The 108436-nt window shown below is 42.6% G+C and overlaps 7 protein-coding genes and 2 long non-coding RNA genes across 15 annotated transcripts; 6 read left to right on the top strand and 3 right to left on the bottom strand.

Moving 5' to 3' along the window:
* The first annotated feature begins 5396 nt into the window (after positions 1-5396).
* Positions 5397-12583, top strand: tbx22 (T-box transcription factor 22). Its single transcript, XM_003455781.5, has 8 exons — positions 5397-5784; positions 6226-6484; positions 7651-7752; positions 7825-7999; positions 10045-10209; positions 11004-11068; positions 11328-11413; positions 11506-12583. Exons 1-8 carry the CDS (start codon positions 5649-5651, stop codon positions 12027-12029), a joined length of 1512 nt encoding a protein of 503 aa, XP_003455829.1. The 5' UTR covers positions 5397-5648; the 3' UTR covers positions 12030-12583.
* Positions 12584-22383: 9800 nt separating this feature from the next.
* On the bottom strand, positions 22384-27810 carry LOC100702665 (charged multivesicular body protein 1b-1). Its single transcript, XM_003455819.5, has 8 exons — positions 27306-27810; positions 26893-26990; positions 26653-26799; positions 25573-25641; positions 25374-25481; positions 25187-25230; positions 24922-24994; positions 22384-22931 (listed from the first exon to the last, which is right to left on the bottom strand). The coding sequence occupies exons 1-8, from the start codon at positions 27319-27321 to the stop codon at positions 22884-22886; spliced, it is 603 nt and encodes a 200-aa protein (XP_003455867.1). The 5' UTR covers positions 27322-27810; the 3' UTR covers positions 22384-22883.
* A 427-nt stretch (positions 27811-28237) lies between these two features.
* On the top strand, positions 28238-37186 carry tent5d (terminal nucleotidyltransferase 5D). Of its 2 annotated transcripts, XM_019345923.2 has the most exons (4): positions 28238-29349; positions 31791-32105; positions 32365-32664; positions 35034-37186. In XM_019345923.2, the coding sequence occupies exons 1-4, from the start codon at positions 29335-29337 to the stop codon at positions 35646-35648; spliced, it is 1245 nt and encodes a 414-aa protein (XP_019201468.1). In that variant the 5' UTR covers positions 28238-29334; the 3' UTR covers positions 35649-37186. The 2 variants fall into 2 exon arrangements, with proteins under 2 accessions (XP_019201468.1, XP_005460567.2); XM_005460510.4 differs by lacking the exon at positions 35034-37186 and having other exon boundaries at positions 28547-29349; positions 32365-34606.
* Positions 37187-44333: 7147 nt separating this feature from the next.
* On the bottom strand, positions 44334-47855 carry hmgn6 (high mobility group nucleosome binding domain 6). Of its 2 annotated transcripts, none has more exons than XM_003455820.5 (6): positions 47698-47855; positions 46707-46739; positions 46498-46527; positions 45799-45846; positions 45588-45707; positions 44334-45467 (listed from the first exon to the last, which is right to left on the bottom strand). In XM_003455820.5, the coding sequence occupies exons 1-6, from the start codon at positions 47710-47712 to the stop codon at positions 45420-45422; spliced, it is 294 nt and encodes a 97-aa protein (XP_003455868.3). In that variant the 5' UTR covers positions 47713-47855; the 3' UTR covers positions 44334-45419. The 2 variants fall into 2 exon arrangements, with proteins under 2 accessions (XP_003455868.3, XP_019201461.1); XM_019345916.1 differs by lacking the exon at positions 47698-47855 and adding an exon at positions 46937-47086.
* A 986-nt stretch (positions 47856-48841) lies between these two features.
* On the top strand, positions 48842-61681 carry sh3bgrl (SH3 domain binding glutamate-rich protein like). The gene is made up of 4 exons (XM_003455822.5): positions 48842-49107; positions 57282-57467; positions 60311-60391; positions 60773-61681. The coding sequence occupies exons 1-4, from the start codon at positions 49063-49065 to the stop codon at positions 60809-60811; spliced, it is 351 nt and encodes a 116-aa protein (XP_003455870.1). The 5' UTR covers positions 48842-49062; the 3' UTR covers positions 60812-61681.
* LOC112842115 (uncharacterized) lies at positions 59136-67080 on the bottom strand. Its single transcript, XR_003213762.1, has 2 exons — positions 66958-67080; positions 59136-59974 (listed from the first exon to the last, which is right to left on the bottom strand). It is a non-coding gene; the product is annotated as an uncharacterized LOC112842115 (long non-coding RNA).
* LOC100692482 (sodium/hydrogen exchanger 2) lies at positions 62882-77501 on the top strand. 5 transcript variants are annotated; one of them, XM_025898050.1, is made up of 16 exons: positions 62883-63190; positions 64027-65648; positions 68391-68471; positions 69872-70130; positions 70507-70729; positions 72507-72747; positions 72823-73073; positions 73177-73394; positions 73480-73676; positions 73762-73851; positions 74123-74193; positions 74370-74507; positions 74612-74708; positions 74841-74966; positions 75435-75498; positions 76798-77494. In XM_025898050.1, the coding sequence occupies exons 4-16, from the start codon at positions 69884-69886 to the stop codon at positions 76971-76973; spliced, it is 2139 nt and encodes a 712-aa protein (XP_025753835.1). In that variant the 5' UTR covers positions 62883-63190; positions 64027-65648; positions 68391-68471; positions 69872-69883; the 3' UTR covers positions 76974-77494. The 5 variants fall into 5 exon arrangements, with proteins under 5 accessions (XP_025753844.1, XP_013119863.1, XP_025753835.1 ...); XM_025898059.1 differs by lacking the exon at positions 68391-68471 and having other exon boundaries at positions 62882-63190; positions 64027-65829; positions 74844-74966; positions 76798-77501; XM_013264409.3 differs by lacking the exon at positions 68391-68471 and having other exon boundaries at positions 62882-63190; positions 64027-65829.
* A 56-nt stretch (positions 77502-77557) lies between these two features.
* LOC102079772 (transmembrane protein 182) lies at positions 77558-85030 on the top strand. Its single transcript, XM_005460513.4, has 5 exons — positions 77558-77865; positions 80299-80422; positions 80934-81032; positions 83174-83311; positions 83630-85030. Exons 1-5 carry the CDS (start codon positions 77692-77694, stop codon positions 83848-83850), a joined length of 756 nt encoding a protein of 251 aa, XP_005460570.1. The 5' UTR covers positions 77558-77691; the 3' UTR covers positions 83851-85030.
* A 6300-nt stretch (positions 85031-91330) lies between these two features.
* On the top strand, positions 91331-94287 carry LOC112842117 (uncharacterized). The gene is made up of 2 exons (XR_003213763.1): positions 91331-91834; positions 94156-94287. It is a non-coding gene; the product is annotated as an uncharacterized LOC112842117 (long non-coding RNA).
* The last annotated feature ends 14149 nt before the right edge of the window (positions 94288-108436 follow it).

Raw genomic sequence — 108436 nt, 5'->3', positions numbered from 1 at the left:
TGAAGATCTATATGTTTTTAATGGGAAGAGGGTGAGTAGTAAGGGATAAGTAAAAGCTTAGGGAGAGAAAAGAGGGAGGGAGAGGGAGGAGATAATTCACAACACACTTGTGGTGAGAGGAGGAGGAGGAGGGCTGCATCTTGGCAGAGGCGCTCCTCTCCTCTCCTGCTTTCCTCTTGCCCTCGCCCCTTTGTTACCAGGCTGAGACAGAAGGAGCCAGTGAAGGCTGGATGCCGTGACACATGAGCCATTAAATCTTCCTGCGCTGCGGGCAAAGGGGGAGGCGGGGGCAGCAGTACCAGGCCCCATGCCCAGGATCCCCACATGCTGCCAGGCTAGAGACCCAGAGAGCAGACAGCAAGGGGGGATCCACAGAGGGAGACAGAGTTTCACCACTTCTATAACCATTGTAATAATTCATAGCAAACCCCCCAAAACTAAATGATCTGTAGTTGATTTAGAAATGTGCTGCTGAGGAGCAGAGACAGGCTGAGCTTTCTATCTAATCTCATACTAATTTTTTCTGTCATATACATTTTGGTACAAATTTAACACCAACCGGATACCTTCTTCTTTTTTTTAAACAACACAATGTTCATAATACAGTATTCCCACTTTCCACTATGGGAACTGTTATGACTAACATTATTAATGGGTGTGTTTAGCCGCTCACGGCACATGGTTGACATTGTGGTCTTGGTTAAATATTGGAAAAGTCAACATAGCTTGAAGCACAAGACACAGCGCCATTACTACAAGTTAGCTTCATATCAACATAACTTCCAGGAGACGGGTTTGTTTATTGTTCATTCCCTTAAATGTGTCAAGCTGAAAAGCCTCAGATCCTCCGCTTCTCCTAATGCAACCAGGTCCTTTTCAGGCGTTTCTCTTGGCTCAGAAACGGCCTTTCTTGGGTGATTTCACATGTGAGTGTAATTTCTCCATGTCAAGTAAAGGCTAATGAGTCTGTGCTGTTTGTTTGTGGGTCGTTCTGCCTTCAGTTTTGTATTTAATAACTGAAAAGCTGCTCTATTGGGTTGAGATCAGATGACTGACCACTGGCAATCGAAGATTATCTCATTTCTTTGCCTTGAGAAACTCTTGTGTTTCTTTTGCAGTGTGTTTTGGGTCATTAACCATTTGCACTGTTAAAGGCTGTCTGATCTGATGTGTACACTTCATAGTTCATCCTGCTGCTTCTATCAGCAGTCACATCATCAATAAACACTAGAGCAGCGGTAGGCAACTCCAGGCCTCGAGGGCCGGTGTCCTGCAGGTTTTAGATCTCACCCTGGGTCAACACACCTGAATCAAACGATTAGTTCATTACCAGGCCTCTGGGGAACTTCAAGACATGTTGAGGAGGTCATTTAGCCATTTAAATCAGCTGTGTTGGATCAAGGACACATCTAATACCTGCAGGACACCGGCCCTCGAGGCCTGGAGTTGCCCACCCCTGCACTTCTACTGCCAGCCACACATGACGATGCAATAACACTACCTGCACCGTGTTAAACAGCAAATGTGGTATGTTTCAGTTACTTTTCTCTTCCCATCATTCTGCTACAAGAACTGTTCAGGGTCTTATAGATGTTTTCTGACAAAGTCTCATGTGGCCTTCCTGTTCTTAAGTGTAACCCATATACTCAAGAATCCTCTGAATTTGTTGTAAACCCTCTGGATTCCTACTTATTAAGGCATCTGTTGATTGCAGACCTTTTTACTCCACCCTCCTCAAAAGTGTTTTTGACTTGGCTAGATGTTGTGAAGAAATGAAGGAAAGAATTCTGCAATCATCCACTTTAGTTTTTCTCTGTAGTCTTTCTGAATTCATTACACCATTATTCATTTGGACACTCCTTACATTTTGCTATCTCTCTTTATTAGTTGATTTTTCTTCCTAATAATAACCTCCCTCACTGGCACTGACATGTCTTCAGAACTCATGGTTCCAGTGAAGAGAGCCCAAATGAGAGTTCAGTGGTCAGCTCCAGATCTTCTGCCTGCTTAATTTGTTACAAAATAACATGAAAAGAGGCCTCATCAGGCTGTGAAACTGCTTTAACTGTCCAATTACTGCCGAGCCTCTGAACACTGGGGACTGTGTATAAAAATGTCTGTAATTCCTGAGCAGTTAATGAATACTTTTGTTAAACTGCTTGAAGTAAAGGTGAAGGCCTGCATTTCAATCCCATCTTGATCGTTTGGTTTAAAATTCCCTGTGGTGGTGTAGATGATGTAGAGAGGCAAAGCTACAAAATCATTCAGAGAAAAAAAAGTTTTTTGGGATCTAACCGTAAATCCAGAAATTAATTTACATTTGGTCATGATGTGCAGAGAGTGTGTGAAACGCCCACATGCCTGATTTATGTGTTGAGTATATGATGATCATTAAATTCATAGTTGTGTACATGAACAGCAAAATCTACAATCCATTTGCTGATAAGCTTAAGGGTCTCTTACATTTTTTTTTTACTATTTCATCATCAGATTTCTGTAAAGCACATTTAGAAGCTCTAGTCTGATACAAATACCCAAGACTGGAGTTCACTAACTTTTGTCCACCCTGCGGTTCATCAGACAAGTTTAAAAAAGGTGAAATTGTCCCTTTTTTCATTCCAGTGTGATTAAAAGATGGTTGTTTCGGGTTGGTTGATTGGAAGATAGTGTTTGGATGATGTTCAACAGCAAATCAAGAAGCGTGATGTGCTGGCACACAGAGGTAATTAATTGCAAGTAGAAGAGGATGTGATCAGTCCTAGTGACTCTCACATGAGGGCTGCTGCAGACGCAGAGGCAGTGAGTGTGAATGAAGGCTTCATTCCTGCAGGGACACGAAAGTCTGAGAGACACTGCTGTACTTCCAAGAAGAGGGACAAGGCAGAGGTTATGAGTAGCAGATGTGACATTACACAGATGCACATCACTGGATACGATGCTTCTGTTTGGGTTCTCGCGCTTCCTTATGCATCCTTTTTCACGTCTACTTCGAATGGAAAACAGGAGCAGACCGATATCAGCAAACAGCACAAAAACGAGCACATCATTGTCATAGCAGTCATAGTACTCCAGGTGAGCCGTCATCCATGTACCAGCAGAGAGGTCACATCCCATTAGAGCCACTGTGCACAAAGTCCTACATTTAATCACTCTGCAAACGTCACAGGAGACAGGCAGTGGAAGTTTGACGTTTGGCAAGAAAGCTGGCATCCTGTGCCCAGAATAACCCTCACACACACACACACACACACACACACACACACACGACCCAACTTAAAACAAACCATAAGGGAGCCCCGTCACATCCATTCAGCAGTGAGCCACAGACAGCCAGGCCTGTTTATAAACACACACGTTGCGAGCTGTGAGCCTGTGCGCACATACAGCACATGGGTGTGTGGCTGGTGGTGATTATTCTTTGGGCCCTGGCCTTCAGCTCCAAATAGGCACACACTTGGAAAAAACAAATGGCTGTGAATAAACAAAGTGAAAACTGAAGTGCAGATAATAGAAAAACACTTCTTATGGACAAATAAAGGTCCTTTAGTTTAAGGCCAATTATTCGCTATTAATTAAGGCCGTGTATACCAATCAACAGCATGGCAGCGAGCAGCCGGAAGGCGAAAAAATGAATGGGAAACCTAATTGCAGCTGGTCTTCGAACTTCCGCCTTAATGGAAACCCGAGGCCTCCCTCTTAATTGGATTTGAATCCCTTGTTTCCGCCAAGCGCGTGCACGCGTATTGTGTTTAATAAGAGGAAACATGTGTGCCAGCCATCCCTGAACGGGACGGCCGCAAGTTTGCGCCAAATCAGAAAGCAACAAGAAGGTGCCGGGCCGTTTAGCAGAAAGCCAGGCGAGGCGATCGCTCGTCATCACTCTCCTGACATCCCATAATCCCATGAGAAAGATTTATGAGCTGACTGGCGAAGACAGAACGGAAAGCAATCTCTCAAACGTGCGAGGAAAGAGACTGCTCAGGCTATTTCTATCAGTTTTGAGCGTCTTTTTCCAATAAAAACCAGCAGGAACAGCAGCAGCAGGCCGCAGCCAGATCCGATCTGCTACACCCTCCCCTCCCCAGCCTAAAACCACGGCGGGTGTTTGAGATGCTTTGCAAGAAAACGACAAGTTAGGAAAGAATAAACACGAATCCAGACCGGGGTCCGACAGCAGGTTATATGATGACAGGGAACATGTGATTCCGGTTGGTCATAGTTCTCCATTTCCCGGCTGTTGTCAGAGATTTCCATCAGCAACCAAACCAACCGTGCTGTAAACACAGCCCTCATTTGTTTTCTCCTCAGAGCAATTACACCATGTGATTAAAAAACATTTTAAATAGAGCCTTTGCTGACTTTTATTTGTGTAAAGCGGATCTATTTCATGTCGAGCAGTAATGTAATAATCCCGAGCTGTCATTACAGACCCTTTTTCTTCCCCCTGTGCGCCAAACTCCATCTGATCCACGCATTTATGAGAACCAGACTATTGCGCACAACCTCACCGGGTACCACGAATCAGAACCCTACTTCTGTACCAAGGAAACGGGAGACGAGAGCGCGCTTTACGGAAAGCCTTCAAATTAATATAGGAAATGTTAGCTTCAGCAGACATGCAGAGAGTTTCACGGTGATATTTTACCTCCCAGATGGTCCGAGTTAACAGATCTAAATATTTGTGCCTTTCCCCGCCTTACAATATTTGACAGAATAAGTGTAATTACCTATGGGCCGTCTAAATAGGAGAGGCATCTTAGAATGCAAATGAACGGCGTATTACAACATTTACATTTGACGCAGATAAAGGATAAATTCAAGCCATCAAATTACCTTTTGATTTAAACGTTTAATTTTATTATTTGATATGAGTCGAAGATTACTGCCCAAATTTATGAAATGACCTAAGAATTTTGAATTTCCTGATTTCTGGAGTCTTCTGCGAACAGTGACGCGCGCAAAGATGCTCCTACAGGCTGTTCCAAGACCAAAGTAAGACACAGCAAAAATATCCCCCATTTATCGAGTCCCTTTACTTTTCTCTCAACGTTAAGGAACAAAAAGATATTTCAAATAAGCTTGATTCAGGTGCGTACTGAGCCAAATGTCTGCTTGTTTTGGTTCCAAAGTTTCAACGTCGAGCGCAAAAATACTGATTATGAAATGAATGTCATTATTTCACTCTTGTCGTGAACTTTATTCTCATTCGTTTCAGTTAATATGAATTTCAGGTTATATTAGAGCTTGGGTGGATGTCTCCTGCGGCGCAGGGCCGCACGTGAAGGAATGCGCGCTCTCCCCTCCTTCTCCGTGACGCGCAGAGCGGAACCGGAGGAACGAGCTGTCTGTGAGACTGAGAGGGAAGGCGAGAAGTTGATCCGGTTAAAGGGGGGAAATGTTGTAGTGAGGAGAAGAGGCGTGCCAATAATCAGGGAGGTGTTTTTTGATGCGGGCGCGCGTCTCGGAGAACACATGGGAACGCAGCGGTTCAATTACGCAGCGTCACACGGAGCACCCTGAGGTGCTGCGGCTGCTGGTGTTTGCTCTGCCTGTCCTCTTCTGAGCGAGCTAGGACGCTGAACTTTGTGCGGGACGAAGTTAAAGTTCGGACGGATACAGGAGCCGCACAGACGGTGTTTCCCAACAGGATGCAGGGACTGAGCTCCCGGGCTCACGCCTTTTCGGTGGAGGCGCTGGTTGGGAAGCCCTGCAAGAGGATCAAAGTGTCGGAGGAGCACGAGCCGAGCAGCGCTGACATCAGCGGCGATAGGAGCATCTTTCCCGGTGAGGATGCGTTTGCTTAACCACCGAGAGCACCCAGCTGCTTTTTATTTGAAGAACTTTTACGCACAATTTAAAAAAACAAAACAAAATAAAAAACGCAAAAACTTTCTCGCTGCAAGGTTCAGTCGATTTTTCATCTTTAGGCCACATTTAAAGTTCCCAAAAATTAAAATTCTCATGATTTAGAATATATTCAATCAGTTAAAACTCAAGAGTTATCATGTGAACTTGCTTTTGAGGAATAGAGCTAAAGTTAGCTCACTCAAGGAACTTTAACATTAAGAAAGTAAAATAAGATTTATAATATTACCAATTTTTAAAATTTCCCCAAATTAAAACAGCTTCCAAAGTTCTGGCTCTAGTTTAAACATTTAAAATTAGACAGCTTTCTGTGTTTTTTTTCTCATTTATCTTTTTTCACCCCTTTTTCCACTTTTTCAGACCAGAATGAATTTCCTACCAGCCAACTACAGAAAGCATGTCCGACACCGAGGAGGGGAGAGGACCCCTCGGCCTGTGACCCGCAGGGACAGACTGACAGATCACAGACTGAAGACTCTGACCCGAGCAGCGAGGAGAAGAAGCCGAAGGAGAGCGACTGTCGGCCGGACAGAGAGGTCCGAGTAGAGCTGCAGGGCTCCGAGCTGTGGGGGAGATTCTACGAAATCGGCACCGAGATGATCATCACCAAAGCTGGAAGGTGAAACATCTACACAAGAAAAATTAAATTTAAAGAAGTTCGTCTGAAGTCTTAGCCCCGCACAAGCTGTCTTCCTGCTGATTTTACTGACTTTAACCAGCTTTTTTTATTTAAAACGTTTAAACTCCCACCGTATTTGCCTCCACGTTAATAAGCAAAGAGCTACAGTCATTCTTCTGTAGATCACCAGACGCAGTGCAGTCTGGCCGTTATGTTTTTAGTGCCACAGTTTGAGATTTCAGTTAAAGCGACAGTTTAATCAGATACTTTATCTTAGTGCAATTTAAACCCGTCGGTTTAGTTTCCAGTCCGGGCCTCTGAAGGGGATTACCCCCACAAATAAATTTAAAAACGACTTGTCTACATTTTTAATGATAACTGAAGGTGTGCTTCCGCGTTAAAGCGTCTGTTGCAAATGAAATCCAATGTGGACCGGGCTTATCAGGCTATGATAATTACATTAACTGTTCTGCGGTCACAGGTGCGGCTTTATCGAGGATTCTAAAACGCTCTATCAAGATACAGCCAATCGGAGGCGAACAGAAGAACAACAGTGTACAATAAGAGCGCTCCCTAAACTAATGAGGCAGCTATCATTAAATAAATTATATGATGCAGAACAAAAGCTGAAAGTCACGTGGTTTCATTACGTGGAAATATGTCACTTACTTTTGCTTTTGTGAATTAACTCATATTCATGAATGAAACCGTTTTCTAAATAATTTTTAGCCTGTATTTTATCCACATTTGCTGATCTGTAAGATCTCTTTTATGTGACGCATCGTTTGCACAGAGAAACCTTGTTGCTGGGAGTGTAATTAAGTTTCTATTTCAGGTTCGCAGAAAACGGGTTTTTGCTCAGATAGATGAATTATTGGAACATGACTGCTTGCTGAAATCTAAGTTCCGTTTACTCAATCACCGACAACACGCGCTGTAAATCTCGGACAGTGACGACGCCCTCAGGGCCCCTGGAGGTCCCTGAACTTGCCTGTGAACCTGCCCGGCAGAAGCGTCTCGGCCTCTTCTTGTCTTTAAGGCGTCGTTATGAACTGAAATCCGTGATGGCCAAATACGCATTTAACAGTTTTATTAAGCAGCTTTCATTAAAGAGAAAGAGAGAGAACATGACTTCTCTCTTGTTATTTTTCCTCTCCTCTCATCAGGAGAATGTTTCCTTCTGTGCGCGTCAAGGTGCGCAATCTGGACCCTTGCCAGCAGTATTATATCGCGATGGACGTCATGCCCGTGGACTCCAAGCGTTACAGGTAAGGGGCGATTTTTTTATTCTTGTTGTTGTTGTTTTTTCTTTTTACTTACAAGCGCTTTCCTCCACGCAGGTATGTGTACCACAGCTCGCAGTGGATGGTGGCTGGAAACACGGACCACTCCTGCATCTCGCCGCGGCTCTACGTGCACCCGGACTCGCCGTGCGCAGGAGAGACGTGGATGCGTCAGGTCATCAGCTTTGACCGAGTCAAGCTCACCAACAACGAGATGGACGATAAGGGACATGTAGGTAACCCACAAGTTGCCTCCTGTTTCTCTTCTTGCTTTGGATAAAGGATCAGATGCACTGAGATTAAAAGGGAGTTCTTTTTCAAGGGGATGTGCTGAAGATCATTCTTTAATTTTTGTGTATTAGATCATGATATTTACAAATCTTTATAATCATTTTTATGTGTTTCTGCGTGTTTATTTTGCTTTTCTGACTGCGTTGAGAGTTTCAGTCCTTAAACTGCTCTCCTACATATTTGTAACATCGAGGGGAAACCTGGATGTCTTAGAGGGAGGAAGGAAGCGGAAATCCTTCTTAGCTCCAAAGTTTACCGCGAAAGATTTAGCAATCTGCAAATGTTGTGACCAGGGAGGCATTTGGAGGCTTTTCGACTCGATCCTGGTGTTTATATGTCTACGCTGGAACTTGTGTGTTTGTGAAATTCATTTGATGTTTAAAAAAAAGAAAGAAAAGAAAAGAAAAAAAGACAAGAATAACTTTCTCGAAATCCACATCTCTCGTGGTCAGTTTCAAATCTCACACGGACATTTACCGCGTTTTTAATAAACTTTATTGTCTTCACTTTTTTTCTTAACATATTGCTGTTTGTCAGTAAGTGCTGAGTTTATTTTAGAAAACATTTCCCTCCACTGTGAAACCTTATATATCACATTACCGTTTTTTTTTATTGGGCTTTTCTCTTGTGAAAAGAAATAGTCTAGATCAGAGGTGTCAAACATAAGGCCTGGGGGGCAGAATCAGCCCGCCGAAGACTCAAATCCGGCCCATTGGGCAGCTATAGAAAATGTGAAGGAGTGGATAGATTTTCAATTTCTATCTTTAATTTCATAAATTTTTACAGCTTTTCCTATTAATAAAAACTCGCCACCTCCATCGCCTTTCATCATACTACATCACAGTAATTAACTAACAGATAAAGAGCTAAATTTACAGGAAAGTTACTGTTTCACATATTAAATATCAAATAATATGAAAATATTAAGGAGTCCACAATAATTAAAAAAATAAAAAGGTTTGTAATTACAGGATAGTCTGTTTATATTAAACTGTACAGTAAATTAACAAGAGCTTTAGGCTTTATAATTACAGAACAGTGAACTATTGTAGCCTTTTCTATAATTGTACACATTTATCACATTGTTTCACCGACCCGGATTCAGATCACTTAACAACAAAGTGGACTGTATGTGGCCCACGACGCAAAGTGAGTTTAACACAGCTGCTCGAGATGTTAGGACCACAAATTTTTAGAGTTGTGCCGTTACGTTTACATGTTTGTTTGTTTTGACTCTTTTCAATGTTTTTAATCTACTTTCCCAAATATAAAAAAATATGATAATATTTATATTCCACCTCGAAAATTGTGCTTTAAAGCCCCAAAAACCTTCTATTAGACCAGTTTTACTCCATGTAAATATATGAGGAACAAAATAATTGTTTCATATATTTTTTTTATTCACATAGAGGTCACATGTAACCCATAGTGTATTACTAATAATTTGTCAGACCTTTGTTAGTAATATGACATATTTAACCATGTTTGATGTTTAATTAGGTTTATTTGCTGAAAGACACGTTTGTGCTAAATACTTTTATAAAATGTAGAGAGCTCTTCATAATTGTATTTTAAAGACTTGGATATTTGCTTTCATTATCCTGTTAGTCATGTAACCTACTGTAGTGCACCAGAAAAAGATTTATATCTAAAACAGCCTGAAAGCCACTTTTTCATTTCTTTTTTAAGAATGAAATTTATTTTAAAATATGTTTTACATTTAAAAGACAAACAAACTACAAACTACAGCAAAATTTAGTTTTTGGCAGTATTTTTTTTATTTTTTGGGACTGTGAGCACAAAAAATTGGAAATGACAGATTTACAAAATTGCATTTTTATTTATTTATTTTATAAAAAACAAAAAAGAACAGGCAGCTGTAATACTTGAAATGTCCATTTCTGATCTGAAAGATGATTCCAAATTGAGGTCCGCCTTAAAAACTAAATAAATAAAAAGCCTTTCATTCTTCGTCTCTTCATGCAGATCATTCTTCAGTCGATGCATAAATACAAGCCACGTGTCCACATCATCAAACACAATCCTCGCATGGACTTGTCTCAGATCCAGTCGCTGCCTGCTGACGGAGTGCACAGCTTCTCCTTCCCAGAAACAGAGTTCACCACAGTCACAGCCTACCAGAACCAGCAGGTAACACTCAGCAGCAGTGCTGAAATACTTCATGACTCACAAACAGAAGGTTTGAGCTCAGAAACTAAGTGCACTAATGTTGGATCGTTTATTTAATAAACATCTGACTTTTTCATGAATTGGAAGATTAAAAAAATGAAGTGATGTTTAATAAAGAAAAATCAGCCAGTGACTCTGTGTTACTAATTTGCCACTGTTTGCCAGATTTGATCAAAAAACAGATGTTTAGCCTTTTCTTCCTTGGCACGGTTGTTATGATGATGTTCCAGTGAACAGCTCAGGCTGCTTGACCTCATAAAAATGTCCACATTGTGAAGCCAGTGAGGCCCGGTTCCATGTGCTCGCAGCCAAATCATAAATTTGCAGTGTTCTGATTTTCTGCTGGTCCAATTGCTCAGAGAGGGTGTGTGTGTGTGTGTTCCCGTCGAGGGGACCTGACCCTGCTGTTGGCTACCATTCCTCCAGTAACAGAGCCTTCCGCAGGGACTGCCAGCTCTTTTCATCAAGGCTCATTTTACTATCAGTGAACGTGTTATTACAGAAACGCAGTAACGAGCTGTGACTGCGCCGACTGCCGCCGTCCACGGCCTATTAAAGCACAGAATAAAACCGAATGACCCTGAACCCCTTCTGCAAGAACCCCTGTTTGACATGGCTGATCACCTTGGGTGCTGCTGGGACATGCAGTCCCGCGGGGGTGCTCTGCCACTCTACGCTATTGTAAAAGCTGAGCTCATTGTTAGCTTAAGCACAAATCCACTCTAACCCGTGTCTGTTCCTCTCCTCTGGGCCAGATTACAAAACTGAAGATCGACAGGAACCCCTTCGCCAAAGGCTTCAGAGATCCAGGAAGGAATAGGTATAGCAAACTCTCACTGAACGCTGAACATAAACACTTTTTATTTAGCTGAAAGTACTCCACGAAAGGACCCAAGAGGGATTTAAAGTTCAACCACTGAAATCTGAAGCCACATAAAACCTTCAAATAAAGCTGAGCTGTGTAGTGCAGAATTTCACACCTCTCAGTACCAAAATTTAAATACCTGGAATAACATTTTTCATTGCTTTTACAGTATATTTAAATACGTGTGTGTGTGTGTGTGTGTGTGTGTGCGCAGGGGAGTGTTGGATGGCCTGCTGGAGTCATATCCCTGGAGAGGCCCTTTCAGCCTGGACTTCAAGCCTTTCACCATACAGCTCCAAGGTAAAGTGCTCCAGCTCTATTTACTCTGAGATTTGACTTTTTTAACGTGTTGATTCAATGTCTTATTTTTTTCCTGTCCTGTCCGTTGACAGGGAGCTCAGGGTCGCCCACCAGCAGCGTGAAGAGCCTCCTCCCCGTCTCTTCATCTTCATCCCTTCACCCGCTGTCCTGCCAGGACGCCGCTGTCCACGCCTTCACTCTCCCCCTCTACAGCAAGACCACCACCTCACCCAGCATTTCCCCTCTGCCCAGCAGAGCCTTCTCCTCCCTGGGAGCAGACAGACTGAGAGGCTTCTCTCCTCTGCCTCCTCTCACAGACCTCCCGCTGTTCTCTGCGCTGCAGGGGAAGAAACCGCCCCACTGCAGGGACCCGTGTCCTCACGAGTCCCCGGGGTCTCCTTGCCTGCTCCCCTTACACTGCCCTCTCAGCCCTCAGAGGTCTCCTCTCCCCCCACATGTCTCAGACACTGTAAGCCCGTATTGCCTCTACCGCTACAGCTTCCCTCTGAACCCCCAGCTCGCAGCCATTTCCCGGCACCCCAAACTAGCCGAAGACACTACAGACTGTCTGCTGCGCCAGCCTCCCTGGCTCCCGACCACCAACCACTGCCTCTGACGGCTGGACCGCACTTGCGGGCTCCGGCCCATTGAGCATAACAATCCCAAAACTGAATGCACAAAACAGAAAGGGCTGATCCTCTGTGATCCGACTGAGAGGAGAAATGTGGCTGTGGGGACTTCTTTGTATTTATAAACTCTTTTACACACACGTGTTGGAGTTACCAGCACAAACAAGCGATCCCGAGGCAGATTGCGAGCAGCTCCTTTTCATTCTGCAATCTCGTCTAGAGCAAGAGAAGCCAAAAACGGAGTAAACAGAAACATTCCAGTTCAGGCAGGATGCAGATTTTTATTCGGGACAGATTGCTTTTGACAATTCAGTCCCCAGTTTTACTGCATCAAGGGCTGTAACAGTGTTACCAAAGAGCATCAGCAATGAGGTATGTAACAGAACTATTATAATGAACGTGTTTGTTAAACTGACCATAAGTGCCCATTAAAGTTTTTTCGTGCTTTTTGTTGAGCTCCACAACTTCCAAATGGTCTTTTTACACACTTCCAAACGCAGCAGTGCACACATAGCACACGCATAATGACAGTTCTGCTTGAACATAAATGCCAAATGTATTTCAGAGTAAAGCACACATGCAGTATTGAGCAACAGGAAGCAAGTTTGATGGAGACATGATGAAAGGATGCACATTATGTTCCAATTATCTGCCGCTGTCCATTTAAAGTGAACAAAAGCATGTTTTGTGTTTTTGAATCTCGGCGTCAGGCCTGGCCACCCGTGACTAATAACATGAGCTCATCAGGTCTCTGTGTGATTTTTAGGGGAAGAACAACAGCTGCCAGAATCCAGGCAGCCAGTTTCCATTCCTGCATTTTATTACCAATAATAAGGCTAATCAGAGATGCATGGAGGTGAAATGGTTGTTCAGTAGAGACCTTTATTCGGAACGAGAGCTTTGCTCACTGAAACAGTCTAAATCACCTCTTGTCATGATTGTTGTGTTGTAGAAGCGTTTTGTTTTTATGTGAAAGACGTTCAGAGTCAAATGAAAAGCTATCACTACTGTTGGCCAAGACAACACAGTTGTTTTGAGGTTTTTTTTGCGTTCATACCAAATGGGGCACGCCCGTTCAGCCACTGATGTGATAATTCCTGCCTTCAGCTCAGTCAGAAACCAGCACCCGTTCATCCCTGTCTCTCTCCTCCCTCTCAGCAGAGCTAGGAACAGCAGTTTAGGAAAAGTGGGGAGGGAGGGAGGGAGGGAGGGGGAAATGGCCTGTTTCCCGACAAACAGTCATAACCAAACAGCAATTTACTTGTCACAGCCGAGCATGGCGGTGAGCTAATGTGAGCTGGACGTGGAAATAGCAGGAAGAAGTTAATTGAGGATCTCGGTAAGGGGATGGCCCGTGTTTTGGTGAACGGTCAGGTGCGCCGCTATCAAACAGCCTGCTCTTTGTCTGCAGACAGACATAATCTGGGCAGGTTATTTGATACTGTCTGTCATTTCCATGTTGGCCTACATAGGACAATCATTTTAAACTCCCTTCTAATTCCTGATCTTTCAATTAGACAAATTGCTTTCATACCAGGAGGGCTGAACTTTGCACCTGTCACTCTTTAGTGAAGCAGGCACACGCTTGTGGCAGATATTAGAAGGAAAAAGATAACATGAGCATGTGGGCCTAAATATGAGTGTGCTAAATTGAAAGAGGTAAACAAGAGGTTTGACACACATGCATAGAGTCTGAAATAGCTAAAACTCTGTTTGATAAAATCTAATTAAATGTTGCTTATATAGCACCAAATCATAACAACAGTCGCCTCAAGGGGCTTTATATTGCAAGGTAAAGGCCCTACAATAATAGAGAGAAACCCCAACAATTAAACAACCCCCAATGAGCACTTGGTGACAGTGGGAAGAAAAAACTCCCTTTTAACAGGAAGAAACCTCTGATAAAACCAGGCTCAGGCTGGGGGCAGCCATCTACCATGACTGCACACTGTGAATTAATACATGAAGGAGCACACTTACACACTCGGCTTATACTTGTTGGTTTGAGCATATGACAGTGTTCATAGTATCATGTCTGACTACGTAAAGTCCATGATGAATGGTGTACCTGTAATGGTCAAAAAGCCGAACAGCTGTACCTCATCAATGTCCATCAAACAATTTTTCTGCCAATAGGAGGAGAAATATGCCATGTTCCACCTAGAAAGGCGGATTTCAGAACTCGTTACAGCAGTAAAGTCAGAAAAGCAAGAAAAAACAGGACTTGTTTTGCTTCTTAGGGGGTAGAGCCAGTCATATGTCACTAGCAAAGCAGTGCAATACTTGTTTTTTTATGGTTAAAAACACCCCTGCAGCACGCTCATGGATAGATCCTGATCAGTGCTCTGTGAATGGCTTATTTAGCAAGTCACAAATACGTGATAGTGGCAGTAACGATTAAATTTAATTGTTTTCATAGGTTTTATACTTTTACTTCCATCACATATTGGATTGTTAATTTGGGGTTGGCGGGGCTGCTCCGATTTTCCAAGTTGGAAATTTTTTTGTTTTATTGTTTTTAATTTTGTTTGAATGAAATTGTTCAAGATAAAAATTTTAACTGGGAATTGTAAATTCTGTCTTCCAATTTAACCTGAAAGCACATTTCATAAAAAAAAATCTTTTTGAAAAAAAGCTTCCTAGCTAACTGCAATAGTATCCGCAGTGTCTTTAAATCGCACGTCATTAGCCATTTCTGGGTCCAAACTCCACTTCGGGTCCCAAAGAAAAAATTAAAACGTACAGCTCTGCTATCACTTGCGACATAAATGAAGACAGGAAACTGAACAGCAGTGACGTTTGTAGGGTTACTGAAGTTGGGCTAGCTGGCTACACAGCTATGGTTAGCATAATATAAACACATAAACACAGTGAAGCTGGAGGATGAACGCTAACTTTTTTCCACTCGATAAAAGTTAACGTGAAGGTTCCCGATGGTTAGGGACAAATGCAATCGCATGGCAGGATGCTGTAAACGGACCAAACTTCAGTCAGGAGAACAACTGAGATAATCCATCCACAATATGAGGTTAGTCATTAATATACTGCTGCAGGGGCTGGGCTGTAGTTACATCGTAAGGTTTTAAAAACTGAGCTTTAAAATGACCACTGGTGATAAAAACCGAGAGAGGCCGACAGTGATCAATGCCTTTTTTAGGGGCTTGTTCAGATTAAATAGAACAAGATACAAAGCATTAAAACATGTTAAAAACTCAACAGCCTTAATAAATACAGAGTAGTTTGGACCTGGAAGCTTACATGGTTAGCTTAGCTTAGCTTAGCTTAGCTTAGCTTAACTTAGCTTAGTTTAGCTTAGCATAAAATTGGAAACTTGAAAGAATATAAAAGCAACAATAGTTCCTTCAACTCTCAGTACTCAGCAAGTTACATGTATTTACAGATTATAATTTAGCAGGATATTACTTGACTAGTAAAAGAAACCGTGTTTTAGAACCACTTAAAAGATGGATGTGTATTGTATGTAGGCGAAGTCTATAAGAAAATGGCCCTTAGCTCCCTCGTTAAACACTTTCATGGTGACTTCATGGGCTGAGTCGCTAGTTTTATATACAGAAAAAATGTGAAATTCAGACAGAAAAGACAAAATAGTTTGCTCACTGACTTGTCAATCTAAAGTCGTTGACAATTTGTTAGCTCTTAGGCTAACGACTTGTCAACAAGTTCTAACAACCTGTCAATCACAAGTCATTAGCCAAAGACTGTGTGGTGTCCCATGCTCTCCCGTCATATCCGCTTTCAATATGGCGATGTGAAAAAGTTGAGCTCGAGGCTTTATAAATTTGCTAACCAGTGGGTGACATCACAGTATCTACTATCCATCTTTTCGCTGTGTTGGTTAGACTCCAAAGCGGGTTGAAAGTAACAGCTGGGTTAACCTTTCATCAACTTGTGGAAGAATATCCATATCTGCCCATTCATCCGCTCTATGAATTTGCCTTATACCGAGTCAGCATAATCCTCTGGTTGAAATAACATGGAGGCTGCGCGTATGAAACAACAGAAAGAGTGGCTTGTGTTTTTTTTGTGTGTTGTTTTTTTTCTCTGGACTGTTCCACTGTGATTGACAGGCAGTAAAGGGAAAGAAATGTGACCCCGAAGTCATTTGTTTCCAATCATGTGAAATGGCATCCTGAAACAGGAGAGAGGCTCAGCAGAGAGTCGGAACATGTAAATATACTCTGCCTTCATTAGATTAAAAAACATGAAACACACACACACACACATCACTAACACGTGTATGTCAGTTAATAATAGCTGCCATACACCCGCGTACACACACACACACACATATGCACAGTCTTTGCTCATTCAGCTTAAACGCCCTGCAGCCAAACTCGTGTTCACCTCTGCGTGTCTCTCGTGAAGGTTTATACTGGACCCTATTTTCTCTGCAAACTCAATAAAAGCTGGTTATTTATCAGGTCAGATTATGGGACATGACTGAGCTCAGCTGTAAAGTTAAAAGTGAAACCAGCTGTGGCTGAAATTGAATTACACTCTGTGAGTAATGTGAAAAGCAAGAGCAGTTTAACAGTTATTAAGCACTCCTCTACCGCCCCATCGAGCGGGCGTACGCTGCACAGTTACAGTGAAAGTGCTCCTCTCCTCCTCTCTGTGATCGTTATCTCCCTCCTAGTAACAGATACAGTCCAAAACCTCTTCTCTGACGCAGCGCAAGAAGTCTCAATGAATTAGATTTCTATTTATATGCACGTGTATACCTTTCAGTATGGCCACACGTGTGCATAGACGGGGGTCATGGGGGCTTCGCTTTGGCATGTGCTTCCTGACAAGCCTCTGTCTTACAGGAGCAGAGGTTAGATGAGTGGAGGACAAACCATTTTAACATGTGGTCTGGCAGCTGGCCTCCGTGTTTGTGTGTGTGAGTTTTGGGGTTTCCTCTGCATGCTCCATCTGGGCCTCAGACTCATGCCATTCTTCAGAAAAAGTGTTAATCACCCAACCACTTCTTGCATTCTCCCTCATATCCCAAATCTATACTTTCTCTCAGTCCATGCGTCATGCTTTATCTTTGGATCTCCTAATTTAAGAAGCCCCAAAAAAGGGATTCAACATAATTAACACACTTGCAGCTATGTGACAGTGCATCCATTTAGCTAAAGCACTTTCTGCACTAAGATTATGTCCAAAAAACACATTCTACCCTTTATGAGCAGATCCACTCCTCCTGTTTGCTAATTCCTCCTCGTCTGTTAGGCTAAAGTGGGATTCTACAGGGGTGTGTGTGTGAGAGAGAGAGTGAGAGAAAGTCTCTGGCATTGGTTTTATTTAATACAAGCCTATAAATCAACCCCTTTGGAACAAGAGATGTGAGATATTCTTTTTCTCTTTGCCCCCTTCTCTGGCAGAGGGATAGATCGTTCTTACCTCTTTTTGCTTCCTGTGTATGACAGGTTATCACTCCTGGGACAGATACAGAGGGGGGAGAGGGGGAAATAAGAATAGAGGCAGAGAGTGATTGAGTGAGAATGATGCTCCGTGGCTGATGTATCGGATGGCAGATGAGAGGATGAGGCGAGGGTGTGGGGTGGAGAGAAAAAAGTGATTTAGCACCGGGCTGTACTCTCCTCTCCTCTTATCCAAGCCTCTGCTTCTTTCATGTCTCAACCAAGGGTCGACCTGCCCGCTGCCCCAGATGGTGCTGTCTGTCTGGGCTGCCTTCTACAGGATGTGCCCCTCTCACCCCCACATCTACAGACCTATACTTGCGTAATTGATTTCAGGGGGGAAAGGCAGTCTTTCTCTTGTGTTTCACACACACACACACACACACACACACACACACACACACACACGCAGACAGCTTGCCAACAGCTAGTGCCCCCGGTGCACGCACACACATACACGCGGCCGACGCTGTGCGCTGTCAACGCTAATTCAATTTGAGACGCGGAAGTGTGACTAACAGCAGACCTGCAGAGTATTTTACCATATGCACCACACACACACACATGCAATGCTCACACACAAAGCTCTGCCACATCCACTCCTATAACAACGTTATTCCAGGGGCAGAAATCCTCGGTAGATCTCTCTTCTCTTCCTGTTTCCCTCGTTGTCAAGAAGACAACCTTCTTGTCAACAACTATCGACAAACACCTTATTAACCGATTCATCCTCACTGCCTACGCCAGAATTACCTTACCAGCAAAGTGAGACGTGGCAAATACACAAAAGACACGACAAAGAACGAGCGAGGAAGCAATCAGGAGCAACCTGAGAGTCAGGGAGTCATTCATCAGTGCTTCCCTAATAACCTCCTAAAATAATTTATTAAATGTACTTAGTGACCCACGCAGTTCATAATTATAATCAATAAAAAGCATGTTTTAAGACTCAACTTGAAGGCAATGACTGACTTCACTGACCCAGTTTCCTCGGGCAGGTTGTTGCAGAGCCTCCAGGCTCTGACTGCAAATGCTCTGTCTCTTTTCATTTTCAGCCAGGCCCCTAAAAACCCTGCCCATGGCTCTCAGGATACATACTGGTTCATATGGTAGTAAGAGGTGAGGTATGTAGGTGGGAGGAAGACCATGAAGATCCTTGATACTAATCAATAAGATCTTACAATGAGTTCATGGGGAGGCAGCGTAAAAATGCCAATGATGTCATCCTGTTTCTTTGTTCTAGTTAAAAGTTAAAAGTCTAGCAGATAAATTCTGTATAATCTACAGTTTTCAGTAGGATGGGTGGGGGTGGAGTTATTGCATGACCACTGACTAATCAATAGTTCTTAGATAATTTATTAATCACTATCTAGTATAACGCTATGGAGTGATTTTTTTCAGTGTCCTTTTTGTAAAGTGTTAGCAAGGCATGCTTTAGATGCCAAATGCAATAAAGATTTCTCATATTTAATTGTATTTCGGTGTGCACAACCCTTTACAGGAAAATAAAGCATTTAGTTCAGTTTTAAGGCTTTCATATGGTAAGGCATTACAGAGAAAACGCAACAATCAGACGATCCCTCAAGCAATCACTTGGCAACAGTGGGAAGGAAAAACTCCCTATTAACAGGAAGAAACCTCTGGCACAACCGGACTCAGCTGGTGGGGTGAAATTAGGCTAGCATAATATAACCACTCAATACATTAAGAAGCTATAAAGTAACAATAGTAGCACAGCAGATAAATTAAATAGTGCACAAGTAACAGGACTCAACATAAAGCACATAAAGTGAATTTGATGTGAATGACAGTAGTTTAGCAGGTATGTGGTGCAAAATGAAATTGTTGGGGTGACCTAACTTCTGTACAGGTGCAGCGGTGTAGTGGTCAGTAGTGTCACCGCACAGCCTGGGGCCTTTTTGCATGGAGTTTGTATGCTCACCCTGTGTCTGCGGGGGTTCTTTGCAGCTTCCTCCCACAGTCCAAAGACATGTACGCAGTCAGGCTAACTGATGATTCTAAATTGGCTGTAGGTGTAAATGTGAGTTTGAATGGTTTTCTGTCTCTCTCTGTGTTAGCCCTGTGACAGATCAGCGAGCTGTCCAAGTTCCACCAAGCATCTCTTACTCTGTGACAGCTCTGCTAGGCTCCTGCAACCTTGAACTGGATAAGTGGAAGAAGATGAATGGACCAGATTCTCCACTAAGGGAAATCACATGCATATTTCTAACATATTCTTCCCAAAAGTGTCGAGTTTATTACTTTAATGTGTTAAATTCTGCAGTTTGGCTAACAGAGCAAATCAGACAAAAGCAAAACAAGAAGAAAAAGTATGATGAATTATGGTTATTATTTTGTAGCACATGTTCTTACTGAGTCTTCCAATTTGTTTGATTTTGATCAATTATAACGTCAAACACAGATTTGGTCCCCGCTGACGAGCTGTTTCAGTGTAAGAGATATCCGGCTGGATGATGGGGTGAGGTGAGGGTTAAGTTGGGGGGGTTAACAGCGCTGGTAGGATCAGGTGTGTGCCTGACAGAGGTTGTGAGAGGGGTGTGTTAGCAGGAGATCAGTTAAATCTTAATGAAGCGTGCTTTACAGAGCAGGGATGGACAGGGTCAGCTGCATTGGCTGTATGTGTGTGTGTGAGACGGTAAAACTGATTAAAAGCAGCGTTAACACGTCTGACAGGATACAGTGGTCAAGAGGTGAGTGGAAACCCAGGGAAACCGTGGTCTGGAACGATTAGACACACACACACACACCCAGAGCAGCAGCTGGGCAAAGCCCTGGGCAGCAGCGATTGGTCACACACGACCATCGATATCTGAGTAGAACCAATCAGCTCGGCTTCCTGTGTTTGACCTGACCCTTCACGCGTGGTAATTGAATATTTTAAATGGGAAGCTGAGAGGTGGAAGGAAGACAAGCAGAGGAGAGGAGGACAAAGAGGCCGCGCTGCACTTTTCCATGTACTGTGCCACCTTAAATATCGTCCACACTCAACAAAGATGAGTGTAACACACGTGATGGGCAAATGTGGTCTTCACTGAAAAAGTATGTGTTATATTTAAAACTGCAGATGTTACGTTTATTTACATTTCTCAGCATTTCTCAGGACCAATCACAGTACACAGTATACTCTAAAAGTACAGCATCAGGATTTTATAAAGATTTAGTTTTAATAATAAAAACTGATCCAACAATTTAATCATTTTTTGGCATTCATGTTGCAAATCAGAGATTTCTTTAAAACAGCTTCATAAATTTTGGCATTAAGTTTCCTGTAAGGAAATACATAATGTGTTGCTGATCATATGTAATTTAAACACAATTAAACGATGATTGCTAATTATTGCATTAGGTATTGGTTCATTTTTGTTTCTTTGCGTTTGTCACCACTGTATGTTTTTTGAACAATAACAAAACTGCATTATTAAACAAATTAGTACTGGAACTTATCCTGGAACAATAAAAACATTATTAAAACATCTTTGTTTATATAAACCTGTGTGTTATCCAAGTACAACAAGTTTTCTTTATAATAAGTACCATATTTTTTAGCACTTTCTGGGGACCTATCAGGAAGTTATCAACTCATTAGGGATCCATTAATTAGTTTTTCCTTCTATGTAATTCTCCAGAAAATAATTTGGGGCTTTTTGCTATTCATCTCTTCCTGCTGAATCCAGTTTATGACTCTTTAAACTTGCTGTTTCATATCCTGCACATGAATCATATGGAAGTCTAACCAATCCCCCCTGTTGCAATTAGAGTTTTTGTGCTGAGCCAGCATTTGCGGCTCTGAGCAGCTTTTCACCCACCAACACACACACACACGCAGACACACACACTGTGCACAAGCAGAAGGGTCAGCCACAGGGACACAACCCACAGCCCACCAGATCCCTTCCTGTCAGCAAGTAGCTCTCCTGTAGGAACCTGGACAGGGAGGTGTTGACGGCACCGGAGGGGAGAGCTGCTAGGTATCAACACCTGACACACACACATACAAACACAGGTTTCTCCCTGCGGTGTTGCTCACACAGGAGTTGTCTCCTGCACGTCTGGTGAAAACATCCCCTGCACATATGTTGAGATGCACACAGTGGAGGGGGCAGGCGGTGAAAGACTCTCCCAGCTTTAATCATGTTGAAAGAGAAGAGACGGCCATTGAGGGTTAAAATTAGATTTGAAACACACACACACAAAAGTATCAAATAGATTTTGTGGTTCTTACCACAAAAGGAACACGGAATTTTAATTTTAGACCCCCAAAAAAACAGAGGAGAAAAAAAATGACTGACAGCTGTTGGATCACCGAGGTCAGTGGAAAATAAGAACTGAGGACTTAAAGGAGCGGGTGCGTGCTCAAACGTACTGCAGACCTCGAACTCATCAAAGTGTCTGGAAGCAAGCGCAAACAAGAGACTCGTGTCAGTCTGCGAGCACTGATGATGATGATGATGATTGTGGATGTAGTTAAGTGTGTGCTGATGATGATTAGGAGGGACACAAAAGAGGTCAGAGGTGACCGAGTGTCACTCCAGAGAGCTTCCCTCGCTAAAGGGTTGCAAACGTGTTCATGCGAAGATGTGTGTGTGTGTGTGTATGTGTGTGTGTGTGTGTGTTAGGACGGCACCTGTAATGGCTCCCAGCTGAGACGTGCCTCCCTCCCAGAGATACGCTGTGTGTGTGTGTGTGTGTGTAATGAGGTACTGGCATGCGAGTGGCAGAAGGCTGCTTCCTCTACAGGTGACACCTTTGACCTCTCATCTGTTCCCTGTTGAAGAAGAGAAAGAGGGAGGGGCATGCAGAAAAATGGAGAGACCGAGAGGAATGTGTGCTGCATACTTCATCCAAAACACAAAATGACAAGGACAACAACAACGAAAAAAGTGACAAGGACGAGATTTTGCAATACTTTTAATGACTTTCTGTTTGTGAATAGCAGTGCGGTGGTTACTGCTACATGAAGAAAATTCTATTAAATACTCAAGGAAACTATTTCACCTGGAGAATTTTGTATTACGACAGCGAAGCTGACGCTGGAAGCAAAAATCAAGTGTCAACACCGTCAGCAGTTGCATTAAACGTATGCCCTTACAATATCCATTCAGTTAGGAAATAAATTAGTACATAAATAAATATATTTGCTTTGCTTTGCATTATATACACATGCAACATAAACGGCTTAGACTGAGGTAATAGCTGTACGCACTTGCAGGACTGTAAACCTCCTTTTTTATAAAAACGTCCTTTTCTGCTTTCAGGCTTTTCTCAAAAGAAAAAAAAAACATAAAGGAGGGCATGAAGCCTGCAGGCACATTGCACTTTTTGTTTTTATTGGCCCTTCTGTGTTTTTGCTCCTTCTTCTTGTCCCTCCTTGTTGTTTTCCTCGCCATGTCACTATGACACCTGGTCTCGCAGCCTGGACAGCCTCTGGGAGAGCTCATCCTGATGACGACACGAAAGACGAGAGAGAAATCAGCAGAAGGAGACAGCTAGGTAAAAGGAAACATTTATTACTGGAGCTTTGGTTTTAAATCATTCATAGTCCAGTTCGATATATTGATCTTGTGTGTTTTTAGGGCTGAAGAAAAGAACAGAGTTATAAAAACTGTAAATCTTTTATGTTCAGGCTCCGTTAAATATTTATACCTGTAGGTAGATTTAGTTTGCAGCCAGCATCATGTACACATTTTCAAAACAACAGACAGCAGGTCATCCTAGTGAGGGCTGCAGGAACTAAGATACTGTTAGCTATCTTCCCAGTCATGCATGCCTGGAAACCAGTCAGTGACCCCCTGGCGATCCAAAATCCTTGCAACTTCCAGAAACCCGCTAAATGATTGAAATTCAAATTTTCTTTTGCTATCTGGGAATATACATTTTTCCCTAGCACTTGTTCCCAGGGGGGCGCTAACCAGTCTCTCAGCTTCAAGCAATCTTCATCCAAATGTAATACAGTGAAACAGAGTGTGAGCCATTAAGTAAAATCCAACCAGCTCACTGCTGTAACTGTGTGTGGTGTACAGGGATACAGGGTTAAGCCTGACAGACAACAATGTTCTTTAAAGATGAGTAACAAAGCAATCACACTAATAAAAAGGACAAAACAAACTGAGGAAAAACTCAATAAAAGACAAGTTTCCTTAAACAGGAAGGACAATGATGGTCCTTTTTGTGGCTTCAAACGTTCCACAAATCCCACTGACTGACCCTTAATGGCATGTGAAGAACACGCATTGCTCGAACAAATTAAAGGAACACTTTGAAAACACATCAGATCTCACTGGGAAAAGAAATCACATAGATATCTACACTGATTGGACGAGGTAATGTGTTAGGAGTGAAGGGATGTCACATCGTTTGATGGAAATGAAAATGATCAATCTGCAGAATCAATGTTCGATGTTACAGGCAGCATAACATTCTCCACAGCTTCTCATGACCCTTTCACGTCTGTCACGTGCTCACAGTGAACCTGCTCTCATCTGTGAAAAGCACAGAGCACCAGAGGTGGACCTGCCAATCCCGGTGTTCTATGGAAAATGCAAATCGGGCTCCACATGCTGGGCGGTGAGCACAGAGCCCACTAGAGGACATTGGGCCCTCAGCCCACCCTCATGAAGTCTCTTTCAGATGGTTTGGTCAGACTAAAGCATAATTTATGGTCCCGTAAATGTGTCCACCATCATACACACTTCCATTCGGACAACGAGCGTTACACAGTTTTCACCCAACACAGACTTGCTCCTCTGCAGTTTTCCAAAATTCCAACAGCGCTGAAAGCGGAAGTCGTATGCATTCACTAAATCCTGACTGGTTGACAAGTGAGCTGGAATAGAGAAAGGAGCAACAGCGGAGTTTACCGGGAACTGGAGAACCGCAAAAAAACCTTCAATGACTACAAAAATACAGCATGAAAAGCACAGACAGCGGGTCAGTGGACACTTTTCATTGATCTTTACACTCAGTTTCACACTTACACTCTTCTCCACAGCACAAGCAAGAGTAGCCCACACACTGGTCTGCAGGTAGATGGGCTATCCCCAGCTGCGCTACCCTCACTGAACCATAAATTCTGCTTAACAATAACAGAGTGACCTGCATACTTATGGGTTTCAAGTAGGTACATTCACTTGCTCCCTCATTTCCCGTGGGATCGGCACAGTGGATGGATCAGCACGCTTGATTTGGCACAGATTTTTTTGTTTTGTTTTTTTACATCAGAGGGCCGGTCTGATGACTTGCTTCAATAAAACCCTGTCAGATATCACACATACATCACCACAGCCACGGCTCTACAGGACAGATGTTTAAGAGCTGGTATATATACACAACGTGAATCAGTCAACCACTGGCTCATTCTCCTGGTGTGGGAGATAATAATTGATATTTTTTAAGCACAACTGCATAAAGAATATAACAATGAATATCTTACCTGCTCTGCTGATGCCACAGATGAAGCCAGTGAAGAGGTCTGGCCTGCAGGAAGCTCCAGATTAAGATCCAAACTGAAAAATAAAAATCTAATTAATTAATCTTAATGAGCCTTTTGTGTTTCAAGGCAGCCTTGTAAACGGTGAAAGAGGTGCATCTTAGATCTTAATGAAAGTCATTTGAATAAAGCTTTTAGTACAGTTCATTTTATGCACTGCAGTTGCCAATTTCTTTCCTAATGCTTTTAGACAGCGTAGAGATCTTACCCAGCTTCATCAGCCATCTCGTGCAACAGCATATCCACTTCATTCTAGGGACCCAACAAGCAAATAGTAATTAAAAAACGGCCTTTAGAAATGAAATGACTGAATAAAAATGCAGCGATCCTGCATGCATAAGCAGCAACAAGGGCTCAGGAGTGTTTCCTTCTTGGGAGATAACAGGAAGTGTTACCTGAGGTGTCGTCAGAGTGGTGGTGCTGCTCATGGTATCCTCCATCTGAGCTGTCTGCACGTCAAGAGTCTCAAACTGCTTTTCAAACTTGTCCATCAGTGCAGAGATCTGTGCAGAAACACAGTGAGCCAAAAAATGAATTAACGAATAGAAATTTCCTGAAAAGTTTTTGTGCCATATGCTGCAAACAGCCTCTAACCTTCTCCAGGTTCATGCTTTTCAGTGTAGCATCCATAGACTTCACCACTCCAGACATGGATTTTGACACCTGGGAAAACAAAACATGAAATAAACTACTGAAGCTCGGGTGCTGTTTCCCAACATGTCCACTAGGTGTCACTTTGACCCTTTTAACTAGACACTCTATCATGACTCTCTCTCACACTAGAAGCACCTCTAATAGTTCTAGGATGACGCTGATTAAAGATTAATCTAGTCAAAAACAAACCTACCGTTAGGTAAACAAGCTGTGGTAAATGGGTTTATAATGAATGCCATGGCATTAGCTTTAATGAGAGGCAGTGGTATTATAGCAACACACAAGGGTGCTCAGAGGTGTTGCTCGGCTGTAACATCTCACGCACTCCTTCCATTTCTGCAGACATTATTACGCTTTACTCTGTGAAAAGGTGCCTTTCCTGTAGTGATGCTGAATTAAAGCAATTTAAAAGAGGCCGTCACTCTCACAAGAGCGAGGAGCTAATAGCACAAGGTCTGAAGCACCTCTAATGACATTATGTTATTGGTGTCTTTTTGTTTGCATGTCTGCGAGCCCTTTTGCCTGACTCTGAAGTGGCTGCGCTCTTCACCTCTTCATCTTCTGAAATAAGATGTCATTTTCAGAATATGCACAGTGAAAAAAAAATACATGCATAACATTTGATGTGGTGAACGAGCACACTCCCTGTATATGTAGGACAAGAGGTTTTGATGTCATAGCACATGCAAGGCTACGATGAAATCTGGTTTACAGATATAACCTTTTAAACATGAAAATAAACCCTACATTTACACATCTGAATGTGTGACAAATATCTGGAATAGTTGCACTACACAACTATAATTACTTATATCATTCTTTAGAATCACTGCAATCCAAGAGAAACAAAACTGATTTTGATTTTGAATGAAACATAAAAAGCAAAGTGCAACCAACTTAAGCCAGGAACCATCTCTGTCCTAACGTATGGGATTAAAAGAGTTTTTCGGTGGTCATCGTTTACATTACAGTGGAAAGGCAAGAGAAGTGACCTGCAAACCCATGACCCACAGTCCTGACCTGGTTCATAGTGACAGCTGTTTGGACCCTAGAGGCTACAGCGTCCACCCGGGCACTCATCCTCAAGAAGTTGATGGACTGGTGCTTCTGCCGGATGGCGTTCTCTGCATGGATCCTGGCTGCCTCCATATTACCCTTCTGGATAGCCTGAGAAACACAGCATACACACACAGTGTAACACGCGGTGCAGTTATGCTGTGGGCCAATTTTTCCGGACTCTAATAAGTGTACCAAACCAACCTGCTTCACTTTAGTTTTTTCTGACTTTTCCTCTTTATCACATTTCCTGGAGTTACGCTGTAGCTCCTTGGCAGCAAACTTGAGGTTGAACAAGTGTTCTTGAGCAGCTGGTCAAGGGGTTGTTTCATGTTAGCAGAGCACTGGTAATAAATCCAAATTACAATTTAATGCTATAAGGACGAGTCTGAATACATTTAGCTTATTTAACCCAAGTCAGTGTTCTCATGATGCTAGTGAAAATTTAGCCAAATATAAAAAAGAGAAACGTGAAAACAAGGTCATGTTTTGCTCATAACTACACGACAGAGCAGAACTTCCATGTAGGAAAGAGTTAGCTTAGTTACCAAGCCCAGCTTATGAATAGCTACGGTTTTGCTAGGCAAATGTACGTATCGTCTTTAGAGAAAGGATACTTTCCGTATTCGACATGATGAAAGACTTTTTCTGAGACAACTACTGAGTTTCGTAATGTACAAAGTAGCATCCAGATACTCGCTTTTTTTCAACCGGAGATGCTTGTTTTGATTTTTGAGGGCTGTACCATACGGCAGTGTAGCGAGGCAAGATGCATCGGTTGCAGATACTTCCGCTTTTGTTTTAATTCGGTTAAAAAAAGAGTGGTAGATTTTTAATTTGTCTTTCTGTCCCCAAAAATGGTCTTATAATCGTGAAATATTAATCCGTTGGTTAGGCAGTTAAAAAAGAAATTCCATCGCACGCAAAAAACGCTACTAAGTGTCAAAGATTGGGCGTTCTCTTATCACGCATGCGCTAAAGAGTGTCTATTAGACACGACGACTATTCCCGAATGTTCCTTCTTGTTTTTGATGGTATTTATGACCTTTTTTCTCAACATTTGCATCTATATTTTATTAATAGCCCACTATTCGACCCATATTTACACGTACAAAATAAGCTTTGTCATAATGAATAAATTATCTGCATTAACAATGTCGATCTATGACTAAAACCCTTGTATCGCGGCAGAAGACAGATGTGTGAACCATCTTAGTTAATCTTTATCTTTGAATACAATCGCTGATACTTCTGGCCACCTTTCACCGTCGTCACACTTGATCACGATTCTGCGTGACGTGCGCGCGCCTTCTACGTCACGACCGTTGGAAAAGTGGACTAGGTGCGCGTGTCCAAAGCAAAGCAGACAAGTTCCATCCAGGCTAAAAATAGTTTACCCGGTATCGGTAGGTTGTGGTACACGTCTAGTGACGTCATTTGTGTGTGTGTGTGTGTGTGTGTGTGTGTGTGTGTGTGTGTGTGTGTGTGTGTGAGTGAGAGAGAGAAAGAGAGAGAGAAGGAGTAAATTGACCTTTTCCACAGAGCCAGTCGTGTTTGACTTAACGCTTTCACGCATATCCTTCCACTTTATTGCGGATGCATTAACACGTAGCTAGGTAACATCTGTAACTGCTTGTTTATAGAGTTCCGCGCGGAAAGAATGACCGTGTGAGCTAACACGGCAAGGGAACACGCGCGGGGATTTGTGCAAGTAGGTTTTTAAGGGATGGAGCAAGAATTTGCAGTATGAAGGGGGGAGAAGGATTATTGGCTGTAATTGTCCAGATAGAGAAAGTGTTCCAGTGTGTGCGTGCACCGGCCAGCCGAAGAGGGCTCGGGTTTGGGGAGGGGGGGATTAAGGCTGGGTTAGGGGGAGGGAGCTGCATGGATGACTCATACTGTATCTGCTGACACTTTGTGTGGACACAGCATTAGATATAATGATGTTTTCGTGATGAGAAGCGGTTGAGAAAATGTCCCCCCAAAACCACATGTCCCGACATTTGTGGCCTCAACCTCAGCTCAGCCACGGTGTAATACTGAGGCGATGTGGTAGCAGTTGAGTTCAGCGTTGACACGTCAAACACACAGAAAGGCCACATAATAAAGTGAGAATTTGTTGCTACACGCACAGGTTGCACGGCTGTGATTAGCTCGTCCCGTAAACTTTTATTCTTCTTAATGCAGGCCTGTCACGAACACTCGAATTATCCCTGACACTTGTTAACGCCCTCTTTACCACCACAACTCCACCATTGTTGTGAGAAGACTGCTGCACGCGCACTCATACGCACACGCGCGTGCGCGCGCACTCCCCAGTCATAACTGAATGACGGCAGGTCGCTATGGAAACTGCGTTACGCTCCAGGCGGCCGAAGGAGAAACAAGAGCGCGAGGACTCGTTTCATTCTTCATTTCAGCACCACGCGCCTCCCGGACAGCGCCCGAATGAACTCGCGCGCAGATTCTGGCAACGCATGCCTTATAAGGGACCCAGCCGCGTCAGCATCGAGTCTAAACGGAGCGGGCAGGGACTTCAAAAGAAAAAACAAAGCCAGTAGAAAACACGAACTCTCCGGACCTGTAGCTCGGTGGATACCCGCTGTTTCATCCCGCTGACAAGTCGGGAGCCGCTCGCTCCCTCAGATGCCTCAGCAACAGGTAAGAACACTCAACTCTGTGAAGTTTTTTGTTTTTTTTATCCCGTTTTTAAGTTTTTAATTCTCACGAGTGCTGCCCTTTACCCTGGCAGGCACTTCATTGCGCTTAATTGCCTCCACCTGCCACCTCAGGTGTAAGTAAGTGCGTGATTAGCTGATTAGAGGGAAGAGCACCAAGGCAGAATGAAACACAGTGGGGCTCTTGTATAGCTTCCAGTATATTCTAGGTAATAAAGGACTGTGAAACTGTACAAGTGGTGAACTATAACACCCAGCAGGTTTTAACTTTTATGGGAAAAATTAATAGCTGTATTTTTATTTATTTATTTATTTTTAGCAAAGTACTGGTTAACTCAAGCACTGCATTAAAAATACAGACGTTCTGCTCAGTAAATATTGTGTTATAAGCTCAGTAAGTAGCCTACTGAGTTGTCTTCCACTTCAGCATTCATATGTTTATAATATTTCAAAGGGATAAAAGTAAAAATCAAGGACTTGCATGCAAATAACATATATATATATATATATATATATATATATATATATATATATATATATATATATATATATATATATATATATATATATATATATGTATGTATCTATATATATGTATCTATATATAGGTATATATAAAGGACACACATAATTACTCTGGCTATATCTAGAGTATTCTAACCACAGGACTAACTCTTCCTCCTGTGTGCTACTTGACAGATTTTATACCCAAGACATTCACCTGAGTTTACAGAGCCTTATTGTTTGTTTGTACATGTAGCCCAGTGTGTATGAGGTTCTCAGATTTGTTGGGTTTTCAGTGGCTATAGATTATGTGTGAGCTGAGCCGATACGCCTGGATGAGTCACTCAGGCTGCAAGTTTGCAGGAGAGTGCGAAAGGGGGAGGGGGTTGTGGGGGAAATACAAGGGGCCAGTTGGAAAAACGCTCCCGCAGTGCCTCGTCAACACATTGTGTCGCTGTATGTGTGATAAGTGTAAACATCTGGAGGTGTTTGTATCAGCTCTGGATGTATGATCATTTTGCGATGTGAAGTTTGCCTGGTTAAAGTGGGACACATGAGCCGATGTCTCATCCACAAAAGCTATTTAGGAGCTCTGTGCTCTAAGACTCAACTTCTTTTCATCCTGGTAAGCAGTTGTTCAAAAAAAAAAGCAACTTCTGTACTTCTGTAGCTTTATGTACGATCTGCACTTATGCTGATTTAGTATTTGTTGAAATGCATGCAAAGCTTTCTAAGACGCCCCCATTATAGATTGTGTTTGTGGTTGTTACAGCCTATAACCCTTTGGTGTCTGACTAAATGATACCAGAAAGCATCTGATTACTGCTCATTATTATCCCACTGTTTAGCCTGCTAGTATTGACAAATCATAGCAATCAGCTGCATTCAGATGTAGCACTGAGTGACAACTATTGATTAAAGCAAACAATAGATCATAATGGGCTGCTATGAACCACAATTGCACACTCGAACACGAGCACTCACTCGCCGAAACACTTTGACAGGCGCCCACAATCGCACACTCAGTCACTTAACAGAGACTCTTCAGACTGACTTGGTTAGGCAAATAAAGGTATTGTGCAGCTTATTGAAAATATTTCGACTCTGTAGAGATTGATTAATGGAGTCTGGATGCAGAGGCTGAGTGTGTAAGTGCCAGGAGGACTGCACATGTTAAATGCCAAACAGCATAATTAGCTCATATTTAATTTCTCTTTGTTTCAATTTGGGTTGGAATTTTTTTATATGTTTAGCACGCAGTCCCACAAATGGATGGAGTTATTGATTGCAATATGCACGCATCATGTGCTGCACACACGGCCACAAAAACAGATGTGTGTCTTTAATTAGTGACGTTGGTGTGATTAATGCAGTCTGCTGGTGATGACTCATTCAACTTAACCCTTTCTTGTCTGGTGAAAATAATAAACAAAGATTACATTTTATTATCTGTTATTATTATCTTATACAAAGGCTAAGTAAAGATTATATTTTGAGTTAAAGGAATTAAACTAAATCCTGAGCCAGCTGTTAATAGATGGAGTGTAAATAAAGTGACTAATTAACACGTTGTAAGTCATGAGTAGTAAATACTGTAAAGCGTTTCAGACTCTTTTTGTAACTCCACCACTTCCCCATAATTTGCTGTGACCTGGGTGAACAGTTGAAGAGTATTTATGCAAAGCACATCTGCGTGGTTTGCTCCATGTGTCAGCTTGTCAACACAGCAGTTACATTAGCATTGTGGAAAAGCTGTCAGCCAAGCTGTGACTTGCAGACAGCAGACTGGCAGAGAGTGTGCATATGAGTGATACTGAGTGTGTGTGTGTGTGTGTGTGTGTGTGAGAGAGAGAGAGTTAAACACATAGCATATTTCATTGAGGAGCTGTAATAAACTCTCATTGTCATCCCTCCCTTCAGGGCAGCAGCATGTCTGAAAAGAAATCCAGTCAGCGATTTCACAGCCTGAACGCTGAGCAGGTGGAGGTTCTCCATCAGGTTCTTTCAGAGGTGGTTCCAATCCACGGCCGTGGGAATTTTCCCACGCTGGAGCTGCGTCCTCGTGACATCATCATTGCCGTGCGGGCCAGGCTGCAGAAGCAGGGAATCACAGTTAGAGATGTTCGTCTGAACGGCTCCACGGCCAGCCACGTCCTTGTCCGAGACAACGGAACAAGCTACAAGGACTTGGACATCATCTTTGGAGTGGAGTTGCCCACTCAAGAGGAGTTCCAGGTGAGATTACTGTAGCCTTTAGGCTCCAGTTACGTGCGCTGACAGCTTTCAATAAGCCGTGTAGGGGTTGCAAATGATTTTTACCGGGGTTCTGTTAAACATGATATTGTAATCCTAACCATAATTAATTTGTAGCTGAATCGATCATGCTTGTTTTAACTAGATTATACCAAAACCTAAACCACAGCAATGATTTTTATTTCAGTAGATTGTTGTGATTAGTTGTAGCTGTCATGCTGTTAACTTTTTGCCCTCCCAGGTGATCAAAGAGTCAGTGCTGGGCTGCTTGCTGGACTTTCTGCCTGCTGCGGTCAACAGGGAACGGATCAGCAACGCCACAATGAAAGAGGCCTATGTCCAGAAAATGGTAAAAGTCTTCAACGAACATGACCGCTGGAGCCTCATCTCCCTCTCAAACAACAGTGGCAAAAACCTGGAGCTCAAATTTGTGAGTGCACTCAGGCGGCAATTTGAGTTCAGCGTAGACTCCTTCCAGATCATTCTGGATCGTCTTCTAGAGTCTTACATGCAGCAGGACTCGCAGCGCAAAGTGAATAAGGTTGAAGTTAAGGACCAGCCCGCAGAGAATCAGAATAAATACTCTCCTTCCCTGCTGAATCAAATGGCTGCGCCAGAAACAGAAAAGCCCACAGATAGAGACATTTTCAGGGAAGAAGGTGCTCAAAACAGCCAGAAACAACAGAGAGATGAGGTGCAGGAAAACAATTCTCAGACTGAATTCTCACAACAAACTGTACATTCAAACCAGACAAAACACGCCGCACTGGAGAAAGACAGCAAAGAGAAAATACCTGAAGGGTTGAAGGAAGTGTCAGAGCACAGAGAAAACTTAAACGAGACAGACCAGACATCTTTGTCAGAAAGGAAACAAGCCCCTGAGGAAGCTGAACCACCAGCTCAGACTGAACATGAGCCAGAGCTCTCAGAAAAGACTGAAGGCTCAACAAAGGTAGAACAGTTAAAGCAAGCAAAGCCCTGTGACGACTTACCACCAGCACATTCAAACCACGGAGAACTCTCTGTCCAGAAAGAACTTGCTAACCACACAAAACCCCCTGATGAACAGAAAGAACTAGCAGAGCAGATGGGACAGTCTGAGATGCCAAAAACCTCAAACGAAACCCAGGGAGAGTGTCTGAACCTTAGAGAAAACCCTCGCAGTACAGAGCAATGTGATAAAACAAACGTATCTAAGTCTTTCGGAGAGTATGAGAGCAGCAGCGAGGAAGATAAAACTCAACATGTGCCAGCTCTACACACTAGTACATCCTCACACAAGTTAGCAGATGAAAGAAATGCAGAAACAGAGGAAGAAATAGAAGCAGAGAGGAAAACTGACACAGAAATATGTGAAATCACAGAGAGCACACAGGGTATTGATTGTTCCTGCTCCGCCTCTTCCGCTCTCACACTTTGCAGCACACAGCCTCCCGACACACAGGATTTGCTGGAGATTGACAACACACAACAAACAGAAAACTCAGAAAAAACACCTAACACACTTGATGCCGCTAACCCTCCAGATACTCAGGATATTTTACTTCCACCACCTAGCCTTTCTTCTGACAAAAAGACCTCCTCTCCTCCCCCTTGTAAGGCCTCAGAGAGACTATCTCACATGGTGGTGCTCAAACACTCATCCCCCAAACCCCCTCGGAGGATGTGCAGAAAGGTCACCCCCAGTCCTAACCCCAGCTCACTCCCTGAAAACGAGTTACTCGTTTCTGTGCCCTGCCTGGAGTCAAACCCCGAGATAGCCTTTAACACAGAGCCAACTGCTTCCAGTTCAAACTCTACAGCTACCCCAACAAGCACCATTCCTTTTAAAACTAATTCTGAACCTAGTCCTTCCAGTAACCTAGCTTCAGATCTTAACTTTAGCCCATCTCCGGATCTGGATCCAGCCCTTGATATAATCTCCACCTCTACTCTGAATTCCATGTCTGCTTTACCTCAAGACCCACCGGTTTCTCAGCTAGCCACAGAAGACCCAGGTGAAACGGCTACTCAGAGCCCTACTGAAACACCAACTACACATGTGGATTTCAGTGAGCCCAGTCAGTCCTCCCCTACAGAAACTGCCAAACAAGTAGAGCCCCTTGACTCAGCGGACATGTTAGTTTCACAATCAGATCCTTCTAGTTCCAGAACAGAACAAGAGACCAAAAAGATGGCTGTGAGTCAGCCAAGTGACAGCCCGCAAGGGTCCGCCTTCAGTTCAGCTTCTCCTGTCCACTGTGTTACACCTCCTGTGTCCTGTCTCACCCCTCCAGTACTCAGTCTGTCCCCTCCTTGCCTAACTCCCCCGCCCCCATCCTCAGCCCTCCCCCATGCCTGACCCCTCCATCTCACTGCCTCTCGTCTCCGATGCTAAGCACTGTCAGCCCCGCTACTAGCTTTAGCTCTCCAACCCTAAGCTTCAGCCCTACCTCATCCTGCCTCAGCTCGCCTCCTTACCTCACCCCTCCAATGCTCAGCTTGAGCCCTCCACCGCTCTGTCTCACCCCCCCTTCCCCCTGCCTGAGCCCTCCCCTCCTCTGCCTCACTCCACCGGTGGAGTCGGAGGACCTTGTACCTCAGGTATCTTCAGACATGGAGCCTTTGATACTAAACACAGACAGTGATGAACAGATTAAAGAGTCTTCCCCTCAGCCGGGAGTTCCTCTCTTACAGTTGGAGGTTAAAAAAGAACATGAATATATCTCATCTTTGCCTCAGGTTACTGAGCCTGTCTCTTTTCCAATCACAATCCCAAGTTCCACCTCACATGTTCTGCCTCACTCTCAGTCTGAATGCCCCGGGGAATCTGCCTCTCCAGAAGCCGCTGAGGCAGCCAACTCTGTGCCTGAGAACAAAGAGGCCCCTGAGGTAACCACAGACACTTCTGAACAGTGTGACTCTCCTCAGGCGTCTGACTCAGTTCCTGCTGTCGAGGTCCTGGCGGAGAGCATGTATGGTGACTTTGAGGCAGCCATGGACCACCTGCGCTACCGCCTGATTGCTACCAGGAACCCCGAAGAGATTCGAGGTGGTGGCTTGTTGAAATACAGCAACCTGTTGGTGCGAGACTACCGACCAGCCAGCGAGACTCAGATAAAGACACTGGAGCGCTACATGTGCTCACGCTTTTTTATTGATTTCCCTGACGTGCAGGAACAGCAGCGAAAGATCCTGTCCTACTTGAAGAACCATTTTATCGGCGAGGAGAGAAGCAAGTACCAGTACTTGATGACGTTGCGTCGTGTGGTAGATGACAGCACAGTGTGTCTGATGGGACACGAAAGGCGTCAAACACTGAATATGATCACAGTGCTGGCACTGAAGGTTCTGGGAGAGCAGAACATAATACCCAACACAGACCATGTGACGTGCTTCTACCAGCCTGCCCCGTACCTTGCTGAGCACACTGCCCCCTATCTAGCAGAACCCAGCTACTGCAGCTACTACATACCCCAAGGGGGATCAGCTCTGCTGTACCAACCTTACCCCTTACACCTGCACCCGCAAACTGGACTTGTGTAAAACATGCATGGATATACATGTCATTATACAAAATACACAGTTGGGCTAGGGGATGGAGCTTGCCCCGAAGAAAAAGCTTGAGAATGGAAATATAATCCAGGGATAAACTGTTTGGTCTATAATAGACCTATGGGGGTGGGATTGAGTGGGTTTTTACGCTAAACTCCCTAAGTACTCTGTAAGGTTCTAACATGATTATATGTAATTATCTGGGCTTTGTGGAAAATAATAATTCTTCCGATATTGTTAAAAATTCCAGAAAATGCTGTATGCACTACATGAGTCATAGGCCTTTGGTCTCCCTGGGAAACCAAATGTGCTGTTGACATTCACGTACACACACACACACACACACACACACACACACACACACACACACACACACACACACACACACACACACACACACACACACACACACACACACACTTCCAGGGTCTTAAATTCTTGTAAACTCTTTTCATGTTCTTACTGTGTTGTTCTTAATGGGTTTGTTCAGAATGTGGACCTTGCCTGTGGTTGATATTGTGCATGGATAAATTAGGACTGTTCACTGCCAAATACTGTGTGACTACTATGCTTCTTAAACAGTTTAATGTAACTTTGTTATTCCTTTACCGAAGGAGGTGTATTCCAAAAAAAGGACAGAGGGATAAGTCTACTAGTGTGTACAGTATTTTTATCAAAACACTCTCATACATATAGACACACATACATAAAGAGATACAAGGTAACGCATATTACTGTATACACACAAAGTTAGACAATGCATGAGTAGCTTAAAAGGTCACATCCTACAATCAAAACAAGGCTTTTAATTTATTAAAAATTGATCTATTTTTGCAAGACTTTCCAAGATTATACTCAGTGGTCAAAAGACTGATTAGTTCTTACAAAAAAAAGTCTAACAACATTGCCTTTGGAATAGACTGTACAGCGTATTGATTACAGTATATCGTGTGAAAATACACTGCATTGTTTTCAGGTAAACTGTGTTAAGATGTGCTGCTTGATTCCTTTCTGTTGTGGAGTCTTTTCTGTAATCATGTGAAGTATTGTATCATCTGGTGTTAATTTAATTAATACTGCGGTTTACTCTATGGAGGCGGTCAGGTTAAAACCATCTTTGGGTCATCTCTAAACCTGGCAGATGCAGCTCTGTCTAAACCGATTTGCTTTTAAACTCATGCGACTCCTCTCAGCGTAAATCGGCTTCGGCCAATTCGCAGCAGAACCCACGTGAATCAAGTTTGGATCCACCTCAAACCTGTTTGAATCTCAGTTTGAAACAGCAACAGCAACTATGACCAAAGATGGTTCGGTAGGGAAATCAAGTGCCTAAATGTGAGACATCATTGGCATGTCTTTATCTCACTGCACTGGGGATGTTAATGGGGTGGGCCTGGGGCTGGGTTGGGTGTTTGTTCAGTTGTTGACCCCTGTTATTGCTGCCCATTTTGATGTCTTCTTTAATGTAGTCCTGTTGTAGTTTCTGTATGTACATTTTGATAAAATAAAGGGGAGACTCGACAAACCTTCACATGTGAGTGAAACTGATTCTTTTTTCCCTCGTTTCAAATCAGTTAACGCTTCGACTGCAAAGAGAAAAAGAATTCCACTATCGTATTTTCCTGCCTTTTTGCACGCACGTTCATAACCTCACGGCACTCCCGAAATGACATGCTGTGCAGCTTACGTGTCCTTCCCCGTGATTACGCTCCGTAATGATCCACTTAAGCGTGACCGACAAATAACGATGGTGCCCAGGAGAGCGACCCAGAGCTGTAAAATTCTGTCTGTGCGAGGCCTCTTATCACAAATCACCTGTCCTTCTGATGTGTTTGGACTCAGATGACGCACGAGCTACGCAACACAGCAGGCTCAACAATGTGTAAATGTGAGGAGAGTACGGTTCATGAGGTGTGAGAGTGATAGGGGAGAAAGGAGAGGAGGGGGACGGCGTGTGTGTATGTTTGTATGGGTTGGAATTTATGACGCTACGGGGTCCTAAATCTGTTTACATAGTCATATTTATGGGGACTTGTCATCTTTATGAGGACATAAAGCAATTTAAATCACTATAGTATAAGATGGAGACATATTTTAAGGTAAGGCGATAAGGTTAAGGTATGTCTCTAAGAAATGAATGTAAGTCAAGAGTCCTCTGAAGCCATGGTAACACAGCTTTGTGTGTGTTCTTCTGATGGGAATATTTGTGCAGAGGCGGCATCAGGTGGTCCCTTTCCCCAGCTAGTAATTGAAGAGACTTACAGTATAATGAAACAATAGGGCTCCCTCCTTACTCCCTCATTCCATCCTTTCCTCCCACTTCACACCACTGATAGGTCATTGGCACAGGGGGAGACGGGGTGTATCTTGCGAGGAGGCTGTATTGCCATGGTCACGCAGCATCTATTCCCACACAGTAAGGCTTGCACACGCACGCGGCTTTCTGAGAGGAAACGGGAGCATGTGATCTAATAGTGTCTGTATCAGTGTTTCACAGACCTCTGAGCTACTCATGTCCACTCAGGGTTTCCATAGAGACACAGACAGGGAGCACTGTGGGTGCAGAGAGCATGACGGAAGACAGGGAAGACCCACACACCAAATGAGGGGGAGAAAGAGATGGAAAAAAAAACAGGAAGAAGGAAAAGAAGGTGGGTGAAGTGAAAAGATAGTGGACGGAGAAGATGTATGGATAATAAACGGAGCTGAGGAGGAGACGGAAAGCAGGGGACGAGGAGTGAGTGAGGTGGGAGGGGGGTGGGTTTATAGATAAAGCCAGGCGAGAGAGGAGCAGGAGCATGGGAGTTTGATGGGGAGAGCGTGGGAGGTTGTCAGGCCTTCAGTCACAAGGGAGTCACCGTGAGGTGGCTGCAGTGACGGCAGTAGTGATGTCAGAGCAGGAACACACACACACATGTCCACACACATCTGCATGCACATCAATTTTGCTAATGGTCTGCCCACCCGTCCACCCTCAATAAACATTTTCAAACTCAGTGTGACAAAAAGAGAACATCACCCACACATCTGCCTTTGTCTCTTTCTGTCCCTCACACACTCAGGCCAATACATTTGATTAGATGATGTTCTCAGCACCATTTTATGAACACAGTACGGGTTCTAGTTTGGTATGCTCACATTGCCTAATCTTTTTATACCTCAGAGTTAAATCTGGAATCGCTTGTGGGCACATTTAGCCTCTGCAAGGGAAAAAAATGTTAAAAAAAGAAAAGCAAAGCATCAAGTTGGGGTTAGCTGAGGCTTAAGGGATGAAACATGTAGCTCTGCCTGAAGTGTGTATTAAGATAATTAAGGCTGCCGACAAATTTATTCCCCCTACTCCCACTCCCCCGATCATATTCCCATGAATTAATTTTTCTGCTCCTTTCTCTCGATTACCCTTTAAAGTCTCCTGCGAGCGACTGTAAGAGTCCAAAACCAGTTGGGATGGCTTTATTTGCCTTTGCAGACAGAATTTGTCTTTCAGTGACTGAGCAGTGCAGAGCAATAAAATGGACACAGAGTATTCACCATTCATATATTCTTTCTTTCATTCACTACAACCTCCCTCTTCATCATCCCCCTCCCTCATCTCCTACTACCCCACATCCCACACCCATGTCCTCGCCCTCCTATCCACTGTGTTCCTACCCACCCACCTGCTTCCATGGCTGCAGTGACTCAGTCCTCTTCCAGCTGAGGATACATGTGAACATTATGGGGGGGGGATAAATACTCAAAGAAATAAAGCAGTCAGAAAGACAAGTGTCTGCTGCATCATTAATGCTACCCACCACACCCACACACCCAATTCCCCCACTTTAGGAACACACACAGACACACGCCGGCCCCGCTCTGAAACGGATGCGCTCTTACTTTATCCGGTAATTCATCCTTAAAAGCAAAAATTGGGCAGGCAGCGTGGAGTGTTTCAAAAATAGTTTTTTCATTTCTCTAGATAGAAGTCTGTGTCGTCACGACTCTGTGACATGGATGGATGATTTCTTAAAGGCGAACTTGCCAAATGCACGCCTTACATGGGCCCTGAATCAGAAAACCTTGAGGAATCAAAGCTGTCGATCATATCACTTTCTTTCTCTCCGAGCGGCGCCAACCCATCTGTGATGTTTTTCACGCTCAGCTCGCACCACGATGGCTTTAACTTCCTCTTAAAGTAGTGGAAAATTGTGCACCGATGTGGAATATAGTGGCAGACAATTATGTTTGCTGTCTGTGCCTCCCGCCTGCCTACTTCACTCTTAGTTATCAGATTTATTCAGGAACCCGCGGGTCAACGAGACCTTACTTCTTTTTTTAATTATGCAAACTAAATTCAGCATAATGGATCGTAATGGTGGCTGTGTGGCAAAGACACTGGCTTACATAAGAGGTGATCAATCAGGCGGACGGAAAGGGAGCTTTACGACAGCGGGAGGGGCCCATTTTACTGAGAAAAACATGCAGGTGGCTGCTGTGAGTTTACCAAGTGTTTTGCTTCATACAGCAGCACAAGTGCTGCTATGTAGCTGATGATGTATTGTGACATTCACTGACGAATTTCAGTTTCTGTGCTCAAATCCTTCAAAAAATGTCAGCTTTTAGAAAGTAGTTCTTTTCATGTTCAAGACAAGATGCGGTGGATTCCTTTTAGACTCTTCACACCCTCTCAGTTAAATGAACAGTGGGGTACAGTTACCCAGCATTCAACAAGATAACCCATCTATGTGCGTCAATAGCATGCCTTAATTGTAGTCATCTTCTTTTCATTCTTCCAACAACCCCCTAATGCTATCTTATGTGATATTATGTAAACTCTTGGTTATACATGAAGAATTTACATTTGCTTGTTTCCCTCAGTCAGTGATAAGATGGCACGAGAAGTCTACAGTGGCCGGGACTGAATTCAGCGGAACCTTCATCCATTAAAAGGAAGATAATTCCACATTACATACACACAGCAACTTTCCATTAGGTCTGCACAAAAACAAGAGTGGCTGTAGAGCGTGCGCTGGAGTCGGCTTATATGCCAGTTTTTTGTTTCTTATGGAAATTTTAATTTAAGTGAGTGCGCTCTCAGCAGAAGGTTCAAACAAAGACTTCGCTGACAGACTTGACAAGTTTGAAAAACTTAGAAGAAATTTTAACAGAATGAACAAAACATATATATGTTTACATTAATCTGACTAGAAGAGATTCATTTTTATTCTTTAGACTTGGTAAAGATCTGAGTGTGTCTTTAAATGCCATCTGTGGCGCCAAACAAGATTTTCTTTCTGTGTAAACAACAGAGCAGAGAGCCTGCACTCCGCGAGCCGCTCAGAGATGAAACTCAGTTCTGCATGTCTGAATGTGTGTGTGTGTGTGTGTGTGTGTGTGTGTGTGTGTGTGTGTGTGTGTGTATGGATGCGTGAAGATGTGTGTGTGTGGATGTGGTGGAGAGGCTGTTTGTTTGTGTGTGCTGATGTTTATGCCTGTGATCCGTAGGACTGCTGCTGTTTGCAGTGAAGCATGTATTAGCATGGGACTGGAAGAGGAGGGGAGTGTCTGCGTGTGTGTGTGTGTGTGTGTGTGTGTGTGTGTTCACTGATTGACGTCACAGACGCCCACTCATTTCCATCTTGTCTGTGTGCACGGAGAGAATAGATCCCCATCTGCATCCAGCTCTTCTCCCCTGCACACTTCCTCTCTTCTCTCCTTCCCCTCTTCTTCCTCACCTCCCGTTACTTTCCTCTTCCTCTCTTTCTCCTCCTGCGTCTTCCCATTCACTCCCACCCCCATCGAGTACAGATAAACAAGACAGTCGAACACAAACAGTTGTTTAAGACAGCCAGACAGCAGCATCCTCTAGCAGCCCGTTACGGACCCGTGCCACTAAACATCTGCTCATTCCAAGCATCCTCGAGGTCCACAGCGGGGACATTCGACTCCAGCTTTTCCATACAAAATGTGAACCTGAACCTGCTGGCACCTTGATCCTGCCTCTGTGTGTGTGTGTGTGTGTGTGTGTGTGTGTGAGCGCACTGTCCTCCTGCTTTACGCGTGTGCAAAAAGTGTGACGTCCTTTCCACAACAATTGCTCATCCACATTCACACAGTGCTCTCCCTGCTGACGACAGGGCATCATTTAAATCACTTCCTCGCAAAAGGTCATCCTCATTCTTTTTTACTCAGAGAGCACCCCACCCTCCATCTCCTTCCATGTAACACACACCGAACTACGCGGGGAAGATGTGTGCAAACATGCACAGTCCCTGACCAGAGGGATGCGGACAGGGGGAGATAAACGACGGGAGCTGAAAACGCGTGGGATGACAGAATAGGCTGTGCAAATGTTTAAAAATAAATAAATAAAAGGGGGAAAAATGGGGGTGGAGGCTATTTTAGTCAACAAGCCTGCCAGGAGTTAGAAAGGACAAAGTGAGAGTAAACACTGGCGGTGGAGGGGGGGGGTTCATGCACGGTTGGGGCAAAGCATCCTTGTGATTACTCAGACCAGACAGTGAAAAGACACAGAAGAGGATGAGCAGGCAGACCGGCAGATGGGCCGAGAGACAGATAAAGCAGGCAGACAAACATTCAATTTCAGCCAGAGCAGGCAGCAAGCACACACAGGCTGAAGATAAAACAATATCGGTAGGGGCTAATTAGAACTTTGATGCCCGATTGCCTTAGGAGAGGGCTGCATGTTTGGTTTTTTTGCGCGTGTTTGTGTGTGTCTCAGTATCAAAGCCGTTAACGAGTCAGAGGGCTGATCACAGGAGACAGGATGAATGGACGGATCAATGAGAGTGTAAGAGCCGAGGAATATCACAAGGACTGCACAGATGAAAGAAGGTGGTGAGCAATAAAAAAGAGACCACCCTGGCTGAGATCTGAAACTTTCTGTCTGATCAATAATGTATTTCCTTTAGTTTCTCTCACTTATCGACTGATCTCACACACAGAGGCTGCGAATTAATCGCCTGGGCCCGACCGTGTGCTTTTAGCCGGCCCGGCTCAAGTCACACAGATTGAAAAGTAAATGCATTAAACAGCAGCTGATGACAAGAGGATTAAAAGCCATAACGACGCGAGATGTGAATAAAAAAGGGAAGGGAGGTAGAAGGAGGCCTTTGAAATGCTTTTTTTTTTTTTTTTTTTTTTTTTGCTCCATTAAGAAATGTGTGAGTCATCTCTCATAGTAAAATAATAATAAAAAACATAATAACACCTTTTAATGTATGAGTTAATCAAATGTAAGGTTAATCAAAGCTCCACATGAGGCCATGGGCAAAGAGCCGGCATTTTTTGGTTTTGAGTTCTTTTAAGGTATGAAATATGAGACAAGACTGACATCTAGTGGCGGCGAGGCGCAACGACGCTTAACGCACAGCAAGACATCGACAAAATGGAGCCCAGTGCTCGGCCATGACAATGCAGGTCAGAGGGACTGAGACTGCTGCACAGCATAGCGGAAGAGAAGGGGGGAAATAAACCAAAAATAAAAAATAAAATCGAGCGTCATATTGTGCAGTGATTCACAGATAAGTGAAGTGACATGAAGACACACAGCTGAAGCATAAACCAGAGGAGCTGCTGCAGGCTGTTGCACCCAGTCCAAGCCTGAAAAACAATGCTATGTTACAAACACACACTCATGCATATGTTTCTTCATATACTTGAACTCACAGCAGTGGTTGACTTTGAGGCTCGACAGAACGCAGCAAGCGTGCACGCTCACACAGCCAGTGCTGCAGGCAAGTGCACATCACAGTCGCCCATTCACACCATGTTTGCTCAGCAGACTACAAGCATCTTCCTCACCATTCTCCTGCCAGGCCTTTGCCATGAACCGATGCATGAAAGCTTTGTACATGCAACCTAAATATGGGGCTCTCTCTAAAGCAGGTTGCGAAATAAAGCAGCAGCTTCTTCTTTCTTTCAGGGTCGAGGTGAATGTGGGTCACAGCACTCACGCTAGGGTTTAACGTGAGCGTGTTAAGCCCTAAAGGGGAAGGAAGAAGCCAGGCAGATAGGAACTGTCTGCATCCAGGCCCTTTTTTTCTGAGCTTGTAAAGGCTGCGAGCCAGAGAGGATGGAGAAGCATGACTTTATCAAAGCGTTTGCGCGGTTACTGGGTATGATGTCCTCTCACTGGTGCATTTTAGAAGGATTGATCAGTGGGATGAACAATGAAGGTCTGGCTGACCTTTCGCTGACCTGACCTCCCTTAAAGAGTCTTTTGCAACAGATATTTGCAGTCTGGGCTGTAACAAACACATGCCTGGAGTAAGTTTGGAGGATGAAGTGGACTTGAGTGTGTAATCAGAGAAAGGAGGCGGGATGAAATGTGGAATCTATATCCTGCAGCAGCTTCTCTTGAAGGAAATACTGGATTTTGCTAAGTGGCAAGGATGTTCTTGTTTAAAAAAAAATGAATGCAGTCATTTTTGATTATGCGTACAGATAGATCCCAGGAGGCTCTTAAGCATGGTTAATGGTGGAAATCGCATGCTTCAAAGACACAAGCAGGCTTTATATTTCAATTCAAAGGCAACACATGGTTGCTTTTACGTACAAAACAAGCACTCAGAGCTCGAGTTTTGACTCACAACCCCTCCCCGACCCATTTTTCCCCATTCATTTCCCTTTATTTATCCCACTCTGTCTTCAAAGAAAGCAAACTGGACACTCCGATTCGAGGAAAATTCCCAGGACTTCTTTTTATTAAGAGAATTTCAGAACATAAGAGAGGGACCGGACACCTGCATATATTTTTTTTTCTTTTTTTTTTCCTTTTTTTTGTCACAGAAGGATTCCAAATTCAATCGCTGTTAAAAAACCAAAAAAACCAAACCAAACCAAAGAAAACTAAAACAAAAAACAGTGTTTAGAAAAGCTGACGTGACAGCGTGGATGGAGCGGGAGCTGTTTTGTTTTGTTGTTTTTTTAGAATTTTTTTTCCTCTTTTCTTTTATACACGCAGGGTCGTCTAAGGAGACGGATCAGAGGCAATCGCCGTTCCCCGGAATGTTTCACATGTTCGTCTTCCTCTTTCTTATGGACAACACGCTAGTAGTTTTTCGTTTTGTATCTTTTTTTTCTTCTTCTTCGTCAAAACACAATTTCAATGAAAGAAAAAAAAAAGACCATGAGACAGAAGCAGAGAAACAAAAATGAAAAAAAAAAAAAAGAGGAGGGGACTCACTGCACATTTATAGAGGTCTAAAAGGAATCGCCCACACCGACATGTCTGAACCGTTGTAGTAAAAACGTGGATAAAAGGGGGGAGAAAGGGGAGGAGGTGAGGAAGAAAAGGTCTGATTTTTGTGGAGGAAGAAGTGAAGGAGGAGGGAGAAAGAAAAAAAACAAACAAACAAACAAAAAAAAAAAAAACACAGTAATACACAACTCACAACATAGCCAATCCGGCAGGGACACGCTTTCTACACCAAAAACAAGCCTTCAACAATCATGAAATGCCATTAAAAAAGATTTTAGTGTGTTCATTTCGCTTGCAGACACTTTGATATGACCACTGCAAATCTGCAAGGCGCTCCATAATCAGCTTTGCTTTTTTGTGCTAAAAATCTGTACGGATACTTATAAAATCATTGATAAAAATATTCCTCTGTTAACAATACGCCTTGGAGGGAAACCATGTGAGAGAGACTTAGGGGGGGTAGGGTGGGACTGGCTGGCTGGCTGGGGTAGTTTTTTTTTTTGGGGGGGGGGGGGGGGGGGCTGTAGAAGATGGAGGAGGAGAGAGTTTGGGCAGTGGTGCTACTCAGACTTGGCCTCCTCCTTGGCCTCCTCAGGGGCTGCCTCCACCTAAGGGATGAAGCAGAAAGGCTGAAGTTTAAACTTTGTTACTTTTTGTTTCGTGAAATCGTGAAATTACCAGGGTTGTCCAAAAACGCCAAGGGGAGGGGCGTCCCCCGGCTCACACACCTCGTTGGTCTTGGCCTCGCCGTTCTCAGAGTGGTTTTCCTCGTTCGCCTCTGCCTCGGCGTTCTCCTTCGCCTTCTTGGTCTTCTTGTCCTCCTTCTTGTCGTTCACAGCCTTTTCTTTCTGCTCAGGTTCAGACACAAGCAGTGAGCATGCTGAGCATCTACAAACGCCCTCCCTCCACCCTCCAATACAACTTCATTTAGGCTCTCACCTTTGCCGCCTTCTTCACCTTTGGTTCCGGCTTGGGCGGGGCCGGTTTCTGGGGAAAGAAGAGGAAAGCAATGTGGAAACTGCTATGCTTGAATACAGCAGCGCTACAGGAGTCTCTATGATAGTTTAGAGCCTGTTTTTTCCTGGTACTTCTGAATGTTCATGAGGACTTTGGTGCATAAAAGACATCTTTAAACCCCTGAAATGTTCCTGAAAAGAAACTTCTTTGAATAAAGACACGGTTTGTCACTAATTTTAAGACAAAACACCACAGGTGATACTGGGGCTCGATTATGCCAGCTATTGGCTTTTAGTTAGTATTACATGTAGATGCATGTGAACACATCTTTGAGGTTGATTTTGGCTGTTTTAACTCACTGTAATGTTCATTAATCCTGCTTTAATTGTGAATTTAGACAAATTAAAGTACACCTGAGACATTTATGCTAATTTTAATACAGTCTAATGCACTATACAACTGTTCTCAAGTCATTGTTACACTTTGTTATGCGAAAACAACTTGCTGAAAAGTTTTGCTTTGCTGGAAAACACAGTTCTTGCTTCTATGCGCCCCTATGCACACTCAATTTAAATATCTGCATCTGCGTCACTTTTAGCCGCTCTTCTTAGTTTGTTTTTTTTACGTGTTCATTCTCATCAGGTGATGTCGGTGAGCGTGTAAAAGTGTGTGCCATCTTACCGCCGATAACCGAGCTGATCTCCTCTGGGGCTGAAACACGACAAGAGGTTGTTGTTAATGCAAGGCTTTTATTTTGACAAGCAGGAAGCACAGACACACATGTATTTAATCTAAAGTTTTTTTATTTTTCCTTATAATCTCTCACGTGCCGATTTAAATCTGAATTTAAACGGCGTGCGAGAGGTGCAGCTCGCCGTTTCCTCGCTTACCTCCTCCTTTTCTCCTGCCTCTGCTCCGTGTGCCTGAAAAACACAACACAAAAGCTTTAAATGAGTGAGTGGAAAAAATAAGAGCTTAGCTGCTGTTCATATCAACAGTGAACAGATGCTGTGCGACCTGGACACATATTAGGATTGGTCATAGAGGTGCTGAAAAAACTTTTCAGTTTCAGGTGAAAAGCAAAGTTCATTTCAAATACAGGTGGGTTTAAGCGATTTACAGGCCAGAAATGCCGGCTCCACGCCTGGATTCCGACGGAGGCTGTGAGAGCAGAGCCATGCGGGTCTCTGAGGCCACATTTTGAGGGTCCAGGCCTTGCTTTCCCCTTCCACGCCCCCCCATCTCTTTCTCTCATTCAGTGCATGGAGCTGAGATTTGAAAGCTGGCGCGGGAGTCTCTGAGAAGGGGGAGGGACCAGGCTTAAAGGGCTCACAGGCGCCACCGGGCGGCAGGGAAACGCCATCGCAGCCATTTGGGACCGCGAACAAAGAGAGAAAATATATAATTTTATCGAAACGCGACGGCGAATGTTTGTTTTCGCGGTCAAAATGCAAAGTAAAGCCACTAAGGCATTTTCTGGCGCCACTTCGGGCCGGTTTGGAGCCCGAACGGCGATAAGCGAAGCGTTTGTTCTCGGTAGGTCGGGCGACGAAGGTGGACAAGAGCTGCAAAGCATGGCTGCTGCTTGTGCTTTAACTGCATGGAGACCGAGAGAGAGACTTCTGACTCCCCAAAGGACAGCGGCTCGCACACGAAAAAGGCGTTTTAAAGGCCGTGTCCGAGCAGGAAAATATTCGCTCTAACACACAAAAAATGCAGATTATATCTAGAAAACAGGCAAAAAATTACCAGCGAAAAATAACCGCTATCCGTTGCGTTATAATTAAGTAATGTCTCAGAGGGATGTCTTCACAATCGTTTTCATTGCATTAATGGCTGCTATCCGCCTCAAAGTATTTTTGCTATTTTCGTAATACGTACCTTTCTCTTGGGCATGTTGATCTCTTGGAGGGTTTCCTTACAAATACAACTAAAAACTGTTTTTTTTTTCTCTGTGGGATCAGTGCATGTGAAGACGAGTGTCTCCCTTATGCTCGGCAGTGTAGTAAACACACTGGAACAGAGAGGCGAGTGGTTGAATGGGGGGAGGGGTGCGGCTAAAGGCATGATTGATAGGCCCTCGGCCAATCGGGTGACGCCATTCGGGGCTGCAGAACACTTGGAATTTTGGAGCCGGTGATGTTGAGGGGTCTGCCGCGAATGGCTTGTTCTTGCAGAGGGAGATGGGAGGAAGCCTGCAAAGAAGGGGGAAAAGGCTCGCGTTCGAGGACATGTTTGCCTTCACACGAGTGAGCCGTGTTAGTGTGTGTGTGTGAGAGAGAGAGAGAGCGAGCCGCATGCACGGTTCATACAGGCCCCGGCGGCAGGCAACATGCCCCTAGTGCGAGCCAGGCATCCTCGCTGGCTCTTATTAAAGCACAGGCTCGCCTCTGCAGCGGTCAGCGGGGGGATATTTAACCATAGATTCACTTCGAGTTTCAGTCCAATATGGCGCCCACTCCTCCCCCTCCTCCTCGCCGACACTTTTTTTGTCAGTCGGCTTTCCTTAAATTCGTTTCAGGGGAAAAAAAAAAGGCCTCGCGTCGTCTGCTCCAGACGCCTGCAGGGGGCCCACAAAGCCCGGCTAATAATAAAGCGCCTGCTCTGAAGACGGCGCTTCCACAGGCTGTGCTGTTACACACAGACGGTCCCCCCCCCCCCAAAAAAAAAATCACATCATATTTTTATTTCTATCACATTAACCTGCCTCCTCGTTCACACGTAGTGCCGGGACACTTGTAACCGTGCACACGTGCAGTGTGCACCGAACAATAGCCGGTGTCTGGCTTGCAGACAAAGGGGTGAGGAGGGGTGGTGGTGATGCTGTGGAGGGGGAGGTCGATGCTGAAATATTCAAGCAGTATAACCCCGTTGCCATCTTGACAGGCCACCTCTCGCTCTTTCTGTGCGTGTACAAGTCTGAGAGTGTGTGCTTTTCAGCTCCACACACACACACGGAGAGAGAGAGAGAGAGAGGCTAGAAGGGGCGGGGAGGCAGAGTGGAGGCGGGGGAGGAATGCAAAGCTCCATCCAGTGCTGAGGACCGGAGCATTTGCGCAGATCGTCTGCGCTGTCTACCAGAGACTGGTACGTTATTTCAGCCTCGGAAGTTTGTTGCTGTAGTTTTTTTCTCCTTTGTGTCTCGCTGCTCAGCCGCCCACCTGCACAGTGTCTGCGAGCAGCAGAGCAAGCAGCCGATCAGCTCAGCCCGCCGGACTTTTGTGACAACAGCATCAGGGAGATAAGATGGTGATCAAAGTGTACATAGCATCGTCCTCTGGATCCACTTCGGTAAGATTCGGGATGATTGCGTGTGGCTTGTGTGTGTACGAGGTGTTAGGCGGGTGTATATGCAGCAGCCAGGCCGAACTTTTTTATTCTACTTAACTGATGTCCATCGGGCTGTCATCCTCTCAGTGCGTGGTGGACTGACTCATCAGTAAGCATGCAGCTCTGCCGTCCACCACACTTTGAACGCAGCTCGAGTCTCTCCTTGATTTTCTTTTAACTTCGTGCACAGAGAAAGAGGCAGGGAGGAAGTTTGAGGAGTGAGCGGGCGTCTCTGTCTCTCTCAGCTGCGGTTTGTCACAGTGCTTCCTGGAGTGGCAGTTTATTGGGTTTTTTCAGTTGAAACTAGACTGAACAGGAAAGGCATGCAGAAAATAAAAAAATCAATAAATGAACTTAAAACGATGTGCTGTGTCACCTGATGCCAGAGCAGGACTCTTGTTTTCCTTCAGTAGAGAGGACATTCTTTTAGCTCCAGACTTGCCAGTTTCTTCCAGAGTGCAGAGGAATGATGGTGATGCAATTCTCCGGGGCCCCCCTTTTAGACCAGCAGCTGCAGCCCTGAAGCAGTGTTTAGGACTTGCAGAAGTTCTGGATCAACATAAACACGAGCACGCAGAAGCTCATTAAACACTGAGTTCTTGCACACTGTATCCTACAACTAGTCAACATAAGATGCAATGAAAACATTGCATTTAGCATCGCGCCTGGTGTCTGCAAAGTCTCAAAACTGGAAATGTGCAATTTTTATCAGGCGAAACGCTCCCAAATAAGAACCTTTAAAGATTCCTTTAATAAAAGTGTCCAACTTTATAGTTACTTGTCGTGCCTTGTGCTTTAGATCACCTGTAGGGCGATTTTCCCTCCGCCAGCCGTTTGTTTTCACAGCTCACATACAGGAAATAATCAAACACAGAGCCTCCTTTCAGTTGGACAGCTCTGAGTGACTTTATTGCCCTGACAGTAAATGACATTCGCACAGGCTCAGCAGCAGGCTTTAGAGCACAGGAGCTTCCTGTAGAGTCAGAGTGGAGTGAGTTTAGAGCCAGCAATGCCATCAGGTCCTGGAGTCTGTCTGGGAAAGTGCATTACCTCTCATTGATTTGTTTTTGGTTAAGTCTTCTAGAAGAGGCGTACGAGCTTTTGCAATGCTGTTCTGCACAGACCCGTGATGTTATCATCTCCAAGCTGCACTGTTTTCATAGTCAGCAGAGCAGCAGTGTTAGAGTTCATTTTGTTTTTTCTTACCATGTTTAACTCATTCACTTACTGAATGTCTGAATTACATAGTATTTAAAATCTCTCTTTGCACATTAGCACCAGAAGGCTGCTGAACGGGAAATTGTGGCAAAAAGCCTCTGTCCCAACTAAGCTTGCTTTTTGATTGCATCCATGTCTACAAAACAGTGTCATCACATTCCTCTACCCAGCCCCATCTGATACTAGATTAAGCACTCGAGTATAAATAAGCATGTGCAGAGAGGAACATCCAAAAACAGGGAGATAAGTAGGAGTATTTAAAAAAATAATGTTTCAAGCGTTTTTTGTTCCACAGAGGAAACTGAATGCAGGTCAGAGCGGCAGACTGTGTGAAGTTAGCCAGAGGGCAATATGAGGTTCAGCACTTGACAAACTACAACAGTCAGCATCATCCAGATAGATGGTTTTGTTTTCCAAAGACATTAAATTTTGCTTTGTGTTCGAGCATTGTGTTAGCTTTTGGGGCTGATTGATTTCATGTGAAAGCTGATCTGTATAAGAACCAAAGGTCAAAAACAAAGTACTGTTAATTTGATTGAGCTTGAGTACCAGTTTGTCATAGAAGAGCACAATATCAGATTTACAGTATGTGTCAATAGACAGATTTCAGTTAGAAAAGGCTACAGTATGGTAATGAAAAAAAGAACCGAGGTGAGTTATGTCAACAGTACTGTTCCTCAAAATATGATTTAAAAAAATGCCACAAACTCCAGTTGCATACGGTGTTGCCACTTGGAAAAAAACAGGGTTTTTTTCTGACAGAAAAAAATGGAAAATAGGGAACAACAATAAAATTCCAGAAGAATATGAATAGGAAATAGTTTATCCCCAAAATTGGGAAATGACCATGTCACCAAAACATTAAAAAACCATAGCTCTATAAAAATAAAACTTACAAAAGAAATAGATCTGAAAAATAGATCACTTTACACTAAAGAAATATATATATATGTATGTATTAGAAGTTTAGATACATCCATCATGGTCATGCATGATATGGTAATTTGGGCTAAATGGTTTCTTTGAGCTGTTATTTTTCCCGATTTTCCATATCCAAAAACATAAACTTGGTACAAAAGTTTGAAATCATTTCAGGTTTTCTCTGATATACACAAGCTTCTGGCATAATTCTGGATCGATATCTGATCATTCTTCTTGGCAGAATTGGTAGAGTTCATTTAATCTGGTTGGTTTGTTTGCACAGACCTGGCTTTTAAGCATAGTCCCAAAATTTTAAATAGGGTTGAGGTCGGGGTTTTGCCAAGGCCATTACAGAAGCTAAATGTTAGCCGGTCTTATCCATTCCAAAACCAGCTTTGATACGTGTTTGGATCATTGTCCTGTTGGAACGTAACATTCTGTCTATGTTTCAACACTTCATCAGTTGATTTAAGGTGAAGTTTAAGAATTTTGTAGGTAGGCCTCCTTCATTAACAAGAGCATAATGCTAGGCTTTCAAACCCAACAATAGTGTACCAACTGTTGAGCATAATGCTACCACCACCATGCTTGACAGTTGGTACACCTTTACTCCTGCAAACACACCTCTTGTCATTGTGGCCAAACAGCTCAATATTTATCCCATCTGAACATAAAACCTTTGCCCAGGAGACATTTGCATTGTGCTGTTGAGTTCGTGAAGTCCCATTTCGAAGCTTTAAGATGGCATTATATCCAAAAAGCATCTTGGTTTTTTGAAGCCAGAAGTGGCCATGTTTGGATTTGAGTGCTAAAAGAGAAAGGCACAGCTATAGACAATATGGATGTGTCTCACAGGGAGAGACACCCATGTTTAGTGGCTACAATCGTAGACTAACTCAATACTATGAGGACTCGGTATTATCAGCACTACCTCTAGGAGCGACTAGTTCGTAAAATTAACAGTGGAATCTGTTAACAGTGCCTGCATGCTTTTATAAAAACAGCCATATTTTGTGCCAGTGCAAGAAGCCGTGATGCAATATGTTGCCAAGTGGCCGTTTGATGAACTGGTGTTTTTGGCACTTTCCCACATCGGTTTCAGTTTTTATCCCTGGAGGTTGCTGCTTGACTTTGGTCTGAGCTAGTCATACAGTATGAAGGAGGGTATCACAATGGGAGCTGACATTATTGTATTTCCACCCAGTAATGTGAAGCAGAGCATTTGAATCACTTAGATATATAATATTGTGCCTTCGTGTGAGTTCTCTAGCGATGTTTTCAATCCTGTCGCTAATGGCTCTTTAAAACTTAACCCAAATTTCTGATGTTGTATTTGTATGTAAAGTATCTTTTACAGAATGCCACCGGGTATCTCAACTGCGCCTGGCTCTCTGGTTTTGAGCGAGGCCAAATTTGCGTAAAAAACTAGAGCCTTTTTTCCTTAAATACACACATGCAAATGGACATACACACCTACAACAGTATATCTGGACCATAGACCACAAGGTCGACTTAAACTGCAAATGTCTAACGAGCCAAAGGCATTGGCCAGCACCGTGGCACATTTCCTCCCTCATTTCCATGCCTGAACTGGAGCCACACTGTTTTACAATTTCCTTATTGTCACAATAAATGCTCTGTGAATCTGTAATAACCTGGGGTGCTGTGGACATGCAGTGTATATCTCTATGCCCGGGACTTTCTTTCTCAGAATGTCAGCCTTATCATGCTTTTCCCTATTGTGGATTTGATGTTAAGGTCTATAGGTCAGACGTGATTTGGGCAGATGCTACAGTTCGTTTCTATATCAGCTAATTTTGCTGTTGTTTCACCTCCAGGCAGCAGTGTGGGAATTCAGCCAGTGCAACAGTGTAAGGCTCTTTTGTAACTATATTGTTATGCTGACTGAGCTCAGGACTGGGTGGAGGCTACTGCTTTTGGTACTTTTCCAGTAAGCAACTGTTTTCAGCTGAAATCAGACGTGATCTAATCAAGACAAACCGTTTATCCCTTATGAGCATACAGGGCAGGGGTTGATTCATGTTTCCTTTTGGCACAAAGAGTGGTTTCTTTCCCATATTCAAATGTTGGGCTTCCGGGGAATAAGAAAGGCTATTTGCCTTATCTGTGAAGAACAACTGAAGTTTTAAACATGTTTTCTTTCCTGTCTTACTGAAATTAACATGAGCTGAACCCAACCCTTAATCAGATGGGGTATCCAATTAGTGTCCACCATATTGATCTAAGCCAGTGTTGTGGATACAGTCCATCCAATCAATGCTTGTCATTGTCTGGCAGCTGTTAATGCCGGAGTTCTGACCTTTTCTGGGATTGATCATGTCTGGATGTGGATTGTCCTGCCATAACTCTCTCATGTGATGATAAGGAATGTAAACCAAAGTTCACATGGTGCAGATTCCACCTCCTTCAGCTGTATTCAACTCAGATTCTAGTCAGTCAACAATAATCATTCATGTAACGATTTACAGTAAGTTCCACTGAACTTACTACCAAAAACACGAGAACTAGTTGTTCTTTGAATTAATAATAAACTTAATCTGACATATTTTTGTCTAAGTAAACTGTAGTACAGGTAAAAGAAAGTTTCAAAAGACTATGCAGTACTTGGAAAAAGTCGGTGTACCCTTCCTGGTTCCAAAGAAAATAAGATGGCAAGTAGCAGCCAGGCGATGATAACCAAATGCACTTGATTAAAGTGTGAGCACCTATAGGAAAGCAGACGTTTTGGCAGTTTTTGTGGTCCGGAACAGGGCCACAATCTTCCCAGGAGTGGACGTCCCAGTAAATTCACCCTAAGGTCAGAGTTTGTGATGCTCAAAGAAACTGCAAAAAACCCAAGAGCTCTCAGTCTGCAGGCCTCAGTTAGCATGTTAAACGTTAAAGTTCATTGGAGTACAATTAGAAAAAGACTGAACAAGTATGGCCTGTTTGGGTTGGCAGCAGAAAAGAACATGGGAGCATGCGTCAGGTTTGCAAAGATGCATCCGAACAAACTGCAAGACTTCTGGAACAATGTCCTTTGGACAGACGAATCAAAGTTTAGATGTTGACGTAAAACAAACACAGCATATCAGCACAAACGCCTTGTAGCTACCGTCAACAACGGTGGTAGAAGGTTGATGATTTGGACCGGGTACCTTGCAGTCACTGAGTCTACCCTGAGCTCACAGGACTGCATAAAGTCCAGGGGTTTTTGCTTAGCATGGCAACTTTTAAGAGCAGATAGTCAGTCGGAGGGTAACAATGGTAATCCAGTCTCATTTAATTTTAACAAAGTGATAAGTAACAAATTAAAAACTACATTAAACAAGTGTTGTTGACGTCAAAGCTCAGGGAAGCTATCCGGCAATGTCTGCTATGACTTCAAAAGCATAGTTTGATATATTTTCATATTCTAATAAATCCCTGGAGTTGTCCTACTGGACTTGTTTATCAAGGTTTCAGACATACTAGAATAGTAAGTTAATGTGGAATTGCCTGAGTCATTCCATGGGTGTGTCCGTCAGTTAATCTTGGAGTGTGATCAAATTTAATTAGTGTGCCAAGTAAGTGCTATGATAGTAGTTATCAGTGATTTGAAGTGTTTGTTTCAGGCTCCTCTCTTCTAATCCAGATGATACATTTGAAATCAGTGTAGTTAGTCAGCAGTAAGTAATTGTGCGCCAGTGACTCGACACAGGAGACACGGCGCTAAGTGAGTGCTGCACAGCACCTTGAGCTAAACGCTGACATCAGGGTGCTATCTTTCTCACAGTGACACCGCTAACATGTTGATGTTCAGATGGCTTAACTTGATTGTAAGCCAGACTAAGTTAAGTTTACTTTGATCGTGAAGATATTTAAACAGTTTGGCCTAAAGGAAAACTGCTTACCAATTGTCAGTGCAAGACATTCAATAACTGAATGTTATTGAATGTTATTCTATGACTGAACATCCAACTGCAGGATGTTAAAAGGACCGTTTGATTGATTAGGAATCATTGGGTTAGTACCATGAATGCCTGGATCAGATAGAGTAACACGGCTAATGCTGATCAGCATCCATGCAAAAGACGCAACCCTGACATTAGCGCACCCATTTCTGTGTTTTGCATTATGTTCAGCTAAATACCAGTATTAATTTGCATGCTTGGACTCGATGCAAGAGAAGCATAGTTTATGGAAATGAAACCTCACACTTGCAGATCTCTCCTGTAAGGCACATACTGGCCTGCCTCACACTTCTTTTTGTGTTCTTCTTCTTCTTAAGAAGAAGATGATTGTCTTCTTCTTGAGAAGAAGGAATGATATAGTAGCATTCTGAAGAAATGGATAAGAAGTAAGTGTTTGTTTATTACCACACCCAAATCCAAGGACAGCCAGTTTTCTTCCACATTAAAATCACCAGGCGCTCAATTCAGGACTCAAGACATGAGGGAGCATTTCAGAGGGCCAGAGCTGGGAGCTCCCACTGCTCAATTAGAGTTACGGTGCGGATGGCATGTGGCCAGTTTGTCCTACAAATTAATTTTGCTTGGCAACAGTACAATGTAGCCCTGTTGGAGCAATGTCCCGAGTGCACCAAAGTGAAGCAGAAAACAGACCAAAGTTTGAGAAACCTTATGCTTAACTTGTCGTCGTAGCATTTTGAGATTCAACTAATCTCCTGTGATGGTGCAAAACATGAAGTGATTTATTCTGTGCATGTTAGGAGACACAGAGTCTATTAAAAAGCCTTTGAGGTTTCTGCTCGGTTGCTTTATGTTGCGTTTCTTTTCGGGGCAGGTGGATAGAGAGAGAGAGCTGGTTTTAGGACTTTGCCCTTTGGAGTGAAACTGCCATGATTCAGATTGCAGCCTGGCTGATCACAGAGCACTGTCCTCCATGCCTTAGTGAAGTTTCAGCAGCTATTAAATAATCCACCTGTCTCATCTGCATGCCATAAACCCTCACACGAGGGCGTCGGGTCTGGCACAAAGACGATACATCGATCCTTATTATGTGTTTTCGTGGTGAAGTTGGTTTACTTTTGGTGTGTGGGTGTGTGCGCCACTAAGACTGGATGTGTGTCTCTGTGTGTGTGTGTATGTGTGTGTGTGTCTCCATTCAGCAGGCCTTATTTGGCTCGTGTTTGACCAGTTACCTCCTCTCAAGTCCCAGAGGAGCTAATGTTTCCGTCTGGCCTTGTAGGGCCATCCTCCCTCTTATACACACCCACCGAGAGCTCATTGGACCACAGCTTCTCACACACGCACACACACAGAAAGAGACAGAAGAAGGAAGAAAACAAAGTTAAACACTCACTTTTATGCAGACTGTAGCTTCTTCTTTATCTGTCAGCAGGATGCATTTAGGCTTCTTTGTAAAGAGATGAAACCCTGCAAGATATCACCGTGGCAACCTTGATAGACCTTTATTTCCTTGTTAGTTGTAGAGCTGCATCCCCTTAGATAAAAATGTTGCTTTGCAACAAGCCGGATAGACTGTTTTAGAAGTGCGACAAATGACAAATGTGTTAATGTTTAATTTAGTGCTTTTTCCAGTGCAGCAGGATATCCTCCTGTCGAAATCAGTCGCATCTGCATAAAACCCCAGACATTGAGAAAAACAGTGCAGCCTTTGATTCATTTTGAGATGCTTTTATTTTAAACATTTCCTCTGATAATGTGGGGAATTCCAGGTGTCTGCAGGCTTCTTCACTGCATGGTGTGTTTTTTGATACAGATGAAGTATAATCTGTGCCTGCTTAGCCTTGCCCAACTTCATCAGCTTCAGTACTCATGTATCACTTCTTTCACTTACTAGCAGAGTGGTAACTTAGTAACAGAGCGTCAGTGATCTCTGTAGTTCTCACAGGAGAGAAGAAGTCTCCTTATTTCTAAAACAGACTCATGACAGCATGATGAACTGAGGCTCTTGTGTTTCCTCATACGGCTGAGTCATGTTTAACTGACAACTTCCCCCTCTGCCATCTTTTCTCATCCACCCGCACACAGATTAAAAAGCAGCAGCAGGATGTGATGGGCTTCCTGGCGGCCAATAAGATCGAGTTTGAGGAGTGTGACATCGCGGCCAACGAGGCTAACAGGAAGTGGATGAGAGAGAATGTCCCAGAGGAATCCAGGCCTGCCACGGGGAACCCGCTGCCCCCACAGATATTTAATGAAGCCAAATATTGCGGGGTAAGACACACGCACGCACGCACACACATGAAATTATTTGCATGCCTGTTGTGATGATAAGGCTCATGTCTTCATTACCACCTGATTAAAAGTTGACCTCAAGTATACAGAGTGTATAGGCGTCATTTATCCCTTTGTTTTGGTTTTATAGACTGCAGCTTCACTGTTCTTTCAGTAGCTGCTGTGCTCAGTGAAAAGGCTTTCATAAAAATACACTCTGTACACTCCCTTCCCAGCACCGCAGAGCTGCCAAACATAGTTAGCAAATAGATGGTGAACACAGTGGGGAATCTAGCAACTTACAAGACAGCTATTGTTTTTTTAAAAGTGAAACAGAGTTGTTGGAGACTAAAGCTGATACAAAACACGTAAGGTCTCAATATGTCACTGTTCTATTGCCCCTACGGTCGGTAAATAAAAGATGGACATAACGCCTGGGTCTGAAAGATTAAATTGATGCAAACTACCTTTAATTTTCTTTCTAATGGGCAATAGGGGGAGCTTGTTTACCGTACTTGTCATTTGATCTATAGCCTAATAAACGCTCTCCTGCTGAGTTTATGTTCAGTTTTAAACATGACTGCTTGCAACATTATGGCCATTTTTGTAAATGATTTATAGTAAAACTGATGACAAATCAGGATGTCTTTTAAGATATGGTTGCATTTTTAACGTAGCAAATGTGTGTATAAATGTATCGGGCAAAACTCAAGACTCCTAACATGTTAAGTGAATCACACTGATTATCTCTTCATCATGACACCTGTTAGTGGGTGGGATGTATGAGGGAACAAGAGAACATTTTGTCCTCAAAGTTCATGTTAGAAGCAGGAAAAATGGGCAAGCGAAAGGATTTGAGAGAGTTTGACAAGAACCAAATGTTGATGGCTAGAAGACTGGGACAGACCATCTCTTAAACTGCAGCTCTTGTGGGATGTTCCAGGTCAGTGATGAAGCACTGACAGAGTCATGAGCGGCCAAGGATCACTGATGCATGTGGGGAGTGAAGGCTGGCTTGTGTAGTCCGATCCAACAGACTGCTGGTTCTGACAGAAAGGTGTCAAAATACACAGAGCCTCACAGTTTGTTAGGTATTGGGCTGCAGACCAGTGAGGCTGCCCATTCTGACTGCTGTCCACCAACAATGGGGACGTGAGCATCAGAACTGGACCACGGAGCAATGGAAGAGGGTGGCCTGGTCACAATTTAAGGCCAGTTGTCTGTGTGCATCACTTACCAGGGGAATACCTGACACTAGGATGCCCTATGGGAAGAAGGCAAGCCAGAGGAAGCAGTGCAATGCTTTGGATATTGTTCTGCCGGGTTGGGCCCTGCCTTTTATTCAGATGCTACTTTGACCCATACCACCTACCACTGTTGCAGACCATTAACGCGTTCTGCCACAAAGCAGAAATAGTTCAGGATAGTTTGAGAAGCACAACAACGAGTTTGAGGTGTTGACTTGGCCTCTAAAGTCGAGCATCTGTGGAACGTGCTGGATAAACAAGTCTGATACATGGAGTGAAAGTATCTGTTGCTAACTTGGTGCCAGATACCACAGCACACCTTCAGGGGTCTAGTGGAGTCCGTGCCTCTGCGGGTCAGAGCTGTATTGGGAGCAAAAGGGGGGACCAACCCAATAATAGACAGGAGGTCAGAATGTTATGCTTGATCAGGGTATATATATGTACTTATACCCTCCTTAACGAATGGGCCAATCTGAACAAAACTTTGTTGAATATCATCACTCAGACATCAATTATTAGCATCTGTATGCTTTAAAAAAACAAACATTTATTATAGATCCCAATTCTTTTCATATTCCTCATCACCCTGCGAATGTTCTCTGTTTGCGTTGATTTTATGTGTCACAGTCATCATACAGCGTCTGTATGTAACTTAACAGTCACCAAAATTTGTATCCTCTACAAAAATGTAATTGAGTCACCAGGTCACAGGCCTGCGATTTGCCTCACTTCTAGTGAAAAAGTATATATAGTGATTTCTTAGTCATCCACCCTTCATTTGAGAAGTCCACAAACCAATGCATGACATCAACCAGTCTATAGGAGGAACTATATCCAGACTATAAACTTAATGCAATGGCTGTATAAATACACTAATAGCACACTTAAAAAACCAAAACAGTTGTAGGCATTAAGTCTTAAAATGTGACACATGAATTCTGCTTTCCTCTGTTTGTTTACTTTCCCATTCATATTTTTCTATTCAGGAATCAGTTTGGCAGCTGTGCTGATCAGACATACTCTACCAAACACTACACAAACCTGATGCACTGTGTTAGCAGATGTTCGTTTACTCCCTTTGTAAACACTTGGGGCCTTTAGCATGCGTGCACTGTGGCATCATGCTGTGCTGCTAATGGGTGGCTCAAAGTGAAGGTGCACTTGCAGGATGGGCTGTATTGAATGTCACAGACAAAGACGACAGCATTTCCCAGGGATGCTCACAGCTGTCGGGCTCTTTTGAAAAATCCGTTTTGTGCTCTGGTGGAGAAAGAGGAGGAAGACAAAGGGTCAGAGAAGGAGCGAGGGATCAGGAATGTGCGAGACGGCTAAACTGTAGACGGGCTGAACGTGTCAGCTTGTTTACCCTGCGCTGCATTCTCAAAAGACAATGCCCTCCTATCACACCGACTGCCGAGGTCTGTCCTTGGACAGATAACACAACCTCAACTGTTTCTCACAACCGCTCAGATTGTTGCCTCAGGCCGCACATGCTCAGAGGCTGTTTCAAATTATCAGTGCTCGGCTTCAGGAGAGCCGGATCTTCTGATTGAGCTGCCTTAAACCTCTCTGTTTGTGTTTCTTCCTGCTTCGCAGAACTATGAGGCCTTCTTCGACGCCAGGGAGGAAAACGCCGTGTACGCATTTCTGGGTCTGACCGCTCCTCCGGGCTCTAAGGTAAGCTCACGGACACAGTAACACATGCTGGGTGACTGTCCCTCCTGAGAAGTGCATTCCTACACCCTCAGCCACATTTCCTGTAAAACGATCCTAAATATACACTCGTCTTCACACTTTAATTTCCATAAAGAAAACACACATTACATAATACATCTGTTCATGATATCCACCACAGCAGGCCTCCTATCGGTTCTGCAGGGTCTCTCGCTCGCTGGCGCCTCCTCTCTGCCACAAAGGGGACTGCAGGGAGGTGTGCCAGTTACCATGGAGACAGAGGGGGTTTTCCTCTGAGCTGTGGCAAGGGATATATTAACCAGTATCCTCCATTTTAATATAACACACTCTGTCCCTTCCCTCTCTGTTTTTTTTTCTCTCCAGGAGGCCGAGGCTCAAGCGAAGAAAGAAGCACAGCAGTAGCAGCTTCCCATCGTTCCCAACCTGACACCTCAGGCCTAACCTACATCTGGACCCAGCCTTGCCTAGACCCAGGAGGGGGGATAGAAGCAACACCTTGCTCAGCTTATAAATATAATGAAGGTTTCGATGTACTTTTTCTCATGACGTTTCTGTTTCATAAATCTGCGTTCAGCCGTGCCTTGCTAGCTGTAGTTGAAAGGAGGTGCTAAAGCAGACTATTAAGGGTATCTAAAACAGCTCAGCTTCCTCCCGTTAATCTCAGCCTGATAATCCTATTGGCCCAATGACATGTCAATCAAAGCATTACCGTGAATGTGTGACTACCCGATTGGGACGACATCATCAGACCCAGTGAAATATACAAAGAAAGATTCGCTGTTGGCCACAAAGAACATCATCCAACCTTTGACTGTAAACATGAATATTATTGTTTTTTTAGAGGTTTAATCAGTAGAAGTCTTAAATTTTTCAGCCACATTGTGTGACCCTGTAACTGTTTTCTCTTACAGTCCCACCCGCTGAGTTTTTATTTACTTTCTGTCGTCTTAATGCTGTTTTAATAGCAAACCCTTTTTCTACAAGATGATATTTGCTTAAAAGAAATGACAATACATGCAATTTTGGTGCTTTTTTGTTTTGTTTTGGGGGAAGTTGGATAAGAGGCTCTTGTTCCTATTAGAATCATTTTTTTTAACAATGTGTTGGTAAATCCCTGACTTACGTAAATTGGTACAATCTCTCCTCGGAATAAAACAGCAATGACACACAGAAAAAGAATGACTCTTAAAACAGTCAGCCGATTTTGAAACGAGCTCTGCCTCCTCGCCCCTTGCCGTTCATTTTTATGTACAATAAATAATTGTAAGTTGACTGGACGTGTCTGTTTTTTACTTCAGCGTGTGTGAGTCATCTCAGAAAGTATTCAGAACACCTTCACGTAACTGTTTTGTAAATGTAGTTTTAAACAAATGCACTGTTTTCATCCATCTACATACAGGAGACTCATATGTGTCGCTTCTGCAAATCTATTAAAAATCTCAAACTGAAGTAACTAAATAATAACAAGTATTCAGACACTTCACTGTGGCCCTCCAAACTGTGTCAGACTGGCAAACTCACGCTGGTCAAACACTTCACACCGCACGTTAGGGCCAAAGAGTCCCAGGAGTTGTCAGTGGACCTTCAAAATAAAACTCTCCTGATCAGGGAAAGGGCATGCAACCTATTCAAAAGCTCTGAGCGCTACCAGCAGCCTCAACAGCTGTGACATGTAAGAATAGACATTGACTAAATTTGACTGTAATAGCACAAATAGGTCACCTATGTGAGATAGGTGTTCACTTTAACAGAACCTACCCAGAAGACATGAAGCCACTAAAAGTACTAATGAAATTCAGAATCTGAAAACTCTGGAACTGATTATCATTTTAATAACACATAAAGACAAAAACTGCATTTCAAAAGTGCTTTAAGTTCACTTGGATTCTGGTCTATTACCTACAGGTCTGTAAGGCAGTGTGTATTCTCTCACCAACTTAGTGGTAAGGACAGGAGTCCTAAGGTGAGATGCTTAAACTTTCCTTTAGTGGTTTCTTAAGGTTTGTGGATGGTCATATGATCAATAGAACCAAAAGAAAAGATTTCCCCTGTAAACATCTCATATGATGTCAGTTACATAACTGTTTCAAGGAAAACGAAACAAAATTATATCAAACTGCAGTTTTTCAAAATAAAACAGCCTCCCTCGTTTATCACAGCAGAAGCAGAGTTATTTTGATTTTTACTCTTTGAATTGGGTCTGATTCTGAGGTTATTAGCCACTAAACGCCACATTATATAAACTTTTCCACAGACTTTAAATACTCTGTAATTATTCTCTGACTTGAATGAATGACTGTTACTTGAACTGAACTTTTCCTTTGCTTAAGTAACGGAACCGCATACCACCTGCTCCTCAACTTGACGATGTTAACTTATCCTGTTATGTGAAAATGCACTGTTCTCATTTTTTAACTCAGATTTTCGGTTATAGATTAAATAAAGGAAGTGCCGGGGCGGGAAGGTGGAGGGGGCAGTTCTTAGATGCAGAAGTGAAACCGGACTAGAGATCTTTATAACCGCACTTACAGTCACGCAGTGCCATTAGTGCATGCAAGTGACAGAAGAAGCAAAAGAGGCAGAGGAAAAAGGAGGCCAGTTACTAGGCGGGCATGTTGGCTGAAGGTTTTCTCAGACTGCTGGTGTACAGGGAGGAGAGAAAGTTTGCCTCCAATTCCAAGCAAAAGAGATTGCAGACAAGTGGTCATTGTGCCGATCCATCCAACTGTGCTCGCTCTGACTCGAGCTCTGCAGTCCCAGGGGTGCATTCAGCAGAAGCAGGTAAAAAAAAGAAGCCTTTTTTGCGATTTGCAAACAAAACATGTCGGAACAACTGTCCCGTATTAGTGTGACAGACAGTTTATCTGCACTGGGGTTTATGTAGTAACTTTGTATCCTGCTGCAGTCTAGTTCCCTCTGACTAACAAGCTTCCTCTTTTTGTTAAATGCAAACTTACCAACACACACACATCAACAGTCACTGGTTTAAAATGGTTGGTGTGACACGGTGGTGCAGAACTAACGCCTCACAACAAAAAGCTTTTTCTCTTAATTCAATTAAGTTTCGGTGAGTTTCCAGACAGAGTTTGCTCATTCCGATTATTTATTTATAGTTTGAACATGTTTAGTTTTAGATTAGTTTGTGTTAGTTTTGGTCTTCATGAATTATTATTGTATGGAGGGCACATGTCAGAGGTTAGATTTAGGAAAAGCAATACAGAAACTACATGAAAAACACAGAACCTTCAGAAAGCAGTGAACTCAATTTATTTTCCCAAGTTCACAAAATCACTTCATTTAGAGTGTTTTTTTTAAAGGTGTGATTTTTATTCTCATTTTATTGAACTATTATAACCTTGTTTTGAACGTAATAGGATAAAGTGTGGTATAGGTGACAGTGGATTTATGATATTTTAAAGGGAAAAAACTTGTTGAATCTAAAACTAATAATACCCATATTGCAGTTTGGTTAAATAATTTAACAGCTGTAAATAACTGAATATAGCTAATAACAACAAGAAGCAATCCATTTGTAAATAATCATTTGTCCTTTATCTGGTTTCATATTGGGAAAAAAATTGTAACAAGCATGTAACCAGTTTCTCTTCTGTAATCAGGGATCACAGAGGAAGATCTAAACTCCAGCCAACCCCAGATTCTCAAAGTGGTGCCTCAGAGACCTGTAGCCCTCTCAATCCCCACTGACCTGTACCCCCTTTACATAGAAGACTGTAGCTTGCTGGAACAGTATCCAGACCTGCAGGTGGCTGACTCAGGCCGCATCACGCACAATCTACTGAGAACTGCTGTCAGCCAGCCTGATTTCTGCATCCAGTCTCCCATCTCTCAAGTTTGTCCAAGCACAGCCCAGCAAGAGCCACAGAATTCAGTCCCATCCATACCAGACCAGGGTTATCTAGCAATGGGGGACAGTGCGAACATCAGCCTGGATCTGCCTGGACTAGAGCCCATGTCTAACTCGGTGCTGAACGGGCTGCTGGAGAAACAGCTGGAGGAGGTGTACATGCAGCATCTAACTGAGAACTTAGCTCGATGCAACTCCCACCTGGGGAACAGCCTCCTGCACGGCCTGGTGCCCCCGCCGCAGCCTAGCAGCCAGTCAGAGGGGGCGGACTCATTACTGGGAAGCATGGAAGGAAGCACAGAAGACAGCAGCAGTAAAATTAGCTATCTGAACACCCATAACTTAGTGCCCTGCTCCTCCAACTTCAGCTCCCCAGTGTTGAGGATTTCAGAGGCGGAAAATCCTCATCCGCAATGATCCTGCAACAGCTTTAAATATAATTGTGACCTGTCTTTGCTTTAGTGCTTCACACCCACGTTTACACACACACGATTGTATCCACTATATCAGTGCTATTTTTATACAAAGCCTTGCTCTCTTGCTTAAGATGCCTGAAACTTAGCTGCTTTCATATGCCATCTGCTGTTAGATTTGAGTATTACACCATCATGGAGCTACTTGTTATACATTCAAATGGATTTTACTGACTTTTAGTTGGGAATGTGTTAAGTGTTTGATTTATAATAAAGCAAGATATAACAAAGTATCAGTTTGATGTGGTTTACAACAGCGTTTTATTAATCTGTTGCTTTTTACCAACACCTGTAAAGCTATCTTGTACCCATTTACTTAGCAGAAAGCTGGATATTGACATTTATGTGTGCTATGAAAAAATATGGTGTGCAAAAGTTTTTGCCACAAAATAACTGATTCAAGTGTGATTACAAAAAGCCTTCGGACTGCCTGATATCTAATAGTGGTCAGGAGAAAAGGGGGGCATGATAATGCTGCCATGTTGGCAACACAGATTAAACACAACCCCACCGACAAGGCCCCCTTCAACACAAGCACAAACTTTACACGTTATTGACCAGTTCTATGCAAACGTGTCTGATTAGGTTTGCATGATGATTTCCACGGGTGTATACATATCATCTTGTTTGATCTGCGCAGGCAGTTAAAGGCATAGGAGAAAGCAGGTTCTACCTGTAGTCCTGAGACATTCAAGTCAGGAATGTCGGCAACTTCCTATCTCATCCAGAGATGTTATGTTGTTAAGTTAAGTGGTTAGGTTTTTGTTTAAAGGGACCCGAAGATCACTCTAGCTTTGGCATCAACTGTCAGAGCAGCAGCCTCAAGAAATATGATTGATCTGGCTGCTAAGGGGAAACACAAATCATCCTCACAAGTAGGCATCCTGCAGTGAGGCTAATGGTAATTCATTAACATGCACCAATATAATCTTTGGAAGCCTAAGGCATGCTATTCATCTGTGAAAAGAGATGCAAAACAGAGATTTAACTGAGGTTATCCTGTAATTATTTAGAATTTAGATTAGAATTGGCAGTGTGATCAGGCTTTGTTATATGTAGCCTCTGTGTGGAGATTATGGCAGGTAAATCCAAGGTAATTTAGAGGAGCTAATCTAAAAATTGAATACGAAGACAAAGAACAGGGGTAAATTAGATTTAACTTGTAGGAGATGTATTAGTCCCAAACCGAGTGAACAGAGGAAATTAAGTTATTAAGTTTTATCTGATATAAGCTTGAAGTCTATTGAGATGGATTCAAATATCTCATGTTTGTTGTTAAATGTGTTCAATTGAACCCAGTCTAACTTAACGCTTGTTTCAACCAAGTCAAACTATCAGTCCGTGTTTTTGTTTTGGTCAGTTTGGTCTGAGCTACAGTCTTTGTATTTTAGCATCTGTCCATTACCTGCAAATTTATAATCATTTTCATCAATTCATTAAAAAAATACTTCTTCATGAATACATTTTTATTTAAACCACTTCTGAATGACTTTCAGATTATGCTCAGCATTACATTTAGCTGTCTGGTAGTCAATGATGGTTAAACGTTTTCTACAGTCAATGATCCAAACCGTTAGCTAACAGTTTCAGCTGTTTGTAGCTATACGTTTAGCTAGTTATTTCAAGTATTTATTATTCACGCTTTGGCCCAGTATTCATGCTATTCTAATCATTTTTGCCTTCTCTTTGTCTATTTGAAGTCCTTATTCATAACTTATAACTGTTCAGGATCACACAATTTATTTACTAAAATTTTTTAATTTTTCTGATTAGCAAACCTAATATCGTCACATACCAACTACTACAGAGGTATCCCTGGGCAGTTGTAGGCTACTTCATGTTTTGAATCACTTCCCCACTTCACCTTGATAACATTATACCTTATTAGGGGCCCTATCCAGTGTAATTACACAAGTGTTTTCAGCTGGCTGATTAGACCTCAGTAAAAGCTGAAGCAAGCAGGAGTTATATAAGGTCCTGTGGTAGAAAGTGGAAGCTATTCAACTGTAACAGGTTCCGCATCATCAAAAGGACGTGGTGTACTGGCATCCACGCTGCACGCTGTTTACAGGGATTACAGGACATTAATTCATGCTTTAGTAAAATCAAGTGATATGAGAACCCCTGACTGAAAATAGATTAAAAACAACAACAACAACAACATAAAACAAAATTATCTGCAACTTATTAACTGAATTAAAATGGCATACCTGATTTAGGCTGGCACACAAGCACTATTAGAAATTTAGATTCAAGCCAGTTCAGGGCAGTTGTCTGACCTGAAACAGGACTGAAGGCAGGCAGGAGGCTCTCAGTCAAGTCTGATGCACAACACAGTTTCCACTGTTTACAGGTGTGTACACCTACATTACACAAGATTCATGGCTTTACATGTCCTATAATTAAATTGAGTTCTAAGTAGACATAATCACAGATTATTAGTAATTCTAAGCAAATAAAATTATTGAATTAATTACATTAATTTAGAATTAGTAGCTTTATTCTTATGAATTTGCAATACAAAACTACATACTGAAAACACTCAGATGAGAGGGCATCTCTACTTATAGCGCAGGTGTATGTGTAAGGTGTGATGAACAGTGACTCTGTGTCATTAAATGCTCTTGTGAACAAGACAGTGAACCAGTGTGCAGAAAGATTAAACAAAAAAACTCTTAAAATAAGAAAATACAGCTTTAGGAATAACTTAATAAAATGTTTTGCGAGTCTTCCAAGTTCTTGCTGCACTCCTAGGTATTCCAAATCTTCCGTAAAAAACAAAACACATTAAAAGAGGATCATTTGAAATTTCAAAGATACTAAAACCTGTGCTTGGTATTTAGGTTACCACTGTTAAAGTAAAACATGAATGAAAATTCAGGAAAAGAAAAAGTAAACCTTGAAAAAGTAAAGGTGCAAATGTATAATGTGTGTTTGTGCTGATATTCCTAATCATGTATTATAGAATTATATTTTACATTAATTTTATACATTAGCGACAAGATGGTTGGTTATATAGTACTTGCATACTTTTTCTTGTGTAATAATATTCAACATTAATATTTATGATTAACAATTTAGAGTTAATCAACACATTTCATGAAGATGACGATCGCTTTATTTAACCCATATTTGTGAAATTCTTTTTTTACAGCAGCTGGAATGATGACAAATCATAAATAATTAAATGAACGCATGCATACAAAATAAATACTGTGTAATAATAATAATGATGATAATAATACTATCTGGCAGACAGATATATTGTAGAGCATGACAGCATGTGATATGAAAGGTTTCCTGAGGTGGTGAGGTTGTTCAGGATTCTCCATGATGGGTAGTTTGCTCAGTTCATTCATTACCAAAATCATCCACTGGTGCTTTGTAATCCTCCTCCTGGCCATCTCTTATACATCCAACCACTCCAGAATCAAAGAGTACTTCTGAGGGTGGTGTGAGTCGGAGTTGTACTGAAAGTCTAAGGTGAACAAGGGGAACAGGAATGGCGACAGCACAGGCCACGGATGTGAGATTGTGGGTGTGTTTACTGATATTACCTTCTCTGTCAGTATCAGTGGCTGAATCATGTTAAATGATTAAACCCTGTGCAGCGTGTAAATGATGGTCTGTGTGTAAACTGCAGAGGGTCAAGATGTTTCACCTCTGGTCTGACGTGGACTAACGTGTCTCCCCATCACCTTCCTCACACGCAGGTCGATAGTCGGTAAGTTTGGACTTTGTCAACTTCTCCAGTAGAGGAATCAGACAGGATGTTTTCCATTTCAATGGTATCTTCTCCTGCTTCAGACTCGGGTTGCAAATATGACTCAGAGTCACAGACGGACTTGCTGCTGCTTGGTTTCTGTCTCCTAACATGGCCAGAAGTTGCAGTCAGGCATTGCGTGTTAATCAGAGGTGGACAGGTCTGATCCTCAGTGAGGTCACTTGTAGGGAAGAAGAGATGAAGAGCAAAATCACTGAGGGTAGTGAGGGTGTGTAAAAAAACCAAAACAACTCTTAGCTTTTAAATGTTCTCTTGGACTGGAGAAGAACAACTAACAACTTTCCAGACGCACAAACAGATTTTAAAGCAACAGAAAAAAATCACATGCCATCTGCCTCACATTTTGGAAAAGGAAACAAGTCACACAAGCAACATATTTTTAACTTTTTGTTTGTTTTCTGTGTGAATGACCCGTACAACTAAACTCACTAAACCAATTATTTTTGTGCACTTATACAGTGGAAGGCTTATTCTGACACAGATCCTTGTGTTTGCAATGGATTTGATGGACTGCGCGCATATTGGCATAAAATATGTAAATACGATAAACTGAATTTAATAAGAAGCCAGTGGAAGGAAGAGATACTGTCTTGGCTGATAATTAAAGCCTTTTTCTCACCACGAGGCAACATATTTGTAACTGTAATTCAAACTATTTCAATAATCACAACATGCCGCATCGACAATAAGTTGCTTGTTTGAAATGAAAGATTGCAAATCAAATAAGCCACAGGAGAACACAAATTCCACCAAATGAAGCACTGCTGCCACAGCACGAGAACAAACACTGAAAATGAGTCCATTATCGGAGAAGCCTTTTCTCTGCTAGGTAAACAAAATATATTAACAATTATTTCAATCTATCTAAGCTTTGTACACAGCAAACCATCAGTGCTAATACCCCGGCTGAATCTTGTGCATGTGTACTTGCATTACTTATGCCGTTGGGACACAAATTTGTGTACACAGGCACATATTGGGGACTAAAGCAATTCTGTGTAATGGAAATCATCATATTTGGGGTTTTGTTTTGACTTCCAGTTAGGGTTCATTTCCAGGAAATGGATGTAATGTTCTTTGAGTTACTGATGAAAACGTCTGTGCATGTGACACACCCCTTGAGCTCTGTGCTGCTGGTTGGATATCATTGCTAGCTCAGGGATTCCTGTGCACATTAGTGGCTGCATGAGTCCCAGTCAGGTTGTTTTGTGTGTGTGTGTGTGTGTGTGTGTGTGTGTGTGTGTGTGTGTGTGTGTGTGTGTGTGTGTGTGCCGCTCGCCCCCACCCCCCATCTCCATAGTCCCACTCCTATTCTCTGCCTCTCTCTGCTGTTGTCCCAGCATGGCTGCAGGATGGCTGCTCTGTGGACTCTCTCTCTGCTGCTCTCTGCCAGTCTGCTGGGCTGTCTGGCCGTGACCTCTCCCGATGGGAGCCCTCTGCCCCACAATCTGCCCCCCTCGCTGGGCACCAACAGTAGTGATGGCAGCCTGTCTGTGGATCTGCCCATGGCTCTGAGGGTGTTCAGCATGGACTATCACCACGTGCAGGCTCCCTTTGAGATCGTGCTGTGGATCATGCTGGCCTCACTGGCCAAGCTGGGTAAGCCTCAGCTGTGCTCACACTCATCCATGAGAAGCCAGCTTGGTGTCAGGTAGCTGGATGCTAATAACTTAGGTTACCTCCATTTAACATTTTAATTTAGTTCATTAAACTTATTTCATATATAATATAATGTATATAATATTTAGTATTTTTCTACATTTCTAGTCATTGGCAGGATTTTGTGAAACTCACACCAAACCTCACGTTAACAACCTGTTCGATCAATGAAAGAGTTTATCTGAGTGCAATGGTAGTAGTCCTCCCTCAGTATAGCTACACAAGCGCCTCAAGTCAGAGCGATTTAGTCAGAACTCCACAAAGTTTGGATCCTGTTGATTTCCTGTTATTTCATCTCCATTTCTCATTCCCGCAGGTTTCCACTGGTCAGGTCGAGTCCCTGCAGTCGTCCCCGAAAGCTGCGTCCTCATCATGGTGGGCCTCCTGGTTGGAGGTGTGATCTATGGCGTCCGCCACTCTGCTCCACCAACTCTCAGTGCAGATGCTTTCTTCCTCTTTCTGCTGCCACCCATCGTGTTAGATGCGGGATATTTCCTGCCAGGCAGGCTGTTCTTTGAAAACCTTGGTACAATCCTCTGGTTGGTAGCTTTAAAATCTTTGATTTATGTGTGTGTGTGTGTGTGTGTGTGTGTGTGTGTGTGTGTGTGTGTGTGTGGAGGCATTCGTGTGCAGAATGAGTTGAACAGAATGAAAGTACACCATTTCCACATAAAATATGAGTAGAAAGAGTTTGATTTAAAAGTCAGAATTAGACTCTTTATTTATTATAAAGAAAAAACTTGCCCAAAAAAGCCATGTTGTACCAAATATGATAAAGTAAAAATTCACAAACAGAAATCTATATTTTATTTATTTATTGTTTAAATTTCATCAGAAGGTTTAATGAATGCTCTATTTTCAAAAACAATTGAATTTTGTGGCAATTATTTCATGGTTCAGGCTTTAAAGGGTTAAGATTTGAAACATGACAAAACTCCAAATGATAATTATTTGAGCTCCTGCTTAATTCATCATTTTGGTCGTGTACCAAGAAATGGACAGTCTCTAATTTTTATGACAGTTTTATTTTAATGGAGAGAACCAAGATATAAACATCCCTGTACGTCACTGAGTGAGATAAGTATTGGGTTTCCTACAGCCCAGCCAGATTTCTGCCTCCCACAGAGTCACAGGATTGTAGACCTGACTGGAATGGGTTAAACCAGCGGTCCCCAACCCCCGGCGCACGGACCGGTAGCGATCCGTGAGTCGTTTGGTACCAGGCCACAAGAGTTGAGGCTCGGATGTGAAATTTATGGTTTTCAGGGTCGTTTTTTTTTAATCGTTTTTATTGTTAACTCAGTTTCCCTGGGTCTTTTCCCGTGTGGTATGAATAGATCTTCCTTTTTTTTGGTACCTGTACTGGTTTTATTTTGTTGTATTTATCCGCAACACCTTAAGACCTGTCAGTAAAAATATTGTTGGACATAAACCGGTCAAAAAAGGTTGGGGTTAAACCGCTGGGTTTATAAGATGACAATTTATGGTGGGATTATTAAGTTTATTAAGTTAAGTAAATACTTATATCACTCAGAAACATTCAAATCAATTCATAACTTTTTATGTAATGTGTTTTTTTCTGGATTTTTGGTCGATATTCTGTCTCTCTCTATTAAAATAAAACTATACCATTAAAAATAGAGACTCTTCAATTCTGTGTAAGTGAGTGAACTTACAAATTCAGCAGGAGACCAAATGTTCATTTCACCCACTGTGTCATGTACGGCTGTGTGGCAGACAGATGAAACACAGGGGGCAGTTTTATATGCTGTAACAAAAACAATAACAAATAGAAACAAATAAAAGATAAACTACAAACTAACGAGAGGATGGGCAACTGTGTAAACACAGCTGGAACCGATACAGACTGATAGGACAGGGGAAGTAAAACTGAACATACTGTTTAAGGATGAGAGACTGTCAAAATAAAACAGGAAGTACAATAAAAACAGAGAAGAAGACTAACACACACTGGCTGACATGGGACAGGGGGGAAACAGACATGGGGACATGACTGATTGGGGAACACAAAACACAGAGACAAGACATGAAGACAACGTGACGACAAGGTTGAATGAACACAGAAGAAGACGAGACACTGAGGGAGGAAGAACTCTAAGATTGCTACGAACTGACCATGAACTTAGGAATTACATTGAATATTCAAAACAAACATGACACACTGCATACGCTACCTCATTTGTCATATTTACAGCTTATTTTTGGACCCGAGTGGCTAAAATCAGATATTCATCGAGTATTTGTTAAAGGTACCTGGAGCAGGTGTCTTAAAGCTGGTTACCTGTGCATGTGCAGGTATGCAGTGCTGGGGACCTTATGGAACGTCCTGGGCATCGGCCTGTCTCTGTACGGTGTTTGCCTGCTGGCTCAGAGCTCACTAGGAGATGTCTCTCTGCTCCACTGCCTGCTGTTTGGCTCCCTGATCGCTGCTGTAGACCCAGTGGCGGTGCTTTCTGTTTTCCAAGAGATGCAAGTTAACGAACAGCTGCATATCTTGGTGTTCGGAGAGTCACTGCTCAATGACGCCGTCACTGTGGTGAGGAAAGAAGCAGAGTGTGTTTCAGGTACCTAAATGAAACACTTGATACTCATACACGTTTCTTCCTCTCAGGTGCTCTACAAGCTTTTTGAGTCCTTCCTCCGTCTGCCATCAGTGTCAGGGCTGGACGTTTTGCTGGGGGGCTGCAGGGTGGTGGTGGTGGGAATCGGAGGCTTGTGCGTAGGTCTCTTCTTCGGCCTGCTGGCAGCCCTCACCTCACGTTTTACCTCCAGGGCCCAAGTCATCGCCCCGCTCTTTGTCTTCCTCTATTCCTATTTGTCTTACCTTACCTCAGAGATGCTTCACCTCTCTGGGATCATGGCGTGAGTGCTGCTCAGAATCATCTGAATCCCAAAGACCACATATTGTATACATTAGTAAAATAAGCATCAGTCTTACTTTGTTTTTCCTTCCCCCGCCCTGCAGCATAGTGACCTGTGCTGCTACAATGAAACAGTACGTGGAAGCAAATGTGTCGGAGCGCAGCAACACCAGCATCCAGTACTTTCTGAAGATGTGGAGTAGCGTGAGCGAGACCTTAATCTTCATCTTCCTGGGAGTGTCCACCATACAAGACATCCACATGTGGAGCTGGCCGTTTGTGTGCTCTACGCTGCTGCTCTGTCTCATCTGGAGGGCCACAGGTATAAGCCTCCCCCTCACTTTAAAACAAGTTATATCATAAGATCAACAAAGCAGATATCTGAACTCTTTCTCACTGCTTGAAAGGTGTGCTTCTGCTGACCGCGTTTGTGAACAAGCTCCGGAGGAATGCTGTGACCTTCCGAGACCAGTTCATCATCGCCTACGGTGGCCTGAGAGGGGCAATCTGTTTTTCCCTGGTCTTCCTGATTGATGACTTCCCAAAGAAACGACTCTTCATCACCACTACCATTGTGGTCATTCTCTTTACGGTATTTGTACAGGTGGGGCAAACATGTTTGTGAATTGTGAGGAAAACAGTTTGTCATAGTTTGAAGGTGGATTTTATTTTCCGAGCCTGGTTTGCAGGGGATGACCATCAAGCCTCTGGTGGAGCTACTGTATGTGAAGAGGAAGAAGAGAGCTCTGCCTACTCTCAGCGAGGAGATCCACAGCAGGGTGAGAGATCACAGGAATCACAGCTAAGTGTGGAGTTGTGGACACTACTTGGCTGATTTTTAGATATCAATAAATGAGCAAAGACCGTCAAAGGACATGATCTGAGAAGAGCAAGGTTTAATTTGTAGCTAACCAAAAGGGAACAAGGTTAGGTCAGTTTTTTCCTATGCAAAGCATGCAATGTATGATGAATGTATCATGAATTTCTTTCAATACTTCCAAAGGATATCATTTTTGCAAGTTATCTGCAAGTAATCCTGTTTGTTGTTAGCTCATAGATCACCTGGTGGCAGGAATAGAGGACGTGGTCGGCTACTGGGGGCAGCACTACTGGAAAGACAAGTTAGTTTTCCACGTTTCACTGTTGCTTTGCCTTCTGCTTGTGTTTTGTCATAAAGCGTTTGTTGTGCATTCATGTAAAAAGATTTAATATGACATGACCAGCAGGTGGCAGCAAACACTATGCACATTTTCCACAAGTCACAGTATTGCCATCTGTGTGCTTGTGTGTGTGTGAGGTTTGAGCAGTTCAACAAGAAGTACCTTCGCCGTTTCCTCATCCGTAACGACCGCCAGGCTAGCTCCAGCATCCTCAGAGTTTACCAGGAGCTGGAGAGACGGGAGCAGAGGGGAGTCGAGGAGGAGGCCCCGCCGATGTAAGAAAATGTTTTTTGGACTATGTGTCAGTGTTTGTCCTTAAAGTTCCCAGAAAAACAGAAGAAAGGTTCGTGACCATAATCAGGGTTTTCTGAAAACCTAGAGTGGATCCTCGCTCCCAAGGGCGACCTCTGCTACCGGAGGAGATGGAGAGCATCAGGCGCATCCTCTCAAGAAACCTCCAAAACTTCAACAACAAGGTACATTTTCTAAAAAGAGTTTCTATGCCACCGTTAGCTATTTCCTATTTCCAGTTACTATAACTTAGAAATTGCACAATGTGTATAATTCAGCTGCACACTTCTGGGCTCATGCATGTGTCCTCACTCCAGCAGACACCAGCCTACAGCAGACACACCCTGCACCAGGACACATCGGTGGACAGAACAAGGAAGCCCCTTTACAGACATCAAAGTCTGGGAGAAAGATACTCATACAACACAATCACACACTTTCAGGTGCATGCAAACTACCTGCATTTCCTCATGTTTGAGTTTTATTGAACAGAATGAAGAAGACTGAATGGTTAGGAGAATAAGTTCACAGGGTTGCAGGGGTGTTGAACTCCAGGCCTCGAGGGCCAGTGTCCTGCAGGTTTTAGATCTCACCCTGGGTCAACACACCTGAATCACATGATTAGCTCCTTACCAGGTTTCTGGGGAACTTCAAGACATATTGAGGAGGTAATTTAGCCATTTAAATCAGCTGTGTTGGATCAAGGACACATCTAAAACCTGCAGGACACCGGCCCTCGAGGCCTGGAGTTCGACACCTGTGGTTTAGTGGATTCATGTTGAAATACTGCATCCAAGTTTAAAAATTTGTTTAAGCTCTGTTTGATTTTGAACTACGTGAATGATGGAGTGTCGGTATTAGAGTAGAGAACATCCTCCATGGTGCTGTACTGTGTATTTCTACTGTTGCAGGGGGAGGATGGTGGGCTAAGTGAGCCGCAGAGAGTGAGAACTGGACTTAGCAGATCTCACACAGGTAAAGACGCAGCCAGATGCACAGCAATGTGAAACGGAAAGTCTCGACAGGACTCTATGCAGTCCTATAAAAAAACAGCCAAATCCTCTGCATGATTCAGCAGCTTGTAGGACCAACTTACGTAACAATAACTTGAATCATTAATTCTCTGTATGACCTTATCAGTCTCTCACATCATTGTCAATACATTTTGTGATGTCTGGACTTTGGCTCGGCCATGGTAACACCTCGATGTTTGGGATCATTACCATGCCAAATAACCTACTCTCAGCCAAACTTTAGCTCTCAGATAGCATTACAATTGGCTCTAGATGACTTTGGTGCACTGAGTTCAACTCAATGACTGCAAGGTGCACAGGTCCTGTGGCCTCAAGACAAGCCCAAATCATCACCCTTCCACCACTGTGCTTGACAGCTCATATGCTGTGTTTAATTTTTCCAAACGTAACTGTGCATGATGGTCAGACAGCTCAAATTTGGTCTTGTCGGTCTGTCCAAAGAATATTGTTTCAGAAGTTGTTTGTTCAGATGCAGCTTTTCAAAACTAAACCTTGCTGCCATGGTCTTTTTTTCTCCTGGCAGTCCTTCCAAAACAAGCCATAACTTATCTCGCCAACTGTACTGTCATGAAGTTTAAACTTTAACATGCTAACTGAGGCCTGTAGAGTCTGAGATGCAGCTCTTTGGTTTTTTGCAGTTTCTCCTAACACTGCACGGTCTGACCTCGAGGTGAATTTGCTGGGCCGTCCACTGTTGGGAAGATTGTGTTAACTCACACCTGAATGTCCTAAACCAGCAAAGTTCTGCATTCATAGAGATGCTCACACTTACCGATGACCAATTAATCAAGTTAATTTGATTAAAAACACCGGGCTGCTAATTTCCCCTAGTATGGAGCCAATAAGGGTGCACTTTGTTTTTTTTAAATGACCGCATAGAGTCCGACAAGAACTTTCTTTTTCAAATGTCAAACTCAAACTCATCAAACTCATATTGAACAAATGGAAAGCTTTACTTTTTTCTTAGGTTCTCAGTCTGAGTTTTAAAGGTTTTTTGCTTTTCTTGCTAGTTAGTGTGTAAGATGAAAACTCAGTCTTCCTGTTTACTTCTGCAAAATTATGTTTTAATTCATGCAGGAATTTCATTTTGTGTCTGCTGTATCTCAAACTTTCTGCTCTAACTTTAAAAAAAAAGAACAAAAAACCAGGTTGTTAGTATTCTCTCCCTCCTGATCTTTGACCAGAAGCTTTTTTGACTTTGTGACTCTTGAGCTCACTTCACCCTCTTCCCTGTTGGCAGTGTGCTCCATAAGCCCTCGATCCACTCTCCTGGACTCCTCAGTCTCAGCTGGCCTGGCTCAGACTAGATCAACGGATCCAAGAGAAGACCTAGTCTCTCCAAGACATCAGGAAACCGTGGAGAGAGCCGCCAGGAAACACCTCAGCTTTGTTTTGGAGAATGAGAAGCAGCAATGAATGCAGACTGTGAGACACAGGGAGGGAGGGAGGGAGGGAGGAAGAAAGCAAAACATATGAAAGCAAAGAACTCAGCGTGTTCCATCATTTGAAGTGATAAGTACCTCGTATTCCTTTAAGCACAGAGTTGTGAGGTGCAAAGCAGAACTAGTAGAAGTCTTCAGCAATTTCATGGACGCATCCCAAGTAAATTCCTCATAAAATGAATTTAGTGGTTTTATTTATTCAGAGTGTTTGCCGGCTACAATAAAGCTTTTCTCAGCTCCATGTTTCACCTCTTGAACAACTCTTGCATCTCCAGCCTAATTCATTTTCAAAGCGCCATTCCCAGAGTAACACCAACATTACAAATACCTTGCAGTCATAAATGCTGATACCTGCTGCCCACAACGTCCTCACGCCAATCTTTCCTCTCCTTGTTTCCTTTACAAATGCGCAGCAAAATACATACACTGGTAATCTGACGAGGACAGGCTTGCTGCGTCCTAAAATAACTCCTGTCCCCCCCACCTCCCTCCGTCTGACCTCCTCTGGTACTGTAGCATTTTTTTCCTCACAGTTCCCAGCATGCCAGGGAGTGGCTGAGAGAGCCTGGCCATGTTCTTTAGGATTGGGGCTGGGCAGACGGGCTTCAGAGTGGACACCAGTGAGGAGTCACTGACCTGAAGACTAAACGCTGAGAGCAATCATACTTTAAAGCGGGGTAAAGGCCGGAGTTATGAGGGTGGGAGCTGCAGCCCTGTCTGGGGGGATTTTTGGGGTAACAGGGACTCTGTGTTTCTTCCTGGCATTTGGTACTGACTACTGGCTGGTAGCAAGCGACAACTGCGGACCATATAGATGGCCAACACAAACGACACCGATGGGAGACAAAGATGCCAACGGGACTGAGGTAGGACAGATAGAAGTGCGATTCCTAACATAATCACTGGTCACTGGTCACTTCCATCAAAACACATCGATTCAATAACAGCAACCGGAAATAGTATTTTTAACTGGTCACATGTGAAAACCACAAAAAGAAAAAAGGTGAACCCGATCAGATGCTGAGGACTCGGTGCTGTGCGAGCTATGCCACTATAGGATATTTAAAGATGTCCTGAAGCAATTTACAACCTTGTTTCCAAAGAAGCTGGGAGGCTGTGCAAAACACATTTATAATCACAGAACATATGAGTTTTAATTAAAACTAGAACAAGGAAAACATATCAAATGTTGAAGCAGAGGGATTTTATTTTTAAAAGAAAAAAATATAAGTTTAGAATTTGATGCTACCGGCATGTTTCATAGAAGCTGGGTCAGGTGCTTTGCAATGTCTATTCTTAAACCGTGGCAGTAGTTTTATTCTTTCTTGTAAGGATTCCAGCCGCCCAGCAGTTTGAACCTCTCTTGCTCCAAATGTTTTGACTGGGCGACAGCTCCACCCATACTGGAATACATGCAGAACGTTGTTTGCCGATATCTTGCTGAAATAAGCAAGACCTTCCCTGAAACAAGACACTGCAATCCAGTACAGGTTGCTCCAGAACCTGAATCCACTGGTCAGCATTACTGGTTACCCAAGCAATGCTCACTAATCTACTTCCATACCAACACAGGTACTGACAAGGCAGAGAGCTCTTAACCTCTTTGGCCTGCAAGATGAAGCAGTCCAGGCTACAGTTTTTCACTTTGCCTCTTAAATAAGTTCAACAGAAGTCTTTTTTAAAAATATGTTTTTATCTCTTTAATGGCATAGCAAAGGTCTTGCATTTGTGAATCCAGTAAAAACTGCTGACTGACAATCATTATCAGAAGTCTTCCTGACATTTAGTTTTTTTTAATCGATTACACTCTGCCCAAACGTGTGGGAGGCCAGGGATGTCTAAACTCATTTTACATAGTGGTTTATGTACAGTACAGCCCAGTTTGATCTTAAGTAGACTGGACCAGTAACACTCCCCTTTCTGTCAGTGTAAAGACTTTGAACCAAACATTTAATCCATGAGATGTCTCAATATAAGAACAAGAAGTGCAGTTTCAACAGCACGCCTCAGTTTTTCCACATGATAAATTTGCAAAAGTACAGAAAAAGTTCAGCTTGCTCATTCCCTACACTGACCTCACTGGTATGTTATGAGGTGTTGGAGGTCTTCATCAGAAAAGCTGTAAAACGTATGAAAACACAGTTAAAGGTTCAAAATCAGTGGGCCAGATTGGAGCTGTTGCTGGGTTGATTCTGGCCCCCGGACCTTATGTTTGACCTTCCTGCTGTAGGTGACTGCACTTCTATAAAGTGTGAAGAGGAGCTAGAAGAGACATGTGGACTTGTAATTTGCATTTAGTGGCCTTTATGTTGGCTTTTTCTTCATTAGGATAAAACTCTTACCACAATACCTCCAAAAGCACCTTTCATCAAACCCTCCCTCCTCATTACACTCCTACATTCTTCCTGACTTCACATGCAGAGTTTGTGACACAGCATCCCATCATGCAGACTATAGAGCATCTTTGTGAAGATGAGCACGACTCTGGTTAAAATGTGAACATGCTGATATTTAGCAAATAAGCAGCCGAGGTGTTATTTCATGAATAGGAGACAAAAACAGGGATTATGTAGAATATGTCAGAGTAATCCACCCAGATGTTGAGATCTTTCAGTCTGGCCCACAGCTGTGGACCACCCAGTCATCACACACTGACACCCTTGATAACCTTATGCTGCTATCAGCATGCTGCTGAAAATTGTGTTTCATAGATTTAATATTTTTGGTCCATCACTTCGACTGCCAGCTGTAAAATCAAAGCGGTTTGACAAAACTGCGGCACCTTCATACAACTGTTTTACACGGCGAGCAGGACTCCCACTGACGAGCCGGCTGAGCTTCATGTGTAAAATCAGCGGAGTGGCCCTTTAATTTTCCAGTTTATTCTCCCATGAAGTACTTGTGAGAAAGTTCACAAAGTGCAACGTAAGGGATATATTTATAAAAGCTAATCCCCCAGTGAATTCCTCCGTAACATCACAGAAACAAGTCTTTCATTTTCAATAAAAGAGGATGATTAAAGTTGTTGTGTTATTCGGCGCCATCAATCATATTTCTGACAAGCAAGCGGAGAGTATCGCTCTGGCGTGTTTCATAAGTTCCCCCTCGAAAACCTCACAGACCAGCAGGCCATAATCAGAACCACGTTTGATGCCGTGGCTCCAGTGAAGTAGGGAATCACACAGAGCCGCGAGCGCAGACGTGTTGACAGAGCTGACAGAAAATGGGATTCATCCATCTTTAGGTATTCGAGCATCTATCTGTGTGATGTCAGTCTGTCTTCCATTTCTTTTTCTCAGACTCTGTTGGTGGAAGAAGCGAGCGCCTCCCCTCCTTCCCTCACGCTGCACCACGAGGGCTTTTTCTGGCGCTGTGCGTTTCAGGTGGAGCCCACGACGCACGCAGTCCTGGCCACTCTCTTCAGTACGTAGGCGAAGCTTTCCTCTAGTTAAGCTGCACAAAGTTTTTGTTGGGAGTTGTCCAATGTGGTTGCGTGTCCCTTGCTCAACACTGCGGTCTCCTTGACATGCTAACAAGTGCAGAAAAGAAAAATGCCCATATGTGACAGTAAATGTAAAGGATTGCTAAAATATGTTTGTTTATGAGGTGTTTTGGGGCTTTTTGTTTTCCCCAGACTGCATTTTGCATTTGTGTCTTTTTTATTTTCTGCTGCACTTAATGTTTCATCACGGAATTGGAAAAAAAAAATCCCAAATAACCATTGAGCATATTGTTATTCAAGTGGGCCATAGCTGAGTATGCTTCTGCCACTCATTCAGGCACTGCTTTTAGAAAATCTAGTCAATGATGGGAAATAAAAGGCAACAATAAAGTCAGTACTGAATTATGTGTAAGCCTTAATATGCCTGCTGTTTATTGTGGTTATAGACCACATTATTAATTTTGTAAACCTTTCTCATTTTTTGAACTATAGCAAACCAGCCAGAGTCTAAGGTTTGCATCCATGGTTACCTCTTCCCACTACCGGTTGCAGTTGGACAAGTCCCTCATCCAAATTATGACCCCACAGCAGGTAATTCACAGTCTCAGATATGTGCTGCATGGACACACGTCTTTCTATTTCCTGTTGTTCAGTAGTGAGGTCAAATCTACCCAAGACATTTTATGAACAACAAAATATGTAAAAATAATCGTGGATAGATTATTTGATGTCAGCTGGGTGAGAGGCAGGGGTTTGGGGAAGATTGATATGAGGATGCCGGAAACACCAAGTGCCTATCTGGGAAACAGAGAGAAAGATGGGGAGGGTGGGACCTAAAAGCAAACAGGTGTTTGGAGCAGGTATAGGTATTTAGAAGCATGCAATTAGAAGAGGAGTGCCTAAATAACAATATGGGTATTTCCCAAATGCTGGTAAACAGAGCAATAATTATTTTTTAGCACAGCTTGTCCGAACATCTATGTTTTATTTTGGATGCTTACATTATTTTTGCTTTGCACATAGAAACAAAATTATTTCACAAAAACTACCAGGATCAAAATAATTACCTCCTGGATGCTAATAGTCAGTCGTTTACTCTTTTTGCTGGATAACAGCCTGCAGTCGTTTGTTGTAGTTTTCAACATATCTCACATGCTCCTCCAGATTTGATGGTCTTCCAGCAGGGACGCTGGTTTTCAGTTCACCCCACAGGGATTTTCAAATCAGGGCTTTGCACCAGCCAGGTAGTTCTTCCCCAGGAGTGACATATTTTGGGTCGTTGATGTGTTTGAAGATAAAGAGACGACCCAGACCCAGGTTTGTTTCTGACTGCTCGAGGTTTTCTTTTAAAATTTTCACATAAACTTCTTTCTTCATGATTCTTTCCACCTTGCTAAGATTCCCAGTTCCAGACACACTGAAGCATCCCCACATCAGGATCCTCCCACCACCGTGTTTCACTGTGGGGACGATGTCCTTTGAGTTGTACATCTCTCACTTCTTTCTCCAAACATCAGCAAAGTGTCTGTGGACAAAGAGCTGTAGTTTTATCTCCTTTGACCAGAGGAGGCTCTTCTAGTGTGGATTATCTGTCTCCAGGGTGTCCTTAGCACACCTCAGTCTGACTTGAAGGCGTGCCTTCTGCAGAAGTGAAGTTTTTCCTGGTCTTTAACCTCGCAGCTCATTTTTGTGCAGGGCTCTAGTGATTGTCTCATTTGAGACTACAATTCCCAACTTGGCTGAATCATTCATGGGTATCTTCGCAGTTATTCTGGGCTCTCTAGAAACATCTCTCACTAGTTTTCTTTCCAGAATCTTTGAAATCTTTTACTTCCTACCACTGCCAGGCGTGCTCTGTACTCTGTGGGTTTCTTGGAATTTACTGAGGATACTTCTCACTCCTGTTCTTGACACTTGTACAATAATTTCCTTCGTCTGTTAAAAGAAACAACACTTAATAAAACTCATTTGTCCTCATCTGTATGTCCCCATGTAAATATCAATAGTAAATCCCATCTTTGCTACAGCAGTAAAGATTTAGCAAAGAAATACTGAATCTGGTATTTATTATTCAGTCAAAAAGTGCTCATATTACAGCCTAAAGTATCAGGACCATATCGAAGTTATTAAAGGACCAGCCTGAAGGAACAGTCTATTTTGGGAAATACTTTTTTGTGCTTTCTTGCTAAGAGTTTGGTGGGAAGATGGGAAACACGGCTCTATTTGTGTGTTAAATACGACAGCATTTAACCACATCTACAGATGGCTGGTTGTTTCCAATCTTCTCACAAAAGATCAGAACCAGCTTTTCCCTCCTGTGACTGAAACCAAACAAAATGAACATGTATTGACTGATGTGGACGAGCAGTTTTCTTGCTTTTTTTTTTCTCAGAGTCAGAATAGTTGCTTTCCTTCAGTCAGACTAAAGTAACTGGATGCTGACTTTAGCTTCTTACATGTAAATGATCCGTTCTTATATGGCATCTTTTTAACCTTGGCAGCTCCACAAAGCACTTTGCAATGTGTTTCCACTCACACACATACACAAAATTCCTAGGAAGGAATGCAAGATTTGCCAGCCGGCAGGAGAAACCTGGGCTTCAGCATCTTGCTCGTGGACCGGTCAGCAAATGAATCCAAGGGGGTGGGATTAAACTGAAAACCTGTGCAAAAACACCCTTTCTTTGCAGAACACTTATGGGATTCCACTGCTGTGCTTGTGTTTCTTGCAGTGTTTCGGGGCTTCTGGACCGTGCTGATAATCCTCGGACTCGTCTTAGCTCTGGCTGGAGGCTTCCTCTTGGTCTGTGGTGTTCCTTTCATCAGCTACAAACTCTACAAGTTGGGCGGGGCCTTCCTCTTAGCTGCTGGTAAAATATAGACCGCTGTCTGTGCATCTATGTGTGTGTGAGTCCTAACTGTAGTGTGAAATAAGAGACGAATGCACAGACGCACATTCATTCTGCAGCCTTTGCTGCTGTCAGCTGTTCATACCTGTCACATGATAAACACACCCAGCACGCGGAGCAGCAGATGTCACTCTGCAGTGTTGTCACTATAACGACAGCAGTAAACACTGCCGCCGTGGTAACAGTAGAGATGAAGAGGAGCTGCGTTCCTCTGCAGCCACTCACAGCACTGACGGCCTCTGTGTCTGTCTCTCTAATACTGTCTGTATCTCTCCACAGCCTGCCTGTTCCTGTTCACGCTTCTGCTCTACGTGTTGTGGATGGAGGTGGTAGATGTGAAGAGCTACATCCTTCAGGAGAGGGGGGAAACATGTCCGAACGCTGAGGTTTCAGTCCTCTACGGCCTGTCATTCATGGTGGCGGCTGCCGGAGTGCCCCTGGAGCTCATCTCTGGTTTGGTCTTCTTGCTGGTGGGCCGTGCGATTCATGCCAGCAAGTGACCTGCCCGCCTGGATCACGGGGTGGAGAGGGGGGCTGGGGGTGGAGGAGAAGCCTGACTTTTTTATGTCCTGCACTTGACTGGTTTAGCGTGTTTTTGGGATGTAAGTAGAGGAAAGACTGCCGCTGCTTTGGATCTCCTGGAAGTTTTCTATCTGTCTCCCACTTTGCTTAATTTCTCCTCAAACGTCACTATTTACTTAAACATGTTATCACTGCCATGTTTTACTATCACCACAAATGATAAGCAGACGGTGAGAAGTGCACGGGTGAGCCAGCTGTGTCCTGATTCTGGCGCGTGATCAAAGTGTGTTTAGCTGCAGCAGAGTGAGGTGGGAGGCAGGAATGGCTGGATGGACCGGAGGCTTGGGGAGAGGGTGGGGGTGGAGCGGGAAAGGGGAAGATATTGGGGGGGAGAGACAGAAAGAGAGAGAGAATTGATGCATGGAGGGGGGGCACGAGGGTGCTTTGAGAAATGAACAGCTGTTTGTGGGTTTGGTTGGTGTACAGCAGGCCAGCCACCTGCCTCCTTCACCCCAATCACATTTTACTCCTCATTCAATCCCCCCATGCTTTATTGTTTCTTTATGTTTTTTGTTCTTTTTTCCACCTTTTACAGAAACTTTAGATTTAGATTTCAAACCCAAAGTGCAGCTAAATCCAAAAATAATTCCCAAAATGAGCCGTGCCCTACAGGAATCCCTTCTTTTCTTGTGTTATTCAAAAGGAGAAACGCTGACGTGTGATTGTATCACAAGTGCTACAATATTAGCTCGTCTTTCCTTTTCACTGCTCTGAATGGAAACAAGCGGCCGGACTCTCGATCACATATCAGCTTTCATCTGAGGAGCAAGAACGGCGGTGATGGTGGTGGGGTGTATGTCTGCTTCAAAGGACTCGACACACGTGTGTTCATGCACACGCAAACACTCGCACATACACGCTGTGATCAAACTGTCCACTGATTTCTGAAATACACGTGCACATAATATCTAAATATCGTTACTAGAGCTGCTTTATGCAAGACCGACTGTAATATCTTTGCAATGAAATGCTGTGTGTGGGATCATTTCTGTGCTCTGTCCACAGCTGCGTCATTAACGTCACGTTTTAGCTGTTTTTGACATCTGTGAAGTTTTGCTGTTAATACATTTTCAGATTTAAATAAACCTTGAAACAACACGGCTTTTGCTATACTGCAGTAGAAAATACGACAACATATATCAATAAAACTGACTCGACTTTGTGACATAACAAATGAACACTGGGTCCTTTGAGCAGGAAGTCTTAACAGCTGAGCACAGCTGGTTTCTGACAGGATTTCAACCACAGGGGGAAAAAAAGCACCACTTCTGATCTGAGGAAGTGTGATGACAGTCTGACAGATGAAAAACAAACAGAAGAAGTCAAAGCCTGTGGCATGCAGTCAGTGATTTGCTAGTGGGGCTACATGCGAGGCCGATGATGTGGTTGTCGCTAGCATTGCTGGCCACTCTCTGCTAGAAGCAGCACACAGACTTGGACCAGCAGATGTCTCCAGTGACAGTTGAGCTTTGATGGTATGTTTTACATTAGCTTTGTTTTCTGTTAAGTGTGCTATCACTGAAAAGAATTTAATAGCAAGTAATAAGTGTCCTGTTTTCATTTCGTTTAAGGACCACTTAGCATTTCCTCTGAAAAGAAGGTCTTTGATTAGGCGATGGCTGTCAGGCTCGAGGACGTGAGGGTCCTGAAAGAGATGAGGCAACACTGGAAGTCTTTCAGGCAAAGGGACCGAATGGCACTGGGGAGGAAGGTAGGAACAGAGAGAGGGTAGTGCGGCTTGTCCTAGCATAATCCCTTAAAGTGTTTGGGACCTGTCCTTAGAACTCTTTGAACAGGCCAAAACATTCTTCTGGTTCACTGAAATTTGAAAAAAAAGAAAGAAACATTGTAGCCATTGTATAGTCTTTTTTGACTGTCCAATAGAAGACCCTTACAGTTTACTCAGGCCTGAAAATGTTTTTAAAAAGTCTTTCGAATCTGCAAAACCTCCAATTTTAGCTGCTCTTCAGGTACTAAAAACTTTTTTATGAACCGCTTTTATGTGATAATTATGTGAATAATAAGAATAAGAAGAGATTCCTGACTGAACTTCTTTACTTTGTTGTGTGTAACCTAAAGGCCATGACTCAGGCCTGTGGTCTATATTGAGAAACCAAACTCTTTCAGACTCTCGGGGCTTGTGATGAACCACTGAGGGGCTTGAACAGTACGACAGCAGTTCCTATGATGAGGATGTGTAACTAAAAGAGAAGCAGATCTCCTGATTCTTTAAACACATACTCATTGTAATAGTATCTTTGATTTGCATTTTCTGTTAACAACACGAGGAGCCATGAGCATAAATATTCTCTCCTGCCAAGACCTCTGCTGAGACCCCACCTGCTGTCTTCCTCTCTCCATATCTGTTTTATAAAAGAGCTAATCATCATTCCTTGTGGTAGCGCTACAACTTTCTGTTCAAGCTCGGTGAGTCAAATTAAGAGAAAAGGTACCTACTTAAAAAACTGACTAATAAGGTTTAAATATACATGATGTTATGAGAGTTTTCTGGTCCTCATTTTGAAACTGAACCTATCACAAATAATGTTAGCTTTGAAGCTAGGCTAGCCTCAGTTCTTTCAGTTTACGTCCTGCAAGTCATGAACAGAAGAAAACTCAAACTTCTAATGATTGTGTAGGAAGACTTTAATACTGTATCAACTCACTGACTTATTCTGCTCATAATATCTGTTGAATATGTCAAAGAATAAATGCAGCTTAGCATGAGTTGACATGTTTTCTGTAAAAATAAGCACATAATGACGTATTCTCATAAATAATAAACAAGTGACCTTTGAATAAGCCTATTCTTTGACTAATTAATTAATATGTGTAATTAATATATGTGTAATTAATGGGTGTCTTTTCTTTATTAATACATCCTTCATAAATATCAGTGTTAGCTAGCTCATGCTAGCAATCTTCCAATGTCATTTTACACTTGTACACAAAGATCGATGTATATCAGCAGGGTTACTGCTTATCCACTTAAAATTCAGGATATCGGCCACGCTATTTAATTTTCAGCTATTCAGCTTTCTTTTAAAGTTAATGCTTTGGTTAAATGTGTTACAGGCTACAAACATAATAGACCTGAGAGTCAACACAAAACGGTTCAGACATTTTTCATAGTGTATGTTTGAGGTGCATTTTTTCTTTTTCACAAAAACATAATATATGTAACATGATTCAGTGCGCTGCCTACTGACCTGTAAGGATAGAAACAAAGTATTGATCCTATCGTTGCAGCTTCAATCAACTGGCAGGAGATTTCACTGGTTTTTCACTGGTTTGCTGCTGCTGGGACCACTAAAGCTGTATGAATTCAGGATCAGGGTTACTAAAACCCCATGACGCTTGACTGTTACAGTAATTTTAGTCTTTGTCTGTTGAGGATTTGAAAAAGCTGATGTCAGTGTCTTAAAACGGCTCTCTTGTAAAACTAAATTTGATTCGTGCAGATCAAATGACCATACACAGATGTTTACATTTTTATCTGTCTTGCATTCTCATCAGGGAGTCCTATTATTGGTTCCAAATTCCTGCTGCAGCATGTCAACAAGCCCAAATATAAGACCAGAGTCATAAACAGCTATCTGCAGCATGAGGACGAGTAAGAGCTCCTGCAACAGATGGCACGGCCCTCGCAGAGCCTGATCTCAGTGTGCGATTAAAAGACATGAAAAACAATCAACTGAAGACTTTTCCACGAAGCTGACTGAAAAACTGAACTCTGTATAGAAAAAAGTACTTTGTACATCTTTATTTATTTTTATTGAACAAACCAATGCTTTGCAGCCCAGATGAATAGTTGGCCTATCTTCACTTGACAGACGTGCATGATGAGCCAGCAGAGGGCTCTCCAGCTCTCCTCTATGAAAGACGAGCTTCCCATGCGTGGACGGACACAAGGAAGAAATATAAGGGAAAGTAAAAGGAAGGAAGAGAAAAAGGAAAGGAAGCAATTACTGAGCGGAGTATCGAGCTAGAACCCTGGCTTGTTCGGTGACTGTGGCTCACCCTAATCAGAGTTAATTAACTCTTATGTCTCCTCCCCTGTCATCCACTACAATGGAAACACAGTATCACTTCATTTAAGACAGAAATAATCTTGCACTTCAAGTGTCGGCAATTATGGTGTTATTATATAGTTATAGTTAATGTATATCACAAGAATAAAGACACGACATGGTAATAAAGTCTTAAACGCTCTGAAAATGAACCCTGAAACATCAGAGGAGCATATCGATCAGCGGTAATGATTCCACGTACGTCTATGCGCTGATGTACTTCCCAGTTTGTGCTAAGGGCCACGTGCATACGATGTGTCAGACGGCGGACAGCAGGAAGTGATCTCGCACCGTAGGGAGAGTTAACCCTATGTGGACCCCTTCGGCCCCCTGTCCTCCAGAGCACCTGGACTGAATACTGGTGGGCTTTAATCCAGTCAAAGAGGGGGATACACTCTGGCAAGAGCTTTTTCCTTCTTTTCTCTAACCCCCTAACTCTACTAGTGAGCCGATTACCTGCTCTGTGTGTGTGTGAGCCCCAGTCTGATAGGCCCTGAGCGTGGCTCTTTGTGTGTGTGTGTGTGTGTGTGTGCTCCCACGCAGGGCCAGACGGACACAGCTTCTTCCAGATAAAGGCTTTTTCTCCTGTCAAAAATGACTGCCCTGATAAGAGCTGATATGAGAGAAAAGCAAAGCCTTATGGCATCACTCTTGGCTTTTTTTCTTTTTTTTTTGTTTCTTTTGTAAACCCCAAATCCCCAGGAACAGACCCACTAACCCGGCCCCTCACCCAGCACACACACACACACACACACACACACACACACACACACACACACACACACACAGCTAATCTGTATTGGGGGTTTTAGTCGAGGTAGAGAGGGAGCAGGTGGAGGGATAAAGAGTTGCTGCATGTTTCTTTTTCTGTTTTTGTATTTTTTAAAAAAAAGTAGTGTGGCCATATTAAAGACATCCCTCCCCTCAAACACCAACAATCCTTAAACACACACACACGTGTACACACACACACACACACACACACACACACACACACACAATACAGGCACACTTACTTTTCACACAGACAGATTATGTCTCAGACAGTCAGAGCTCCTGCCTTCAATTAACCTCACAAAGACAGGATCATTTACACACACATGATGATGATAGCAGGAGGGAGACAGTGAAGCCTGTGTGTGTGTGTGTGTGTGTGTGTGTGTAATGTATACAACAGACTGTACTTCACAGCAAGGCCTGATACAAGAATTGACTCTTAGTGAAGGACTTAATGTCGTGTTTTCAGTCTTCAGAGAGATTCTTCTGTATCGCCCGAGATGTTCTCTCAAATGTTTGCAACATATGCTGCAGGAAAGAGAAAAAAAGAGCAAATAATTGGAGGTGAAATGCACTGCTGAGTGTGGTCTAAAGAGAAAAACTGGATGTAAGGCAAAGGAAAACATTGTCTACGTTTGGTGGAGAAGTTGAATAGAGCGATACGAGGTTTGTGTTTGTTTGTCTGGAACTCGCTGCTGGTTCAGAATAATCACAAAATACATTACTGTCATTACATTACTGTCCTGTATATGTGAGCGCTGTGCTCATAGGTGCTTCTCATTCAATAACTCAAGTGGAAGATTGCAGATGCTTTGTGGAAAAAGTGGAAAAACTGAAGTCGTGTTGCTGTTACAGAGTCGGCCCAAAGTGAAAAGCAAAGTCTTTGTCAGATCAACTAGCACCAACCTCCCAGGTGGATAACTGTTATAACTTCCCGCTAGGCAACCGGGAAACCTGGAAAACTGAACTCTCTAACACGTGTTCAGTATTTTTAAAAAAGTGTATTTTAACCCAAACCATGACCGGGATGTTTCCGCCCCTGAAGCCTCAGTCATGTCAAGTCAAGGTGTATTTCTACGGCATGTTTTAAACAACCTCAGTTGAGCAAAGTGTTGCACAAGTTACACATAATATGCGCTACACATAACAGTCAATAAATCAGTAATATACACACATTAAAAAAATAAACACAATAAGATTGTGTTTGCATAATAAAACATTGTAACATACCTATAATAGATCTATATTCTGTAATATATTATTGCTAAAGCACTTTCTGGATGGATGCAAACTGCATTACATTGCCTTGTACTTGTTACATGTGCAATGACAATAAAGTTGAATTCTATTCTATTCTATTCTATTCTATTCTAAAAGTCAGGGCACTCTGCAGTCACACAGCAACTTCCCTGGGACTGAAAAATCAGTTGCAGAGTGATTGCATTGATTTTTTTTGCTCCTGGCGCCTGATGGTAACTATCACCCTCAATCTCTGGACAGCCATGTCTGATCACAAGGCAGGTGCACAGGTCATCTGGTGGGAGGTGACCTGTCTCCAATAAATACCTTCAAGCATGTAGATAGTGACAGATTCATGATTTGTGATTTTATCCCAGACAGATTGCAAACTTGACCACATTCAGTCGCAAGCAGACTGTCTCTGTCTTATTTTATCAATATCCCAGTTACTTTCAAGACGGCAGCTGACTGCAAGCGGCTGCAGACCTCATCCCCGTCTTCAAGCAACCATTTCAGGCAAGGAGATCACAAGTTGATTGCACATAGTCATGGTCATGTACACTCACCTTTCCCCTGTGTCTGTAGCATAAGAAAACTTAAAAATAGTCCCAGACAAGAGATGCACTCTCATGGTTTATACTCAGGTGTGTTCGATTTCTCCTCCTGGAATAAGTTGGTCCGGGATGCTTCATATGAGAGATATGATCATTTTTTTGTGTGTGTGTATGTGTCTAAAATAAGTCCCTGGTTGAAAAAAAAGAAGAGGCTTACGAGCCTCATGCTAATGCTGAAAATGTTGCCCTAAAAGTTCCTCAGAAGAGCACTGGACTGAAGGCCCTCATGTTAAAGCTCTCTGTTAAATTGGTAGTTGAAGGGACGCCCTGTGAAATTCTGGGGGGGGGGTGCACGTTGTCCATCATCTCCCTCTCTCCCCTCATTACCCACAGTGGTGCTGTATGCACAAAGAGCCCCATGGGGAACTTACAGAGACAGCGAGCTCACGTGGAAACACACCGTATGACTGACAAAATACATTTCTGTTACCTTCTTCATTCACCTGCTGCAGGTTGCGTGGGGGTGGGGGGTGCAAAGCTGTTCTGTCCTAGTCTGTATGTTTTTTTTGGCACCACTGTAGCTATCTGGTAGGACGCACACATACACCAGCCACTGTGTACACACGCTGTTCACTCTTGGAGCTGTCTAGCAAACAAGTACAAATCCAGCACAGAGACAGTACAATCTATGTGAACAGTAAATAAATAAATAGCAGGACGTAAAATGGGAACAGAGAGCTTAGCATAGAGACGAGCATGAAGTGCTCTGTGGACAGACACAACAGAGGAGATCCTGCTTTGGGCTCGTGTCTCAGCCATCATTTTTCTTCTCTACTGTATGTCTTTATTTTCCTTTAACACCCCCTACACACATACACACACTCACATACAAACATCACTCTCCCAAGCTCCTTCATTTCTGCTGAAGGAGAGGGAGAGGAGACGGAGAAGAGAGGAGGAGGAGGAGGGGGTTGCGATTAGTTTCAGGGTTCTAGCTCGCTTGATTGGCAGCTGGCAGCATATGGAGCCGTGAAGAAGGTTTGCCCACGCTCACTTCAGAGGAAACAAATATTTGCCTGAAGGAGGGAGAGAGAGAGAGCGAGAGAGAGTGAGTGAGAGTAAAAAAAATATTAATTAGTTTTCAGACGCGCTGAGAGATAAAAGTCGGCAAGACGCACCCATCAAAAGGCTGCAGAGTTAGCTGCAAAATGGAAATTTTCCACAAGTTGACAGATCCAGTAAGGCTGCAAGCAGAGCTGAGGGTAAGTACATATGTGGAAGCGCTGAGGTGCACCAAGACAGGAGCCCGACGTAGATTCTGCATTAACATCTGTGCATACGTTAACATATCCTGAGCAGAATTACACAGACATTTAAGAATGCATCTTTCACACTTCTCTAGCCGCTTCAATTATTTCTTAATTATCATCTCCACATCAAAACGGAGCTGTGTGGAGATCGGCACATATGCACCGCATTAAATGCACTTGAAGTAAGTATTGGAAGGCATGAATCCCAGCAATTCAAGAGAATTACAGTTTAATTAAATTCTATTTTATTTATATATTAAATATAAAAACATCACAAGACTGGTTTCTTTGTATTATTATCAGGCGAAGACCCCAACAATCAGAGCCCCCATTGACCAAGCACTTGGCAAAAGTGGGGAGGAAAAACTACCTTTTAACAGGAAGAAGAAACAGTCAATGCATCATGGGAAGCATCAAGCTAGCCTTGGCCTATTACAGCATAACTAAGGGATGGTGCAGAATCACCTGATCCAGCTCTAACTATAAGGGCTTTATGGGGAGATTGTTTTTCAGTATACATTTACAGTCAGGTGGAAAGTTTTCACAGAGCTCTGTGGATCTGAACAAAGCACAGCAGTTCTGGAGTAATGTCCTTTTTTTACTGATGAGACCAAAGTGATGATGTCAGGGCATAATGCACAGTGCCACATTTATCAAACACGCCATATCAGCATATCGTGGCAACTGTCGAGCACGGCGGTGGAAGAGTCAGGTTTGGAGGTCTCTGATAGGAAGCCACACGGTGTGGGCGGCTTGCAGTCACTGATTCCACAATGAACTCTTCTGTCAAACAGCCAAAACTTGGCTGAAATTGGATTATGCAAGAAGACAATGACCCTAAAATAGCAACAAATCTACAAAATAACGGCTGAAAAAGAAAAAAATTCACAATGTTGCAAGTCCAGAACTTGACCTGACTGAAACGCTGTGAGAGCTGTGTATAAATGAACGCCTGCAAACCTCAATGCACTGATGCCATGTTTCCTCCACAGCAATGTAAGAAACTGATAAATTCACACAGTCCTAATGCTGCGCTTGGAGCTTTTAAAGGGCTGGATGAAGTCCTAAAAACCACACTTGCTGTTTTTTGAGAGTCCTGTTGTCCTGTGTGCTGCTTGATTTTTTTGAGGCTGTATTATTATTATTGGATAGATGTGAGTTGTGGCCATAGTGAACTAACCCTACCTTTACCCCATGAGTACACTAAATGCATAGAAATTAACATCTTTTGCCTACTTTAGTACCAAACAAACGAACTGTAGAGAGCCACACCGGCTGTACTAATCTAGGCCAATCATCTCCTCAGTCAATCAACTCCCTCTCTACGAGAAAGCAAATATTTGAACATTTTTCCAGTGAGCTGACTTATTCTTTTTAATGTTATATCTACAAAATCCAGCCTTGCATTGTTTTCATTAATCATATGACTAAGACGGATCCTCTGGGGCAACAATTAGAGTTACCGTTAGAGCGCTACTACTAAATAAACAAAACAAAATAAACACACCTTTTTAAAAATCTTTTTTATTTTGGCCTCAAGACATTAATTGTTAGTAAAAAATAACCTCATCTGCAATCTCACAAACCACTGAATTCACTAATCAGGGCCTCCAAAAAAAGAAACCGCCGCATGAAAGAGACGTTGCTTTGCTTTGATACGTGGCGTTCAGACACTGACCATGGGATTATGCAGCACTGATAAGGTAATTAACAGACTATGATAGCGTAATTAAGCAACATCTGAGAAGAAAGGCTGTTGGAGTGGTGTGCTGGTGTGGGTGCACATCAAAGCCCGTGGCACTGCATTAAAGACGGGCTCGCTGTGCAGAACATTTGGTTTAGCGCGGTTTCCTCTGCGAAGGTATCGATGTGTGCCCAAAGAAAGCTTGTCGTGCCATTGAGAATTAGCTGACAGCACCAAATAACTTCATTGTGATGGAAATAAAAATGCCTTTTCTGGAGCAATTGGGTCGTGCAAAACGGACAGAGATCGTATCAGAGGCAGTAACCGATAGCTTCATTGTCTGAGTCAAAATGGTGTCTCTCTCCATCAGATTTCAGTGAATAAATGCAACTCGCATGAATTCACTTAGGTATTTACCTTGCTTTGCTTTACTGAGAATGCATCTTTGTGGGATTCGCCGTCAGGCCTCGCAGAGTGCACTCCCTCCTTTTCTCTCTCCCCCTCTTTCCCTCTGTGTGCACTGAACCAGCACAAATTCGGTTTTATTGTATTTATTTGTTTATTTACTCTTATCTCTTTTCCATTTCAGAGGCTTCCTATCAGAGACCTCCAAACCTCAGAAGCCGAGTGGCAGGGGAGCCGCCAGGTTTACATTTGAGTCCGTATGAGCGTGTGTGTGTGTGTGTTTCGGGATAAAATTAAAATACAAATGGAAAGGAAACACTGGAATCATCACTTTTGTTATCGCCAGCTACGCGGTTTACAGCTCCCACTGTTAACAAACTCCTCCAGGGTGATGAAACAGAAAGCGCTGAAATGTACTCACTTCATGACTCACAGAATATCTTTTAAGTAACATTATAAACGCTTGGCAAGGGGTACTGCAAGGGGAGTGAAACTCATTTTAGGCATTACATCACTGCGAACAGCAGAGCCTGCGCTTTACTGTTGGATGCAGTAAGAGCTGCTTAACGTATTTTCTCTCAGAAATATCCCGGGACGGCTTTTGATATGACAGCTCACCCACAGGTGTAGGCCTTATGTCCAAAATGAGCAACTCCACACCTCCGCTGAAGCTTAAAGTCTACTTTTTAACTGCAACTTATGTTGTCATTTCAAATCTAGTGTCTTGCGCTTTGCCGACACTGAGGAATCTGTGTTGGCGTCCAAACATTTTCTGACCTAACTGTACTGTTTCCCACATTTCCTGTTTCCTCAGGCAAGAGTAAGAGTACAAGCAGCTCGTCACGATGCCAGAAATTTGGTAGATGATACATGACTCTATATGAAATGGACAAAGCCATCTTGGTGTTACCCATTAATTTATGTCCTGTTTCGACATCTTCAGCCATCTTTGGTTTACCTAAACAGACATTAGCCAGGAATGGATCATCTCTGGCTTTATCATCCATTTCACTCTGAGTTTAATTATGTTTTAAAATGATCATTGTGATTATATTAAAAAAACAGAAGTGAGAAACTGGTACCATATATTCATTAGGAAACAGTTTAGCATAAAATCAGTAAAATGCTATATATTACTGCCTCTGCAACAAAAGGAGCCTCCCCCTGCTGGTCATTGCAAAAAATACAGGTTTAAGACACTTTGGAAAAGGCCTCACTGTTCACATCAGGAGGCTACATAAACTCGCTGGCCACTTTATTAGATACACCTGTTTGTCAGTCAGCCAATCACATGGCAACTACTGAAACTGTATCAAGATGACCTGCTAAAGTTCAACCAGAGCATCAGAATGAAGAAGAAAGGTGATTTAAGTTACTCTGAATGTGACATGGTTTCATGTCTCCAGGGTTTACAGAGAATAGGTGGACAAGTAAAAATATCCAGTGAGCAGGAGGTGAGAAAGCCTTGTTGATGCCAAAGGTCAGAGAAAACATCCAGTCTTTATAACTAAGGTATGCAGAAGAGCATCTCTGAATGCACAACACCGGGTGCCCCTTCTGTCAGCAAAGAACAGGAACCTGAGGCTATAACTCACAAAGACTCACCAAAAGTAGATGACAGAAGGTTGGCAAAATGTTTTCTGCATTGATGAGTCTTGTTTCTGTGTCAGGGTCATGAAAGCATGGATCTGTCCTACATCGCATCAATTGTTCAGGTTGGTGATGGTCATGTAATTGTAATGTGGGGGATGTTTTCTTGGCACATTTTGTCCCCCTTAATGTCACAGAATAGTATTGCTGCTGACCATGTCCATGGTTAAACTGAGTGTATATATCCAGTATAATCAAAGTATGGTTAATCCGGTCTTTAAGTCTGACGTCATTAGCCCTATCCAGGTCCAAACTCAGTTTCAGGTCCCAAAGTCAAACGAACAGTGCGGCATCACTGAGAGGTAAAAACTGTCTAAATTCTTTCATCTTTAATAAAACGATCAGCGTTGCTACTTTACCAGGTGTAACAATTAAGTTTAACATCCAGGCATCCATGAAAACAGAATTTATGTAATTTAATGGAGTTAAAAACAGAGAAGTTAGCAGGGAGTTAGCTTGCTAGCTTTTATCTAAACATGATATAGCATGTTCTGACTGAGAGATTTCTGAAAAAATTCAAACGTACAGCTCTGCTATCACTTCCAACATAAATGAAGACAGAAAACTAAACAGCAGGGACGTTTGTAGGGTTACTGAAGTTGGGCTAGCTGGTATATAATGATGTGTTATGTGATCGCTAGCGACACAGCTATGTTAGCATAGCATAAACACAGTGAAGCAGGAGGATGAACGCTAACTTTTTTCCACTCAATAAAAATTAACATGAGGGTTCCTGATGGTTAGGGACAAATGCAGTTGCATGGCAGGATGCTGTAAACGGACCAAACTTCAGTCAGGAGATCAGCTGAGATAATCCATCCACAATAGGAGGTTAGTCATTAATATACTGCTGCATGGGCTGGGCTGTAGTTACAGCGTAAGGGTTTATAAACTGAGCTTTAAAATGAATAGTGGTAATAAAAACCGAGAGAGGCCGACAGTGATCACTGACTGTTTTTAGGGGCTTGTTCAGATTAAATAGAACAAGATACAAAACATTAAAACATGTTAAAAACACAACAGCCTTAATAAACACAGAGTAGTTTGGACCCGGAAGCAGGGCTCATACGTCATCACTTAAAGACCAGAACAGCAACACAGAATTACAACTCTTATTAATAAAATAAAAGTATCAAATTAATTTTTTGACAGACATTTAAAAAAAACCAATCTGCAGCATTAATGGTATTTTTTGGGAAATCTAACATTAATGAGAGTAGCCTACAGACTGTATGAGCCTCGGACACATTATTGCTTAGCCTGAACAAGACGACATGAGTCTTTGTGACTCTTGGGTGAGGCACACTGCTCCTGATCATACCAATCACATGCAAAATATGCCCAATGTACAGGACTCTTAGTATCACTGCTGTTGTTGTTCAGTGCCCAGTATCTGTACCCACTGCATCTGCACTCCCATCAAAATCAAATCATTTTACAAAATTTAGCTCTGAACTCATTACCAAAAATAACATTTTTCATCCAATTTCTAGCAAAAGTGTCCCTTATACCTATGGTAATCATTCTGATTACAAACCACTAAGATTATAAATGTTTTTACTTAATTAGAACAAATAAATGAAAGCTGAAAGAAAAATCTGTCTTGATGAAAAATATCATTAAAAGGATTCTAAGTTTGATTGTTGCTTAGTATTCCACCTACCTTTGCAGAGAAGACTGAAAGGACCATTTGTGAGCATAACAATTAAAGCCATACCAGCTTAATCATACTTTTTCATGCATTTGTTAACCCAGAGAAACGGCAAAGTCCTTATGAGCTTTATCAAGTTTGCAGATAATCAACTTTATGCAATGTATTTATTTTCCGTGGCTATTTTGCCTTAATTTGACAGCACAAGAAATTGATGAGTGCTGAAATTAAATTGGTGATGCCATTTTGCATGCTCGTCTTACACTGGAATGGAAGATTTGTTAAAAATTGATCACACTAAGATACCGAGACCTCCAGAGTTCAGAAATCTTCTTTTTTAAGAGCATTATTCCAGTTCCTGATAGCTGAATTATCAACTTTGTCCTGGTGAATGTCCAAAGCAGTGGGAAAATGTTTTTTCAAAACGCACTCAGATTAGCATTAGGGCCATGGCCCACAGCCAGCTGCATTCGGTGTGTTCTCATACTGCAGATGAGTGCAAATACCACCACACTGACCCGACTCCAGGTGTGTTTGTTTTGCTGGGCTGATGCCAGATGAAGAAACACAGTGGGAGCACGTGGGAGGACAAAGATTCCCAAAGCAAGAAATTAATTCTGTGATTATAAGCGAGAAACAAAACAAGCAAAAAACACTTTATGATACTGCTAATAGAAGCTAATTGTGTTTTTCTCTTTCCTGTCTTAACCAACCGATTTCTTTCTGCAGACAGATTTGATTTCATTTGGAGTCTGCTCAAACACTGGTGGTTTAAGACTGTGAAGCAAAGAAGCATAAAGTCTCATCAATCACTGCCTCATTACCACCACAGTGTCCTCACAGCTCACCCCAAGTATGTGAGTGTATGTGCGAGTGTGTGCAGCGTCTGCTGGCTCAATGGGAGAAAGAGCGAACGATCTCGCTCTGAATCTGAACGGCCTCTTTGATCTCCCAAAACCAAACAGGGAGAGAAACTCTTGCCCCTCACAGAGAGGATTAAATATCCCTGAGTCGGGACATCGCAACTCTCTCTCACCACCCTCCTTCCCCTCCTTCCTCCGCTCCCTTCCTCCTCACGTCTACCCTGGTTATCACTGAGTCTCCGGAGGGGCTGGAGGGAAAGGAGTGCGAATGAAGAAGAGGAGAGGAGGGGGGGGAAATTAGAGGAGAGACTGCTGCTTTAAGAGCCAAGAGGACATCTGGGTCCACGAGGACTTTGACTGCTTCACCCACACAGGTCAAACTCTGGATAGGTCAAAGCTCTGCCCTGAGGTTCTTTGTGTTTGTGTATGTATTTGGAGGGGTATTGTCTGGGTCAGAAGGGAACAGCCAGGATCTCACGTCAGCCAGGATTTATTTAAGAGTTAGTCGGTTGTCAGAAAGAAGAGGATTTGTTTAAGAGAGGAATGGAAAGGGTGGAGGAGAACAGCCAGATAAAAGAGTGTAGGAGGTCTTCGCTGGTGTACTAACCCTGATACATTTTAAGGTGACCCTTTGAATTCCAGTCCACACACATCGCTTTCCTCTGTGGCCAAATTGTCAAGACGGTTTGTTTTAGGTGAAAGGTATACGTGTGATTTCTCTCAGATTATTCTAGTTGCCCTTTTTTCTCAGTCTTTTGACCGTAGAAGGCCAATAGATCTGAGTGTGAATGTGTCAGGGTTAATGTCGGTGATGTCTGACAAGAACAGGGAGTTAAGGGTGATGATAGATCTTTTTGTTAGCCTGGCAATGAAAATAGGCCCTTTGAGAATGTAAATATGAGCACTGAATCTTTCAGACAGCAACCAGTGGTATTGATTCCTGCCCATTTAAACCACATGGGCCGTCTGCTGTTTTAGTGGAGACCGGTACGCTGTATGACCCCTGAAACTGGAGCGAGTGCGCTGTTTTAAACATAAGCACGCCACCTGAACTGAGACACGTGGTGTTGTAAAATGATGCTGGATGTGTGAATCACTTTGCAAATTTGGGTTTGTTCTGGTCAAAGATTTGCAGCCACAGATTGGCAGCTTGTAATTAAAACAGCAGCATCACTGTTCATACGAGTTTACATGAGTAAATGACCACATTGTGGTTTTTACTGTGCTGATTGTGGCTGACTTCAGAGCTTAAACACCGTCTATTGCCTGTTAATGTTTAGTTAAATATGTTCAGTAATAGCTCATAAGTGAACAATTCATTTGTAGCTTTTGTTGAGTAACTATAAAGTTTTAAGCAGGTTATCTTGATTCTGTTTACTGAGGTTAATGAGACCCAGATGCTTTCAGTGCCCAGTGACTAGTGGTGGGTCGATCGACCCAAATATGGATTGTATTGATACCAAGTCGGCATCAGTATCGGATCAGCACTAGCCTGGAGAAATCGATTCTTTACTTTAAGTTTGCTCTTGCTTGCAATGCTGTGCAGAGCAGGCACACTTTGCTCCCCCTCCCCTCTCTTGTGTTTAGATGTTGCGCTGTCATGTGACGTGACTTAGACACTTTGGGTGTTGTTAAGTTGTTTACATATTATTTATATTTTCACCAGTTGTTTTGGGTTTTTTGTATTATAGTTTCTCAACAGTACTTGTTTTAATTTGTTTACTGGTTTGCGAGCACTTTTTATTTAAGAAAAAATAATGATAACTGTAAACCACCACGGCAGACCCGATGGCGTTTTCATGCTTCGCAGCATCATTTATTCTTACAATAATCACACGGTTGCTGTAACAGTAAATTCAATGGCTGCAGCTCTCCTGCTGCCATCACCACTAACAACAACAACAACACTAGCAGAGCACAGGTTTTAAGCCGGCGAGGTGTGATTGTATATGCCGTGCACGTGACTCCATCTCACCTGCAGCAGCATTGCAGACCACGCCCCGCCACAATAATAAAGCATTTTCTATTTAAGTATAACCTTTGTCCTAATTATGTCCTGGGTTTTAACTATTTAATAATAAAAAAGGAAACATCACAAAAAACACTTAAGGTTATGAAAACTAATTGAGATTTAGCAATTCAATGACGCATCCACCTTATTTATTGAATAGTATCGGTATCGGCGATACTGGCCCGTATTTACTTGGTTATTCAATCGATACCAAAATATGCAGTATCGCACACCACTACCAGTGACAGAAACCCATAGAATTGATTAACCCTGCACCGTTCAAAGTCTACTAGAAAACATTGTAAGTTTAATCGATTAAATAAATTCAGGGACCTCAATTTCAGAAGGACGAGTTATGCTAACTCTAATGAAGTCGAGTTAAATAAGTTTAGCGTGACACCAAAGTCAAACAGCTCTAGTTTTAGGTTTAATGGAACAGACCTTCTAATAAAACCTAGCAATTTCTATGGTAAATTCAGAAAATGGTTGGCAGATATTTAAGTTTTTGCCTTTTTCCTGTGCCCCATACACCGCACAGTTACAGGAACTCTGGTTTTATTGCCATTTTAGCAACAATCCTGAGCAAGAGTGCTGAAAGGGAGTCATTAACTGCTACCAGAGTCTCAGTCATGATGACCTGTTAATAGCTAAACCTTTAAACTGTTCTTCGTCACCTAAATAGCTGAAATCACATCACACATCACACATCCAAGTCAAAACACAACTGAAATACAAATCACAGCACGACTAAATGAAGGGTTTTAAGGTAGACTGTAAAAGTCCCGTGAACATGTACTTGCCATTGCAGAAGTATTTATAAAAACTCAGTAAAAATAAATAGTCAAAACTGCTAAAACTCCCCAGCAAGCAGGATGAAAGTACAGGTAAGGGAACTGGTTCTCAACTGGAGCTGGAGCTTAATTCCCATTTTAATGCTGTGAATACAACAAAGCTCCAGAATTTGCATGTAAAATATAACATCTGTCTTTCTTCTTTATGCTTTTGCTAAACGCTTTAGTGTGTAAGTGTACACGTTTAATCTCTGAGTTTGTGCCCCCCCTCACTACTACCTTCAGCAAAGGTCAGTGCTTTCTGCGAGGGGTTAATACAATCACCATTACTGCTTCCTGCTGCTGTGCCGGGGCAGAGGAGGCAGGGCATGGAGGAGAGGTGGGGGTAGGCAGGAGGATGAGAGAGACAGCCAGTGCAGACAGAGGAAGGGGCAACTCTGACATGACAATGACAAATTGCCTTGTATTTATTCAAATTGTGTAATGTGATCTTTTGGCTGTGTTGTAATGTTGTTTTCAGAGAGTTTGACCCTGCTGATGACTTAACACTAACAAGCTCGTAACAAGGAGAGGGCAAGGTGAGCTGAAGACAATGAAGTTAGTGGACTGGCAGGAACAATATTCACCGACGCTCACATAGAAACACGTCTAACAAGCAAATCTGATCTCACAGTATATGTATACAAGTTACAAAAACCTGAGAACTTACTGTTTGATTACATGATCCTTGTTAGATGTCATTTTATTTCAATGCATGAGCCCACAGAATATGAAAAAAATGAACATATTTAGTATTGGAAAACATGTTTTTTTACAATTATTGAAAGGGAACACAATCTGAAAGGAATATATTTTAAATTTTAAAATATATTATAAGGTGTAGAAATTATGTCTTTTGGTAACTTAACATATCCATAGTTTGTATATTAAAGGTGGATAATATCTGATTTTGGCTGTTGTCACTGTTTGTTTTTTTTCACGTACAAACTCCAAAGCACGTACAAATTCCAAAACACAACAGAAGTGCTCCAGGCCGCTAGGGGCAGTGTTGAGCTCAATTTGTAAAAAAAACGGCAAGTTTGTTGCAAACACATGGAGTTGGATACCGGAGGAAAACACCTGCAAGGATAGAACAACCACGCTTTATAAGAAAGGTAATGTGCAAACTGCTGTTTGTTTGATTTGTTTCTAATTACTATGAACACTTGGTTTATGGTGAAGTCAAATCTGACGTTAACTAACAGTCAGTGTGCTTTGCTCAGAGAGAAGCTCAACACTGCCCCTAGCGTCCTGGAACACTTCTGTTGCGTTTTGGAGTTTGCACGTGCTTCGGAGTTTGTACGTGCTTTGTCTCTAGGGGCCACCGTAGTAATCTACATGAATTACATCATTTCCTTGTTACCCGGAAGCTGAAGCCCTCAGCTACAAATGCTACAACTAAGCTACCAGAATTACAGCCAGTCATGAATGCACAAATTGCTGAGTATTGTCAGCGTGGCTTCACAAATGATGAAATCCTTGCTGAATCACATGGCCTTACTATCGTCAAACGTACTCTTGAAAGCACCAATTTGTTGCTAGACATTGGTAGCTCACGATCCGGTTTTGATTGTGCATTCCTCTGCGCCATATCCTTCCAGGTAACAAGAAAATGATGCAACTCACATAGATCAGCCGTCCCCAATCCCCAGTCCGTGAGTCATTTGGTAGCAGGCCGCGAGAGTTGATGCTCGGGTGTGAAATTGATGGTTCTCAGGGTTTTTATCGGTTTTTAACGTTATCTTTTAAATGTTTTTATCGTTAACTCGGTTTCCCTGGGTCTTTTCCCGTCTGTTATGAAAAAATCTAATTTTTTTGGTACCGGTAATGGTTTTAACTTGAAATTTTAACTCAAAATTTCGAGTTAATAAGTTAAAATTTCAAGTTACTTTTCTTGAAATTTCAAGTTAATAAGTCGAAAATTTGGGAAAGATATGGATACTTTTTGTGTGTGTGTGTTTTTAGTGGCGGAAACGGGCTTCCATATATTCGGACAAATGAACCAATGATTTAACAGTCATGATAACAACAAAAGTGTACCTTCTTTCAGTTCTCAGGGTTTACATGTCAGAAAACAACACGAATTATCTTAAATAGGAAAGATATGAGCAATGATCTCAGAGAAGTTGTTGCCCAGTCTGGGAAAGGTCATATGGAAATTTCCAAGTTTAAGTCCATAATTCCAATGAGAAAGATTCACAAGTGGAAAAATCATTCAAGCAGTCTTTACAGGAGTGGCTGTCCCAGTAAAGACCATGTAGAGAAACTAAAAAAACAGCACCTACATTGCACTGGACCACCTTGCCAACAGTGAATTCGTCAGTAAACCAAAGTATTTTAGAAGAAAATGTGCAGCCAACTGTCCGACAGCTAAAGCTTCACCCACATTAGGTCATTTAACAAGACAATGATCCCAACACAGCAGCAAATCCTCGACAGAATGGCTGGAACAAAGAAAAGAACACAATGATCAAGTCCAGACTTTAGCATGACTGACATGCTGGGGTAAGACCTCAAGAAAATCATGTTTAAATGAATCCCCATAAACCTCAATGTTCTAAAGAAGAGTGGACCAAAATTCCTTCATAAGGATGTGAGAGACTGATAAAGTCATACAGAAAACAATTACTTCATGTTATCGCTGCTAAAGGTGGTTCTAGAAGCTATTTAATCGTGGGGTGCTCGTAGTCTTTCACGCACTGCGTCTGCATCTTGGCTTCGTTTTTGTTAAATAAATAATGACACAGTGTAATATCTCATGTATCATTGTTCAGCTGAGGTTGTATTCACTCAGTTTTAACACCTGGTGATGACTATATAACTTTTACTATATTAATAAGTAAAATCTTCGAATAAAAAGGGTTGTATTTTATTATAGTATTAGCAAGAGAGCTAACTGGAGTGGTGGGTTTGGAAATGTTTTTGAAGAAACTGTAAATGCAGAGAAAAGCTGAATAGCTCACTCCTCAAAGTCTGTTTTAATATAACTGAATTTTAAATAAGTGAGTGCGTAACTGAGAGGCCGACCTTAAGGGCCCAACTTCACGTGTTGTCAGTCATATGGGAGCCGCACACTAAAGCATACTTCTGAATGGGTACCGTACATTACAACATTAACATCCTGGTCTATCACATAAAGATAAACTAGCAATTGAGACCCTGAACTTTATTTTGGTAACCAGAAAAGCAGGTTTCATGTTTCAGACCTGGAGTTTGTGATCATCCTTTATGTGGAGTCAATCAATCACATGCAAACCAGAGTTGAACTAGCTCTTTTTAGCTGTTGAAGAGCTCAAAGATTTGTTGACTTTTTCTGTTTTCTCTTGTGTTAAAACTAAAGACATGCAAGCAGGTGTTGAGGCTTTACAGATGTTGGAAGGTAACTTTGAAGCCAATTAGAGAAATTGAGAAAAATGTCAAATATACTAATAAAATGATTGTTAAAATATAATGATATTAGGTGCAGAGGAAATGCATAGTTACTCTTTTTCCTTTCATAATAGGCCACACAGCCAAACTTAGTGACGTAACAGTCAGACAGACTGTGCGTCAGCGCACAGGTAATGCAACCTTCACTGGTTCTCTTCGCTCTGCCCTCTGGATTATTGACACAGACACCTGCAGGGATCCAGGAAGTCAACACAGGCCGATGACCACGGCCAACACACACATACGCCGATACGCAGAGCCAGCACGCTACAGGATGAGTCATGTAGAGCTGAGGTCAGTGCAGAGATCTTTAGACATTAGGGAGGAAAGAAGGGAAGCACCTGCCTGAGCAGACTTTAGGGAGAAAAGGCAAGACTGGGGTGAAAATGGCATTGACGTGAGCGTACTGGAGAAAGCCGTGAGAGTGTTTTTGAGGCTGTGAAACCTCATGTATCAAAAGGCCTTTTTAATTAGGCGCCTTTTCTGCTGTTGATTCCCCCAATTAATGTTGCAAACATTCAACAATAAATGCAGTACTTGTTTCTCACATTATTGCCACATCATAGCTCAAGTGTGTAAAGCAGCTTAATTAGTCATTAATACCAAAGCTGCTAAACATAAACATTAACTTAGGGGGAAGCAGCGCTTTCTTTGCTGTGGCTCCACAAAACAGGAAGCAGGAAGCTGGGATTAAACAACACTACGCTGATATTTCTGAAAAAACACTAGATGAAACAAAGATAGCAAGTAATGAGTTTTGCTTTTGGATATCTGTAAATCTGCAGTCTTCTTAGTGTTGCTTTCTTTCCTCTTGTCTTAAGCCATTTTCACAAATGAATTCCTGGCGATGTCGCCTAGCTAGCTGTAAATTTTCCAGGAAATTCCTTTGACTTGTATCACTTTGATATTACAAACACTTTCTGATATAGAAGCTTGTTGATGGTAACCAAAAGCATCCGGCTGAGGTGCAACTTGCTGAGAGTCATTTAACTTAATAATGGAGATGTACGTTTAAATTTGACTATGTGGAGAAAATACAAAATAAATTGAAACTTATGCACCCAGTTCTGTTTTTTTTAAGTCAAGCACAGTTTAAAGAAATCATTAAATGCCTAAAATTACATTCATGCCCATGATGAGTGGTTAACTGTAAATAGTTCTTAGAAAAGGTGTTTCCAGAGTGCAAAATTGCCAACTGAGTAGTTAACATTGCTTTAGCTAGCTTTAATGTTGGACATGTGTATGTGTATAGGGACTGACTTGATTTTGGACCAGCATCAAGTGGACACTGGAGAATCTGCAGTTTCTGCACATCTGGATTGGTTCAGCCCCAGATTGTCTTTGAGCAAATCTGTGTTGTTTTGCTATAAAGTATCTAGAGGTTTGTTCTCAGTACTATTTATTCACTTCTTGATTCAGAATTAAAGCCAATACCATGGCGTATGGTTGAATATGACAACACACAACACAACACGTACACTTTAATGGGTCAGAGTTTTCTCAAATATGGATCCAGTTACGTCCACGACATTTGACCGTGACTGCATTTTGCAGCTTGTGGACCCCACATAACAGCCCTTTTATATTCTTCGTGTCAACATAGATATCTGCAGGTGTTAGCAAGCTATTTAGCATTGGTACCATTATTGAAAACTGGTTAGTGGTCCCTCCTTTCTATTATGGAGCCACTGTAAACACACTTTACTACTTAAAATAAGAAGTTTAAGTAAAGAAGGGACACGATGCCTGTTCAGTGCTCAGTGTTAAACAGTTAGCTTCTTACTGACTCCCTGGAGGAGTCTCAGGAATTTCTGGACATCACGTAGCCTGTTTTGTTCCTCTTAGTTTATCAAAATGTTCCTTTCTTTTTTCCCCCTCATGCCTAATTTTTTTCCCGACACGCTCTTCTCAGTGAAGCTTTATCAGAGCTCCAGGGACTAACTGACATTCACACGGATGCTAATGACACCGCAGGATTCGAGGCACTTCACTCTCTGCTCGCTCTCCTCTTTCCTCTCTCTCCCGGTTTCTCTGTTTCTCGTTTGCACTACTTTTTCTCTTATTCTCTCTTCCTGGGCAATTAGACAGAGGGAGAAGTCCCAGTTGGCTCGTGGTGGTAATCAAACATCTTTTTCTTGTCCATTTAACACTGGGATTAATTTCCTACAAGGTTAATTAAAAAGGCCCATCAGACAGAACTGATTATTGCAAAGGTTACAGTAGCAGTGCTGTTTCTATGCCTGCGCCTGTACATGCATAAGTGTGTGTGTGTGCACTTACATGCAAGTTCTACATAATCTCTGAAATGGATATTTAATTTTTTTATTGTTTTATTTTTTATGGCTAATCTTAACAAAGTGGTGTTTGCGAGTTTTAACAAATATGCTGAAGGATCTAAAACCTTTTCTAGTTGGAGAAGCTGTTTTCTGAGTACATCGAAAGCCTTCTGGAGAAATAAAGATGTATCTATTTTTGAGGTGAAGAAATGTGCGGTCGCTACCTTTGGCATTTTGGATGTTGGACTGTAAAATTATGGTTTTGGTTCAGCACCACAAACAAATGCACAAGGAAGTTTCATCATGGTTGTCTCTGTCCTACACACATAATTACATATTCCACAAATCACTTTTAAAAAATACTGCTGGATGCCTCCAAATTCCAAAATTCAGCATTTTTATTTTGTGTTACCACTTTGGTAACAGTTTTTCTTCCACATGCTTTTCATGTAGAGTAACAGCTGCCTTTTTTCAATTTCATGCTTAAAAAGACAAAAGAGACCACTAATGGTCACTAAGATACAAGTTATGTATTTTGGGTCTTGTGCAATTGCAATACTGTACAAAAGTCTCGAGTCACTTCTCGTTTTATTATATTTTGCTTCCAAGGAGACAGATTTTATTGTAATTTTTTAAAGGGATCTCAAGCAATCAACCACAAGGTGATGAAGTGTGAGATATAATGAGCTGATGTCTCAGTATGTTGTGTAGTATGTTGTTGTAAACTGAACAAGTGAAAGACCAAAAACCATTTATGTTGCTGAGAAATCGGAAAAAAAATCTAGCAAAGACCTGACACAGGACCTGAGAGATCCACCTGGCCCTTCAGTGGGTCCGTCTGCTGTTCACTGAAGCCTCATCAAAAATGGCCTCAGTCGAAGGGAGGGAGAAAAGGCTGAACTTTGCAAAATTACACAAGAACTGGACTGAAAATCAATGACAAGACGTCTGATGGAGTGATAAATCCAAATTTTAATTTTTCATTCAAACCATCATCAATGTATATGAAGGAGGTCAGGAGAGAAGTACAAGGACTGTCTACAGACATGTGGGGCTGCATTTCAGCCAGTCATGATGGGAATCTTGTCAAAAGCCCTAACGTTTAGTATATGGAGCTATGCTGCTGTGATCTATGACCATTCTTCTCTGCTCCACATCAGAGAGTCTGTGGAACGCCTTTATGATGATTGGAACGGTTATAGGAAAACTTTCCCCCCGCCATTTGTGTGCTTTTCTTCCTCACCGGATTACTCCTTACTACGTATGAAACGTGCCTCAGGCAATCTCAAGAAGAAATCAAGGAAAAGCGGCTGTAGGGCCGGCATCCAGGTACACATTAGACGAGCCTCCCCAACTGGTCTGGAGGTGTCCCCGGTTTTTGCTGCCAGTTACCCTTCCGGATTTGGTTGGAAACGCGTACTCGCAGCCACTACTTAGTCTTACATCTCAAAACTTAGATCTGTGGTGTCAAAAAGTGAATTTGAAATGATAATCCATCCTTTTATCTCTACAAGACTCAACTACTGTAATAGTCTGTTTACTTGTCTAAACAAGAAAGGGCTAGCTCGTCTGCAGGTTACTGACCCACTCGAACAAGGGATGCCATTTTCTGGCATCGTTGTATTTTTACTCAGTTGTATATAGCATTTGTATTCTATTTTTATCTTATTGTATATTTTATTCTACTGCATATAGTATTTTATTTTATTTTATTCTATTCTGTACAGTTGTGTAGTGTATTTATTCTTATTGTAT

This window comes from Oreochromis niloticus, linkage group LG2 (assembly GCF_001858045.2).
Source record: "Oreochromis niloticus isolate F11D_XX linkage group LG2, O_niloticus_UMD_NMBU, whole genome shotgun sequence".
NCBI classification, from domain to species: domain Eukaryota; kingdom Metazoa; phylum Chordata; class Actinopteri; order Cichliformes; family Cichlidae; genus Oreochromis; species Oreochromis niloticus.
Note: the sequence above shows the minus strand (reverse complement) of the source record. Positions and strands in the feature narration are given on the sequence as shown.

What these genes read in the sequence shown, in the direction of transcription:
- LOC100692482 (XM_013264409.3), top strand. Translation starts at nt 69,884, where the DNA reads ATGGCTGCTCTGTGGACTCTCTCTCTGCTGCTCTCTGCCAGTCTGCTG. An exon ending in CACCTCTCTGGGATCATGGC is followed by an intron (nt 73,074 to 73,176) that starts GTGAGTGCTGCT and finishes CCCGCCCTGCAG; the next exon opens with CATAGTGACCTGTGCTGCTA. An exon ending in GCGAGGAGATCCACAGCAGG is followed by an intron (nt 73,852 to 74,122) that starts GTGAGAGATCAC and finishes GTTTGTTGTTAG; the next exon opens with CTCATAGATCACCTGGTGGC.
- LOC100702665 (XM_003455819.5), bottom strand. An exon ending in CAGCTGTCACTATGAACCAG is followed by an intron (nt 25,642 to 26,652) that starts GTCAGGACTGTG and finishes TTGTTTTCCCAG; the next exon opens with GTGTCAAAATCCATGTCTGG. An exon ending in AAAGCATGAACCTGGAGAAG is followed by an intron (nt 25,482 to 25,572) that starts GTTAGAGGCTGT and finishes GTTTCTGCACAG; the next exon opens with ATCTCTGCACTGATGGACAA.
- hmgn6 (XM_019345916.1), bottom strand. Translation starts at nt 47,071, where the DNA reads ATGAGAGAAAGAGATGGGGGGGCGTGGAAGGGGAAAGCAAGGCCTGGA. An exon ending in AGGCAGGAGAAAAGGAGGAG is followed by an intron (nt 46,528 to 46,706) that starts GTAAGCGAGGAA and finishes GTCGTGTTTCAG; the next exon opens with CCCCAGAGGAGATCAGCTCG. An exon ending in GCGAGGCCAAGACCAACGAG is followed by an intron (nt 45,468 to 45,587) that starts GTGTGTGAGCCG and finishes TTCATCCCTTAG; the next exon opens with GTGGAGGCAGCCCCTGAGGA.
- tent5d (XM_005460510.4), top strand. An exon ending in CCACTCAAGAGGAGTTCCAG is followed by an intron (nt 32,106 to 32,364) that starts GTGAGATTACTG and finishes TTGCCCTCCCAG; the next exon opens with GTGATCAAAGAGTCAGTGCT.
- LOC102079772 (XM_005460513.4), top strand. Translation starts at nt 77,692, where the DNA reads ATGAGGGTGGGAGCTGCAGCCCTGTCTGGGGGGATTTTTGGGGTAACA. An exon ending in AAGATGCCAACGGGACTGAG is followed by an intron (nt 77,866 to 80,298) that starts GTAGGACAGATA and finishes TCTTTTTCTCAG; the next exon opens with ACTCTGTTGGTGGAAGAAGC. An exon ending in AGTCCTGGCCACTCTCTTCA is followed by an intron (nt 80,423 to 80,933) that starts GTACGTAGGCGA and finishes TTTGAACTATAG; the next exon opens with CAAACCAGCCAGAGTCTAAG.
- tbx22 (XM_003455781.5), top strand. Translation starts at nt 5,649, where the DNA reads ATGCAGGGACTGAGCTCCCGGGCTCACGCCTTTTCGGTGGAGGCGCTG. An exon ending in GTGGACTCCAAGCGTTACAG is followed by an intron (nt 7,753 to 7,824) that starts GTAAGGGGCGAT and finishes TCCTCCACGCAG; the next exon opens with GTATGTGTACCACAGCTCGC. An exon ending in CAGCCTACCAGAACCAGCAG is followed by an intron (nt 10,210 to 11,003) that starts GTAACACTCAGC and finishes CCTCTGGGCCAG; the next exon opens with ATTACAAAACTGAAGATCGA.
- sh3bgrl (XM_003455822.5), top strand. Translation starts at nt 49,063, where the DNA reads ATGGTGATCAAAGTGTACATAGCATCGTCCTCTGGATCCACTTCG. An exon ending in CGTCCTCTGGATCCACTTCG is followed by an intron (nt 49,108 to 57,281) that starts GTAAGATTCGGG and finishes ACCCGCACACAG; the next exon opens with ATTAAAAAGCAGCAGCAGGA. An exon ending in CCGCTCCTCCGGGCTCTAAG is followed by an intron (nt 60,392 to 60,772) that starts GTAAGCTCACGG and finishes TTTTCTCTCCAG; the next exon opens with GAGGCCGAGGCTCAAGCGAA.